We start from the raw sequence: 144179 nt of genomic DNA, 5'->3' as shown, positions 1-144179 counted from the left end.
GGGCTTTACACTGCGCCTCCCCATTGCTCTAAGTAGCACACTGCAGCAAATCTATGTCCATTTGTACTGCGGATCTCCCCACTGGACATACTCCCACTTCACTGGGTTCAGCATCATAAACTGAAACAGTCTTACCAGTTCCTGCAGCTGGTGTCATAGCCTTCACTTGAGTGCGTTGTCTAACAGGTGTGGTGTCTCCACAGGCTGACTCCCCCATGTGGCCATGGAGCAACACTGCAGCCTTTCTGGACTCACTGACGCCCCCTGTAGGTAACACAAGATCCCGGCTTCTAGGGGTAACTGCAGACTTGCACTCCAAATCTGGTTACCTATACCTCATGCAGGATTCAGGCTGATGTGCTCTCCTTTCTGGGCTGACCCCTTTCCCTAAGCGGCCATGACACAAAACCTTGCATTTCTCTGGATTTTCAAAACCTAGGTCATCCGGTGACACTTCTCCCATCCTGGAGCATTGCTGGTGGCCCATGATACGATGGAACTCTCCTCTAAGAAGGATTTCCTCTTTAACTACTTTCTGACCGCCGGCAGTCAAATGACGGCCAGGCGGCGCACCTATTGTGGTGGGAGGCCATCATATGATGGCCTCCATTTTAAACAGGGAATGCGCGGTGGCGGCGTGTCACAGAGACACCGCTCGCCACCGAAGGGGGTGAACAGCCATTGGTTATGGCTGTTTACCACGTGATCGGCCATGATGAAGTCACGGCCGATCACAGATGGTCACACCCCCACTGTGCACAGCGCATGCGCACGAGTGTTCACCAGAAACACTGCTCGTCACCAATGCTGGTAAACAGCCATTGGCCAGCTGTTTACCCACGTGATCGGCTGTGATCACCAAAATGTAAACAGACCGCGGTAATGAGATGTTACCGGGTTCTTCTCCTCACACACCGATCCTGTGTGAGGAGGAGATTGCGGTAACATCTCGTTACCGCCTACAGTGTACACCAATCACACTGATTGCCCCCCCAATAAAGAGGACCTGTCACCACCCCTCATAGTACCTGTCAATCACAGTCCATCAGAGTACCTGTCACAGTCCATCAGAGTATTTGAGTACCTGTCACAGTCCATCAGAGTACCCGAGTACCTGTCACGGCACATCAGAGTACCCGAGTACCTGTCACGGCACATCAGAGTACCCGAGTACCTGTCACGGCACATCCGAGTACCCGAGTACCTGTCACGGTCCATCAGGGTACCCGAGTACCTGTCATGGTCCATCAGAGTACCCGAGTACCTGTCACGGTCCATCAGGGTACCCGAGTACCTGTCACGGTCCATCATGGTACCCGAGTATCTGTCACGGTCCATCAGAGTACCCGAGTAGCTGTCACAGCCCATCAAAGTACCCGAGTACCTGTCACGGTTCATCCGAGTACCCGGGTACCTGTCACAGCCCATCAGAGTACCCGAGTACCTGTCACAGCCCATCTGAGTACCCGAGTACCCGTCCCAGTCCATCTGACTACCCGAGTACCCATCACAGTTCATCTGAGTACCTGTCACAGTTCATCTGAGTACCTGAGTACCTGTCACAGTTCATCTTATTACCCGAGTACCTGTCACAGTCCATATGAGTACCTGTCACTGCCCTTCCGAGTACCCAAATACCAGTCACCAAGCCATCAGAGTACCTGTCAACAGGCCATCAGAGTACCCAGGCCATCAGAGTACCCGAGTACCTGTCACCGAGTACCTGTCACCAGGCCACCAGTGTACCCGAGTACCTGTCACCAGGCCATCAGAGTACCCGAGTACTTGTCACCAGGCCATCAGAGTACCCGAGTACCTGTCACCAGGCCATCAGAGTACCAGCGTACCTATCTCCAGCCCATCAGAGTACCCGAGTACCTATTTGCAGCCCATATCTCATAGAATATACGTTGGGGTGTTTGCTTTCCAAAATAGGGTCATTTTGTGGGTAATTTCACTGTCCTGGTGGTTCAGGACCTTCAAAAGTGTAATGGGTAGGAATGAAATGAGATGTGTCATTTATGCTCCTAGAACGCCTGAATGTACTACTTCAATGTTCGGCCTCTCTATGTGACCAGGCTGTGTAAAAGTCCTACACATGTGGTATCACCATACTCAGGAAGAGTAGCAGAATGTGTTTTGGTGTAATTTTTGCTATATACATGCTATGTGTTAGAAATATCTTATAAATTGACAACTTTGTGTAAAAAAAAATGCGTTTTCATTTTTTTCCACATATTCCAAAAACTTCTGGAAAAAAATGAACCATTCAAAAGACTCATTATGCCTCACAGATTATACATTGGGGCATTTTCTTTCCAAAATGGGTTCATTTTATGGGAAATTCCATTGTCCTGGTACTCCAGGGCCTTCAAAAATGTAATAGGTGGTTGAGAAATGAGATGCGACATTTTTGCTCGTAGAACGTCTGAAGATACTACTTCAATGTTGGTGCTCTGTATGTGGCCAGGCTGTGTAAAAGTCTCACACATGTGGTATCGCCGTACTCGGGAAGAGTAGCAGAATGTGTTTTGGGGTGTAATTTGTTGTATGCATATGCTGTGTGTGAGAAATAACCTGATAATATGACAATTTTGTAAAAAAAAATAATAATAATAAAAAAAAAAAAATCTTCATTTTTCAAAGAATTGTGGGAAACAATTACAACTTAAAAAAACTCACCATGCTACTTACTTAATACCTTGGAATGTCTACTTTGTAAAAAGGGGTCATTTGGGGGGTATTTGTACTTTCCTGACTTGTTAGTGTCTCAAGAATTGAGATACACCTGATGTACTGAAGGCCTGATCAGATGTGATCAATTTTCAGGGATTGGCACCATAGTTTGTAGACTAATATACACTAATGTGGGTTATTTTTACCAAAGATATGTAGCAATATAAATTTTCGCCAAAATGTATGAAGAAAAATTACTAATTAGCAAAAATGTATGACAGAAACAAAGAAAAAGCCATTTTTTTCACAAAATTTACGTTTTATTTTATTTATAGCACAAAAAATAAAAAACCCACTAATGATTAAATACCACTAAAAGAAAGCTGTATTTGTGTGGAAAAGGGACGCAAGTTTCATATGGGTACAGTGCTGCATGACCGAGTAATTGTCATTGAAACTGTGAGAGCGCTGAAAACTGAAAATTGGTCTGGTCAGGAAGGGGGTGTAAGTGCACTGTATTGAGGTGGTTAAACTTGCGGTAGTCATCCTGGTCCCCATCCATCAAATGGTAAACCGACCGGAACTCTATCCGCACTAAGGTTTTCAGCAGTTTTGGCCACCGGTCCCTAGGCCATTTTCTCTTTACAGCAACTTTTTCAAATCTTACAAGGAAGTCCCTCACCTCCTCTGTAGGCAGCATGGGTTGCATATAGTCAGAGGCCAAGATCTGAGCCCCTTGCACTGCACCCCACTCTTTGCGATTCCGCTTGAACCATTGATTCACTGTCTCACACATCACTGGCCCCTTTTTACTGGCCCTACAAGGTGGAGACATCTTCTCAGGCCACGCTGAGCTCACTTCTTGGCATCTCCTCCATGACTGGCTCTCACTCGTTGCCATGGGATACCATTTCTGAGGACACAGCTGATCACAATCATTAGTAGATGAGTTCCAGAATTCATCAACCTCCCATCTAGCTTGATTATTCCATGAACATTCCTGTGACAAGGGGCAATGGGCAACAGCATGTCCCCACCCACTGCAACGCATGCAGCGCAGAGGCCTCCTTGCCTCATGCTGGGGCACCTTTGGGCTCAGGCTGCCAGGGACAACATCCTCTTTCACTTCCCCTTTAACTGGGGGTGACATGATCAATTTACCCAGGGTCACAGCGGTGTCACACTCAGACGAATTCTCTGGTGTGGCTGGGGCATGTGGTGAAATACCCTCTAGCCACAATAGCCGCTCCCTGGCTTTAGCAAAGAGCAGCTTGTAACAGTTCTCAGCAGGGAAGAAAAAAAAAAAGGATGTTTGATTCTTCTTTCACAGGTACACAACCTGCATGCAACACAGTCCATCAAATAAACCTATGCGCAATGCTGTTCGCCTGGCACCATTGTCACACACCACTTTACCAACTCTCAAATTGAGCAGTGTTAGCCACTGATCTGCCTGTGAATGCAAAGCTGAAAGGAGTGCCGGCCAGTGTGGCTCTTGGCTTCCAGGCACAACAGACGCAGCACAGCATGGCAACGTCTCACCTGGCATGTCGAATAGGTTCTGGGGAGCTTGGACGGTGCAGCGGAAGAGACGCTAGCAGTGGAAAAGGAGGAGTCAGTCGAGGAGGAGAGGGAGGAGGATGGAGTAGGAGGAGGAGAAGAAGAGCCAGGCCTGCATGCAATCCGTGGCAGTAAAACCAAATCTACACGGGTGCCACAGGTTACATGCTTGACGGCCGTCAGAAGGTTCACCCAGTGGGCAGTGAAAATGATATACCTTCCCTGCCCGTGTTTGCTAGACCACGTGTCTGTGGTCAGATGTATCTTGGCACCGACACTGTGTGCCAGAAATACATTCACTTGCCGCTGAACATGGCCATATAGCTCTGGGATGCCCTTCTTTGAGAAATACTTCTTTCCTGGGACCTTCCATTGTGGTGTTCCAATGGCCACAAATTTTCGAAAGGCCTCCGAGTCCACCAGTTTATATGGTAGTAGTTGGCGGGCTATCAGTTCTGACAAGCCAACAATCAACTGTTGGGCAAAAGGGTTATCCGGCGTCATCATTTTTTGATGCTCAAACATTTGGCCCATGGAAGCCTGCCTTTTTCCAGAAAAACATGAGCTTGGCATGATGGAAGGTGGAGTGGTGGACAATTGTGAGGAGAGAGGAGAAGGAGAAGTAGAAGACGAGGCTGGACGGTGATAGCCTGGAGTGTGGCTTTGTGTGTTCCGTTGCTCCCACTGGGCTCGGTGATGGCAGCTCATGTGCCTTCTTAAGGCGGTCGTCTCTAGGTGAGTGTTGGGCTTACCGCGACTTATGCGTTGACTGCAAAGATTGCAGATGGCAACACTATTGTCAGCAGCGGACACGTTAAAAAAAGCCCACACTGCGGAGCCATGTGCCGGCGTCCTGGGAGCGCCAGATGTGACCATACATGGTTGATGCCTCGCTCCTGATACATTAGCAGTCTGCTTTGTCCCTCCTGTGCAATCTAAGTTATTCCTGCTTCTCCTCCCTATCTGCTGGTCCATATCTCCCTCTGAACTCCCCTTCTCTTCCTCTCTTGTGGGCACCCACGTGATATCACTAGACACGTCATCATCGACGTCACCTTCCCCACCGCTATAATTAGAGATCTCGGAGTAGGCAGCAACAGCGGGGACCAACCTCCTCCTTGGGCTGATCTAGGTACTGTCGTCAGACTGCTGAGTGGCGGTTGTTGCTACCTCCTCTTACTGATCCAATGCCAAGAGTGGCTGCACATCGGAAATGTCTTGATATGGATAGGAAAATAATTCCTGTGACTCAAGCGGAAGGTATATGATGGTGGTGGTGTTGGTGGTAGTGTCTTTGGGGGTGCACATAGCAGAGAGTGAAGAAGAGGGTGCAGATCGAGAGGATGAGGAGGTTGCAGAAGAGTAAGGCTGAGTGAGCCACTCAACCAAGTCTGGTGCGTCCTTTGATGTAATCGCACGCACCTTCTGCAATTTGCCACTTTGGCTCAAGCCTGTTGCTCCTGCCCTACCCCTACCACCCCTGCGGAAGGGCCTGCCTCTTCCTCTGCCTGACATTTTTTAAATGACCCTGTGACAAAAGTCTCTAGAGAAGTGCAGTATGTCTGTGGAAGAAGGTATATAACACCCCGCTTCAATCTATCGTTTTTGGGGGCCACTGGTCTATCACACCAGTTATAATGCTTTTTTTAAATTGCGTTTGTCACTCTTTGTAGTATCGCTGCAGAACCACTCAGCAGTCACAATGCTGCACAGTGGAAATGCACTATACTATGCTTTCTATATGTGCAAGTATTTTATATGTGTATTACACACCTATGTACTGCACACCAAATAGTACACATATACCAGTCCTTAAAAGGACCTTTGTGGACCTAGTAGCTAGTGATTTGCAGACTGTCCCTCAGCCCCTACACTGATAAAAGGCTGCTACAGAATAGGGCAGCAGTCAGCAGCAGTGCACCACAACCCTATATACGGTACACCTATACCAATCCTTAAAAGGACCTTTGTGGACCTAGTAGCTAGTGATTTGCAGGCTGTTCCTCAGCCCCTACACTGATAAAAGGCTGCTACAGAATAGGGCAGCAGTCAGCAGTCAGCAGCAGTGCACTACAACCCTGTATACTGTACACCTATACCAGTCCTTAAAAGGACCTTTGTGGACCTAGTAGCTAGTGATTTGCAGGCTGTCCCTCAGTCCCTACACTGATAAAAGACTGCTGCAGAATAGGGCAGTAGTCAGCAGCAGTGCACCAGCACCCTATATATTGTATACCTATACCAGTCCTTACAAGGACCTTTGTGGATCTGGTAGCTAGTGATTTGCAGACTGTCCCTCAGTCCCTACACTGATAAAAGACTGCTGCAGAATAGGACAGCAGTCAGCAGCAATGCACCAGCACCCTATATATTGTACACCTATACCAGCCCTTACAAGGACCTTTGTGGATCTAGTAGCTAGTGTGATTTGCAGACTGTCCCTCAGTCCCTACACTGATAAAAGACTGCTGCAGAATAGGGCAGCAGTCAGCAGCAGTGCACCACAACCCTATATATTGTACACCTATACCAGTTCTTTCCATGATCTTTGTGGACCTAGTAGCTAGTGATTTGCAGACTGTCCCTCAGTCCCTACATTGATAAAAAAAACTGCTGCAGAATAGGGCAGCAGTCAGCAGCAGTGCACCAGCACCCTATATATTGTACACCTATACCAGTCCTTACAAGGACCTTTGTGGACCTAGTAGCTAGTGATTTGCAGACTGTCCCTCAGTCCCTACACTAATAAAAGACTGCTGCAGAATAGGGCAGTAGTCAGCAGCAGTGCACCAGCACCCTATATATTGTATACCTATACCAGTCCTTACAAGGACCTTTGTGGATCTGGTAGCTAGTGATTTGCAGACTGTCCCTCAGTCCCTACACTGATAAAAGACTGCTGCAGAATAGGACAGCAGTCAGCAGCAATGCACCAGCACCCTATATATTGTACACCTATACCAGCCCTTACAAGGACCTTTGTGGACCTAGTAGCTAGTGATTTGCAGACTGTCCCTCAGTCCCTACACTGATAAAAGACAGCTGCAGAATAGGGCAGCAGTCAGCAGCAGTGCACCACAACCCTATATATTGTACACCTATACCAGTCCTTTCCATGACCTTTGTGGACCTAGTAGCTAGTGATTTGCAGACTGTCCCTCAGTCCCTACACTGATAAAAGACAGCTGCAGAATGCACCAGCACACTATATATTGTACAGCTATACCAGTCCTTAAAAGGACCTTTGTGGACCTAGTAGTAATAGCTAGCTAGTGATTAAACTGACTGTCCCTGCTCCACACAGCGTCCTGTCCCTACACTGACAAAAGACAGGCTGATGCAATTACCAGCACAGCAGTGCACTGAACCCTATATACTGGACTACACCTATACCAGTCCTTAAAAGGACTTTTGTGGACCTAATAGCTAGCATTTGTGTCACTACAGTCTGTCCCTGCTCCACACAGCAACCTCTCCCTACACCAGTGTTTCTCAAATCCAGTCCTCAGGCCCCCCCAACAGGTCATGTTTTCAGGTTTTCCATTATTTTTCACAGGTGATTTGATCAGTTTCACTGCCTTAGCAATTACCACAGCCGTTTCATCTGAGGAAAATCCTGAAAACTTGACCTGTTGGGGGGGCCTGAGGACTGGATTTGAGAAACACTGCCCTACACTGACATAAGACAGAATGTAAAATGGCCGCCAGATCAGGTCTATTTATAAGGTAGGGGGGATGTCCAATTGTCCATGTGCTGAAATGTCTCAATTGGCTGTCCTGTACCCCATGATGTATGTGTCATCATGGGTCAAAGTTCTTTCACACTGTAAACACATATGTCCGCTGGGCAAACAGCGGCAATAGTCCGCCGATCGGGCGAATCGCGAACACGCACAATTCGCTGCAAACCAACCACCGGGCGAACCACCAGGACATCCCTAATTGAGAGTACCTGAAATCCTTCCCAACCCTGATCCCAAGTTGAAAGACTGTTGAATGGTTGAAGTTTGCAAATAAAATCTATTCAACTGCATCTATTGTTAGTCTCAAGTTACTGGGTCATCTATCACAGGACATCCCCTAGACGTGCAACAAGGAGAAGCGGAAGGTAATGGTAAGCCCAAAAATAACCAGCAGCTCCTTCGGGGGTTAGTGCTACATAAGTAATTATCAAACTATAGCCACTGTAATCCAGCCCAAATCACATATTACTTACCATTTAACCACTTCAGCCCCGGCGTATAGTCATATGACACCCGCAGATGGGATCTCCCATCCTCGGTGGACGTCATATGACGTCCTTTGATTCCCGGGCCATCTAGGCCCCCGTGGCATCGCTCAGGACCTGGTGCGTGTGCCCAGCGGCCGCAATATCCGCCGGGCACCTGCGATTGCCCGGGAACATAGCAGGACCGTGGATCTGTGTATGTAAACACACAGATCCACGTCCTGTCAGTGGAGAGGAGACCGATGGTGTGTTCCCAGTACAGAGGAACACCGATCGGTCTCCTCCCCTTGTGATTTGCCTCCCCCCACAGTTAGAATCACTCCCATAGGGAACATATTAACCCCTGCAGCGCCCCCTAGTGTTAACCCCTTCCCTGCCAGTCACATTTACATAGTAATCAGTGCAATTTTATAGCACCGATCGCTGTGTAAATGTGAATGGTCCCAAAAATGTACCAAAAGTGTCTGATGTGTTCGCCATAATGTCGCAGTCACGAAAAAAATCGCAGATCGCCGCCATTACTAGTAAAAAAAAAAACAAACAGAAATCTTTCCCCTATTTTGTAGCAAACCAATCAATAATCGCCAATCAAAAATTGCGATTTTTTTTTTTACCAAAAATATGTAGAAGAATACATCGGCCTAAACTGAGGAATAAAATTGTTTTTTTTTTAAAAAATTGGATATTTATTATAGCAAAAAGTTAAAAATATTGTGTTTTTTTTCTAAATTGTCGCTCTTTTTTTGTTTATAGCGCAAAAAAAAAAAAAACGCAGAGGTGATCAAATACCACCAAAATAAAGCTCTATTTGTGGGAAAAAAGGATGTCAATTTTGTTTGGGTGCAACGTCGCATGACCGCGCAATTGTCAGTTAAAGCAACGCAGTACCAAATCACAAAAAGTGCTCTGGTAAGGAAGGGGGTAAAATCCTCCGGGGCTGAAGTAGTTAAAGAAACTTAACCACTTCAGCTCCGGACCAATAAACACCTTAAGGACCAGAGGTCTTTTTGCAATTTCGCACTGCGCTGCTTTAACTGGTAATTGCGCGGTCATGCAATATTGCACCCAAACGAAATTTGCGTCCTTTTCTTCCCACAAATAGAGCTTTCTTTTGATGGTATTTGATTGCCTCTGCGATTTTTTTTTTTTGCAATATAAATGGAAAAAGAGCGAAAATTTTGAAAAAAAAAGATATTTTCTTCTTTTTGTTATAAGAAAAATCGAATAAACTAAATTTTAGTCATACATTGAGGGCAAAATTTATTCAGCCACATGTCTTTAGTAAAAAAAATGTCAATAAGCGTATATTTTTTGGTTTGCGCAAAAGTTATAGCGTCTACAAACTAGAGTACATTTTCTGGAATTTACACAGCTTTTAATTTATGACTGCCGATCTCATTTCTTGAGGTGCTAAAATGGCAGGGCAGTACAAATCCCCCCCAAATGACCCCATTTTGGAAAGTAGACACCCCAAGGAAATTGCTGATGGGTATGTTGAGCCCATTGAATATTTATTTTTTTTGTCCTAAGGGATTGAATAATGACAAAAAAAAAAAAAAAAAAATTTTTTTACAAAAAGTTGTCACTAAATGATATATTGCTCACACATGCTATGGGCATATGTGAAATGACACCCCAAAATACATTCTGCTGCTTCTCCCGAGTACGGGGATACCACATGTGTGGGACTTTTTGGGAGTCTAGTCGCGCACGGCACCCCGAAAACCAATCACCACCTTCAGGATTTCTAAGGGTGCAAATTTTTGATTTAACTCCTCACTACCTATCACAGTTTCGAAGGCCATAAAATGCCAAAATAGCACAAAACCCCCCCAAATGACCCCATTTTGGAAAGTAGACACCCCAAGCTATTTACTGAGAGGCATGTTGAGTCCATGGAATATTTTATATTTTGCCAAAAGTTGCGGGAATATTACAAACTTTTTTTTTTTTTGCACAAAGTTGTCACTAAATGATATATTGCTCACACATGCTATGGGCAGAAGTCAAATTACACCCCAAAATAAATTCTGCTGCTTCTCCCGAGTACGGGGATACCACATGTGGGGGACTTTTTGGGAGCCTAGCCACGTACGGGACCCCGAAAACCAAGCACTGCCTTCCGGATTTGAATATAAAATGCTATAAAAAACAAACTAACCAGAGTCACCCGTAACACTTATACGGTGATCAGTGGTGAAAGGGTTAACTAGGGGCAATCAGGGGGTTCAAATTTTTATTAGGTAGTATATGGGGGTCCCTGGCGCTATATAAAAACCTGACGGGGAACCTAAATAACTAACTGGCTAACCAGCGTCACCAGTGACACTTATACTGTGATCGCTGGTGAAAGGGGGTGAAAGGGTTAACTAGCAGCAATCAGGGGGTTAAAACCATTATTGGGTAGTATATCGGGGTACCTAGCGCTATAAAAACCTGGCGGTGAACCTAAAAAAATAACTAGCTACCTAGCGACACTAGCGACACTGATGCAGCGTTCAGAAAAATTATCGCTTAGTGACACTGGCAAAAGGGGGTGAAAGGGTTAACTAGCGGAAATCAGGGGGTTAAAACCATTATTGGGTAGTATATCGGGGTACCTAGCGCTATAAAAACCTGGCGGTGAACCTAAAAAAATAACTAGCTACCTAGCGACTATAGCGACACTAATGCAGCGATCAGAAAAACGATCGCTTAGTGACACTGGCAAAAGGGGGTGAAAGGGTTAACTAGCGGCAATCAGGGGGTTAAAACCATTATTGGGTAGTATATCGGGGTACCTAGCGATATAAAAACCTGGCGGTGAACCTAAAAAAATAACTAGCTACCTAGCGACACATGCAGCGATCAGAAAAATGATCGCTTAGTGACACTGGCAAAAGGGGGTGAAAGGGTTAACTAGCGGCAATCAGGGGGTTAAAAACATTATTGGGTAGTATATCGGGGTACCTAGCGCTATAAAAACCTGGCGGTGAACCTAAAAAAATAACTAGCTACCTAGCGACTGTAGCGACACTAATGCAGCGATCAGAAAAACGATCGCTTAGTGACACTGGCAAAAGGGGGTGAAAGGGTTAACTAGCGGCAATCAGGGGGTTAAAAACATTATTGGGTAGTATATCGGGGTACCTAGCGATATAAAAACCTGGCGGTGAACCTAAAAAAATAACTAGCTACCTAGCAACACTAGCGACACATGCAGCGATCAGAAAAATGATCGCTTAGTGACACTGGCAAAAGGGGGTGAAAGGGTTAACTCTAGGGGCAATCAGGGGGTTAAATCTTTATTGGGGGTGATAGGGGGCTACCCTGGACCTAACACTAACTGTCCTGACAGTTTTTACTGTCACAACTGACACTGAATGCATTGATCAGTAAAGAAATGATCAATGCAATCAGTGACACTGTGACTGGGGGGGGAGGGGGGGCGGGGGGGGATCGGGGGGCGATCGGGGGGGGGATCGGGGGGTGGTTTGTGTGCCTGTGTGTACCTACATGTCAGTGTAGTGTTGGTGCACACTTACTTTTACTCTTCTCCTCGTAGTCCGGTCAAAAAGACCGCCCCGAGGAGAATGACATCACTTCCTCCTTCCTGTGTAAACAATACACAGGGGAGGAAGCTTCTCATTGGCCAGGAGCGATCCAGAGGGGGTGGCCGAAAACCAACGGCCATCCCCTCATCACGGAGCGCTCCTGGACCGAATCGGACCGCCGTAAACAGCGGGAGGGGGTCCGATCGGACCCCCCACCCGCTGGAAGGCAATCACGTAGATGTACGTGATTGTGCCTGCCTGTGCCATTGTGCTGACGTACAATGGCAATACGGCGGTCCTCAAGTGGTTAAAAAAACTTGTTTCCAGGGGTTAGGCAGCGCCATCTTAAGTATTGTTTTCTGAGTGGAGTGTATTTCTGCCCTTACATTGAGCTCTTCCTGTACTGTTAAACAAGCCTCCTTCTCAATACAACATTTCTATGGCAACCCTGCTTCCCTGTTCATAGCTGACTTGTTTTATTTCATAGTATTTACTTGTGCCGATTGTCTAATGTTTGCCTGTGTCAGTCTTATCAGGTTCAGCTGATAAGAATGCAGTAATGGCCAGGTTTACACGGCATGTGATGTCACATGGTCACATGGGGTGTAGGAGGAAGCTCTGAATGATTCTGCAGTCTCCTGGGATTTCAGTGTTGTGTCGTAGGAAGTCCTGATAACAGATAGATAAGCACATAGAGCGTGTGCTGTAAATCAGGGAAGATCTGGGCATGCTCAGTGATATCATTCTAAAGAACAAAAAGGATTACAACAATACTAAGCAAGTAAGGAGATATCTACAAGAAGTGTTCATTTGGGTTTTTTATGCTGATTTACATGGGACAAAGTTGTGGGGGAGAATTTACAACCACTTTAAACTCAAAGTGAATTGAAACAGCAAACACACTGCCAACAAGGGTAGTGTTAAATTGGTTAGGGACCCTCTCCCCTCGTCCTTATGCAAACCAATGAGTGTCCTGCTGGGGGGGGGGGGGGGCATTTGTCCTTTGCATATGGCTGCGATGATGATGATGACCGACCAATCCTACCACATACAGATCTCCTCCATTCTGCCTCCTCAGGATACTCAGCTATCCAATGATATTTGTGGCTTTCTGACTTAACCAGGTCTGGTCAGGGTCCACACAGCTCTCCTACACACGTCCTTCCAGCAACTAATGCCGCGTACACACTTTCCGGCAGACTAGGTCCGACGAGATCAGTCAGTTGGACAAACCGATGGGCTAGTCCGCTTTTTATAAAAAAAATAAAAATCAGACGGATTTAGAAATAGAACATGTTTCAAATCTATATGACGGACTGAAAATCGGGAAAACCGTTCATCTGTGTGCTAGTTTGTCGGACCAAATACGACGCAAGGGCAGCTATTGGCTACTGGATATTGAACTTCCTTGTTTAGTCCCATTTACATCATCACATTCAAAACAAACAGACTTTCGAAAATGACTTAGTCTGATCCGTGTCCGCTCGCTCAGAAAGTCCATCGGACCTCCCCCGAAAGTCCGTCGGGAAGACCGTCGGACCTAGTCCATCCGAAAGTCCGGTCGTGTGTACGCGGCATAAGTCTCTCTGTCTCTCCCCTTCCAGTTCCCAGGCTTTTCCTTTTATCCGCTCCTGCCAATTGCAGCTTGGGTTGTGTAATTTGCACTCAGCTAAACTGTAGGGAAGATACAAGTTGAGCACTATATATTTATTGACTTTTTTTACATTTTGGACTTTTATAAGATTGTCAAAAATGTAAGCGGGAGGTGTGTTATAGTACAGTAAAACCTTGGATTAAGAGTAATTTGGTTTGAGAGTGTTTTGCAAGACAAGCAACATTTTTTTTTATAAATTTGGACTTGATAAACAAGTGATGTCTTGATATACAAGTAGCATCATGTCACAACTGAGTATACAAGAGAAGAAAGGCTAATGCCTTGTACACACGGTCGGACATTCCGACCACAAAATCCGTTGGATTTTTTCCGACTGATTTTTTCCTAAACTGGTGTTGCATACACACGGTCAGACAAAGTTGTTGGAAAATCCGATCGTTCAGAACGTGATGACATTCATTCATTACGATGGGACTACGTTGAGGCTAGTAGCCAATAGCTTTGGTCTTGTAATTTGATCTGAGCATGCGGGGCACTTAGTCCGATCGGAATTCTCTACAAACGATCGGAAAAAGTCCCATCTGATTTTTTTTGTCGGAAAATTTGAGATCCTGCTCTCAAATTTTTTCTGTCGTAATTTCCGACGGAAAAAGTCCAATAGAGCCCACACATGATCGGATTTTCCGACAATATAATCCGATCGGACCTTTTCAGTCTGAATTTCCAGCCGTGTGTACAGGGCATAAGTGTAGCAATATGGTTACATTTAATGAAGGTACAACATTTAGCAACTTACATGGTTGATGATTAAAGAGGCACATCTAAATATGCAGGCATCCGGGGTAAAGCTGTCCACAAAAGACTGTCCTTTGCATCGCCATCAACATCATTACTTCTATTCTGCGTTCCACGAGCGCTTCAAGCCTCGCTGTCAGAACGCTCTACTGCAGGGTAGTCTACCCGGTCATGATTGCAGACTGACAGCAGTGAGAGCAGGTGGTGCGGAGGACGTTCTGTGTGGACAGCTTTACCCCGGATGCCTGCATACTTAAATGTGCCTGTTTTATTCATCAATCATGTAAGTTGCTAAATATGCTTTCGTTAAATGTAACCATATTACTACACTTGGAGGCGCCTCTCTTCTCTTTTATACTCTGTAGCTCCTGCTGGATTTTGCTTCTAATCCCCTTGTGGAGGCTGCCATTTGTGAATGGACATTTTATGGTTAAACAACCTATCACATTGTTATAATATTTTTATATAGACTATAAACTGAAGGACTTCTGAATAAATGGTTGTGGAACAAATCATCTGAGTTTCCATTATTTCTTATGGGGAAATTGACTTTGGTATACGAGTGCTTTGGATTACAAGCATGTTTCTGGAACGAATTATGCTCTCAACCCAAGGTTATACTGTATATATATATAATTTTGGACACAGAAGAATTACACATTATTGTTTATACCTTTCGGCACATTAGTATGGTGTTTTGAATAGACATGTGCAAAAGGAAAAAATTTGTTTAGTTTCGTTTCGTTTTAATTAGTTTAGAAATTCATTAATTTCGTTTAGTTATATTCGTTAACTTCCTTAAATTTGTTTTCGGATTTTGTTTAATTTTCTACCGAATTCGAAAAATCGGCCACATTAGAAAATATTTCAACCAAATTCGAAAATATTTCTACCGGATTCGAAATGATTTCAACATGATTCGACATTATTTCAACCGCATTCGAAATGATTTCAACATGATTCGACATTATTTCAACCACATTCGAAAATATTTTGTGACCCGAATTTAGGGCCATGTATCTCGGGGTCACTTGGTGCTAGAAACTCCAAATTTGGATATGTTGTAGTGCTAGCACTATTGTGTTTGCATGTCAAATTTGGGGTTTCTAGCTATAAGTGACCCCGAGATATGTGTCCCCAAAATCGGATCGCAAAATGTCATTCTCTGCTCTAATAACTAATAACATTTTGCGACCCGATTTTGGGGCCACATATCTCGGGGTCACTTATAGCTAGAAACCCCAAATTTGGTATGCAAACACAATATTACTAGCACTACAATATATCCGAATTTGGAATTTCTAGCACCAAGTGACCCTGAGATACATGGCCCTAAAGTCGGGTCACAAAATATTTTCGAATGTGGTTGAAATAATGTCGAATCGTGTTGAAATCATTTCGAATGCAGTTGAAATAATGTCGAATCATGTTGAAATAATTTCGAATGCGGTTGAAATAATTTCGAATCATGTCGAATTCATTCGAATTCATTCGTTATATTTCTTTCGTATTCGTTGTAATTTGTTATTTTTTTATTCGGACATTCGGATGCATCCGAATGTCTGAAAGATGCAAAATTCGGCCGAATTTCGATTCGTTACGAAACGAATTGCACAAGCCTAGTTTTGAACTGATTCAGGATAACACATATACAAATCGGGAGGTACACTATAGTGACCTTATACTTTAATTTATTATATGAGATTTATCATCAGTTCACTTTAGGTATTCATTTTTTTATATTGTATATTCAGGGCCGGACTGGGAATAAAAACCAGCCCTGGAAAAAATACAATACCAGCCCTATAGCATTATTATTTCAGCCCAACATCATAACGTCATTATTTCCTTGTTCATGAAAGGGAAAGCACATTTGAAGAGTGCATTATATATAGATAGAAGGCAGATATGAAAGCACATAGGGCTTTATATATATATATATATATATATATATATATATATATATAAGCAAATTCCAAGGGGCACCCCAGGAACGTGGGGGAACTTTAGTTTCCAGAGACCACCTTCTGCAGAAAGAATGGTGGGGGGATTACTGATATAAGGGGGAAACCTTTATATTAGTGCCCCCTTATATTATTGCATTCACTCCCCCTTACATCATCGACCCCCTCTCAGACCCGCCTGGCGGCGCTGCCACTGACCTCCTCTCAGGTGCACTGTGCAGGGCTCAGTTAGATGGCTCCAGGTTGGTGGCTCTGGTTTTATCCTATAGTCTCCTCTCCACAGTCCACACACATCTGACTTCTCCCATGACCCCCATCCTGGCGGCACTCCCACTCTTAACTCCTCTCCAGACTTTCCCTCAGAGATGCAGACATGATATAAGACAAGAGATGGTCAGAGATTGCGGATATGATACAAGTGATGATTAGAGACTGAGGACAGAATACAAGAGATGGCTAAAGACTGAGGACATAATACAAGAGATGGTTAGAGACTGAGGACATGATACAAGAGATGGTTAGAGACTGAGGACAGAATACAAGAGATGGCTAAAGACTGAGGACATAATACAAGAGATGGTTAGAGACTGAGGACATGATACAAGAGATGGTTAGAGACTGAGGACATGATACAAGAGATGGCTAGAGGCTGAGGACAGGACACAAGAGATGGCTAGAGACTGAGGACAGGACACAATAGATGGCTAGAGACTGAGGACAGGACACCAGAGATGGCTAGAGACTGAGGACAGGACACAAGAGATGGGTAGAGACTGAGGACAGGACACAAGAGATGGCTAGAGACTGAGGACAGGACACAAGAGATGGCTAGAGACTGAGGACAGGACACAAGAGATGGCTAGAGACTGAGGACAGGACACAAGAGATGGCTAGAGACTGAGGACAGGACACAAGAGATGGCTAGAGACTGAGGACAGGACACAAGAGATGGGTAGAGACTGAGGACAGGATACAAGAGATGGGTAGAGACTGAGGACAGGATACAAGAGATGGGTAGAGACTGAGAACATGATACAAGAGATGGTCAGAGGCTGCGGACATGATACAAGAGATGGTCAGAGACTGCAGGCATGATACAGTAGATGTCATAGGCTGCAGACATGATACAAGAGGTGTCAGAGGCTGCGGGCATGGTACAGGAGATGGTTAGAGACTGAGGACATCATACTAAAGATGGTCAGAGACTGCAGACATTGTACAAGAGATGGCCAGAGACTGCAGACATGATACAAGAGATCAATGCAGCCCCACTTTGCCCATCAATGCAGCCTCGCCGTGCCCATCAATGCAGCCTCGCCGTGCCCATCAATCCAGCCTCGCCGTGCCCATCAATCCAGCCTCGCCGTGCCCATCAATCCAGCCTCGCCGTGCCCATCAACACAGCTTTGCCGTGCCCATCAATACATCTTTGCCATGCCCATCAATGCAGCCTCGCCGTGCCCATCAATGCAGCCTCGCCATGAACACCAATGCAGCCTCGCCGTAAATACCAATGCAGCCTCGCCGTGCCCATCATTGCAGCCTCACGGTGCTCATCAAATGCAGCTTTACCTTGCCCATGAATGCAGTCTCACTGTACCCACCAATGCAGCCTCCCTGTGCCCATCAATGCAGCCTCCCTGTGCCCATCAATGCAACCTCACTGTGCCCATCATTACAGCCTCACTGTGCCCATCATTGCAGCCTCTCTGTGCCCATCATTGTAGCCTCTCTGTGCCCACCAATGCAGCCTCACTGTGCCAAACCAATGCAGCCTCGCTGTATGAAAAGGAAAAGTGAGATTGCGCTATGGATATATAATAAAGTGAACTAAAGTGCAATAGGTAAGAGCTGCCTCGACCATGTGTTTCCAACCGAATCGGATGGACTAAACTATGTGAAGAAAAGGAAAAGTAGACTTGGCGCTATACCCTCAAAACATAAATAAAATTTGAATAAATTAATAATAATGTGCCCCTAGTTTGCTCCACTAAATTTGAGAAGAAACTGATTAATATAATTATTACAATTAGATACTTCAAAGTGTTAGACCCCCTGGAATGCTTCTGGATCACTCCCAGAAACAAACTGATGAAAGTTTTAAGATCACCTTCAGGGTATAGTTAAATCTTGTGCAATACTTGATGAATTAAGTGGTGATGACAAATATAATAAAATAAATATAAAAAAAAGTGTGAATAATAGTGGTAATACTATTAAAACAGGTAGGTGAATGCAATTGTTAAGAGTGAAGTATAAGGAATCATTGAAGAAATTATTTACCGTAAATTATTTGGTGGTTAGTTGAAAAAAAAAAATTAAATATGTATTTACAACCAATAAACGTGCATATAGCTAATTAATTATATGTGCATCTAAATAAATTAATAGTCCCAAAAAAATGGTGAAAGTGACTTGTGCACAGAATAGCTGCTTCCAAGTTGAAGGAACTCCCGGTGCGTTTTTTCAGGGCAAAATAATGGTTTTGCCCTCACCAGATACCCTGCCCCTGCAGGGGTAGATATGCCTTCACAGTATGAGCCCCTGTGTTGCTTTCTGGTGTTTCCCTGGGAGCTTAGTTTTTCCTCAGCTTGGTTTGTAGTCTCGTTCAGGTATTCAATAGAAAAGAGGGATATTCATAGTGTAGTATGTTTCCAAAGTTAGTTTATTAAATAAGAAAACTACTCACATATGTCAATCTTTAAAATCGCAATGCAATTGTATCTGCCGCCGGCCGCTACAGCTTACTGGAGAGAGTGTGCGTCCTATGGCCTCGCTGCCCACCAATGCAGCTTCACTGTGCCCACCAATGTAGTTTCTCTGTGCCCATGAATGCAGCCTCACTGTGCCTACCAATTGCGCCTCTGTGCCCACCAATTGCAGCCTATGTGTGTCCACCAATTGCAGCCTATCTGTGAACACCAATTGCAGCCTCACCATGCCCATCAATGTAGCCTCACCGTGCCCATCAATGTAACCTCACCATGCCCATCAATGTAGCCTCACCGTGCCCACCAATACAGCCTCACTGTGCCCATCAATGCAGCCTCACTGTGCCCATGAATGCAGCCTCACCGTGCCCACCAATGCAGCCTTACTGTACCCATCATTGCAGCCTCACTGTGCCCATGAATGCAGTCTCACTGTGCCCACCAATGCAGCCTCCCAGTGCCCACCAATTCAGCCTCCCTGTGCCCATCAATGCAGCTTCGCTGTGCCCATCAATGCAGCTTCACCTCATTGCAGCCTCACTTTGCCCATCAATCCAGCCTCACTGTGCCCACCAATGCTGCCTCTCTGTGCCCACCAATGCAGCCTCACTGTACCCACCAATGCAACTTCTCTGTGCGCACCAATAAGCCTCTGTGCCCACCAATGCAGCCTCACTGTGCCCACCAATGCAGCCTCGCTGTGCCTACCAATGCAGCTTCTCTGTGCCCACCAATGCAGCCTCACTTTGCCCACCAATTGCAGCCTCTCTGCCCACCAATTGCAGCCTCTGTGTCCATCAATTGCAGACTCTGTGTCCACCAATTGTAGCCTCTCTGGACACTAATTTCAGCCTCATGGTCTCACCATTTTCTGGATAACACAGCGCTTTCCTCCCTCTGTCCTCCGGCACTCGTTTATCACAGAGCTGGGTCTGTGTGGAAGGTCTCGCCCCCCTAGACTGGCTCGTGTGATAGGAGGAACACTGATTCAATCAGTGATCACAGCGGCCGGTCTAGGGGGGCGGGATCTTGCACACAGACCCAGCTCCGCACAAGCGGCCCCAGGGCAGGCGGTCTACTGGGAATACTGTTATCCCGGTAGGCCAGTCCAGCCGTGTGTATATTTATAATAGTGCTGCACTATTAATTTTTACTGATAATGAGATCTGCCAGCACAGTACATACAGGGTAAAGTATGGCAAACACAGTTTCCCAGCCCCCTCATAAATAAAGAGAAATAAGAAGGATTTTGCAATGCTGGAGTTATCAGAAAGAATGCCTTTTTTTTGGTCCTCTGTGACCAAGCCCCTGTGGATGGGGCAAAATGCATTAGAGGCGTGGTTGGAGCAGCGCTGGCCGAGGCCATACACTTTTATAAGCACTGGGTTGGTAGAGCTGTGTCCTGCCTTCGTTATGCTGGCACTTCTGGATTAGTGATATTGGATGCTCGCTCCCACATTCTGAGTACCGGCGGGGAATTACCTTCACCTGCAGCTTTGAGCGGCGCTGTAAGCTTTCTGAAATATAAAGTAGGTGTTATCCCAACTTGCCTGAAAAAGTGGAAATGCGCTTTAAATTCCAAATGGCTGTGGGAGGATATATTGGAGAAAAGCCACAAGCAATATGGAGTACTGGAGAAAAAATTACAATTATTTGTATTTTTCTTATTCATTTATACACTTCAAATTCTTCCCCATTCTAAAAAGTCTGTAGACCAATTTACATCAGTTCTTATGTTATCAGTGCAGGGATGAGTTTGCATACACACAACCGTTTTTTTTTTCTGTCAGAATAAACTCTGGCGGTTTTTCTGACAGAGTTCCGACGGAGTTCCTCTGAAACGGACTTGTGTACATGCGATCGCACCAAAGTCCGATCATTGAGAACGCAGTGATGTACAACATGTATGATGGGACTAGAAAAAGGAAGTTAAATAGCCAGTAGCCAATAGCTGCCCTTGTACTGTTTTTGGTCCATCGGAATAGTATACAGACGAATGGTTTTCCCGATAGGAATTGATTCAGTCGGAAATATTTAAAACATGTTCTATTTCTAGGTCCATCAGAATTTTCAAAAGAAAAAGTCTGCTGAAGCCCACACACGAGCGGAATATCCGATGGAATGATTCCGTCGGACCAGTGCACAAAGCAAGGTCCATAAAGAAACGGAGGAGCGAGTTTAGGGTGGAGGAACTTGACTGGCCTGCACAGTTCTGACCTAAATCAGATAGAACACCTTTGGTATGAGTTAGAACGGAGACTGCAAGTCAGGCCTTCTTGTCTGCCTGACCTCACAAATGCACTTCTGGAAGAATGATCAAACATTCCCATAGACACACTCCTAAACCTTGTGGACAGCCTTCCCAGAAGAATTGAAGCTGTTATAGCTGCAAAGGGTCATTTAGTGGAGGGGGGGTTATGGTGTATGGTTGTTTTTTTTTTTTAGGGGTTGGGCTTGGCCCCTTAGTTCCAGTGAAGGGAACTCTTAAGGCTTCAGCATACCAAGACATTTTGGACAATTTCATGCTCCCAACTTTGTGGGAACAGTTTGAGGGCGGCCCCTTCCTGTTTGAACATGATTGCGCACCAGTGCACAAAGCAAGGTCCATAAAGACATGGATGAGCGAGTTTGGAGTGGAGGAACTAAACTGGCCTGCACAGAGTCCTTGTGGACAGCTTTCACAGAAGAGTTGAAGCTGTTATAGCTGCAAAGGGTGGGCCAACTCAATATTGAACCCTACAGACTAAGACTGGGATGCCATTAAAGTTGATGTGCGTGTAAAGGCAGTATTGGTGTCCCAATACTTTTGACAATATATTGTATATAAAGAAGGCAGGGATGGATGACTGTACACTGATGACAGTAAAATTCCAGCTTCTTTATTGTAATTTTTAAATATCCACAAAATTACGTCACACAGATGAGGAGCAAATATTAACGCATTTCACCTTGTTATGATCGCTAAAACGTTTTTACCTTAATGTATTAGGCAAAAAATTTGGACTTGCTGTGCACCCTTTCCCCTCTTAACACCTACCTCATTTTTGGATCGATCCAGCACTGTGCCCAGCTGCAGTCTTCTCTCTTCTCTCCCTCTTCACACAGGGACTGAAAGGGAGCACCAGGAGCCATTGGCTCCCGCTTTTTTCAGTCAAATTCAGTAAGGAGAAGCAGGGGGCAGGGCTAAGTGTTGTGCGTGGCTATAGATGCACACAGCAAGGTTCGGGATGGAGCATGCACGAGTGCCCCGATAACAATCAGCTTGCTATGGGGACACTTGGACACGAGGAGGAGCCCGGAGCACCGGCAGGAGACCCCAGAAGAGAAGGTTCGGGGCTGCTCCGTACAAAACAATTGCACAGAGAGGGTAAGTATAACATGTTTGTTACTTTAAGAAAGAAAAAGAGGAACCTTTACAGCCACTTTAAACACTTGAAACATGAAATGCGTTAACATTTGCTCTTCATCTGTGCGAGCCGGACCAGCACCAGACTCTTTTTTTTTAGGTTTTGTGGTGGGCTGACCTGATTGGTGTGCAGTGTATGGTGTTTGACAGCTGATGTATATATATTTGTGCTTTAGCCATAAAAAAAATCTGAAAATGAGTGAACGAACTTGTGGTTATTAAAGCTATAAAGACAGAAAGAAACACCAACAGATCTGCGGCTTCCAACTGCCACTTTTCACTTACTACTCACTAGGTTCTGAATAAGCAAAGGAGAAGTGAGCAGTGTAAAAATAAATGTAAGATTTTCCTTCTAATATAACACTTAAACAACTTAGTTTTACATTTCCTGGAGACCCCCTTCAATAAAGATTTAGGTTTTAAAGTGGAACTAACACTCAAAAAGTACAGTTTTCTATGATACAAGGAATATTTATTTAGCATCCTTTAGTAGTGTGCTTGAGTTTGCATAAGTAACCATTAATGTAGGAACATTTTAGCTTGGCTTAGGCCGCGTACACACGGGCGGACTGTTCGCCCAACCTTGTCCGCTGAACAGTGTTTGGGCGGACAGTCCGCTCGTGTGTGGGCTTTCAGCGGACAGTTTCAGCGGACAGTTGGACGGACAAAGTCTTTCGGAAATTCCGAAAAACTGTCCGCTGAAACTGTGTTTGAGCGAACAGTCCGCCCGTGTGTGGGCCTGTCCGCTGTACTTTCGAAATGAGCGGACTGTTCCCTCTCGGAAAGTCCGCTCATTTCGAGCGCGTGTACAGGTAGGCGGGGCCCGCGAAGGAGACGTCGCGGGCTCCGCCGCCTGGAATGGGCTTAAAGGGGAACCCCAACGCCGAAAAAAATCGGCGTGGGGGTTCCCCCAAAGTCCACACCAGACCCTTGTCCGAGCACGCTACCCGGCCGGCCAGGAAAGGGGGGCGAGCGAGCGCGCCCCCCCTCCTGAGCCGTACCAGGCCGCGTGCCCTCAACATGGGGGGGTGCCTTGGGGAAGGGGGGGCCGCGCGGCCCCCCCACCCCAAAGCACCTTGTCCCCATGTTGATGAGGACAAGGGCCTCTTCCCGACAACCCTGGCCGTTGGTTGTCGGGGTCTGCGGGCGGGGGGCTTATCGGAATCCGGGAGCCCCCTTTAAGAAGGGGGCCCCCGGATACCGGCCCCCCACCCTATGTGAATGAGTATGGGGTACAATGTACCCCTACCCATTCACCTGTGAAATAAAGTACAAAAAAAAACACAACACAGGGGAAAAAATATTTTATTGCACAGCTCCGGGGGTCTTCCGTCTTCGGGGGTCTTCTCGCCGGACTCCTCCGCTATGTGTGTGTAGCTCTTTTACTAGCGGAGGAGTCCGGCTTTCTTCCTCCCCGCCGCCGGCCTCTTCTCCCGACTTCGGGGGTCTTGTCCCCCTCTTCGGTTCTTCTGCCGGGCCACCGCGCCTTCTTGTAGCTCTTTTACAGGCGGTGGCCCGGTCTTCTGTCGCCGCTGCCTTCCGTTCTTCTGTCGCCGCCTTCGGTTCTTCTGCCGGGCCACCGCGCCTTCTTGTAGCTCTTTTACAGGCGGTGGCCCGGTCTTCTGTCGCCGCTGTCGCTGTCGCCGCCTTCCGTTCTTGTTCTTCTTCTTGTTCTTCTTCTTCTTCTCCAGGCGATGTTGACACGTCGCTCCCTCCGGCCGGAATGCCAGAGCCGCGCTGTGCGGTCACTTATATAGTGACAATGGGGCGGGGTCACATGGTATATGTCACATGGGTTGGTCACATGGTGACCCCGCCCCCTTACGATGTCATAGTCCCCATGTGACATCAACCCATGTGACCAACCCATGTGACATATACCATGTGACCCCGCCCCATTGTCACTATATAAGTGACCGCACAGCGCGGCTCTGGCATTCCGGCCGGAGGGAGCGACGTGTCAACATCGCCTGGAGAAGAAGAAGAAGAACAAGAAGAAGAACAAGAACGGAAGGCGGCGACAGCGACAGCGGCGACAGAAGACCGGGCCACCGCCTGTAAAAGAGCTACAAGAAGGCGCGGTGGCCCGGCAGAAGAACCGAAGGCGGCGACAGAAGAACGGAAGGCAGCGGCGACAGAAGACCGGGCCACCGCCTGTAAAAGAGCTACAAGAAGGCGCGGTGGCCCGGCAGAAGAACCGAAGAGGGGGACAAGACCCCCGAAGTCGGGAGAAGAGGCCGGCGGCGGGGAGGAAGAAAGCCGGACTCCTCCGCTAGTAAAAGAGCTACACACACATAGCGGAGGAGTCCGGCGAGAAGACCCCCGAAGACGGAAGACCCCCGGAGCTGTGCAATAAAATATTTTTTCCCCTGTGTTGTGTTTTTTTTTGTACTTTATTTCACAGGTGAATGGGTAGGGGTACATTGTACCCCATACTCATTCACATAGGGTGGGGGGCCGGTATCCGGGGGCCCCCTTCTTAAAGGGGGCTCCCGGATTCCGATAAGCCCCCCGCCCGCAGACCCCGACAACCAACGGCCAGGGTTGTCGGGAAGAGGCCCTTGTCCTCATCAACATGGGGACAAGGTGCTTTGGGGTGGGGGGGCCGCGCGGCCCCCCCTTCCCCAAGGCACCCCCCCATGTTGAGGGCACGCGGCCTGGTACGGCTCAGGAGGGGGGGCGCGCTCGCTCGCCCCCCTTTCCTGGCCGGCCGGGTAGCGTGCTCGGACAAGGGTCTGGTGTGGACTTTGGGGGAACCCCCACGCCGATTTTTTTCGGCGTTGGGGTTCCCCTTTAAGCCCATTCCAGGCGGCGGAGCCCGCGACGTCTCCTTCGCGGGCCCCGCCTACCTGTACACGCGCTCGAAATGGGCGGATTTGCCTCCGCCTTACGTGGGCGAGTCCGTTCATTTCAAAAGTTGAGCGGACTGTTTGGCAAACAGTTCGTTGAAACAGTCCACTCGTGTGTGGGCAAGTCCGCTCATGCAAATTTTGAGCGGACTGTTTGCCGAAACTGTTTGACGAACAAGGTTGGGCAAACAGTCCGCGCGTGTGTACGCGGCCTTAGGGCTAAGCCTGGGCTGTGAATCTGGGTCAGGGTTTAGTGACTCAGGGGCTGGATGACTCATCTGGTAGCTATCTCTGGCACTTCCCCTTGACCCTGGGAGTTGGTAGAAACTTCTAGAGCTGGAGGGTGTGAGTAAGGAGGGGTTGCCATGTATATTTATAAGGACCTCGACCAATCCCCAGCAAAAGGGGGCTGGAAGGTGGCAGGCCATCTCATAAATAGACATGGGCCATGCACGGTTCCGCGCCCGGTTTCGCGGGTGCCAGCGCGGCCAGTTTCGCGGGTGATTGTGCTGAGTGGACGGGTGAGGGGGGGCAGCTGGGCAGCTTTAGAGGGCTGCTGGCCAATCAGGAAGCCAGCAGGCAGGGGAGCAGGGAGATGACATCATCTCTCACTGCCCTGCATCCCTCCAGTTCCGCCCTCACTGTGCGGGAAGCTGTGTGCAGCAGAGAGATTACATCATCTCTCTGCTGCCTATCTTCACTCTGGACTCAACAAAGAACACCTTAGCAGAAAAGTGACACAGTAGGTGACAATCCGCAATGTGTGGCAGGCTACGTGGCAAGTGGCAATCCGCAATGTGTGGCAGACTACGTGGCAAGTGGCAATCCGCAATGTGTGGCAGGCTACGTGGCAAGTGACAATCCACAATGTGTGGCAGACTACGTGGCAAGTGGCAATCCGCAATGTGTGGAAGGTGACGTGGCAAGTGACAAACCGCAATGTGTGGCAGGCTACGTGGCAAGTGACAATCAGCAATGTGTGGCAGGTGACGTGGCAAGTGAAAATCCGCAATGTGTGGCAGGCTATGTGGCAATCCGCATCTGGTGGCAGGAGACGTGGCAAGTGACAATCCGCAATGTGTGGCAGGTGACGTGGCAAGTGACAATCCACAATGTGTGGCAGGCTATGTGGCAAGTGGAAATCCGCAATGTGTGGCAGGCTACGTGGAAAGTGGCAATCCGCAATGTGTGGCAGGTGACGTGGCAATCCATAATGTGTGGCAGGTGACGTGGCAAGTAACAATCCACATTTGGTGACAAGTGACGTGGCAAGTGACACCCTCAGGGCTCCCTCTGATTCTGCATTATGGTGAGTTGAACCATTTAATTTTATATTACAATGTATTAATAGAAATAATGCGCTTCAATCATCCTGACACCATAACAACCATGGTGCCGTAATGATTGAAGCACCAATACCAGCCATTTCCCATATAAATTGCCCCCAAAAAAACATATTTTATAGCAGTGCCCCTCCCGAGACTGAACTCTGGATCCACCCCTGCCTAGACCTCCTCTGTAACTCAAAACATGCAACCTGTAGAATTTTCAAAACGCCGCCTATGGAGATTTTTGAGGGTAAAAGTTTCACACCATTTTATAAGCGGGTGCAATTTTGAAGCATGACATGTTGGGTATCAAGTTACTCGGCGTAACATTATCTTTCAAAACTAGGTAAGAATAAAATGGATTACTGATGGTAATAACACAATTTAACATACAATGTTAATAACAGTAAGAACTAGGCATAAGATGACATTTGGTGTCCAGATCTTTATAAACAATAGCAAAGCCACCTCACGTGAGCAGTAGTAAAGTTTAATATACCCAGTGCTGGAAATATACTGCCAGAGCACATTTATGGTGGCAATGCTAGTCGTAGACCAACTGCGTATGCACTGTCCAAAACAAAAGGAGGGTGGTAGTGGAAAGAGCAGGGGAACGAAGAGGGCAGGGCAGTCCTTTGAGTTGTTCACCTGTCGGCTATTGTTGGGGTCCTTTAGGAGCGTCTTTGCACTAAACGACATTCCTAGTTAACATGCATGCAGTATAGGTTCACTATAGTCTAAGCACAGGTGTAAGGTAGATGTGGTTCAGATGCAGTAAACGATTGGTATAATGCAGTATAGGGTTGGTATAGGTGCAGTCTAAGTTTGAAATAAGTGGGGTATAGACTGCATTAAGGGTGCAGCATGGATTGGGTACATTTGGTGTTTTGCTCTCATTGGCTCAGTCTCTGCTAGCAGTGTCACCAATGGGCGGATAGCCCTTCCACAGTTAAAAAATAGTAAAGGTCTTGCGATCTTGTCACTCTATCGTATCTTAATCAGGGCATACCCCTGATGAAGATACGATATTTCTTTTGTATCGACATGCGTAGCGGAGGTGTAAGAGAAGTCTGCCTAACAGACGCATGCCTGCGCATAAGTACGGGCACACCAGTGTAAAGAAGGACTTGCATTGGTGTGTGCATTGGCTTGCAGACGCGCACACATGTGCGCGTCAATGTGTGCGCGTGCACACAGGCGCGCGCCAATGCGTGCGCGCACACATGTGCACATATGGGCGCCAAGTAGTTATTTAAACTGAGCACTGACACATGAACCTTGCTGAGTGGTCTTTCAGCTAGTGCTTGTTAACCTGATCTGTTCCTGTTTCCAGTATCTTAACCCGGCTTTACCTGAACCTTCTCCTTGACCTCCGCCTGCCTACTTGATCCCGACTTGTGTTTGACTCTGCTATTGCCTGATGCTCTTGTACCTTGCTTCCTGTCTGGGTACCGAATCCGGCCTGTGTCCCATCTCTGCCTCTGCCTTTCGCCTCGGTACCTGCTCTGTCCGGCTGTTGATGAGCTCCTGGCTTACGTCCCAGCTACGCCTCCCTCTGCTGACCCAGCGATACAGAGCTCCAATCCTCAAAGCCTGTCCAGCGCTTTACAACCATCTGGTTCCTGTCAAAGTCCGGCCAGCACCGTCCACTACATCGGCCCTCGTGTCACTCTGTGTCCTTCACTTCCTGTCACCACTATCAGGGGTGACGGACAGGAGGTGCAAGAGAAGCCTTCTCTCCAGTTCGATCTCCACCAGGTACATGACAGGAGGGGACTGAACAGCATAGGAGACAGCTGGTCTACCTTGTGGAGTAGGAGCACACGATCTGATCCAAGGCTTGGCGCTATTAAGGCATGCTATAGAGTGGCACTAATGCACCAGACCCATGGGGCTACATCTTTGAGCAGTGTTTTGACGTTGCAACCTGACCTGGAATCCATTTTGATGATTCAAAAATGTGTATTGACCAAACTTAATTGTGAGGTCACACGCTCTGAGGTGAGCGGCAATTACCTTGGGGTGGGGAGCACCTGAGTGTAATCGCTGCTGCAGATTGCTATATTCAGTCACCTATCAAGTCACATTTATTATTGCTGTATTAAGGACACTGAAAACTGATCCTTATATGCACTTGAACACTTTATGGTTCACTTTTGTATCAGCCTTTCCACAGTTCCCAGGATGCTGCTGTGGACACTCGCTATAAAAGGCGCCCCCTTCAGTTTCTCCCTGAAAGTGATCAGCAGTGGGAAGCAGTGGGTGAGTGGTCACTCCAGCCTCTCTGCAGCAGCGATGCAGGATCTGTGATGTGGGCAGTGCTGCGTGTCCCCCCTTGGGTGTCCTCACTCTCAGTTTCAGGCTCACATTCCGGCTGGCAGGTGAATACTCAGATAGAGGTACTCTACTCTCCCTCTCTCCTCAGTGCCAAGAGGAAGAACTTTTAATTTAATAAAGTTTAGTTTAATAAAAATCCTCTCTTCGCTTCTGCTCCTTCTGCTCAGTGCATATTGGGATCTGTAGTGTTACCATTATAGTGTAGCCGTCGTGTCAAACTACAACTCCCAGTAGTGAGCTTAATCTTGTATTAACCGCTTGCCAACCAGCTTGCACCGATATACGTAGAAGGGCACATACAGGCATATTAACGTACCTGTACGTTGCCCTTTAAGAACCGGCTTGCGGGTGCGCTCGTGTGAGCTCAGTGAGTGTGATCGCAGGTCCTGCGGACTCGATGTCTGCGGGAATACCCGCGATCGTCTCACAGAGAGAAAGAATGGGAAATGCCGATGTAAACAAGCATTTCCCCATTCTGCCTAGGGACATTGTCACTGATCACTGCTCCCTGTAATCAGGAGCGGTGATCAGTGTCATGTCACACATAGCCCCTCCCCCCCACAATTAGAATCGCTCCCTAGGACACACTTAAAGCGGGAGTTCTGCCGTTTTTTGTTTTTAAAAGCCAGCAGCTACAAATACTGCAGCTGCTGACTTTTAAAATAAGGACACTTACCCGCCCAGCGCTCCCGCGATATCGGCACCCGAAGCCGATCTCCGATTCGGTATGGGAATCAGGAAGTGAAGCCTTGCGGCTTCACTTACCGGTTCCTTACTGCGCATGCGTGATAAGGACGGTCCCTGCTGTCTCTGGGATCCGTGTGTTTCTCAGCAGACAGTGGGGGCCCCGCAGGAAGTGGTGTAAATACCCGCAGAATCTGCGGCTATCTATGCCCGGAAGTGGGTGCAGGCTATCTATGCCCGGAAGTGGGTGCAGATACCTGTATTATACAGGTATCTGCACCTACCTCCCCCCTGAAAGGTGCCAATTGTGGCACCTGAGGGGGGGAGGGTTCCAATGAGCGGAAGTTCCACTTTAGGGTGGAGCTCCGCTTTAACCCCTACAGCGCCCCCTAATGGTTAACCCCTTCACTACCAGTCACATTTACACAGTGATCAATGCATTGTTAATCACACTTGTGAATGGTCCCAAAATAGAGCCAAAATTGTCCGATGTGTCCGCCTTTATGTCACAGTCATGATAAAAATCCCCGATCGCTGCCATTACTAGTAAAAAAAAAATATTCTTAATAAAAATGCCATATAACTATCCCCTATTTTGTAGATGCTATAACTTTTGCGCAAACCAATCAATAAATGCTTATTGCGATTTTTTTTACCAAAAATATGTAAAAGAATATGCATCGCCCTAAACTGAGGGAAAATTTTTTTTTTATATATTTTTGGGGGATATTTATTATAGCAAAAAGTAAAAAAATTTGTTTTTTTCAAAATTGTCTCTATTTTTTTGTTTATAGCACAAAAAATAGAGGTGAGGTGATCAAATACCACCAAAAGAAAGCTTTATTTGTGGGGAAAAAAGGACGTCAGTTTTGTTTGGGAGCCACGTCGCACGACCGCGCAACTGTCAGTTAAAGCAACGCAGTGCAGAATCGCAAAAAGTGCTCTGGTCTTTGACCAGCCAAATGGTCCGGGGCTGAAGTGGTTAATAATATAATCTCCCTAAAGCTGCTGTGTTGGAAGGGGAAGAGGATTTTTGGTTGTAAGCTGATTCCCTAGCAGCAGCGATGTTTCTATATATGAGTCTAGAAAAACTATTGATTAGCCTGCGTCTCCTACCCTTTCTCAGTTCCAGCCCTGCAGCCTCCATTGGTCCCTCTGGCATTAAACTTGGCGAGGAATGTCAGATGCCAGTATCCCATTCTAAGCACTGTGTTTCCATCCTCTGACCCCTATGTCACTGCTGAGTCTTGTAGTGGCAAAGGGTTCAGAGGAAGGAACCACAGGGGACAGAGGCATCCAACCACCAAAGATGACAGGGGCTGCAGTGCTGGAACAAACGAAACGTAGAAGACATGGACCACGGGAAAGGTAAGTATACCATTTTATCTAGCGCTCCATCTTCTGGTGTTTGTTGTATTTGGATGCCAGTTCAAACTGCAGTTTACAGGCAATTGATAACACATTTAAAAAAAAAAACTTTATTCACAAACAGTACATAAATACTTTATGATATAAATAATGTAATATTTAGGATATAATGTGCAAATAATAAAATAAATCTCACATGCGGGTGGGAACCACCCTGGATTCAAACCAGAGTTTCTCCTCCCATCAGCCTGAATGCTACTGTGCAGGGCATGGCAGATTCAGGTGCTAATGTTAGGCTGTATGTAAAAGTTAGATGGTTATTTTTAAAGGAATTTCTTTTAAAGGAATCTGCAACCGAAATAAATTATGTTTTTTTATACCTTGCCTGGAGTTCAGCTTTAACATTTACATTTTTGGGGGTTTATACATTGGCCTTAGCATGAATATGAACAACTTAAAGCAAGTCTGTTTCCCAAGAGTTATAAAGGTGCTTGTTCAGTATATATTGCCAGTAGCAAAGGCGCTCAGTGATGTGGAGCAACCAATCAAAATTTACTTTCGGAAATTCACACCAGCAGATGGATTCTGATTATTTGCTGTAGGTTTTGCATTTGGAATGTAACACATTGGCCCAGAATAAAAACAGCGATCTTTAAAATTGACAGTGAAAACAATAGCACCGCTATGTACCCAAAACATTCAAGGAAATCTGTCACGAGAGAAACACGGAAGCTCTGTCTTTCGTGGTCTCCATACACTAACTGGCCCAATGTTTATGGACTCTTGACCTTCATACTTATTATATGGTCAAATAATGTGGACACCCTTCCAAAGATTTGAGTTCTGGTGTTTCCAGAAAAGGGTTAATACATCAGCATGCAATGACATTTCAAACAAATGGGCATTTGCAACCTTGTGGTAACAGTTTGGGGAAGGCCTATTCCAGCATGAATGTGCCCTGTGTACAAAGCCAGCTCCATAAAGACATGGCTTGACGAGTTTGCTATAAAATAACTCAATTGGTCTTCATACATTGCTGACCTAAATCCTACTGAACACGTTTTGTGTGAACTGGAACGCTGATAGTGAGCTAGGTCTTCTTGTCCACCACCATCAGTAGCTGACCTCACAAATGTTCTTTTGGAAGGATAGGCAAAGATTCCCATGGGCACCCTCCAAAATCTTGAGAAAAGCCTCCCTTAGAAGAATGAGATGACCAACAAGCAAACATATATGTGATTGACAGATGTCTACAAACATTCGGGCATATGGTATACTTGTTCTAGTCCATTAAAAAATATTGAAACCAGAAGATCAACATAACAGCCAAGCAACTGACATTTTCACAAGAAGGATAGTAATGCTAGCCCAACATTTGTCCCTTAGAACAAGTTAGATTTAAAGTTGAATGCTACTTCAGATATTCATTTTGAACAATTTCGAAAAATGTATATTCCTGTTTTGGAATCACTTTTCCAGCACGCCTACTTTTCCACTTTCGATTTTGAGGTGGTGAGGTCTAGCCAGTTAGAAGACAAGCCAATGCAGTGGTGGATGAAGATGAAGATGAGGTTTATCTGTCCCTTTTAACCTTAGTTGAGTTTCCTACACATGGCTTGTCACTGACTGATCTGTTGAAGGAAAAATTATCACTATTTCAAGGCTTAGTTGAGTTTCCTACACATGGCTTGTCACTGACTGATCTGTTGAAGGAAAAAGTATCATTATTTCAATGCTGTTGAGACCATTGGTTTATGTTTCTCAAATGATAGTTCAGACAACTCAATGAATCTGGCTTTCCCCACCTTCATTTCTTCTTTTACAATGTTTTTCATAGTCTCGGAAGTAAAGTAATATAAGAAGGGGTCAAGAACTGTATTGATGCAGGCTACCAATAGAGTGATACCATAGGCCTTGTCCAAAAAGCAGGATTCGTTTTTAACCTGATAGAGGAGCAGAACAATGTGATAGGGGAGGAAGCATAGCAGGAAGATTAATATGTTGGCAGTCAACATACGAACAACTTTCACCTTGTTAATCATTCCTTCTCGAACCACCTGACTACGTGTCATCGATTTCAACAAGGCCACCGAGCTAAATGTAATGACTACAGCAGGAATGAAGAAACCAGTTGTAAGAGATCCTATGGTGGGGATTTTCATAGTAACAAAGGGCGGTTTTCCATGAAGACAGTTTCCCTCGAAGGCTGCAGTGCTGTTGCTGGTGCTATTACTATATGGCAATTGAGACCCAAAACAGGCAACCACATTAAATAGCCACACACCGGCACAAATCCAACATGCACTTTGACGAAAACGTCGGGAACGAAGGGGATAACAAACGGCCAAACACCTATCCAAGCTAATGCAGGTCAATAAGAAGATACTGCTATACATGTTGAGGAGAAGAAACAAACCGGCAATTCTACATGTCAAAATGTTTAGATCTGATGCGTTATCTGAAAGGGCGTAACCATAGATGCGTAAAGGCAGAGTGATCACTAATAGGAGGTCCGCAAAGGCCAGATTCTTCATGTAGATAGTAGTGGGTGATCGTTGTTGTGGGAGGTGGCACAAGAAATAGATTGCAAGCAAGTTGAAGATTAGACCCAGTACAGCAATTATTGAGTACCCACTCAGGTACACAGCCGAGCTGACCTCAGAGCAATTGCTGTTGTTAGCCATTTGTGTCCCAGAAGTGCTCAACGTTTCTTATATTTCTAAAGGATGCGCTTGTGCCGTCCTTTTTCCTCAGACCTAAAAAGAAAAAAAACAAACATTAGAGTATTCCACGATGGGCAGTTATTTTGTAGCTCGCTACTCAACATCTCTTTATTCCTTTCGACATTTAGTTCAAGGTGTCATCTTTGACTTACTCAAAGTAGCTACCTTCTTAATGCATTCAAGTGAACCTGTTTAATTAATTTTTGGCAAGAACATTTTTCTGTTGTGTCTGAACAATTGTTACCTGTCACAGCTGTTGATTCTAGGTATTTGACATAGAAATGAGACAAGGATTAATGGATGAAACCACAGCCATCTCATTTTAAACTTGCAGATGCCCCTCTTTCATTGATTTCATTAAGAAGACAGGACTGCGGGCATTGGGGCTTTTTCCCTTCAGGTCAATACAAATGTATGTTGGGCTGGTGATCCTGAGTGGAGATCCCATTCAAGACCTGCAGTCAGTGACAATATGCTAGGCGTTATATAGCTTCATGCTCCCGGTTCAGCTCAGATATGTCATGTAAAGCTCCTTGAGGCGATTCAGTTTGCGTTGTGCGCTATACAAATACTTCATTCATCCATTCATTCAAAGAATACAGAGATATACCAAGAAAATCAATGTTAAAAGAATGATAAGTATTATCTGTAATGATGGCATGGCATTTTATTTTGAATTTTATTTAGGTGAGTTTATATCCATGATGGCGAACCTTGGCGCCCCAGATGTTTTAGAACTACATTTCCCATGATGCTAAGTACCTACACTGTAGAGTGCATGAGGATCATGGGAAATGTAGTTCCAAAACATGTGGAGTGCCAAGGTTCGTCATCACTGATCTATATCATTTTCACAGGGCAGCAGTCTCCTAAAGTACTTTATCATTTATAATTTATCCCTTATAATCCCCTCATTTTAATATATATGTAGCCGACAGCCAGTGCTGGGACAAGGTGATCCAGCGCCCAGGGCAAAGACGCCAAATTGCGCCCCCCCTTTCCCTTAGGGTTAGGGTCAGGGTGCCCCCTACCCCTGCAATAAACCATTGCGCCAGGGGCAGCCGTCCCTCCTGCCCACCCCTTGTCCCGGCCCTGCCGACAGCAGACTACAGTTATCTGGCATTGCAGACTTCCCTCTCCTTTCTTATGCCCCATACACACGATTGGACATTCCGACGACAAAAATCTGTCTGATTTTTTCCGACGGATTTTGGGCCAAACTTGTCTTGCATACACACGGTCGCACAAAGTTGTCGGCAAATCCGATCGTTCAGAACGCGTGCGATGGGATTATAAAGAGGGCAGTAGCCAATAGCTTTTGTCTCGTAATTTATTCTGAGCATGCGTGGCACTTTGTCCATCGGAATTGTCTACACACGATCGGAATTTAAACAGACGGATTTTGTTGTCGGAAAATTTTAGATCCTGCTCTCAAACTTTGTGTGTCGGAAATTCCGACGGAAAAAGTCTGATGGAACCCACACACGAGCGGATTTTCCGACAACAAGGTCTGATCGCACATTTTCCGTAGGAAAGTCCGACCGTGTGTACAGGGCATTAGACTGTCTCTGTGTTCATCTATTGCTGGGCTCAAGAATACTTACATCATCTTCCTGAACCCAGCAGAGAGCAGTGTGGGGACTGTACTCTCCTGAACAGACATCCTGGATCTGCAGAACTATCCCTGGACTACACATCCCAGCATGCCATCTGCCCAGAGAAAGAACTCTGGGAGAGGCTTTAAAGGGGTCAACTGACTAGACCCAAGCTCTCTTGCTTCCAGGTTTCCATCACGTAAACACCCCTCTGCTGCTGTGCGAGAGGACTGTGGCCTACCACGCGGCAAAACGTCACTCTCAGCTCCGGCCCAGGCGGGACCAGCGTCACTTACTAAACAAGGGGAATTACCACAACATCGCCGTAACCAACTCATGGTCCCAGCAGCCGGTCCAGCATCTCTGCTCGTTCTGCAGAAGGATGTGCCGACTTGGATCACTCTTCAGGAGGTTCCTATGCAGTTTGGTGAGAGCGCATCTGCCCACCAAGACAATCTCTACTTTATCCTAGTTCACAGAACACTATATATAGACACCTTACACCTGTATCTCCCTTACCTTATTTCATAGAACACTGTATATAGACAGCTTACACCTGAAATTACCCTAAGGATTACAACCAGCCAGGCACAACTGCTTGCTTTGATTATACCTCACTGCCACACTCACGATTCTTGTTCTATGAGCTCCAACTTGCCTGTGTAGATCATTGCAAGGCCTTACATTCCGGGCACTGTTATCTTTTTGCTATCTAAAGAGACATACTCCTAACATCTATAATATGCAGTCTCTTATTAGGATTGGAAGTATAATAGGCCACCTAGGGGTCCTCTTTTGACAGTAATAGTGCATACAGCTATTAGTAGCTTTCCCTTTGATATTCATAAATGTATTGGATGTCTCTATGTACATTGATATTTTATATCTATGATTCCAAGCTGTTATTTAATTGCTTCAGGGGACCTTTTCAACTGACTTTTAGCTGTTTACCCAGGACTTAGCTGACTAATACCCTATCTGAACCTAGAGTGTCAGGATGGCTGGTATCAGGAAGGGCTAGCCAATATCCAAGATGGCGGCCGAAGAATACGAACACCTCCGGTGCATCTGCGCGCACCTGTGCGCACACGTGTGTGCACACGCGCACACGAGAATCCAAGACCTGCCCGATTTCCGCCCCTTGCGCACGCGCATCTTTGCGTGCATCAGCACACACATGTGCGTGCGTGCGTGCGTGTTTGCGCACGTGCTCCCGGTACCAGCTTTGGCGCCCAACAGCCTATTCAAACACTGCCAGTGCCCAGATTTGGGGCTGTCTGCTCTACACCGTTCCCACATGTTCCTGCTACCTGCATCTTGTTACCTGTTCCTGTTAACCCGACCCGGCTTGCAGTTGACGATCCCTGCTATCTGCCTGCACCCGACCAGGCTTGTCTGACCACCGCACCTGCCTGCTCCTTCTGCTACCTCGCTGCCAGCCCTTTGCTGACCCGGCCTGCATCCTGACTATTCTTCTGCCTCTGCATCTGCTCCTGACGTGTCCGCCAGTGTATGACCCAGCCTGCCTGTACCATCCCTCTCTTCCGCCTTGAGAATCCTGCTGAGCTACCGCTCCTCCTACAGCTGTTTCGGATTCCACGGTCTGCAACGAATCAGGCACTCGTGCGACTATGCACTCCTGCGCTCCCTGTCTGCTCTACCGGGGGGGCCTCAAGTCAGAGGTGTAAGAGAGGCCATCTGCTGCATATCAGGCTCTACCGTCAGGTACGTGACAGCTGGAAAGTTTACAGGGTCTAAGTGGCGCAGATGAACATGAAGTTCTAAGCAACCCTCAAGGGGGCAGCGATATATATATATATCTATATATATAGATAGATATATATATATATATACACAAAGAGGTGTTCCATAAAGCCACACTCTTTAAGACAACAAACACCTGTCATAATGACTACTAATTACTGCAGTACCACTGCACATTTTGTGTGGTCCACTTGCTATTATGGACAGGTGCTTGTATTTGTCCCCTAGGCAAAAGTTCCCCGTCCCCCCAATATACCAGTCACATCTGTCTGCCATGTAAGTTTGTAGGAGGAGCATAATGCGGTGGGCGGTAAAAATACACTCAGTCCTGGTGCAATGAAAGAACTTGTATTAAAATAATGCAAAGACAGTTCACAAATAACCCGGTGGGAAGGCAGCCCAGCCCGGAACATTCACATTTCCAACAGCGTGTAGAAAGCAGGATTCAGCTGGACTGACAGCGCCTGTAGAGAGGGGTAGAAAGCGGCCTGGCTGTCTTGTGCCCAAGCAGGCAGAAACCTGACCAAAGAAGTTACAAGCCCAGCGCTTTTCCTTCTTGTCAGAAACCTTTCCTTGCCAGGCCCCACTCCACCAACTAGTAAAATGCATGCAAAACCTGGGAGATGGGGCCTTAAAAAGACTCTGCCTGACTCAAGATGGCTGTTAGTCACATGGGGTGGCAGCATCTGATGGGATGGCTCTCCCAGTGACCCAGAAAACCATAGAGGAACCATGTTCCTCCTGACTTCCTCTTCAGCTGCAGAGATATACTGCTCTTTTTTTTTTTTTTGCTGTCTGTGTGCCCGTTAGGCAGATTTACCCTCTTTCTATTTGTCCTGTTTACCATTATCATGGAAAGTAAAACTGTTGGGTTGTCCCCAGAAAAGTAATAAAGGGGAAATCTTCCATTGGGGACAGTTCAGGTGGCCTAGGGCACCCCAATGAATTCCCCTAATTTGCAGGGATTTCGACTCATTTCCTTTTTGGCTATGGGACAGGAAGTGAAGGGAGATCTCTGCAATGAGACACAGATGGTGAAAAAAAAAATCTCACAGGGGTTATAACCCTCCCTCACTCTATCCAAAATGAAAAAAAAAAGTTCTGCTTATAGTTCTACTTTTCTCCAGATTGGATGAAGAGCAAGTGAGAAGAACTTGCAGTTATTTAACCATTTGCCATCCGCCATATAGCAGAATGACGGCGGCAAAATGGTTTCAAAATCCTGACCGGGCGTCATATGACGTCCTCAGAATATTGAGCCGCTGCACGCCCCCGGGGGCAAGCATCACAGCGATTGTTTTTGTAGGGTGTCAGTCTGACACCACGCAACTGCGATCTCAGTAAAGAGTCTCCGACGGAGACTCTTTACCACATGATCAGCCGTGTCCAATCACGGCTGATCACAGTGTAAATAGGAAGAGCTGTTGATCGGCTTTTCCTCACTCGCGTCTGTCAGATGCGAGTAGAGGAGAGACGATTTGCTGCTCCTCTGACTGGGGGTCTGTGCTGATCGGTTATCAGCACAGCTCACCCCCCCAGGATGCCCACACTGGACCACCAGGGACACCACCAGACCACCAGGGATGCCCAGCCCCGGGTATGCCACACTAGACCACCAGGGATGCCAGTCAGTGCCCACAATGGATGTCAATCAGTGGCCACAATGGTTGCCAATCAGTGCCCACAATGGGCATCACTGATTGGCATGCATTATTGTTTGCCACTGATTGGCATCCATTAGTATAATACAATACAATACAATGCTGCCTATCAGTGCCCATCTGTGCCGCCTATCAGTGCCCATCTGTGCTGCCTATCAGTGCCCATCCATGCTGCCTATCAGTGCCCATCCATACTCATCTGTGCCATCTATATATGCCCATCCATGCTGCCTATCCATGCCCATCAATGCCGCCTATCCATGCCAATCCGTGCCACCTATCAGTGCCAATATGTGCCACCTATCAGTGCCCATCAATGCCACCTCATCAGTGGCACTTCATTGATGCCACCTCATCGGTGCCCATCAGTGCCGCCTTATCAGTAGTGATGGACGAACGTTTCGCCCGGCGGTCGTTTCGCGGCGAATTTCCGACATTCGCGGTCCGCACGTTCGAACGCCTTTTTCCGTCGTTCGCCGCGGCGGACTTACGTGTTTAATGTATACAAGAACTTTAACCTTTGGTGACACGTTTATCATGTGATACAGGACAGCCACTTGAGACATGACAGCACATGGACACTTGTACATTCCCCCTAACCTATAAATACACCCGATCCGGTGGCCATTTTACATTCTTTCTTCTGTTACGATAGGGACAGGTTCCTGTGTGGAGTAGGGAGAGATAAACCACTAGCTATTTGGTACACAAAAGTTCTTTTCAGGACTGGTATAGGTGTTAGGTGTTGATAGGTTTGCTGTGCTGCTGATTCTTGCAGCAGCCTGAGTGTCTTTTGTTAGTTTAGAGAAAGGGAAAGGACGGTGTATGCTACAGGGACAGCCAGATTAGTCTTTCATCATCATCATCATCATCATCATCATTAGCTGTTACTATCAAGGTCCACAAAAGAGCTGTTCCAGTAACCACTAATCGTTCTCTTTTTTTGCCAATTTGTATAGGGACAGGAAGGAAGCAGTGTTGTCAGGCAGTGAGGGTAATTTTAAAGACTTGCTGTTATTATTAGTTCCACAAAGGTTCTTTTCAGGACTGGTATCAGTGGTACAGTAATAGGCTTGTACATGTATAATATTCTTTCTTCCAAATATAGAAAGGATATTATACTTGACTGCTGCCCTTCTGCTGCAGTCTGCTAAACATTCACAACTCACTTGTTCCACAAAAGTTCTTATAAGGACTGGTAACTTGGTATAGGGTGCTACGGTACATAGGCTTGAGTGCGGTACAGTCTGCTGTTCTGTAAGGACCGCTATCGGTCCACAATAGATAGGGTTGACGTGCACCACTGCTGACCGCTGCCCTATACTGCAGCAGTCCTTCAGCGGTATAGGGACTGACGTACAGTCTGCTAATCACTAACACACAACCTGCTTGTTCCACAAAAGTTCTTATAAGGACTGGTAACTTGGTATAGGGTGCTACGGTACATAGGCTTGAGTGCGGTACAGTCTGCTGTTCTGTAAGGACCGCTATCGGTCCACAATAGATAGGGTTGACGTGCACCACTGCTGACCGCTGCCCTATACTGCAGCAGTCCTTCAGCGGTATAGGGACTGACGTACAGTCTGCTAAACACTAATACACAACCTGCTTGGTCCACAAAAGTTCTTATAAGGACTGGTAACTTGGTATAGGGTGCTACGGTACATAGGCTTGAGTGCGGTACAGTCTGCTGTTCTGTAAGGACCGCTATCGGTCCACAATAGATAGGGTTGACGTGCACCACTGCTGACCGCTGCCCTATACTGCAGCAGTCCTTCAGCGGTATAGGGACTGACGTACAGTCTGCTAATCACTAACACACAACCTGCTTGTTCCACAAAAGTTCTTATAAGGACTGGTAACTTGGTATAGGGTGCTACGGTACATAGGCTTGAGTGCGGTACAGTCTGCTGTTCTGTAAGGACCGCTATCGGTCCACAATAGATAGGGTTGACGTGCACCACTGCTGACCGCTGCCCTATACTGCAGCAGTCCTTCAGCGGTATAGGGACTGACGTACAGTCTGCTAATCACTAACACACAACCTGCTTGTTCCACAAAAGTTCTTATAAGGACTGGTAACTTGGTATAGGGTGCTACGGTACATAGGCTTGAGTGCGGTACAGTCTGCTGTTCTGTAAGGACCGCTATCGGTCCACAATAGATAGGGTTGACGTGCACCACTGCTGACCGCTGCCCTATACTGCAGCAGTCCTTCAGCGGTATAGGGACTGACGTACAGTCTGCTAAACACTAATACACAACCTGCTTGGTCCACAAAAGTTCTTATAAGGACTGGTAACTTGGTATAGGGTGCTACGGTACATAGGCTTGAGTGCGGTACAGTCTGCTGTTCTGTAAGGACCGCTATCGGTCCACAATAGATAGGGTTGACGTGCACCACTGCTGACCGCTCACCTATACTGCAGCAGTCCTTCAGCGGTATAGGGACTGACGTACAGTCTGCTAATCACTAACACACAACCTGCTTGTTCCACAAAAGTTCTTATAAGGACTGGTAACTTGGTATAGGGTGCTACGGTACATAGGCTTGAGTGCGGTACAGTCTGCTGTTCTGTAAGGACCGCTATCGGTCCACAATAGATAGGGTTGACGTGCACCACTGCTGACCGCTGCCCTATACTGCAGCAGTCCTTCAGCGGTATAGGGACTGACGTACAGTCTGCTAAACACTAATACACAACCTGCTTGGTCCACAAAAGTTCTTATAAGGACTGGTAACTTGGTATAGGGTGCTACGGTACATAGGCTTGAGTGCGGTACAGTCTGCTGTTCTGTAAGGACCGCTATCGGTCCACAATAGATAGGGTTGACGTGCACCACTGCTGACCGCTGCCCTATACTGCAGCAGTCCTTCAGCGGTATAGGGACTGACGTACAGTCTGCTAAACACTAATACACAACCTGCTTGGTCCACAAAAGTTCTTATAAGGACTGGTAACTTGGTATAGGGTGCTACGGTACATAGGCTTGAGTGCGGTACAGTCTGCTGTTCTGTAAGGACCGCTATCGGTCCACAATAGATAGGGTTGACGTGCACCACTGCTGACCGCTCACCTATACTGCAGCAGTCCTTCAGCGGTATAGGGACTGACGTACAGTCTGCTAATCACTAACACACAACCTGCTTGGTCCACAAAAGTTCTTATAAGGACTGGTAACTTGGTATAGGGTGCTACGGTACATAGGCTTGAGTGCGGTACAGTCTGCTGTTCTGTAAGGACCGCTATCGGTCCACAATAGATAGGGTTGACGTGCACCACTGCTGACCGCTCACCTATACTGCAGCAGTCCTTCAGCGGTATAGGGACTGACGTACAGTCTGCTAATCACTAACACACAACCTGCTTGTTCCACAAAAGTTCTTATAAGGACTGGTAACTTGGTATAGGGTGCTACGGTACATAGGCTTGAGTGCGGTACAGTCTGCTGTTCTGTAAGGACCGCTATCGGTCCACAATAGATAGGGTTGACGTGCACCACTGCTGACCGCTGCCCTATACTGCAGCAGTCCTTCAGCGGTATAGGGACTGACGTACAGTCTGCTAAACACTAATACACAACCTGCTTGGTCCACAAAAGTTCTTATAAGGACTGGTAACTTGGTATAGGGTGCTACGGTACATAGGCTTGAGTGCGGTACAGTCTGCTGTTCTGTAAGGACCGCTATCGGTCCACAATAGATAGGGTTGACGTGCACCACTGCTGACCGCTGCCCTATACTGCAGCAGTCCTTCAGCGGTATAGGGACTGACGTACAGTCTGCTAAACACTAATACACAACCTGCTTGGTCCACAAAAGTTCTTATAAGGACTGGTAACTTGGTATAGGGTGCTACGGTACATAGGCTTGAGTGCGGTACAGTCTGCTGTTCTGTAAGGACCGCTATCGGTCCACAATAGATAGGGTTGACGTGCACCACTGCTGACCGCTCACCTATACTGCAGCAGTCCTTCAGCGGTATAGGGACTGACGTACAGTCTGCTAATCACTAACACACAACCTGCTTGTTCCACAAAAGTTCTTATAAGGACTGGTAACTTGGTATAGGGTGCTACGGTACATAGGCTTGAGTGCGGTACAGTCTGCTGTTCTGTAAGGACCGCTATCGGTCCACAATAGATAGGGTTGACGTGCACCACTGCTGACCGCTGCCCTATACTGCAGCAGTCCTTCAGCGGTATAGGGACTGACGTACAGTCTGCTAAACACTAATACACAACCTGCTTGGTCCACAAAAGTTCTTATAAGGACTGGTAACTTGGTATAGGGTGCTACGGTACATAGGCTTGAGTGCGGTACAGTCTGCTGTTCTGTAAGGACCGCTATCGGTCCACAATAGATAGGGTTGACGTGCACCACTGCTGACCGCTGCCCTATACTGCAGCAGTCCTTCAGCGGTATAGGGACTGACGTACAGTCTGCTAAACACTAATACACAACCTGCTTGGTCCACAAAAGTTCTTATAAGGACTGGTAACTTGGTATAGGGTGCTACGGTACATAGGCTTGAGTGCGGTACAGTCTGCTGTTCTGTAAGGACCGCTATCGGTCCACAATAGATAGGGTTGACGTGCACCACTGCTGACCGCTCACCTATACTGCAGCAGTCCTTCAGCGGTATAGGGACTGACGTACAGTCTGCTAATCACTAACACACAACCTGCTTGTTCCACAAAAGTTCTTATAAGGACTGGTAACTTGGTATAGGGTGCTACGGTACATAGGCTTGAGTGCGGTACAGTCTGCTGTTCTGTAAGGACCGCTATCGGTCCACAATAGATAGGGTTGACGTGCACCACTGCTGACCGCTGCCCTATACTGCAGCAGTCCTTCAGCGGTATAGGGACTAAGAGTTTTGTCACAGGGTCATTTAAAAAATGACAGGCAGAGGAAGAGGCAGGCCCTTCCGCAGGGGTGGTAGGGGTAGGGCAGGAGCAACAGGCTTGAGCCAAAGTGGGAAGTTGCAGAAGGTGCGTTCAATTACTTTAAAGGATGCACCAGACTTGGTTGAGTGGCTCGCTCAGCCTTACTCTTCTGCACCCTCCTCATCCTCTCGATCTGCACCCTCTTCTTCACTCTCTGCTATGTGCACCCCCAAAGACACTACCACCAACAACACGACCACCACCACCACCACCACATACCTTCCGCTTGAGTCACTGGAATTATTTTCCGATCCATATCAAGAGGACATTTCTGATGCGCAGCCACTCTTGGTATTGGATCAGGAAGAGGAGGTAGCAACAAGCGCTACTCAGCAGTCTGACGCCAGTACCCAGATCAGCCCAAGGAGGAGGTTGGTCCCCGGTGTTGCTGCCTACTCCGAGATCTCTACTTATAGCGGTGGGGAAGGTGACGTTGATGATGACGTGTCTAGTGATGTCACGTGGGTGCCCACAAGAGAGGAAGAGGAGGGGAGTTCAGAGGGAGATATGGACCAGCAGATAGGGAGGAGAAGCAGCAATGACTTACATTGCACAGCAGGGACAAAGCAGACTGCAAATGTATCAGGAGCGAGTCATCGACCATGTACGGTCACATCTGGCGCTCCCAGGACACCGGCACATGGCTCCGCAGTGTGGGCTTTTTTTAACGTGTCCGCTGCTGACAATAGCGTTGCCATCTGCAATCTTTGCAGTCAACGCGTTAGTCGCGGTAAGCCCAATACTCACCTAGGGACGACCGCCTTAAGAAGGCACATGAGCAGCCATCACCGAGCCCAGTGGGAGCAACGGAACACACAAAGCCACACTGCAGGCTCTCACCGTCCAGCCTCGTCTTCTACTTCTCCTTCTCCTCTCTCCTCACAATTGTCCTCCACTCCACCTTCCATCACGCCAAGCTCACATTTTTCTGCAAAAAGGCAGGCTTCCGTGGGCCTAATGTTTGAGCGTAAAAAAATGATGACGCCGGATAACCCTCTTGCCCAACGGTTGGCGGCTGGCTTGTCAGAACTCATAGCCCGCCAACTACTGCCATATAAACTGGTGGACTCGGAGGCCTTTCGCAAATTTGTGGCCATTGGAACACCACAATGGAAGGTCCCAGGAAGGAAGTATTTCTCAGAGAAGGGCATCCCAGAGCTATATGGCCATGTTCAGCGGCAAGTGAATGTATCTCTGGCACACAGTGTCGGTGCCAAGATACATCTGACCACAGACACGTGGTCTAGCAAACACGGGCAGGGAAGGTATATCAGTTTTACTGCCCACTGGGTGAACCTTCTGACGGCCGTCAAGCATGTAACCCGTGGCACCCGTGTAGATTTGGTTTTACCGCCACGGATTGCATGCAGGCCTGACTCTTCTTCTCCTCCTCCTACTCCATCCTCCTCCCTCTCCTCCTCAGCTGCCTCCTCCTTTTCCGCTGCTAGCGTCTCTTCCACTGCACCGCCCAAGCTCCCCAGAACCTATTCCACATGCCAGGTGAGACGTTGCCATGCCGTGCTGCGTCTGTTGTGCCTGGAAGCAAAGAGCCACACTGGCCCGGCACTCCTTTCAGCTTTGCGTTCACAGGCAGATGAGTGGCTAACACCGCTCAATTTGACAGTTGGTAAAGTGGTGTGTGACAACGGTGCCAATCTGCTTAGCGCATTGAAACAGGGCAAAATCACGCACGTGCCGTGCATGGCACACGTCTTAAACTTGGTCGTGCAGCGATTCCTTGTCAAATACCCTGGGGTCCAGGACATCTTGCGGCAGGCAAGGAAAATCTCGGCCCATTTCAGAAGATCTTACACGGCCATGGCTCGCCTTGCTGACATTCAGCGGCGACACCATCTGCCGGTCAGACGTCTTATTTGCGATTGCCCGACGCGATGGAACTCAACCTTCTATATGCTTGATAGGCTGCTCCAGCAGAAACGTGCAGTTAACGTCTACCTGTATGAACTCTGCGAAAGAAACGGTTCTGGGGAGCTGGGTTTTTTTTCACCGCGCCAGTGGCTGCTCATGCGCGACACATGCAGACTTCTGCGGCCATTTGAGGAGATCACCAAACTGGTCAGTCGCAGCCATGGCGCCATCAGTGACATGGTACCTTATGCCTTCTTTCTGGAGCGTGCATTGCGTCGTGTCATTGATCAGGCTGTGGAGGAGCAGGAGCGGGAAGATGAGGAAGTCGCAATGCTGGATGAATTCCCAGGGGGGGCTACTCTATCTGAGACAAGTCAACAACAGGAGTCTGATGAGGAGTCAGAGGAGGATGGTGCCGGGGCGGATGAGCAGGAGCAAGAAGAGCATGCTTTAAACCTTTCTGGGATCCCTGTTGTGCGAGGATGGGGAGAGGAGAATGAAGAGGACGACATTATCCTGGATGATGAGCAGGAGCCAGGCCACCACACCGCTTCCACTTTAGTGCAAATGGGGGCCTTCATGCTCCAGTGTTTTAATAGGGACCCCCGTATAAAAAGCATGAGGGTCAAGGACCAGTACTGGGTGGCAACGTACTTAGACCCCCGGTACAAACACAAAATGGCGGAAATGTTACCGCCGTCGCAGAGGGCTGTCAGAATGCAGCACTTCCAGGCCTTGCTTCGAGAAATGCTGCATTCTGCTTTTGCGTGCGCTGGCAGAGGAGCAATTCCCACTCCCAGAGAAGGATTTGCGGGTACCAATCCAACAGCGCCTGCAAGAAGAGGCCGGTTTGAAGATGTGTTGGTGACTTCGGATATGAGGTCATTCTTTCAGCCGACCCATCGACAGGTGTCATCCGGATCCAGCATCAGGGAACGCCTAGACCGTCAGGTGTCCGACTACATTGGGTTAACGGCCGATGTGGACGCTCTGAGGAGTGATGAACCCCTAGACTACTGGGTGGGCAGGCTTGACCTCTGGCCAGAGCTTGCCCAATTTGCAATCGAACTGTTGGCTTGCCCCTCATCCAGTGTCCTGTCCGAAAGGACGTTCAGCGCAGCAGGGGGGATTGTGACCGATAAGCGTACTCGCCTAGCTCACCACAGTGTTAACTACCTCACATTTCTAAAAATGAATGAGGCATGGATCTCGGAGGAATTCAACACATGTGACCAGTAGACCATGTATATGTCTATAAACTATTTTTTTAATCAAGCACACAGACCTTCTTAATTCATTTGGCTCACTTCCTTGACCCAAAAAAGCACACCGTACTATATGCCCCTACCCTCCTCTTTGAAGAGGTTGAGCGGTGTCATATTTCTACTGGGGCTGCTTATGATATCCCTGTGCTGTGCTGACTTCCTCCTGGGGGTTCTTATTATGAAGGGATCACACTATCCCTGTGCTGTGCTGACTTCCTCCTGGGGGTTCTTATTATGAGGGGATCACACCATCCCTGTGCTGTGCTGACTTCCTCCTGGGGCTGCTTACGGTGCTGCTGTCAGTGCTGTATGTCACGGTGCTGCTGTCAGCGCTGTATGTCACGGTGCTGCTGTCAGCGCTGTATGTCACGGTGCTGCTGTCAGCGCTGTATGTCACGGTGCTGCTGTCAGCGCTGTATGTCACGGTGCTGCTGTCAGCGCTGTATGTCACGGTGCTGCTGTCAGCGCTGTATGTCACGGTGCTGCTGTCAGCGCTGTATGTCACGGTGCTGCTGTCAGCGCTGTATGTCACGGTGCTGCTGTCAGCGCTGTATGTCACGGTGCTGCTGTCAGCGCTGTATGTCACGGTGCTGCTGTCAGCGCTGTATGTCACGGTGCTGCTGTCAGCGCTGTATGTCACGGTGCTGCTGTCAGCGCTGTATGTCACGGTGCTGCTGTCAGTGCGCTGTATGTCACGGTGCTGCTGTCAGCGCTGTATGTCACGGTGCTGCTGTCAGTGCTCTGTATTACGGTGCTGCTGTCAGATGCCTCTATCACGGTGCATGTGTCATTCCGGTATGTCACGCTGCTGGTGATCATCTCCTGCACCCTCTTCTTTGCCTACCCTGGTCCCTGACCTTCCCTCTCCTCCATTGCCTTCATTAGCTCCATAGTCCTGAATTGTTAGAACAATTTCCCAAATAAAATAAAAATGCTTGTAGTTATCGATCCCAAATTCACCTCATACATGTATTATGTCATTGTCCAGATGGTGGGACTACGTTTTACCCCCTAATAATTACCACGTGGCCGCAAATTCGACATGAAGGTTTGCAAAGTTCGCCTCCCATTGAAGTCAATGGGGCCCGCGGCGAACGTTCGGTTTCGCGAACGTTTGGGTCCGTTCGCATTTCGCGTTCGCGAAACGTCCCGTCGGAAGTTCGTCCATCACTACTTATCAGTGCCCGTCAGTGCAGCCCCATCAGTGCCCATCAGTGAAGGAGAAAACTTATTTACAAAGTTTTAAAACTGAAACAAAAATAAACGATTTTTTTTTTTTAATTCTGTCTTTTTTTATTTGTTTAGCAAAAAAATAAAAACCGTAGAGGTGATCAAATACCACCAAAAGAAAGCTCTACTTGAGGGAACAAAATTATAAAAATTTAGTTTGGGTACAGTGTAGCATGACCGTGCAATTGTCATTCAAAATGAAACAGCGCTGAAAGCTGAAAATTTGTCTGGGCAAGAAGGTGGTTAAAAAAAATGGGGGCATGGTGATATTTACAAAGGGATTAAAAAATTTGACAGAAAAATATAAGCAGAGGAAGAAAATTCAACTTTCCTTTTCATCCCAAAGGCTGACCATATACATACCTCCCAACTTTTTGAGATGGGAATGAGGGACACCTACCATCAAAAGTATGCAGGCATAGGCCACGTCCTCTTAAAGGAGAATTGTACAAACAAACAAGATTAGTTAAACCCACAAGTGCTTTTTTTTTACCACTACTATTCCTTTACATTGGCTTTTGTAATTTACAAATGCAGCGACTTAGAAATCAGATGAAAGGTTTAGCTCTGGGAAACACTTTGATAGATAAAAAGTGAATTTTATATACATCTATACGGATCAGACCAAAATGAGGGACAAATGAGGAGTAATGGGGGACAGAGGGACATTGCTCCAAATCAGGGACAGTCCCTCCAAATCAGGGACAGTTGGGAGCTATGCATATTATATACCAGCTTTTTTCAACCGGGGTGCCCAGGCACCCTGGGGTGCTATGAGGTTTCTTCAGTGGTGCCTTGGCAAAAAGCCTAAAACTCATTGTATTGTATACAAGCCAGTGGGTGGATAAAACCTGCCTTTTAGTTAAACAAAGCCTCGGGTTTTCATTGCACACCAATACAACATTCTAGCTGCCTACCTCCTAGTGACCAATGACATCATGAGTTGATATGGAGGATATCAGTCGCCGTCATATCATCCTTGTTTGACCCTCCTCTGCCCCTCTCCATCAGCTTTGGGGTCTCGTTAGCTGAGTGATAGAGAAAAACTGAGGGAGAAGAGCAGGGCCGTCTTTAATATTGACTGGACCCTGGGCAAACATTTTCTTGGGGCCCCCTCTTCCACGCAATTTCGCTCTCCGCATGCTTTGAGACATACAATAAATAGCAGCTATACTCAAAATCAGGCAGGGATTGCGATTGGTTTCCAGAGGTTACAGTGTATCATTACTGCTCACTGACTGGCTGCTAGAGATTACAGCACACATTATGGCTCACTGTTATTTTCTAGAGGTTACAGCACATGACTTCTGCTTGTTGATTGGTTGCTGGAGATTAATCTACATCAATACTGCTCACTGATTGAATGCTAGAAGTTACTGGACATCTATACCACTCACTAATTGGTTGTTAGAGGTTACTGCACATTATTACTGCTCACTAATTGGTTGCAAGAGGTTAGTGCATAGCATTACTGCTCACTGATTGGTTGCTAAAGGTTACAGCACATCATCTCCTCACTGCATATTCACATGCACCAAAAATCAGGGTGCTGTGGCACCATGTTATTTTGAAGAATCCACCTCCAATTTGCTTACTTTTGCAAAACATGATGTTAGGCTTAATGACCACATTCAGCAGAAGTGATGGTGGATGTGACCTCAGGGGGACATGATATACATATAAATGCTGCCTCTATTTAAATACGAATGCTGGTTATTTACATGTAAACACAAGGTCTGCAGGTGAGTCATCTGTACATGGCAATAGGGCAGAGCTGGGAAGCAGCAGCAGAAGTTTACACTGAGATATCGGGACACAGCACTGGACTAAAACTTCAAGAGATAAGGGAATTTAAACTTGAATAGGTGGCAAGTATTAGGCACCTGCTTTGGGCCCCACTACAACGATGGGGCCCAGGACAGCTGCCCCTTTTGCCCTGCCTTAAAAACAGTCCTGGAGAAGAGAAACATTGGAATACTAGTTTATACCAGTTTGCATACATGTATTTGCTTTGGAAGAATAAATCACCTCTAACGTTGGGTGTCCTACGTGTAGGTGTCTCTGTATTATGTAAAACTATTAGAATAGTTTTTACATTTTAGAAAGGGGTGCCTCAACACTGTCCATAATTTTGGATTTGTTTACAATCTCCTATAGCACAGGCTTACCTGATTTGATTTTATACCAATGCAATGGATCATTTATCTTCATTTTACATAGTTTTGGGTAATCCAACGGAGATTGTATAGAGACAATACAATCCGATTGTATAGTGCATGGCCAGGGTAAGGCAGTGCATAAAAGTGTGCTCTGAAGGACAAAAAGCGGACAGAAATTTGAGTAACTGATTAGTAAATAGGTAAAGTAGAATAAGAAAATGCTCACACAGCCTGTTGGCTGTTCTGTCCTAAGCTTTTGCTAGATCAAAAGCACAAGACAGCTGTGATTGTGCTGGGTGTGGTGCTTACATAGACCAGAATGCAGTCTAGCGCTGTGGCTTTTTTTTATCGCAGTGTCTTTGGAGACCACCTCAAACAGCTTTTTTTTCACAGCTGTGAGTATGAATATCTTACAACTTTAACATACAGTAACCAATCACCAATGCAGAAGTGAGCCTGAATTTGCACTTTCCAGCTTTAGTAAATAAACCCCATTGTGTACTTAAAAGCGTATATATATATATATATATATATATATATATATATAGGGGATGTATAGGGGTTAATCCTTGTAATGATGGTATTCCCTATAACAATTCCTTTGTTATGTCACAGCTCTCTGGTTCGATTTTTCTTTACATGTACATGCAGGCCAAGCTGTCCAGCAAAACTGACGGTTGAAGTAGTTAGGACAAACCCCATAACACTGTATTACAACAATCAGTTTTTATTTATTTAGTTTAACGTCTTAAAGCGGAGTTCCGCTTATTTATTTATTTTTTAAAGTCAGCAGCTACAAGTACTACAGCTGCTGACTTTTAAAGTGGTTGTATACTCATTTTTTTAACTTTTACCTACAGGAAAGCCTATAATAAGGCTTACCTGTAGGTAAAAAAAATATCTCCTAAACCTGTACGGTTTAGGAGATATTCCCCTTGATATGCGTCGCTGACTGCAGCGCCGCATGCGCACAAGGGGATTCTCGGCTGAAATCCCGGCAGTGGCCGGACTCGGCCGGGATGAAATCTCCCGTGCGCAATGCGCGGGAGTGACGCTATCGCGGCCACTCACAGCGCCGGAGCCGCGATACCTGGAAGAAACGCCAAGGGAGCATGTCAGCTCCCTCGGCGTGGATCGGACCAGATGTCAGGGCCTCGTTCTAAGGTAAGTATTTCATAATGAGCTAGTATGCGGTGCATACTAGCTCATTGTGCCTTTTTCCTTTGCAGGTAAAAAAAAAAAAAAAAAACATCTGCGGGTTTACTCCGCTTTAAAATAAGGATACTTACCGTACCAGTCCAGGGCGCCCGCGATGTCCTGTTGGGTGGAGGGGCCGCCATCTTTGGTAAGGGAATTAGGAAGTGAATCCTTGATCCCACTGGTCCCTGCTGTCTTCTGGGACCTGTGTGTCTCCCAGAAGACAACGGGGGGGGGGGGCGGAGAAGGCGCCGGAAGTGGCGTAGATACCCCCGGGTGGCTCGGCTAGCTGTGCCCAGAAGTGGGAGCAAAATACCTGTATTAGACAGGTATCTGCTATACTCCCCCCCCCCCCCTCGAAAGGTGCCAAATGTGACACCGGAGGGGGGGGGGATTCCTAAAAAAGAGGAAGTTAAATTTTTGGGTGGAACTCCGCCTTAAGGACCGGAAGATTTTCCCCCTTAATGACAAGGCCATTTCTTGCAATACGGCACTGCGTTGCTTTAACTGACAATTGCGCACTCGTGAGACGTTGTACCCAAACAAAATTATTCTCTTTTTTTCCCACAAATAGAGCTTTCTTTTGGTGGTATTTGATCATCTCTGCGGTTTTTATTTTTTATAAACAAAAAATGAGCCACAATTTTTCTTTGCTATAATAAATATCCAAAATAAAGAAATTTCTTCATCAGTTTAGGCCAATATGTATTCTTCTACATTTTTGTAACCGCTTAAGGACCGCCTCCTGCACATATACGTCAGCAGAATGGCACAGTGCCCAGCCATGCGCTCCCGACCTGGTCCTGAGCTCTGTGACTGCGGCACCAGCGGACCCGATCGCCGCTGGTGTCCCGCGATCGGGTCACAGAGCTGAAGAACAAGGAGAGGTCTGTGTAAACAAACCTCTCCTCGTGCTTCCTACTGAGGCTGTCACTGATCGTCTGTTCCCTGTTATAGGGAAAGACGATCAGTGACGTCAGACCCCAAGCCACGCCCCCTACAGTTAAAAAAAGAACACACACACACACTTAACCCCTCCCCGCTCTCTAGTGGTTAACTCCTTCACTGCCAGTGTCATTTACACAGGAATCAGTGCATTTAAATAGCACTGATTGCTGTATAAATGACAATGGTCCCAAAAATGTGTCAAAAATGTCCAATGTGTCCGCTATAATGTAGCAGTCACAATAAAAATTGCTGATCGCCGCCATTACTAGTAAAAAAAAAAAATATTAATAAAAATGCTATAAAACTATCCCCTATTTTGTAAACGCTAGAACTTTTGCACAAACCAATCAATAATCGCTAATTGCAATTTTTTTTTACCAAAAATATGTAGAAGAATACATATCGGCCTAAACTGAGGAAATTTTTTTTTTTTATATATATATATATTTTTTGGGGATATTTATTATAGCAAAAGTAAAAAATATTGAATTTTTTTCAAAATTGTCGCTCTATTTTTGTTTATAGCGCAAAAAATAAAAACCGCAGAGGTGATCAAATACCACCAAAAGAAAGCTCTATTTGTGGGAAAAAAGGACGCCAATTTTGTTTGGGAGCCACGTCGCATGACCGCGCAATTGTCAGCTAAAGCGACGCAGTGCCAAATCGCAAAAAGGGGCCTGGTCCTTTGGCTACAAATTGGTCCGGGGCTTAAGTGGTTAAATAAAAAAATAAGTAATAAGGAGCCTGGAGCAGGAAGTTTATTCCCAGGTTACTGGAGGAAGAAGGAGCTAACACCCTCCCACCCTATTATTTGATTTGATTGTATATATGTTGGTTATGGGGGGTAAGACGTAAAGGTTGGGGATCTTTGGAGGCATTAGAAAGGAAGGCCAATATGGCATAAGTGGGGAACCATCATGGTATGGGATCCTCGGTTGATGCCAGTTAACCGAGGTTTAACTGGCATTGGGAGATGGGTATCAGCATGGGAAAGTGCAGAGTGGTATGGTCCTCGAGTCGGCGCGCTGCGACTGGGGACCTTGTTTGGCCACGCTGATACGCAGAAGAAAATTTGGTCAGCGCCTTCAAGGATCCTTAACACAGTTACAACATATGTGTGAAGGGATCGTTTGTAAATAATGTTATGGTTAAATGTTAATAAAATGGCCGGTGTGGCCTATTTACTCCAAAACGGGTGTCGTCTGATTATTGATAAGGTGTAGCAGTATTATGGTATCATAAGTACAGGCAGTTTGCATCTGTCTTATCATAGTCATGGTGTCTCCCTTCCAGTCAGCTCTGTAGGACCTCTGGGTTCAGCTTCTCTCTCTGACTTCAGGCCCTTGGATCGACCACCCAAAGCCGCACGACAGCCTCCACGGAGGAGGGGCAGCCGCCCCCTCTCTCCTGAACGCTGCTCTCCAACTCAACTCCTGAGCACATGTGCCCCTTGCATTTATACAGTATCCCAGCATGCAATGCAGCACTTTTCCTCTGTCAATAGCCAGGACTGTAACAATGCCTATGCATTCACTTGCCAGTTCCCCTCCCACTGTCCAAAATGCCTCCCTATTGGACCAGTGTGGGACAGTCAGACAAGCTGAACTGCACCTGAGCACAATGAGCAGACCTAACCAATAGATCCTGATCTCTGGAAGTCAGGGGTAGGCAACCTTTTGAGCACAGTGTGCCAAAAAATGTTTTCAAAGAAATTGAGTGTGCCGATTTTATAACAAAAAATGTAAGCTTCACACTCTCAATCATGAAAAGTTATAAAGTAAATGCTGTAAAGTACTTTAGTAGTGAGAAATTTACATTCTACACTCTCACGCCTCAGATCAGCCCCAATTCCTGCAACTCCCCATCTCAGATCACTGCCCCCCCTGCACATCCAACCCACCACTGTAACCCCCTGTACATCTGCACCACCACTGTAACCCCCTGTACATCTGCCCTACCACTGTAACCCATGCACTTCTGCCCCACCACTGTAACCCCCTGCACTTCTGCCCTACCACTGTAACCCCCCGCACATCTGCCTACCACTGTACCCCCCTGCTCATCTGCCCCACCAGTGTACCCCCTGCTCATCTGCTCCCCCACTGCACACCCCCGCTCATCTGCTTCACCACTGTAACCCCCTGCTCATCTGCCCCACCACTGTAACCCCCTTTCTCATCTGCCCTCTTTCTCATCTGCCACACCAATGTGCCCCTTTCTCATCTGCCCCACCACTGTAACCACCTGTACATCTGCCCCACCACTGTACTACCCTGCACATCTGCCCCACCTCTGTACCCCCCTGCTCATCTGTCCCACCACTATAACCCCTTGTACATCTGCTCCACCACTGTACCACCCTGCTCTTCTGTCCCACCACTGTAACCCCCTGCTCATCTGCCCCACCAATGTTCACCTCCGCTCTCTTCCCCATTCCCTTCCCCCTACCCTTTCCTTCCCCAACACCACCCTTCCCTCCTACCCCCCCTCTTTTTTTTATTGTCATGCTTTTTTCATTTTATGTTTATTTTATTTGTATATCTTTGCCTACAATGTATTGATTGGGATCTATTTATTTTTTTATTTTTTTATCCTCATAAGGATTAATGTTTTATATACATATGTAATAAAGTTTGATCTTTGATTATCTTTTTTTAATGCATGTCTGGTGAGGAGAGTTTGATATTGAAAATATTTTGTACTTTTTTTTTTATATATCATCTTTACAATATAATATACATTTCAGGATCACTTTGCATGTATAGTTGTGAAAAGGTAATTTATTACTCTTTAAAGCCGTGTTCCAGTCGTTTTTAAGTCTATTAAAAGTCAGCAGTTACAAAAAGTGTAGTCGCCTAGGTGGCGAGAGCGAAGGAGGGAGCTGGGTACCGGTCAAAACTAGATACCTGCTCCCCTCTAAAAAAAAAGGACATGCCGAATGTGGCATGTAAGGGGGCGAGGAGTGTTTAAAGTGGAAGATCCACTGTTGGGTGGAATTCCTCTTTAAGAAATACTTGAGTGTTTGGATCTGCATGTATTAGTTTTGTATGAACGGACCTTCCTTTCAACCTCCACCATCTCTACGAGTAAGTCCTGTTGGGTGAAACGCATTAGTGGGAGGTCAAACAGGTGGATACTTGTGTAAATAAACTTGGACAATTGTGACTCAGTGGCATAGGGTGGTTGCGGCTACAGGAGCGTAATTCTTAGGGATGTGCTCTTGCTCTGGTCCTGTTAGCAGTACACTCCCTCCTCTCTCTCTCTCTCTCTCCCTCTTAATCTGTGTTGGGGGGTCCAGCTGAGAAGTTCTAGGACAGAGTTGGTGGAGTTGAGGAAAACGAGCAGCACTCCTAAAGGTCGACAGGGTAGGGGCTGAGCGGACATACTGGGGCAAAGGAGTTCCAGAGGATGGGAGAGGCTCTGGAGACGAGGTAACGAGGGAGCTAGAGAGTAGGGATAAGCTTTGAGTTCGAGTTGAACTCATGTTGGACTCGAACATTGCCTGTTCGCCTGTTCACCGAACAGCGAACAATTTGGGATGTTCACGGCAAATTCGAAAAGCCGGAACACCCTGTACAAGTCTATGGGAGAAATATAAAGTGCTCATTTTAAAAGCTTATATGCAAGTTATTGTCATAAAAAGTGTTTGGGGACCTGGGTCCTGTCCCAGGGAACATGTATCAATGCAAAAAAAAGTTTTAAAAACTGAAGTTTTTTTCGGGAGCAGTGATTTTAATAATGCTTAAAGTGAAACAATAAAAGTGTAATATTCCTTTAAATTTCATACCTGGGGGGGTGTCTATAGTATGCCTGTAAAGGAGTGCATGTTTCCCATGCTTAGAACTGTCCCTGCACAAAGTGTCATTTCTGCAGGAAAAAAAAGTAATTTAAAAGCGCTCATGGCTATAATGAATTGTCGGCTCCCCGGTATACAGAGAACAGTCATTGAAAGTCATTGATAAAAAAAAAAAGCATGGGGTTCCCCCAAATTCAATTACCAGGCCCTTCAGGTCTGGTATGGATATTAAGGGGAACCCTGCGTTAAATAAAAAAAAATGAAGTGGGGTTCCCCTCAAATATCCATACCAGACCCTTCAGGTCTGGTACGGATTTTAAGGGGAACTCCACTCTGAATTTAAAAAAAAATGGCGTGGGGTTCCCCCTAAAAATCCATACCAGACCCTTTATCCAAGCATGCAACCTGGCAGTCCGCAGGAAAAGAGGGGGGAAGAGAGAGCACCCCCCCCTCCTGAACCGTACCAGGCCACATGCCCTCAATATTGGGAGGATACTTTGGGGTCTCCCCCAAAGCACCTTGTCCCCATGTTGATGAGGACAAGGGCCTCATCCCCACAACCCTGGCCGGTGGTTGTGGGGGTCTGCGATTGGGGGCTTATCACAATCTGGAAGCCCCCTTTAACAAGGGGACCCCCAGATCCTGGCCCCCCCTGTTTGAAATGGTAAGGGGGTACAAAAGTACCCCTACCATTTCACAAAGAAATGTAAAAAATAGTTAAAAAAGACACACACACCGTTGCAAAAGTCCTTTATTAAAAATAAAAAAAGATTCCAGCGGTGGTAATCCATTCTTGCTATCCAGCGACAGATGATCATCTCTCCGGGGTCCAGCAATGGCTGATCTGATCCAGCGATGGGCGATCTCTCCCAGCGTAGCGCATCCATACCTGTCTCCACCGAAGACACTGTGGGAATCCCCGGTAGCCTGACACTTCTTATCTGAGGAGGGCGGGGCCACCCGTCACCTGACCCTGCCCCCCTCTGACGCAAGGGGAAAGCCAGGCTTCCCCAGTGACGTATGGGTGACCCCGTCCCCCTCTGATGTAACAGAAACCTGCGTTACATCAGAGGGGGCGGGATCACCCGTACGTCACTGGAGAAGCCCGGATTTTTTTCAAAATCTTTTTTTTTCTTTATAGCACAAAAAATAAAAAACACAGAGGTGATCAAATACCACCAAAAGAAAGCTCTATTTGTGGGAAAAAAATTTGTTTGGGTGCAAAGTCGTACGACCGTGCAATTTTCAGGAAGGGGATCTTCTGGGACTGAAGCGGTTAAACAGCAAGGTGTGTGGCCTTGACAGGAAGGGGTGGGTCATATTTAAATTAGGGGGTGCATGAGTTTAGTCAGGCCTAGGGCAGAACAAAACCTAAATACACTAACGGGCTGATGATATATATGTAACTTTGTGGCTTTGTCTGTTTTGTTTACCGTGGTTTTGGCATTTTTATAAGAGAAGTAGGTGTCTGCTTTAAATCATACGTGGTCAATTTTCAATAAAATATTTAGCAAAGCACTTAAAAAAGTAAATATAGTCACGGAGAACAAAAAATAAACAAGCAGTATTGAGAAGACTGTATAAATCCTGATATTACAGAGCAAATCTATTGTATAACAAGACAACCATAGGAAGCCGGCAACAAAACGTGTCAAATTAATGAGTAGAGAGAGGAAACCACAATGTGAAGTCATGTCTTCCTTTACAGTTAAAACAGAATATTGGCCAAGGTAGCTAGATATAGTTTAGTAACATTCAGCTGGACTTATTCCGCAATGTAGAGGATGTTTTGTAGCTTTCCCAAACCATTTCTTCAGTTCCAATGAGCGTCAGGTACCATACCTTAGCATTTATATCCATGCAAGTAGAACCCTCACCCTAATCCAGCCTTTTTACTCCAGTGGAACCATTATCATGATTTCTGGTCTGAAGAAATCTTGCTAAAACCAATTCATTGGTGGTCAGTAGAACACCTTTCTTAAGCCCCATACACACTGCCACTTGGCAGAGTCCATTGCATGAACCCAAAGAGCTTTTTAGCTAAAGGTGCCATCCCAACTACCACTGTAAAGCCCCATACACACGATCAGATTTTCTGCTGATTTTTTCCTTCAGATTTACCAAAACCATGTAGTACAAGGGCCTGCCTGATTGAATACAAATTGAAGCTCCTTCGGTTTGACCTCATATTATACGGTTTTGGTAAATCTGAAGGAAAAAATCAGCAGAAAATCTGATCGTGTGTATGGGGCTTTACAGTGGTAGTTGGGATGGCACCTTTAGCTAAAAAGCTCTTTGGGTTCATGCAACGGACTCTGCCAAGTGGCAGTCACCATGGAATTATGCAGGAATCTTCAAAAAGGGGCTAAAACAGCCTCAAATCTCTGGAGGAATCCTAGGGTTCCACAGGACCCTAGCTGAGAATGGCTGCTCTAATCCACTGATAATGAAATATGTCCAGGCAAAGAGTTATCCAAGAACTGAATAGGAATTGTGAAAGTTGTGGAATGTCAGAGCCTCTTTGAATTAAAATCATGATTTGATAATTTCTCTTATTTTGAACGATGAAATCAGATTTCCAAATAGGCCAATAGATAAGGGTCTCATTTATGTATAACTAGCTCAAGTAGATAGAAACTACATAGGGTGTTATCCAAACAAGCTTACGTAAAGGACGTATTATGACAAGGACACCATTAGTCTCTGAACAATGGGGTCATCTTATTCACACAAACCTGAAGCCCAAGAGAAGGACATCTTATTAGGTCTCATGCACACTGGCCGTTTTTACAGCTGCTGTTCTGGGCGTCTGCCTCTAAACTCCCCTGCACGCAGGGCAGGACTTAGGGTGGTGGGGGCCCTGAGCTTGAGTCGCTTGCGGGCCCTACCTTCTATACATTACCGTATTTATCGGCGTATAACACGCGCCGGCATATAACACGCACCCCAAGTTTAGGAGGGAAGTTTAAGGAAAAAACGTTTAAATGCCCATCAATGCAGCCTTATCAGTGTCTATCTGCAGCCTTGCCCATCCATCTGCAGCCTTGTCCAATGTCATTGCAGCTTTGTCAGTGTAGCCTTGTCATTTGCAGCCTTGTCATTGCAGTCTTGTAGTTTAAGAATGGCGCCTCCAAGAGGCTCTCAGGTCCTCTCGGCAGCTCTCGGGTCCTCTCGGCAGCTCTCGTGTCCTCTCGGCAGCTCTTGGGTCCTCTCGCAGTCCCAAGCAGGAGCCGAGAGTACTCAGCTCTGCTCACAGTCACACCCAGTCCCTGTGTTATGTCCATCATAGGGCAGGACTGGGCATGCCTGTGAGCCGAGCCGAGTACACTCTGATATGTATCTCAGCAGGGCCCACGGGGGCCCCCTACTGGACGGGGGCCCATGGGCTTGAGCCCAGTCAAGCCCAATGGTAAGTCCAGCCCTGCCTGCACGTGATTCTATGTTTTCATGCTGTAGCGGCCATAACCCGTTGCAGGATGGCCTTGACTTATTGGGCTTACCAGTTACCTTCTCTTGGCCTGCTCTTCCACGTCTAAACATCTAGGGGTTCCCAGGGTTGATACCCAACAACTTGAACACTGACACGAATAAAGTCCTTTCAAAAGGTTTTATTTTGCAGTAGTAACATCCAATAGCACAGTCTCTCATGGGAACAGAGGGCACGGGTGAAGAACTCAGGCACATTGAACTGCAGGTCTAATAAAGTCTCTAATTTCACCCAGAGAGTAGCCACTCGCAGCTGGGTACTTCAAGGCTAAACAGATCTCTAGCCAGAGATCATGTCAGTCAGCACGTTGACTCAAAACTTGAAACAATCCTATGAACGTGTACAAGTTGTAACTAAGAGTGAACGGAACCTTTTTCCTCAGTACCTGGACCTCAGTACCTACTAATTCATCAAAAAAGTGTCAAAAAGGAAACTTTTTGACAATTCCTTTATTAAAAAAATAAATAAATGCCCCCTCCCCCCGGTGTAGAGCCATCATCAATCACGATGAGCGCCGGCCATCAACTCGAAAAAAAGGTGCCACTTGACAACACCGCTGCTTCCTGACGCTAAATAAACTAAGGGGCAGGGCCACTGAGTGACATCGCTGGGTGACCCCATTTCTTGTGATGTCATCGACCCAGCATGTCCTCATCATCAAAGCACCCTACCCATGTTGAGGGCATTTGGCCTGGTATGGTTTAACTTTGCCTCCCCCCCCCCTTTTCTGGCCTGCCAGTCTGCATGATAAGCATGTGCTATGGATTTTGGAGGGGACCCTGCGCCATTTTTTTTTTCAATTTGGTGGGAGGTTCCCCTTAAAATCCATACTATATCCGAACAGCCTGGTATAGATTGGGGGGGGGGGACCCACGCTGTTTTTTCACAAACATACTCACACCCATCACACATACACGACTCACACCCATCATCTACAGAAAGAGACACAACACGCATCCTCACCCAGCTTACATACTGAAGACACCATTTTGGAAAGTACACATAAAGCTCAGCCTTTCTCTATCAATTGGTTGGCACCCATTATTGAGGGTTTGGTTTGCAGTCTTCCTAAGATCATGTCTTTTTCAGAAAAAGTGATCACTTTTTGCTATTAGAGCAGTTTTCTCCAAACTGCGGCCCAGGGGCTGGATGCGGCCCTCTGCTTGCTTTTATGTTGCCCTTGGGGTGCTATTTTGTTCACTGACAACAATGAAGGTCACAATTCCTACCAGTGACATCAATAATGGAGCACAGTTCCTCCCATGGACACCAACAATGGGACCCAATGACAACAATGATGGGGCACAATTCCTCTCAATGACACCAATGATGGGACACTATTTCTCCCACTGACACCAATAATGGGGGGATTGTTTATTTCCACTGATGCTGGGACATTTTGGATGCCCAATGGCCCCAGTCCGGCCCCCCTAAAGTCTCGAAGACAGTAAATTGGCCCTTTGTTTAGAACGTTTGGAGACCCCTCTACTAGGGGAACTATAGATTTTAATATTCATGAAGATTTTATTTGTTTTCATCCACGGATGTGGCAACGACGTGACATCATCATGCTTACATGCCAGCCGGAGCCTGACAGTTACAATCAGCCTGCTATCACGGAAGTAGTGGTTTGCAGTGTCCACAAGCTTTATGGATGTTTTTTACATGTATGCCCAGTGGGTTTTTAAAATAAAAGAATAAAAATGTAAAATAAAGATTTTTTTTTTTACATACTTCATTATGGACCTGTATGTTTCCTATTTGTGGTGATATCTAGAGGCGGTGTTGCTCTACACAGCTTTGTCAAGGATGCTATTAGATGTGGATTTAACCAAAGCGTGTCTGACCATTTATAATTTTATGGTCCGCAGAATCTGGTAAGAGGCTTCTCTGAGTGGTGACACATGGTGGTGGATGTGGTAACGGATAATTTAGAAATTTATTGCGAAATCTTAATGTGTCACATTCTCAATTTCACTGTTTATAAATGGTGATTGTAAAGTCACTTACTTTAAATAAATTTTCCTTTATTTTTTTTATAGTTTCGTAGCCTGTACTTTCACCCAATTTTATTGTGTTTAACCACTTACTTATTGGGCACTTAAACCCCCCTTCTGCCCAGACCAATTTTTAGCTTTCAGCGCTGATGCACTTTGAATAACAATTGCGTGGCCATACTACACTGTACCCAAATGACATTTTTATAATTTTTTCCCCACAAATAGAGCTTTCTTTTGGTGGTATTTAATTACAGCTGGGAGTTTTATTTTTTGCTAAACAAACAAAAAAAGATGCAAAAAAAATAAATAATCATGTTTCATAGTTTGTTATAAAATTTTGCAAACAGGTAATTTTTCTCCTTCATTGAAATGCGCTGATGAGGCGGCACTGGTGGGCACTGATAGGCTGCACTGGTGGGCACTGATAGGCTGCACTAGTGGGCACTGATAGGCACGGTTAAGGTGGCACCGATAGGCACAGATAAGGTGGTACTGATAGGCACAGATAAGGCAGCACTGATGGGCACAGATAAGACGGTACTGGGCACAGATAAGATGGCACGGATGGGTGGCATGGATGGGTGGCACGGATGGGCACGGATAGGTACCACTGATAAATGGGACTGATGGGCACTGATAGGTAGCACTGATAGGTGGCTCTGATAGGTGGCACTGATGGGCACTGATGGGCGGCACTGCTGGGCACTGATACGCACTGGTAGATGACACTGAAGGGCACGGATATGTGCATATGAGGTGCAGCACTGTTGTTGAGGCAGATTGTGGGCACTAAGAGGTGGCACTGTGGGCACTGATGGGTGGCACTATGGGCACTAAAGGGTGGTACTGATGGGTGGCACATTTACTATATATATGTTGCACTGGCAGCGGGCAGGTGGGCACTGATGGCTTGGCCGTGATCGGGACTGAAGTCCCTCTCACGGCTGCCGGTGATCGTTTTTTTTTTCTCCTCGCGCTGTCAGCGCAAGAAGGAAAATAGCCGATTACTGGCTCTGTTGTGATCACATGATCAGCTGTCATTGGCTGACAGCTGATCACTTGGTAAGGGGTCAGGATCGACCCCTTGCTTCAATCCGTGATCAGGCGAGTCTCATAGCGCAGGCCGCTCGTGCACGGGACGACGTCAATAGACGTAGTCCCGGCAAAGGAGGTCCACGCTGTAGCCGTCATTAGGCTATAGCGCGGATCCCTAGTGGTTAAATAATATCTGCATAGGGCAAAGAATCTCAGGAATAATAAATTAGTCAAGATAATTATTTTAGTAAATTTGTTTGTATTGGAGGCACTGTCATGCATTGATCAATTAAACGATCAAGCGGCTTACTGCGCATACTAGGCTGAAAGCTCTGTTGAACACCTGTTGAACTCATCTGGTGAACCCATCTACAGTAAAACCTTGGATTGTGAGCATAATTCATTCCACAAACATGCTTGTAATACAAAGCACTTGTATATCAAAGCAAAATTCCCCATAAGAAATAATAGAAACTCAAATGATTCGTTCCACAACCATTTATTACATAGACCTTCGTTCTATAGTCCATATAAAAAGATTATAGCAATGTGATAGGTTATGTAACGATAAAATGTCCATCCACAAATGGAAGCCTCTACAAGGGGATTAGAAGCCAAAATCCAGCAGGAGCTACAGAGTATAAAAGAGAAGAGAGGTGCGTGTTGCAATATGTTGCTAAATGTTGTAACTTCATTAAATGTAACCATATTGCTACACTTAGGGGCGCCTCTCTTCTCTTTTATACTCAGTTGTGACATGACGCTACTTGTATATCAAGACATCGTCTGTACATCAAGTCAAAATTTCTTTAAAAATGTTGCTTGTCCTGCAAAACGCTCTCAAACCAAGTTACTCTTAATCCAAGGTTTTATTGTATCTAACATTCTGCTATAAAGGGAAACTATTGGTTTTGCTGCAATTTTATTTAAACTTTTTTTTTAACTGTCTATATGTTTTTTAAACTGATGTTTTATATATGTATATCATTTTTCTTTTGCAAACCCACATTTAATATGGGATTACCCCAAAGCACATCATAGGGTTTTAAACCATATGTTATCTCCTTTCAGGCAGACTGTCTGAATAAAACCCCTACAGAAGTAAGGGGAGTGAGAGGGTGGAGCCACTGCTCTGACTTATTTGTTAGTATTTGTACAGCTCAGGCTGAGCTATTGAGCTCTCTAACCACTTGCAGAGTGCCGCATGTATATATTCGTCGGCAGAACGGCACGGCTGGGCAAATGGGCATACAGGTACGTCCCTTTGAATTTCCTGCCGTGTGGTCACATGCACGCCGCCAGCGGCGCACGCGTGACCCTGCCGGGAGCTCCGTGAGTAGGATCGGGGGTCCCGCGGGAATACCGCGGGAATACCCGCAATCGTCTCACAGAGCTGAAGAAAGGGGAGATGCTAACGTAAACAAACATCTCCCCGTTCTGCCTAATGACACTGTCACTGATCATAGCTCCCTGTGATCGGTGAAGTGTCATTCGTAACCAAGCCCCCTAACAGTTAGAATCACTCCCTAAAACACACTTAACCCCTCCCCGTCTCCTAGTGGTTAACCCCTTCACTGCCAGCGACATTTTTTGCAGTATTCAATGTTTTTTTACCATTGATAGCTGTATTATTGCCAATGGTCCCAAAAATGTGTCAAAATTGTCCGATGTGTCTGCCATAATGTCCCAGTCATGATAAAAATCGCAGATCGCCGCCATACTAGTAAAAAAAAAAAATTATTAGTAAAAATGCCATGAAACTAACCCTATTTTGCAGACGCTATAACAAACCAATCAATAAACGCTTATTTCGATTTTTTTTTCCAGAAATATGTAGAAGAATACATATCGGCCTAAACTGAGGAAAAAAATTGTTTTTGTATATATTTTTTGAGGATATTTATTATAGCAAAAAATTAAAAATAATGCGTTTTTTTCAAAATTGTCGCTCTATTTTTGTTGATAGTGCAAAAAATAAAAGCCGCAAGGGTGATCAAATACCACCAAAAGAAAACTCTACTTGTGGGGAAAAACAGGACATCAATTTTGTTTGGGATCCACGTCGCGCAATTTTCGGTTAAATCAACACAGTGCCGAATCACAAAAAGTGCTCTGGTCTTTGGCCAGCAAAATGGCCCAGGGCTTAAAGAGAAGTTCCCCTTAAAAAAAATAAAAATTAAAATTAAAGTCAGCAGCTACAAATACTGCAGCTGCTGACTTTTAATAATCGGACACTTACCTGTCCCAGGGTCCAGCGATGCGGGGAAACAAAGCCCCGCTCGTTCCACCCTCAGCTCGGTGGCCCCAGCATTCTAACTGTGGCCACTCACTGTGCATGCGTGAGCGGCGCCGCACGCCGTGATTGGCCGCGCAGTCATCTGAGACCTGTCACGTGTCCCAGATGACTGACAGGAGGGAGGGGGCAGAGCTGAGCCCTTCCTGCACCGAGGGACACCCAGGGACAGCCCAGGCACTGAAGGAGGCAGACTACGAGGGACCCCCTAGCAACAGGCATTTAATTAAAGGTGAGTTGTTGTTTTTTTTGGAATTTTGATGGATTTTTGTTTTCCTGGTGCCTCCATGGCAGCATACCTGTGACAAGCTCCGCCTTGGCTCCTCCCTCAGGACTAGTGAATATTATAAAAGAAAAGGTTAGTACAGCCCCCGCATTCTCCTTTTTTTCCTCATACCTCATGGCAGTGAATCCTGGTCGGCGTCCTTACCTTCTGCATTCGGCAGCGTCCGTCCGGGTTCAAGCCTCTCCCGGACGCAGTTCCTTCTCTTGGGCAGCTAAATGCGCTTATAAGGTTGGAAGTCCCTTCTGTAGGATCTTTTGGGACAAGCAGTTTGTCTCTTAAGTAAGAGCTTTACCTGCAGTATGGGCGTTCAGGCTCCAGTCTATGGCAGCAGAGGTAGCAGCTTTGCTCTGTCCCTGAGGTTTGTTTTTTCCCTCCAGTCTCATCTGTCCTTCCTCTCTCCTGCGCTCTGTTTCCGCGGTCCCCATAGTCCTAGCAGGCCCCCCTTTCCTTTCCCATGTGTGTTTGTCACTCCCAGACTCACTAGGGGCCGCGCGCGGCGAGTCTGTGTCATTTTATAATAGTCTAGCGTTCCCGCCGTCGTCTGCGCATGCGCCGGCGGGTCGTATGTTTCGACGGTCAGTTTTGACGTTCGGCGCGTGCGCGGTAGCGTCGGAAGCTTCGGCGGCCATCTTTTTTGAGGGCGAATGGTTATTTTTGCCCTCAGAGTGTCAGAGGAGGAGCTTTAGCACGACATCACTTCCCCTCCTCCTATTTATTTCCCCAGCAGCACAAGTGAAATGCCTGCGGTCAACAAGAGAATTACACTCTAGAGTTCCAGGCTATTCCCACCCCTGTTAAGGTAAGGCATGTTTTAATGCATTTGTTTTTGTACATGTGATCATCCGAATATATTGGTATAGCTCTGATGGAATGTCTCTTTTCACTTAAAAATAATTAATTTATTAATATATTAAATTATTTAAATCGGAGCCTCCAAAAAAAAAAAAAAAAAAAAAAAAAAAATATATATATATATATAAAAAATGGATTTAAAAAAAAAAAAAAAAACACAAAAACACAACACACAGTAACGGGGGGTGGGAATCGTCACTTTTGTAGGCAAATTCCCTTCTTTTCCGTGAATCAGCGCACGACTGGTTGACGCCTTTTTTTCCTCTGACTCTTTCCTAGCCGTTACCTCTGCTAAGCCGCCTAAACATGAGCCTTTCGCCGCCCGCTCAAGATCCTACTCTACTCCCAAGGTAAGGACCTACGCCCAGGTAAGTTTAAAAAAAAAAAAAAAAAAGAGTGCACTAAGGACGATACTTTTGTATTTCAGTCCTGTACGCCAGAAGACGTCTAAGAAGACCTCAAGGCGATATGGAGATGACGATGATGATTCCTGTCACAGCAGAGACAGGTCACCCAGACATGGGCATTACAGAAGCGGCAGGAAAGCTTCAGCTAAGAGGCGCCGTCATTCGCGCTCCCCGAGACCTAGACCTACCAGATGTCAGGCCTGCGGAGGCTCCCCACTTCCGGACAAACTAATTTGTCGAGACTGCCTTAGAGACTATGCAGCAGACAGAGAGTCTGAGAGCCTACAGGTGGCAGATCTCCTTAAAAAGGCAGTAAAAGACTCCCTTACGGAATTGGTCGCTACAAGGCCGACACAACAACCGGCATCCCCTCCTCAGGAGCTGATGGCTGAGGCCTCCATTCCTGGTCCATCCACCAGTGGAAGTGGTCGTCTGTTCCCTCCCTCCTCCTCTAAGCATCAGGACGAAATGGCCATTTCAGAGGATTCCTCAGATGACACAGATGCCTCTGGCTTTGCCTTTGCCATGGTCCAGCCCTATGTGCAGGCCGTTAAACAAGCAATCGGTTGGGAGGATTCCAACGTGGAGGTCAGGAAGTCCAAATCATACTTCCCCTTCCTTAAGCGCCAGATCTCCTTCTTCCCTCTTATGGAGGAAATCAGGGAGGTGATCGAGGAAGAATGGGGGAGGACAGACAAAAGACTTTCCACCAATCGATTGGGAAAATTATACCCTCTCTCCGAGGCAGATTCCAAAATGCTGGACGGCCCGCCGGTGGTAGATGCCGCAGTGGTAAGGCTGGCCAAGAACGTCACTTTACCCCTAGATGATTCAACCTCCTTCAAGGACCCTCTGGATAGAAGGATGGACCTTGACCTTAAGAAGGCCTATCAGATGGCAGGATATGCCTGTAAACCTGCAATAGCTCTGACATCAGTGTCCAACGCACTACGCGTCTGGACAGATAATATAGAGTCGGCAATCCAACAGGATATCCCTAAAGAAGAGATAATAAGGGCATTGGATGAGCTGAAGCTCTCAGCCGACTTCATTGGAGAAGCCGCCATCGATTCCATTCGCTGCTCCGCAAGGGCAATGCTTCACACAGTAATGGCCAAAAGGGCACTGTGGCTAAAACCATGGGCAGCGGACGTTGCCTCGAAGCAAAATTGGTGCAAGATACCTTTGGACGGTAAAGCCTTGTTCGGGGAAAAACTCGACAAAGCCATCTCTCGGGTCACCGGCGGAAAGTCAGGCCTACTTCCTCAAGACAGGCGATCTAGACGTTTCAGATCCTCTGCACCAAGGTTCCAATATTCCAAAAATAGGGACTACCGACAATCAAGACAAGGGAAAGGCTTCAGGCACAACTGGAAGAGCACACAGTCGACGTTTCTCAAGTCCAGGAGGCAGAGGCCGGTACCTACCCCACAGGAGCCATCAAAATCTTTTTGACGCCAGGCCAGCCCAAGTGATCCCTGTGGGGGCCAGGTTGAAACAGTTCTCAAAGATTTGGGAACAAAAATGCAGGGATCCCTGGGTAGTTGCAACAGTCAAACACGGTCATTCCTGGTCCTTCCTAAACCAACCCCCAAGGACTATTTTTCTCCGACAAGGGTGTCAAGATCTCCTCAAAAGGCGGAAGCTCTGAAGCGATTTCTTCTTTCCCTACAGGAACAACGGGCAGTAGTTCCAGTGCCTCCATCCGAGAGATTTTCAGGTTTCTATTCCACCCTGTTTCTAGTCCCCAAAAGAAACGGAGGGTGGAGACCTGTGATAGACCTAAAGAGGCTAAATCGCTACATTTTCCTGGAAAAGTTCAAGATGGAGTCTCTTCAGACGATCATTCGCGTAGTCCAACCAGGGGATTGGATGTTGTCAATAGACCTGCAAGACGCCTACTTACACATACCTATACTCCCTACGTTCCAGAAATACCTGAGATTTGCGGTGGGGCAAGTACATCTCCAATTTCGGAGCCTTCCGTTTGGCCTCTGCACGTCACCCAGAGTCTTTACAAAAACCCTGATTGCCATCATAGCACCTCTGAGAGAATTGGGGCTCCGGGTGTATCACTATCTGGACGACCTTCTACTCCTGGCGAAGAACCCAACCCAGTTATTAGAACACAGGGATATCCTGTTAACAACACTAGTGGATTTCGGTTGGAAGATAAATTACGAGAAAAGTCTTCTCTCTCCGACCCAAGAGATGGTCTATCTGTGAGCCCTGTTCAATACAATGAAAGGATCAGTGTCTCTCCCTCCTCAGAAGGTATCTTCCATTATCCAACAGATGAGGAAGGTGAGCTTGAGATCCTACCTGACAGCCTCAAATTGTTTGAGCCTGATAGGTCGGATGTCATCATGCATCCCTATGGTCCCCTGGGCCCACTGGCATTTGAGACATTTTCAGCTGGAGTTCTTAAGAATGTGGAACAAACGATATCTATCCCAACCCATACACCTGACAACCCGGATGCTCAGGAGTCTACATTGGTGGATGAAGAGACAGTCGCTTCTGAAGTCTCGCCCGCTAGGGCATGTCGACTGGATCATAATTACTACCGATGCCAGCGCAGCTGGTTGGGGAGCACATTCCAACAAGACCTCAGTACAAGGGAGATGGTCCTTCAATGCAGCAGGCGTGGTGTCCAATGTCCTGGAGCTCAGAGCGGCCTATCTTGCACTGCTAGCCCTGGAGTTCGAGATTTCGGGCAAACCAGTTCTCCTCAGGATGGACAACCGGGCCGCGGTATCTTATGTGCACCGTCAAGGGGGAACGCGCAGCAGATCCCTCCTGAACGAGGTGGAGCCCATATTCCTCTGGGCCGAAAGGAATCTGGAGGACCTGAGGGCAGTCTATCTGCCCGGCCATCTCAACTCAAGGGCAGACAGCCTTTCCCGCAGGTTCGCAGACACCAACGAGTGGTCCTTACACCCGGAAATCTTCAACTGGATAATGATCCAGTGGGGGCCCCTCGAGCTAGATCTCTTTGCGACAGCATCCAACACCAAACTTCCAAGGTTTATCTCGAGATTTCCGCACCCCCAGGCGGAGGCAACAGATGCCCTATCAGCCCCGTGGGCATGCGATCGGGCCTACGCTTTTCCCCCACGGCCCCTCATACCGAGGTTCCTGTCAAGACTCGTGAGGGAGACATCGACGGTGATAGCGGTTCTGCCATACTGGCCAAGAAGGCCTTGGTTCCCTACGGCAATGGATCTGAGCACCAGTCCTCCAGTCAAAGTTCCAATAGTACCCCTCCTCCTGTCGCAAGGATGTCACACCCACCCAGATCCCCGCAGGCTGGACCTTCACATCTGGCAACTGAAAGGGAAAGGTTCCAATCCCTAGGGTGCTCCGACAAGGTGATCGCAACCCTGCTCAAGGCAAGAAAACCATCCACAAACAACATATATGATAAAGTATGGAACAACTTCAAGACCTTCATGCTTGATAGAAACTGTGATCCAGGTTCCCCTTCGTCATCTCAAATTCTTGAGTTCCTGCAGGCAGGCCTGGACCTGGGTCTTGCATTGAGTACTTTGAAGGTACAGGTGTCAGCGATCTCAGCAGCAACCAGTAGAAGATGGGCGGAGGACCCATTGTTAATCCAATTTTTTAAGGCCGTCAGGAAGATCAGACCACCGTCTAAACAATCTTTTCCCACTTGGGACCTTACGGTCATCCTGGAGTCCTTAGCCAATCCACCCTTTGCCCCTTCGGACTCAATATCACTCTGGAACCTAACTTTAAAATTAGCCTTTCTGATAGCCATAACCTCCGGCAGGCGGGTGTCAGAGCTCCAAGCTTTGGGAGCAGATCAGGATCACATTATTTTTTACCCAGATAGAGTGGAACTTAGAACAATACGAGGGTTCATTCCCAAGGTCGCTTCATCCTTGAGCATGTCAGAACCCTGGGCACTCCCAACATTTTCTGAACAGGACTCTGTCACTCTTCATGAATTAGACATCGCCTCCACTCTGAAATGCTATCTCCAAGCCACAGCTCCATTCCGGGCTTCCATCAGACTGTTCATAATTCCCTGGGGAAAACGTAAAGGAAAGGAGGCATCAGCCAGAACGATCGCTTCATGGATCGTCAAACTCATCCACAAGGTGTACAGGACAAAGGGACTAGAGACCCCTTCAGCGGTCAGGGCGCACTCCACAAGAGCGGTCTCTGCCTCTTGGGCGGCAAGAGCGAATGTGTCGATCGAAACTATTTGTCGGCAGCAACCTGGTCATCCCAACACACATTCCTGAAACATTACAGGGTGGACCCAGGAGCTCTCTCCTCAGTGGAGTTTGGCAGACAGGCAATCACTTCGGCCTTAGCCTCTTCTAAATAATAAATTCTTTAAATAAACCTCTAAGCATTATCCCACCCGTCTCAGCTAGTTATTTGTCACAGGTATGCTGCCATGGAGGCACCAGGAAAACAGAAAATTGTTCCATACTTACCGTAATTTTCTTTTCCTGGTGCCTATCCATGGCAGCATACATTCCCACCCTCGGTATTCTATATTAACGAGAATGCGGGGGCTGTACTAACCTTTTCTTTTATAATATTCACTAGTCCTGAGGGAGGAGCCAAGGCGGAGCTTGTCACAGGTATGCTGCCATGGATAGGCACCAGGAAAAGAAAATTACGGTAAGTATGGAACAATTTTCTGTTTTTTATGTGCAACACCACTTTAAACTTGTCTAAACAGTTGATTTTTTTTAAAGAGGACCTGCTGGTTGGATATAAAAATGCAAAATATTAATCTGCATTATTTCATATTTACCTAAAAAAAAAATTTTTTTAAATCCTCACCATAATAAAAAATAAATAAAAGAAAATAAAAAGAAAATATAGACACATAAGTGGAAGAAATCTTTGTTGGTGAGGATGAATTTTTCATAATCTTCAAGTATGCATTGCACACACCTCCCTCTGTCTGTACTGTCCTCCAGCAATGATGGGTTCAGGCACCTGTATGTGCTGTGTCCCCCACCACCTCCATCTCTGCTACCATTTATCATGACTCCTCTTTGGTATTTGGGGGGCCCCTGATTATGGTAACTCCTGTGTATGCACGCATGAGTTACATCATCTCTGGCACCGGGCTCATTCCTGGGATCTGTAAGATGCCGGGAATGAGCCCACAGTGTGCACTGAATGACGAATAGAATAAAAATTACAAAAAATAAATTACGTAACAGAATAGAATAAACAGAATAAAAATTAATTGTTGGGAAAACAGGAAAACTTTTTTTGACATAAGAGGTGTTTAAACACCTTTTCTTCCGAAAAGCGCTACCTCCTAGCAAATTTTTTTTTTTTTTAGAGCTTAATTCTGCATTAGAACAGACTTTTGAGATCTATTCGATGGAATATCTACGGAAATGATTAGGAAATTATTTCACAGCAAGGATGTTGAAATTATGAAGGTTGCAAATTAAAGGTTACAAAATATGTACTTACGGAAAATAAAGATCAGGTTGTCTCTTGGCAGAACTCCAGTGTCATTGTCCAAGCACCATTACTTGCAGGACTTTTTTGGGATGCCCCCTATGCTGCTTGGACTCCTTATTAATTTAGGTTTTGGCTAAAAGGCAAGATAGTATAAGATTTAGCTCATGGAACATTATATATTTTCCAACACCTCGTAATGTAAACATGCAATATATGATGAGCCTAGCTAACATTATGATAAAATTTTAATGAAAGTGTATTTAAAGCATATACGTTTTCGTTTTGTCATGGCTAAAGTAGGGCAGTGTTATGCTTTGTACACACGGTCGGAAATTCCGATGGAAAAGGTCTGATCGGATTATGTTGTTGGAAAATCCAATCGTGTGTGGACTTTTTCCGTCAGAAATTCCGCCGGAAAAAATTTGAGAGAAGGATCTCAAATTTTCCGACAAAAAAAACGAATCGTTTGTAGAGAATTCCGATCGGACAAAGGCCGCGCATGCGCAGGTCAAATTACGAGACCAAAGCTATTGGTTACTAGCCTCAACGTAGTCCTGTCATCATGTTCTGAACGATCGGATTTTCCAACAGCTTTGTTCGACCGTGTGTATGCAACACCAGTTTAGGACAAAATCCGTCTGAAAAAATCAGACGGATTTTGTTATCGGAATGTTCTGACCGTGTGTACAAGGCATTAGAAACCCTTCTGCTGTATCCTATGGAGAGGCTATTTGTTCTGGAGACAAAAAGTGATGGGGAATCCAACTTTTTTGGTTGTCACTGGAACAGGAATAGAATATAAATCTTCCAGTGGGACACTTTTTCCGGTTACGTCAGAAAGTTGGGTTTTACCACTTTCCTACTGTATCCAAAACTAACGCTGGTTTTAATTTTTTTTAATCCTTTATTTATGAGTAGCATCAAAATCAATTACAATTGGTAGCATATAACAGGTAGCATATATCAGGTCTTATGCCCTGTACACACGGTCGGAAATTCAGACGGAAAAGGTGCGATCGGATTATATTGTCGGAAAATCCGATCGTGTGTGGGCTCTATCGGACCTGATCAGACTTTTTCCGATCGTTTGTAGAGAATTCCGAAGGACAAAGTGCCACGCATGCTCAGATCAAATTACGAGACCAAAGCTATTGGCTACTAGCCTCTACGTAGTCCCGTCGTATGCAACTAACGTCACCACGTTCCGAACGATCGGATTTTTCGACCGTGTGTATGCAAACACCAGTTTCGGACAAAATCCGTCGGAAAAGATCCGATGGATTTTGTGGTCGGAATGTCCAACCGTGTGTACAAGGCATTATGCATCAATACAGAATGACAATATGGTCAACTGATTTATAACATAGGACAATATTGAAACTGATGGGCGGCACTGATGGGTGGCACTAATGGGCAGGCACTGATGGGCACTGAAAGGCAGCACTGGCTGGCATCACTGATGGGCACAGATTGACATCACTGATAGGTATAAATTGTCATCACTGATGGTTACAGATTGGCATCACTGATGGGCACTGTTGAGGCTGCACTGATCATCAAGGCACTGATGATCAGTGCCCTGTAGACATGTGCACTACTGAGAAATTTGTTTAGTTTCCTTTTCGTTTCTTTTTTTTTTTTTTTCATTTATCGAATCATTCGTTATATGATCGGCATTCCTTAATTCTGACTATTCGTAACTTTGGATGCCTTCACATTTACTCCGATCTATTCGTTTAGATTTCGCATTCCTTACTTCAGATAATTTGAAACTTTGGATGCATTAGTATTCGCTACGTTCACTAACAGTTACTTTAGCCAAATTGGAAAGGAAATTCCAATAAAAATGTAAATCGAATATATCCCCAATTAGCTGCTATGGCGCAAAGACCTGAATAAAAGAAATAATGACTTCAGCTACTTTATCTATAATTTAATAGTTTATAATAATAACAAAAACTTTAATAGTTAATAATTTAATTATAATAGAAAATACGAAAAATGTAATTATCTGAATGTAATCGATTTGTTAAACTCGTAGGTTGAATCGTTTTTAGTTCTTTCGGATTTTTGTATTTTCTGATTTTCATTCCTCTCTGACAATTAATTTTTGTATGCATTCGTCAAAAGAGTCTTTCGTTCATTCAGATGCTTCTGAATGAATAAATATTCATTTTCATTCAGCCGAATTTCATCCAAAAAAAATTCATAACAAAACAAATTGAACATGTCTAGTGTCCAGATTATCTGTACAGGTCTCCCCTGTGTCACACTCTGTCAGTGTAAGGCGAAGAGACACGATAACCGTCATTTCCTTGTTTACATGTGATCAGCTGTGATTGGAAATCAGTGTTGCGCCGTGTCCCAGGAACACAGCATGCCCGCAATCTGAGCACTGTGTGCCTACGTGGGGTGAGACTGGGGCAACACCATATGACGTTGTCCCAGAAGAAGAGTGCCCCGCCCGCTGATATCTGTCTATACGGTGGGCGGGAGGTGGTTAAATAACGTCAGACCAGGCTCGAAACAATTGATGCAACTTTACATAAAATTATCATCAGTAATACAGTCCATGATGAATATTAGCATTAGACAGTCCCTATCTATCCCTAGCTAGCTGCCCAGGCATACCTCAGAAAAGTAGTAGTTCCTATTGGCTTCCTCTAAGTGTAGGTTGATTTCCGGATCCCTGGTGCCTTTGACAGACTGCAAGGCACAAGGTTGCAAGGTTAATTTCTCAGAATTAACAGCATGTCCTGCTTGATGTGGTCTGGGACTCCCCTGAACCCAGTGGGTAGGCTGGATTCAAAAAGCCCGGGAACAGCAGCACACATATTAACTTATTTCCCCCTGACCTGGGCCAGCCACTAACTAAAACCTGTCTACAAGCAGAGAGTTTTTGGGACTGAGAAGAGTGTTGAGGTGGTTACTCAACTACTAGAGTGGAGTGATGAGGCAATGATAGCCCTTGTACACACGGTCGGAGATTCCGTCGGAATGTGTCCGATTGGAGCGTTTTGACGGATATTCCGATGGAAACAGTCCGATGCAGACCACACACAGTCGGAATATCCGACAAAACGCTCCAATCGGACACATTACGATGGAATCTCCCACCGTGTGTACAAGGGACCAACTTTTCCATCTTGCCGGAAATATTTTCCGACAAAATGCTCTGATCGGACATACTCCGATCATGTGTAGAGAATTCCAATTGGACAAAGTGCCACGCATGCTCAGATCAATTCCTACATCAAAGCTATTGGCTACTAGCCTGAACATAGTCCCGTCGTAACGAAATAACGTCATCACGTGGGATTTTCCGACAACTTCGTCCGACCGTGTGTATACAACCGTTTCGGACAAAATCCGTCGGACAAAATCCGACGGACAAAATCCGGAATCTCAGACCGTGTGTACAAGGGCATAGTCTTGATAGTCTAGTGTCAAGAACAGCATGTCAGCCATCAGAAAGATGCCATCTACCTCAAATACTGGTGCCTAGTGCACTATTTAAACCTGAGTCCTGCATAGGATCATTGCCAGATGGTCTTTCAGCGTGTATCCCTGTTTCCCTTCATCCTGAATCCTACTTGACTCTGTGTTTGACCCAGCTTTTGCCTGACCTGCCTCTAGATTCTCATACCTGTTTGTCTCTGCTGCCTACCTGTGTTACCTACTTGAACCTGAACCCTTGACCAAGATTCTGTACCTCCGTGCCTGCACGTTGCCAGCCTTTGCTTGTGTCTGACCTTGATCCTGCTCCTAAATTGATGCTTTTCTATCCGACTGCTACCGAAGTTACAGCTTCCTAGCACCTGTACCCCTTCACTGCCCTAGCAGTAACTGTCTTATGTTCCAGGGATGACTGGATTAGAATTGTGCAAGAGGTCACACCGATCATCCCAAGCTCCTCATACAGGTACATAACATCTAGTGTGGTAATTTGTGTAGTTGTTTATTCTTCCTAGGACTCCTAGGAAGACTTATCCACTGTCTGGTCCCATTAACGGTATAAAAGTGTATTCAAACCAGTACAACCAGTTGCTTAGAAATTTGGACTCTGCCTTTTAGGGAGCTAGTAATCAGCTTCCATATATTTTATATCTTCTACCCTACAGAGCCATTGTACAGTGGTGTGAAAAAGTGTTTGCCCCCTTCCTCATTTCCTGTTCCTTTGCATGTTTGTCACACTTAAGTGTTTCGGAACATCAAACCAATTTAAACAATAGTCAAGGACAACACAAGTAAACACAAAATGCAATTTGTAAATGAAGGTGTTTATTATTAAAGGTGAAAAAAAATCCAAACCATCATGGCCCTGTGTGAAAAAGTGATTGCCCCCTAAACCTAATAACTGGTTGGGCCACCCTTAGCAGCAACAACTGCAACCAAGCGTTTGCGATAACGTGCAATGAGGATTTTACAGCGTCCTGGAGGAATTTTGGCCCACTCATCTTTGCAGAATTGTCCTAATTCAGTTACATTAGAGGGTTTTCGAGCATGAACGGCCTTTTTAAGGTCATACCACAACATCTCAATAGGATTCAGGTCAGGACTTTGGCTAGGCCACTCCAAAGTCTTCATTTTGTTTTTCTTCAGCCATTCGGTGGTGGACTTGCTGGTGTGTTTAGGATCATTGTCCTGCTGCAGAACCCAAGTTCGTTTCAGCTTGAGTACACGAACAGATGGTCGGACATTCTCCTTCAGGATCTCTTGGTAGACAGCAGAATTCATAGTTCCTTTTATCACGGCAAGTCTTCCAGGTCCTGAAGCAGCAAAACAGCCCTAGACCATCACACTACCACCACCATATTTTACTGTTGGTATAATGTTCTTTTTATGAAATGCAGTGTTCCTTCTACGCCAGATATACTTGGACACACACCTTCCAAAGAGTTCCACTTTTGTCTCATCGGTCCACAGAATGTTGTCCCAAAAGTCTTGGGGATCATCAAGATGTGTTGTGGAGAAATTGAGATGAGCTTTGATGTTCTTTTTGCTCAGCAGTGGTTTTCTCCTTGGAACTCTGCCATGCAGGCCATTTTTGCCCAGTCTTTTCCTGATGGTGGAGGCATGAACGCTGACCTTAACTGAGGCAAGTGAGGCCTGCAGTTCCTTGGACGTTGTTGTGGGGTCTTTTGTGACCTCTTGGATGAGTCGCCGCTGCGCTCTTGGGGTAATTTTGGGCGGCCGGCCACTCCTGGGAAGGTTCACCACTGTTCCATGTCTTCGCCATTTGTGGATAATGGCTCTCACTGTGGTTCGCTGGATTCCCAAAGCTTTGGAAATGGCTTTATAACCCTTTCCAGACTGATAGATCTCAATTACTTTCTTTCTCAATTGTTCCTGAATTTCTTTGGGTCTCGGCATGATGTGTAGCTTTTAAGGATCTTCTGGTGGACCTTACTGTGTCAAGCAGCTCCTATTTAAGTGATGCCTTGATTGTGAACAGGTGTGGCAATAATCAGGCCTGGGTGTGGCTAGAGAAATTGAACTCAGGTGTGGACAACCACAGTTATAGTATGTTTTAACAAGGGGGGCAATCACTTTTTCACACAGGGCCATGATGGTTTGGATTTTTTTTCACCTTTAATAATAAACACCTTCTTTTACAAATTGCATTTTGTGTTTATTTGTGTTGTCCTTGACTATTGTTTAAATTGGTTTGATGTTCCGAAACACTTAAGTGTGACAAACATGCAAAGGAACAGGAAATGAGGAAGGGGGCAAACACTTTTTCACACCACTGTATAGTTGGACAGGAAGTGGATTTCCACAATGCTGGACTGAGGGACTAGGTTATGATCAAGAAGGAAATATGTGGGTTCTTTGGGAACACTATAATCAGAATATTTTTGGTTGACGGTGTAAAGGTTTGTAGGGTTTGTAGGGCTGGACATGACCAAAAAAATATGTAGGATATCGCCTGGTTGTTGGCTACATCTCCAGTAAATTTAGGAGTGTCAGGGTACATGGTGTTTCACCCATTGGGGTTTTAAGGTGGAGTGCCATCTAGCTCACGGTACTTGCAGGTCATTCATCTGATCCCCTAGGCCAGTTGTTCTCAACTCCTGTCCTTAGGACCCTCTAACAGTCTAACAGACCAGATTTGAAGTATTACCTTGGGGAAATGCAGACTATAATACTGCAATCACTGAGCAGCAAATTCTATCACCTGTAATGTATTTCAGTTATCTTGCAAACCTGGCCTGTTAGTGGGTCCTGAGGACAGGAGTTGAGAACCACTGCCCTTGTGGCAGGAGTATTGAGGGCTCTTCTAGGGGTAGCCTTCGCCCAGCTCCTGGTGGGAGGATCACATTATAGTTTTAGAGGAGGGGTTCGAGGTTTTATTTTGTGTGTGTGTTGGGGGGGGGGGGGGGGCATTGTGCTGTAGGGGATTGGATGTGATGGTGGGGGGGTTGGGGGGACTTGGGACTTGTGCTGTGCAATTTTGAGATAGCAACATACAATAAAGTTATTAGGAGGTAGCTCCTGGGTATCTTTTATTTTAGGTTCATTGATATTTTGTGACTACACCCTCCCTATACACTAGGATAGCACCATCTCAATATTAATATTACTGTGGGGCTCCCCGGACCCAATACTGTTTGGGGTATTGACAGTTAATTATTTTGTATTTGGAGTCTTGGTATCTGTTACTAATGGATGACTTGTAAGGACACGAGTTTAATTTCAATCATACTTTAACCCAGTGTTTCTCAACTTTTTTTTAGTCAAGGAACCCTTTAAAATTATGGACAGCCTCAAGGCATCCTTTAAAATTGCGGACAAGTCTCAAGGCACCCCATTCTAAAACGTAAAATAACTATACTAACAGTTGTACATTATGCCGCACCATCGACACACGCATTAGAGGTGAGTTATTCTTCTGAAGCAAATACACTTTTGCTCACTGGTACTGACTAGTATTCCAGTGTTTCTCCTCTTCCCCAGTTTCTCTCCCTCACTCTGCTAATAAGACTCCAGTGCTGACGGAGAGGGGCAGGGGAGAGGCAAAATGGATGCTACGCAGGCGGTCAACACCTTTATTATCAACACTGGGCTGGTGGGAAACTCTGGACTGGCTGGTAACTATGGGCTGGCGGGCAACTTTTGGCTGGCGGGCAACTCTGGGCTGGCTGGTAACTCTGGGGTGAATGGTAACTATAGGCTAGCGAGCAACTCTGGGCTGGCTGGAAACTATGGGCTGGCTGGTAACTATGGGCTGGCGGGCAACTCTGAGCTGGCTGGTAACTATGGTGGGCGGGGAACTCTGGGCTGGCTAGTAACTATGGGCTGGCTGGTAACTATGGGCTGGCTGGCTGGCAACTCTGGGCTGGCTGGTAACTTTGGGCTGGCAGGCAACCCTGGGCTGGCTGGCGGGCAACACTGGGCTGGATGGTGGGAAACTCTGGGCTGGCTGGTGGGCAACTCTGGGCTGGCTGGTAACTATGGGCTCGCTAGTAACTATGGTCTGGCTGGTAACTATGGGCTGGCGGGCAACTCTGGGCTGGCTGGTAACTTTGGCCTGGAAGGCAACGCTGGGCTGGCTGGCGGGCAACTCTGGGCTGGCTGGTGGGCAACTCTGGGCTGGCTGGTAACTATGGGCTGGCTTGCAACTCTGGGCTGGCTGGTAACTATGGGCTGGCGGGCAACTTTGGGCTGGCTGGTAACTCTGGGCTGGCTGGAAACTCTGGGCTGACAGGCACCTGTGGGCTGGCTGGTAACTATGGGCTGGTGGGCAACTTTGGGCTGGCAACTATGGGCTGGTGGGCAAATCTGGGTTGGCTGGTAACTATAGGCTAGCAAGCAACTTTGGGCTGGCTGGAAACTATGGGCTGGCGGACAACTCTGGGCTGGCTGGTAACTATGGGCTGGCTGGTAACTATGGGCTGGCGGACAACTCTGGGCTGGCTGGTAACTATGGGCTGGTGGACAACTCTGGGCTGGCTGGTAACTATGGGCTGGCGGACAACTCTGGGCTGGCTGGTAACTATGGGCTGGCGGGCAACTCTAGGCTGGCTGGAAACTATGGGCTGGCCGGCAACTCTGGGCTGGCTGGTAACTATGAGCTGGCGGTCAACTCTGGGCTGGCTGGTAACTATGGCCTGGCGGGCAACTCTGGGCTGGCAGGAACTTTGCCTCTTCACTTACGGCCTCTTCACTGGCAACAACTCTTGGCAGCAGCTCAGCCTCTTCCAGGCCATACTACGGCTGCGCGGTGCGGTGTGTCTGTCTGAGGTACCTACAATTGTGGGTATGTCTGTACTCGTGAATAAAGTGAGTGTACTTAACGCGGGGTATGCCTGTATTGTAGTTTGTCACCATTTCTCTGGTACACACAATTTTGAATCATGACATGTCGGTGTCTGTTTACTCAACGCAACATCATCTTTTATATGTTACCAAAAATTGGGTTTTATATTGTGTTTATGTGTCTTAAAATAAATATCAGTGTATTTTTTTACCTGGAAATGTATGTTTGATTAACTGCTGCACAAACTTTGTGTGACATAAAAAATTGAAACTACCACAATGTTATTCTCCAGGACCTCTGCTTTTAGAAAATACATAAAGTCATTTACCAGCAAGCATGCTAACATTTCTTAACATGTGTGTGAAAAATTAAAAAAATTGCCCAAGACAGCAAGTGGTTAAGAATAAGTGAGACTAGGCTAAGTACATATATAACTGTAACACCAATGTGTCATGAATCACTGTAACACCTAGCTCTCATAGGGATCACAGTACCCCCTACAATGACTTCATCAGTTTTTCTCCTTAAAAGCACAGAAACCATGTAAGGTTAGCATCTGCTTCCTGGACTAAGAAGTCAGCTTAGGGATGACACAGTTATGTAAGGATGCCTGTGTTCACAAATGTCTGACACAAATCAGCCCCCACTGCAGTCTTTGACATTGACTGAACAGTAAGGTAAACAGCATACTGATGAGCTTACTCCACTGCTCATCTGCTCTATCCTCCTGTCAGCATGTTCCCTGGAGCACATAGGTTGCCCCCTAGCGAAGGATGTCCCTCCCTCTTCCAAGCTTTAACTGCATTTAAAAAATAAAATGTAATACATTTTTATAAAAGGATACTACACTAATGCTTAAGTCAAGACATATTAAAAAAAAGATACAAATTAAAGCAGTTCTACAATTATTAGATGCATTTTGTAAATGCAGACAGTGTAGCTACTTGAATGTAACCAGGTATCAGCCTATTGCAGTCCCTGTACAGCAGGGCTGGAGTGTGAGAGGAAGAAGATGCACAAAGAGTCAATCATGCTTGTACTGACAAGAAGCATGCTGATAGAAGGAGAAAGCAGAGTGACAGAGAGATAGGTTCATCACCACTTCTCTGCATGGGGAAAAAAAATTAAAAGTCATGTGCTACAAATACTGTAGCGGCTGATTTTTAATATAAGGACACTTACCTGTCCAAGGAGCCAGTGATGCCGGCACCCAAAGCCAACCCGTCCCTCGGCTCCAGGTGCAGGCATGGCATAGTTACTAAGGCTTCACAGCCTGTTTACTACTGCGCATGCAAGAGTCGCGCTGTGCTTTCTGAATGGTCCCTGCTGTATTCTGGGACCTGTGTGTCTCCCAGAAGGCAGCGGGGGGGGGGAGGGGCCGGACATGGCATAGTTTGCCGCATGGATTGCGGCGCTATTTCCCCGGAAGTGGGAGCAGATACCTGGATTTGATAGGTATCGGCTCCCCCCTCCACCTGAAAGGTGCCAAATGTGGCACCGGAGGGGTGGGGGAGGAATCCGATCCACGGAAGTTCCATTTCTGAGTGGAACTCCACTTTAACTGTCCAATCACAGGATGAGGATGGGTTTGGGATGACCTAGACCAGTGATGGCGAACCTCATCACCCCAGTTGTTTTAGAAATACATTTCCCATGTGACTCATGCACTCTGCAGTGTAGTTGAGGATCATGGGAAATGTCGTTTCCAAAACATCTGGGGTGCCGAGGTTCACCATCACTGACCAAGGCTCTAAAAAAAGGGTGTTGAATGGTGTTGGCCATCAGATTGAGGACAGGAAAAAAAAAATACTGCGGGCAAATATCTGGATTGAAGGTGAACATTGCAGCAAAAGCTGGTTTTGTTATTTTATCTTGGGCTTTTCATTTTTTATCTTTTTTTCCTGGTGCTCTGTTTTAATTATTGTTTTGCCTGGAGATTAGATTTATACAGAGAAAAATAGCTGAAAATGTTAGATTAATGCCGGCCATACACGGTTCGAATTTCGAAAGAATTTTCTTTCGAAAATCGTATCTCAGAATTTTCGTACGAATTTCACAAAATTAGTGGGCTGCAGCAACGGCCGTTTTTTGTGCGGCAATCAAATTTGAGGAATCGGACATGTTGGAAATTTTTTGAAAAACAAACGATTTTCTAATCAATGATGGGAGAATCGTGCGAGAAATGTAACAAGAAAATTTACGGAGAGAAGAAAAGATTCCCAGCCATGAAAATTCTTTTATGTAGCAATATGAGGTGAAATTGAAGGCTTGGTCGGCCGAATTTCGAAAATCAATGGTGGCATCATCGGATCACAAAAAAAAAAAACTTTCTGATTTTGAAAAGAAAATTAGTTAGAAATTCGTGTATGGCCTGCTTAAGACCCCTTTCACACTGTGCTGCCACCGGCGTTATCGGTAAAGCGCCACTTTACCATCATTTTAGCAGCGCTATTCGGCCACTAGCGGGGCGGTTTTAACCCCCTGCTAGCAGCCGAAAAGGGGTTAAATCCGCCCGCAAAACGCAGCCGGATCGTCGTTTTGCCGGCGGTATCACAGCACTGCCCCATTGATTTCAATGGGGAGCAGCGGCGGAGGAGCGGTGAGTTCACCGCTCCTTCACCGCTCCAAAGAAGCTGCTGGCAGGACTTTTTCTGACGCCCTGCCAGCGCACCGCTCCGGTGTGAAAGCCCTCGGAGTGAATGGAGCAGCTGTTTTAGGGCGGTTTGCAGTCAATATTTTTAACGCTATAGTGTCTGCAAAACGCTTCAGTGAGAAAGGGGTCTTAATGAGCTGTGCAGACCGCCACAACAATACTTGATTTCTTTATGGACGTTTCACAATATTCTGAATGGTTGGGAGTCTGGCACAAAGATTGGCACTACAGGGAAAAACCTACAAATCGAATATAAACTGTACAAACATGGAACAGCAAAACAAATAAAACACACACACATCAAATATAGCAACGCAACTTACAACTTAATGCAACTTAAAGGTGTTCTCACTTAAAATATAATTTTTTTTAATTTTATTTTTTTTACATTAAGTGGGAGCGACAATGTGTCCTGCACATGAGGAAATGGGTGCTGAGGGCACTGTGGTAGGGTGTAGGTAGAGTGCTGCCAGTCACTAAGGTGACCTTTTTCCATAACCACTGACTGAACATCACCACTGTACAACATAGTTCACAAAAAGGAGTCACATTTCCATTCTCACTCCTAGTTTTCGCTCTCTGTTTTCATAATACTGCCTTCCCTTTATTTCACTTTGCATCATCAGCTACCGCTTTCAGTTTAGTGCTTACCCACGCAATATGTCAGCTACACCAAACGCCTAAAACAACTGTAAGGTTCACAACTATATAAAATTACTCATAACTGTACTGGAAATGTACTATTTATGTAACTTTGATGTGCAGTCTTGTGCTAGCTGCAACTTAAAAAGGTTGTAAACCTCCAAAAAAAAAAAAAAAGAAAACCCTGCAAGACGAAGGCATAATGAGCTACTAGGCATTGAATACTAGCTCATTATGAAATACTTACCTCCGAACAATGCCCTGAAACGGCACTTCAAGTACGTGGCCGACATCTTCCACCGGAGTTACCTGCGGGTTCGAGGCTCCAGGGCTGTGATTGGCCGGGGTCGGGATGACGTCACTCCCAAGCATGCACGGGAGCTGCCGGTCACGGCACGAGTCCTGAAGAAATGGCACCAGCAGGCCGCTTCTTCAGTGCGCATGCGCCAATGACTTCGGCATCAGTGCATATACTGAATATCTCCTAAACTGTGCAAGTTTATGGGATAGTCACGGTACCTCAGCCTTGTTATAGGCTTACCTGTAGGTAAAAGTAGTGTAAGAGAGTTTATAACTACTTTAAGTAAGATCTAGCATTTTTTATATATACACTTCTCCAAAAAAATGAAAGGAACACTTTTTAACCAGAGTATAGCATCAAGTCAATTAAACTCCTGGGATATTGATTTGTCAGTTAAGTAGCAGAGGGGGTTGTTAATCAGTTTCAGCTGCTTTGGTGTTAATGAAATTAACAGGTGCACTAGATGGGCAACAATGAGAGGACCTCCAAAACGGGAATGGTTTTACAGGTGAGGCCACAGACATTTTTGCTCCCTACTTATCTGTTCTGACTGTTTTTCACTAGTTTTGCATTTGGCTAGGGTCAGTGTCACTACTGTTAGCATGAAGTAATACCTGGACCCTATAGAGGTTGGACAGGCAGTCCAACTCCTCCAGGATGGCACATCAATACGTGCCATTGTCAAAAGGTTTGCAGTGTCTCCCAGCACAGTCTCAAGAGCATTGAGGAGATTCCAGGAGACAGGCAGTTACTGTAGGAGAGCTGGACAGGGATGTAGAAGGTCCTTAACCCATCAGCATGACTGTATCTGCTGCGGTGTGCAAGCAGGAACAGGATGAACACTGCTAGAGCCCCACAAATGACCTCCAGAAGGCCACTGGTGCTAATGACTCTGACCAAACAATCAGAAACAGACTTCATGAGGGTGGCCTGAGAGCCCGATGTCCTCTAGTGGGCCCTGTCACCATAGAGCAAGATTGGCATTTGCCATTGAACACCAGAGTTGACAGGTCCGCCACTGCCACCCTGTGCTTTTCACAGATGAGAGCAGGTTCACCCTGAGCACAGGTGACAGACATGAAAAGTTTTGGAGAAGCCACGGAGAACATTATGATGCCTGTAACATCATTCAAAATGACTGGTTTGGTGTTGGGTCAGTGATGGTCTGGGGAGGCATATCCATGGAGAGACGCAAAGACCTCAACAGGCTAAACAATGGCACCCTGACTGCCATTAGGTATCGGGATAATATCCTTGGACCCATTGTCAGACCCTATGCTGGTGCAGTGGGTCCCGGATTCCTCCTGGTGCACAACAATGCCTGGCCTCATGTGGCAAGAGTATGCAGCCAGTTCCTGGAGGATGAAGGAATTGATACCATTGAATGGCCTCCCCACGCTCACCTGACCTAAATCCAATAGAACACCGTCAGGACATTATGTTTCAGTCAATGTGACACCGCCAGGTTGTACCTCAGTCTGTTGAGGAGCTCAGTGATGCCCTGGTCCAGATCTGGGAGGAAATACCCCCGGACACCATCTGTTGTCTAATTAGGAGCATGCCCCAAGGTTGTCAGGCATGCATACAAGCACATGGGAGCCTTACAAACCACTGAGTACCATTTTGAGTTACAACAAACAAGAGGTCCACGCTGCTCACAGGTGAGCCGGCTCCAACAGTATGATCTCCTCACTGCAGGGTGCTTGCCCAGTCGCAGCTCAAGCAATAATGAAAGGAAAGTCCAGGTGTCTGCACATCAAACTGAGATCCAAACGCCTTTATTCACATAAAACCAGGAAGAACATGAGGAGCACTACATGTACAAGCAAGGGAGACATGGCTTACATGTTTAACACACGAATTGTGCTTCTTCAAAGCCCATTTGTTTCATCTATGGTCGATTTAATTCAATTACCAGTTAATAGATGAAACAAATGGGCAGCCTAGAATGCTGCATCAATTTTTCACTTTGATTTTTGGGGTGAATTTAGCCCTCTGTAGGTTGATAATTTTCATTTCCATCAAACGATGTGGCCTCTTTTCGATCCTAACGCATTACCCAGTCCATATCAGTTTAACCACTTGCTTACTGGGCACTTAAACCCCCCTCAGTCCCAGACCAATTTTCAGCTTTCAGCGCTGATGCATTTTGAATGACAATTGCGCGGGCATACAACACTGTACCCAAATGAAATTTTTATCATTTTTTTCCCACAAATAGAGCTTTCTTTTGGTGGTATTTAGTTACAGCTCGGAGTTTTATTTTTTGCTAAACAAACAAAAAAAGATGCAAAAAAAAAAAATCATGTTTTAATAGTTTGTTAGAAAATTTTGCAAACGGGTCATTTTTCTCCTTCATTGAAGTGCGCTGATTAGGCGGCACTGATAGGCTGCACTGATGGGCTGCATTGGTGGGCACTGATAGGCTGCATTGGTGGGCACTGATAGGCTGCACTGGTGGGCACTGATAGGCATAGTTAAGGCGGCACTAATAGGCACAGATAAGGCAGCACCGATGGGCACAGATAAGGCGGCACTGATGGGCAAAGATGGGCACAGATAAGATGGCACAGATGGGTGGCACGGATGGGTGGCACAGATGGGTGGCACGGATGGGCACTGATAGGTACCACTGATAGATGGGACTGATGGGCACTGATAGGTGGCACTGATAGGTGGCTCTGATAGGTGGCACTGCTGGGCACTGATGGGCGGCACTGCTGGGCACTGGTAGATGACACTGATGGGCACGGATATGTGGCACTGCGGTGCAGCACCTTTGAGGCAGATTGTGGGCACTGCTGGGTGGCACTGCTGGGTGGCACTGTGGGCACTGCTGGGTGGCACTGTGGGCACTGCTGGGTGGCACTATGGGCACTGCTGGGTGGCACTGACGGGGGGCACTTACTTTTATTAAATGTGGCACTGCAGGGGGCAGGTGGGCACTGGCAGGGGGCAGGTGGGCACTAGCAGGGCTGGCCGTGGTCGGGACTGATGTCCCGATCACGGCCGCTGGTGATCAGCTTTTTTTTTTTCTCCTCGCACTGTCAGCGCGAGGAGGAATAATAGCCGATTACCGGCTCCGGTATATCACATGATCAGCTGTCATTGGCTGACAGCTGATCACGTGATAAGGGGTCGGGATCGACCCCTTACACGGATCGGTGATCAGGCGAGTCTCATGGACTCGCCGATCACAGGGCGCGCAGGCCGCTCGTACACGGGACTACGTCTATTGACGTCGTCCCGGAAAAGGAGATCCGCGCTGTAGCCGTCATTTGGCTATATTGCGGATCTCAAGTGGTTAAAGATCAAGCATGATATTTTCCCCCATTGAGATCTGATGTGTTTTCAAAGTGTTCCTTTAATCTTTTTGAGCAGTATATATATATATATATATATATATATATATATATATATATATTTACTGTAACAAAGTACATGAAGTCATTTGTGGCATTTTGCTAGGTGCTTCCTAACCCCAAGCTATGGTGTCCAAACTGCACCTCCTTCCCTCCTGCCAGCTAGGAAGGAGATGGGCGCTTCATAGTGACAGCTTGTCGTTTGTCACTTTCCAGAGACAAGCAGTGGCAAGAGGAATTCTGATACTGACATGTACCCCTCCCTCTGCATTCCTCTTGCTGCTGCTTGTCTGGGAAAATTTCTCAGAGACGAGGCAAGCTGTCATTATGAAACAGCCATCTCCTTCCTACCTGTTACCGGTCGCTAGTGAAGGGCAAGCATAACATTCCTTCACTACAGAGTATTCCTCGCCTTTGCCATGTCACCCGTTTCCTGGCTGATGGGTTGCTTTAGCAAGGGACACAAACACTTTAGTCTTTAGCAATGGTAATATAGCCTCCTTAGGACAACTTTTCTGCTTGTTAGACATATGTACTATATCTTCTCTAATTTAACTTTAGTCCCCTATTGTAAGCCCTGTTCATTTGATACGCCTTACACACACCCCTTGGGGGATCAGGCAATTTCCATGAACAATAACTTTTTTTTTACTGAAGTAGTTTAATGAGACATTTGAGCAGTACTTGATTAAAAGTCCATAACTGAGTCCATAATTGGCAGTGTGGTATGTGGTAGCAATAATCCACAAAAGGCAGTAAATCCATGACTGGCAGCACAAGTTCATACAAATCCATAGGTTCCATACCACAATGGGAACCTCGACAAGGCGTGGTACACCCCAACAGCATAACGGCTACATCTTTGGAATACTTCCCTTCCAAACTCTCTAGGGTACTAATGAGCCCATATATATATGATATGACCTGTAGGGGGTGGTACCATTCCTGAAAAGAGTGGAAAATCTGTCCAGCAGTGTTAACCCTTTCCCTTTCAGGAGCCACCAGCCCAATAGGTCAATCCAGGACACAGAGCAATATACTACATTGTAGCAAATTATTTACACACATAAGCATAGTTGACAGGGTCAAAGCCAAGCACATGCCTAGCAACAGAATTTTTTTTTAACACACAGAACCTTTGAAAGCATCTGCTTACAAGTGGAATACTAGACCATCTGTCGGTTTTTTATTGTTATCTGTTTTGCAGACTTTTCCCTGCTTCTTGTCCATTTAAACCATGTCCATGGAACAGAAAGCAGGCTATAGATACACGTTCGATGCATTTTTTTAAAAAGCAATTCAAGCAGTGTAAGTACTTTAACCACTTCAATACAGGGCACTTAAACACCTTCCTGCCCAGACCAATTTTGAGCTTTCAGCGCTGTCGCATTTTGAATGACAATTGCGCGGTCATGCTACACTGCACCCAAATGAAATTTTTATCATTTTTTTCCCACAAATAGAGCTTTCTTTTGGTGGTATTTGATCACCTCTACGGTTTTTATTTTTTGCGCTACAAATAAAAAAAATAACGAAAATTTGGAAAAAAATAATGTTTTTTTTTGTTTCAGTTTCAAAACTTTGTAAATAAGTAAATTTTCTCCTTCACTGATGGGCACTGATGGGGCTACACTGATGGGCACTGATAAGGTGGCACTGATGGGCACCAATGTGGCACCAATGAAGTGGCACTGATAGGCGGCACTGATAGGCGGCACTGATGGGCGACACGGATGGGCGACACGGACGGACACTGATAGATGGCACAAATTGGCACTGATAGCTGGCATGGATGGACGGCACGGATGGGCGGCACAGATGGGCATGGATAGGCGGCACAGATGGGCATGGATAGGCGGCACAGATGGGCATGGATGGGCATGGATAGGCGGCACAGGTGGGCACTGATAGGCGGCACAGGTGGGCACTGATAGGCGGCAAAGGTGGGCACTGATAGGCGGCACAGGTGGGCACTCATAGGCGGCACAGGTGGGCACTCATAGGCGGCATTAGTGTTATACTATAGTAATGGATGCCAATCAGTGCCAAACAATAATGCATGCCAATCAGTGATGCCCATTGTGGGCACTGATTGGCATCTATTATGGGCACTGATTGGCACCCATTGTGCTGACTGGCATCCCTGGTGGTCTAGGGAGGATTACCTTTTCCCTGGTGGTCTGGTGGCGTCCCTGGTGGTCCAGTGTGGGCATCCTCGGGGGGGCTGTGCTGATAATCGATCAGCACAGACCCCCCCCCCCGTCAGAGGAGCAGCCGATCGGCTCTCCTCTACTCGTGTCTGACAGACGCGAGTGAGGGAAAGCCGATCACCGGCTCTTCCCATTTACACTGTGATCAGCCGTGATTGGACACGGCTGATCACGTGGTAAAGAGTCTCCGTCGGAGACTCTTTACCGAGATCGTAGTTGCCGGGTGTCAGACTGACACCCCGCAACAACGATCGCCGCGATGCGCGCCCCCGGGGGCGCGCAGCGGCTCATAATCCTGATCACGTCATATGACGTCCGTTCAGGATTATGCAACCACTTTGCAGCCGTCAATTGCCTATAGGGCGGGCGGCAAGTGGTTAATTTGACTGGATGTCAAAATGACAGTCGGGAGTTGCTGTATTATTACAACAGCTGTTGAAGCTGCTGCTGTAAAAAAAAAAAAAAACAATGTGTAGAAACATTGTTGAGAAAGGAGTAGCATTGTTTCTTTTGTATCTACTCTGTTTCATTTGTCTGCAGGTCGAAGAAGTGTGCATATGTTACCCCAACATTTTATAGTTCTTATATGTGTCTGGGTATTTGTATTTAAAAGTGTCATGTTTTTCTTCTTTTTTTGTGAAATGCCAGGTGATCCTGCCAGTCCCCCTGTTTTCTTATTTCAAACTGACCACACCAGGCATGGAAGTGCATCCAATCAGCGTGGTCAGTTTTCTTCTTTGCATTCTACTTGGGACTCCAGTGCTCAGACTTCTGATGCCACGTCCCCCACCCAATTCTTAACTGAGAAGGTCTGTGCACTGCTGTTTACTTGCCTCCTGCTGACAAGCCTCTCACCCCCACTCGTCCCTCGCACAGCTCATCATCAATATGATAATCAGTGTACTGCTGTTTTTTTGCCTCCTGCTGACATGCCCTGCTGCCCAGCTCATCACTATGAAGATCCGTGTATTGCTGTTTCTCTACCTCCTGTTGACATATGCTCCCCTGCCTGGCTCTTTATTGGGAAAATCAGCATACTGCTATTTTTCTGCCTCCTGCTAATATGCCCCCTTTCACAGCTCTTCACGGGGCCAATCAGTATACTACTGTTCCTCTGCTTCCTGCTGCACCCCCCACCCACCCAGGTCCTTACAGGGCATCAGTGGCGTAGCTAGGGGGTGGCTATTGGGGCTATAGCCCTGTGTCTGGGGCCCATAGCTCTGAGTCTCTTACCGCAGGGGTCCCTGCCTAACCACCGGGCCATGAGTGCGGTGGGCTGCATGAGGGAGCTGAGCAGGCGGACGAAAGAAGCAAGTGGGTGAGTGGGCAAACAGAGCTCCACTGACGCTCTGACCCGCTCCAAACTTAACATTAATAAATCACCCGGACCAGATGGCTTGCACCCAAGTGTACTTGGGGAACTCAGTCAAGTAATTAGCAGACCATTGTTCCTAATTTTTACTGACAGTCTACTGACTGGTCTAAACTTTTTTTTGGATTGGATATTTATTATAGCAGAAAGTAAAAAATGTTGTTTTGTTTTTTTCAAAATTTACGCTTTTTTTTTGTTTATAGTGCAAAAAATAAAAACCACAGAGGAGATCAAATACCACCAAAAGAAAGCTCTATTTGTGGGGAAAAAAGGACATCAATTGTGTTTGGGTACAGCATCGCACTACCGTGCAATTGTCAATTAAAGCAACGCAGTGCCGTATCGCAAAAAATGGCCTGGTCATGAAAGGGGTAAATCTTCTGGGGCTGAAGAGGTTAAAAAAAGATAATTGAACTTTATAACATAAATGTATAAAAAAGGAAAAAGCAACAGGCGGGACTTTATATGAGGCACATGGGGGCAGAAGCAAGAAATTTTGGTAAAAATTTTTGGGGGTAAAAAACAAGTTTTTAATAAATACAGGTAATCATATATTTACATGTTATTGCACAGTCATAAATTAGTATTCTCTATTTCATCAATATATACACATTCCAACAAGGACTTAATAGTAAACATATGAAGAGTTGAATGTTCAATAAACACAATTTATATATGAATACGTGACACATTGAAGCGTCATTTAAAGAAAAAAAAAAAAAAACACAGAAATAAGAGGACAAAAAATCAAGAAGGAACGTTCATGCTTTGTAGAAAATTGTATACACAAAACGGCAGTTGAAAGCTCTACGCGTTTCGTGACCTTATAGCCACTCGTCAGGAGCAACACCGTAGTGGTAGCCTATGGATAGAGTAAACAACCATATTTTAATAAAAAAAAAAAAAAAAGAAAAGGGGGAGATAGACAAATGTACAGACATGGAGAACCCCCCACAAATGCACATTCGACCCACAGACTTACATATGTGAACGGCCCCTATTACCTCATTTAAAGTCCCAAACAATTTTCTTTTTTCTCTCCTTTTGTCAAATCAAATAAGTAGGGATGGAGGCAGGCGGTAGCACTAACATTTAATCTCATTTATATTCTTTCAAAACTTTTCATTTTGATTCCTTGTTTTGTTTGTTTTTTTGGTATGAATTTCGATTATTTGTGTGTAAAAACTATTAATTGGAAATTATATCTTTTCATTTTTATTTTTATTTTTATTCTATATTTTATATTTTTTGTTAATCTGCTGACTTCATTGTATGTGCGCATAGGCGGTGTCGGGCGCTGTCTGTTTTGTGGCTGTGCTCGTTTCTGTCATGACCCGGGGTTGCGACGTGCACTGGGGATCTCCCCCCGCCCTGTTCTGACGTGGGGCGGGTGGGGTTTCCTCCACTGCTCGTCGACGTCTTGCTTCCGGCGCTGGATAAGTGACGCCTTTCTGGCGTGCCTGTTCTGGCTGCCGGGTTAACCATCTCTGACCACTTGGGGGCAGGGTTTGGTGCGTGCGGCTGCCTAGCTTGGGCGGTATGGCTGGCGGCTGTGTGACTCCTTCCTAGCCCCCTTGGACTTCGGATGCATGACGCTGGGAGCGGGTCTGTGGCGGCGCCATCCGCATGGGCTTCCGCCTGTGCAAGGTCTCACTTTCTGGATCTCCCTCCCTCACTTCCCAATTGCAACTACATGACTTATGGCTTCTTTGTCCTTACTCACATAACACGAGGTATTCTTTATTTTCCCACTTCATAACATTTTCCTCTTTTCCCACTTTAGTTTCCCACTCTTTTTCTTTTAGTTTACACCCTTTTTTAACTTCTCACACACATTTTAACACACATTAACACTAATCGCTTATTCTCCATAGGTCCCTCCCTGAAGGTCACCCCATTTTTAACACCAAATTCCAGCCACATCCCACACATCAACCTGCCGGGGGTGTTGTTTGTGCGTTTTTGTTGTCGCCCGGGCGTGCTCCCTCAGCCCCGGTCCGTGGCATTTTTGGGCCGGCCCAACTCTCGGTGTGCGGTGCCGCCTCTGCGCAGATATATATATGTAAGTCTGTGGGTCGAATGTGCATTTGTGGGGGGGTTCTCCATGTCTGTACATTTGTCTATCTCCCCCTTTTCTTTTTTTTTTTTTCTTTTTTTTTTTTTTATTAAAATATGGTTGTTTACTCTATCCATAGGCTACCACTACGGTGTTGCTCCTGACGAGTGGCTATAAGGTCACGAAACGCGTAGAGCTTTCAACTGCCGTTTTGTGTATACAATTTTCTACAAAGCATGAACGTTCCTTCTTGATTTTTTGTCCTCTTATTTCTGTGTTTTTTTTGTTTGTTTTTTCTTTAAATGACGCTTCAATGTGTCACGTATTCATATATAAATTGTGTTTATTGAACACTCAACTCTTCATATGTTTACTATTAAGTCCTTGTTGGAATGTGTATATATTGATGAAATAGAGAATACTAATTTATGACTGTGCAATAACATGTAAATATATGATTACCTGTATTTATTAAAAACTTGTTTTTTACCAAAAAAATTTTTTACCAAAATTTCTTGCTTCTGCCCCCATGTGCCTCATATAAAGTCCCGCCTGTTGCTCTTTCCTTTTTAAATACCAAATCGGGATGGAGGAGGGGATGTGAACGGCCCCTATTACCTCATATAAAGTCCCAAACAATTTTCTTTTTTCTCTCCTTTTGTCAAATAAATGTATAATACATTAATCCTTTGTGGATAAGTTAAAGAGCGATTTTTTTTTTTCAGCAAGTGAATTCAGAAGGCTGATTCAGTTCTTTGTACAGTAATCCTGTGTAGCCGAAGTGCTGAGAACTCTTCACACATGCGGTGGGCTTTCTTCTGTGTAACTTCCTCCCCCCCCGTCTCTGTTTGTGGGTATGTGTGGGTATGTGTTGGAACAATTCTCCTGTATTGCAAGCAGGTTAGCAAAAGGGGATACCAGATTTCAAGCAAAAGGTGAAGGCTGAGAGGGGTGTGATGGTGTACTGTAGCCATAGTCAAGTGCAGGGGGTGTGCTGGGTGTGCTTGGGCACACCTTAATCAACCCGTGAGGCGCAGATTCCCCCTGCTGATATTTCACTATAGCCTCCCGAAAGGGGCTGCTAAAAATGTATTACATTTTTTTTTTTAAATGAATAATAAAAATAAAAAGCTACTGACACTGTCCACGGCCGTACTGACACCAACCTCGGCTCTACTGACACCGTCCATGTTTTAATACATTTTGGGTGCACACCCTAATGCAATAGGCTGCACACACCTATGACGGTAGCAATGCCTGGATGAAAGGTAAATTACTTAGCAGATAAGCTGTGATCAGCACTGTGCATTTCAAGGCTTCAAATTCAGTTTACCACCTTTTAAAGCTGACATTAATCCGCTTATGTTTTGTCTTTCCTAGCTTCTTTCTCTCCACTCATCAACCTGATCCTCATGATTAAGCTCAGAGGGGCAGGGCAAAACGTGTTGGGAGTGTGGCCTGGCTAGAGTCTGGGCTGAGGCTGCCATTCATCTAACTTCATGCACATGGGTGTGCTTCATGATGTGCGGCTTATTGATCTGCAGCTTGGAGCTAGTATGAGTTCCCTTTCCCTGCCTGCCCTCACAGCCATCTAGTTGGACTTTACTTTTCTACCTGAGCGGCACCTAAATTTTGTCCTTTTGAGTTACCCCTCATCAACATGCTATTGAAATCACTGGGTCTCTGCACTTCTCTATGCAATGCAAGCAGATCATGGCTGGAGGAAGGGGCTGTACATAGCTGAAACACGGTAAACCGCAGACCGCCCTAGGTAACACTCACATGAGCTGCTGAGCCTCCGTGACTGAAACAACTGAAATCCGATGAAAAGAGTGGGCCAGGGACAGTCAGGCTTTGCAGGGATGCTGGGCATCCTCAAGCCAGAAAGACTGGTTCTATTTTATTTGTTTCAGCTTCCAGTGCACCCTGTAAGCTTCTCACAGTGTGCAGCGAGTAAGCAATTTCAGCTCGGATTTTCTGTGCGCTCAGCTGTATTTTCGCCCGCAGAACGCAAACAGTCAATAGGTTGTTAAAGAGCGGGGCTGGGAAGCCGGCCGTAACGTCCTTAACAATGAATCAGTCATCAGTTGTCAGTTGGCTTCCCCGCTGACAGCTAAATGTGCAAAAAAAAGGGGGAAAAACAGAATGCCCCCCCCCCCCCCAATCCTTACCAGGCCCTTTGGGTCTGGTATGGATTTTAAGGATAACCCCACGCCACGATTAAAAAAAATAAAAACGGCATGGGATCCCCCAAAATCCATACCAGACCCTTAGGTCTAGTATGGATTTTAAGGGGAACCCCACACCAAAATAAAAAAAAAACAGCGTGGGGTCCCCCATAATCCATACCAGATCCTTATCCAAGCATGCCAGGAAAAGAGCGGGATGAGCAAGTGCCCCCCCTCCTGAACCATACCAGGCCACATGCCCTCAACATGGGGGTGTTCCTTTGGAGCAGGGGGGCTCTGCCCCCCACCCCAAAACACCTTGTCCCCATGTTAAATAGGTAAGGGGCAGGGTCACCTGGTGACATCATCTGGTGGCCCCACCCCCTTGTGACATAACCAACCCAGTATGCACGTCACCAGGTGGCCCTGCCCCTTACTTATTTAAGAACTGTCAGACTTGGGAGCAGGCATTCGGCGGTCAGCCTTGCTCGCTGGCAGATCATTTTTTCTTTTTTCTTTCGGGTCCGGGGGCGGGCATGGGGATCGATGAAGGATCTACATCGGGGACATTGTTTTTTCTTTTTTTTTATTATTGACGGCAATGGCTTTCAACTGCGAGTCAATTTAAATGTCATTTTATTTACAAAAGTCAGTTTGCGCCACTTTACAGGCAGACTACGGGGACCCCCCAGGCACTATATATATTATTATTTTTTATTGTTTCACTTAGCATCTATAGCCAAATGATGCTACTGCGCGGACCTGAATTTCCGGGAGGCCGTCATATGACATCCTCCCCTTTGCACGCTCCCCACACGCCCCCTGCAGGCTTGAGACTCGGGTGATCACAGATCCGAGTAAGGGGCCGATCCCTGCCCCTTACCACGTGATCAGCTGTCAGCCAATGACAGCTGATCACGTGATGTAAACAAAATCTCGGTAATCATTTTTTTTTTCTCCTCACACTGACAGCGTGAGAACAGAAAAAAGCCAATGATTGGCTTATGTGCAAGGGACATCGGTCGCAAAGAGGAAGGAGGCACATCTGCCTTCAAAATTTAAAAGAGCACTGCTATTTAGATTTAAAAATGTATTCTCCACATATAGTGCTACTTCAAGAAACCCATCTTATGAGCAGTAAGCTTTTGGCACTTAAGAAGCCTTGGGTACAGAAGGCTTATCATGCCACATATTCTATGTTCTGAGGGGTCTTGATGTTGATTAGTAAATCTTTACCATACATTCTGGAAGATGTATTTTCAGACTCTCAAGTTAAATAAGTTTTGGCTTTGTTTATCCTGTGGAGCAAGAGATATATAGTTGCCAGTGTGTATGTCTGCCCTCCTTTTTCAGGGACTTTATTATTAGTGATGGACGAACTTCCGACGGGACGTTTCGCGAACGAAAACCACGAACGCGGACAAAATTTCGCAAACCGCAAAGTTTGCGATAGACCCCATTGACTTTAATGGCAGGCGAACCTTAAAAACCTACAGGTCATATTTTCAGCCACAAAATACTTACTAGCTGTGCACACGTAGTCCCACCACATGGACACTGACATAACAAAATTAAGTGAATCTGGGATCGACAACGACAAGCATTCTTTTTTTATCTGTGAAATTTTGACAATTCAGGAGCGCATGAAGGCCATGGAGGAGAGGCAAGGTCAGGGCAGGCTATGAAGGGGGTGCAGGAGATGATCAGTGCCACAGTCAGGGCAGCGCAGTCCTGTGCCAGTGTCCCAGTGTGCCAACCTGTGCCCCTCCCTCTGCCCGGCCCTTACCCCCACCTATGCAGGGCTCCACTGCGGTGGTCCAGAGGTGCCAGTCCAGTGCTGATCCTCAGCCATGGTGCTGGCACTGCCTGCTGATTGACTTCTCCACTGCTATCTCCCTCACTGACACCAGCACTGAGATAGAACACTGACACCAGCACCGCGATAGAGATTGAGCACTGACACCAGCACCGAGATAGAGAGCACTGACACCAGCACTGTGATAGAGAGCACTGAGACCACACCAGCACCAAGATAGACAGCACTGACACCACACCAGCACCGTGATAGAGTGCACAGACACCAGCACCATGATATAGAGCACTGAGACCACACCAGCACCGAGATGGAGAGCGCTGACACCAGCACCGAGATAGAGAGCACTGACACCACACCAGCACCGTGATATAGAGTATACAGAATATACTTTGTATCTTTCAAAGAAAGTATATTATACGTGTACAACCCTATATACTGTACACCTATACCAGTCCTTAAAAGGACCTTTGTGGACCTAGTAGCTATTGATAAAAGACAGTTGCAGAATCAGTCAGCAGTCAAGTATAATAGGCTTTCTATATTTGAAAGAAAGTATATTATACGTGTACAACCCTATATACTGCACACCTATACCAGTCCTTAAAAGGACCTTTGTGGACCTAATAATAATAGCTAGTGATTAAACTGACTGTCCCTGCTCCACACAGCGTCCTGTCCCTACACTGACAAAAGACAGCTGCAGAATCGGTCAGCAGTGCACTCAGCAATCAGCAGCACAGCAGTCAGAAGCAGTGCACCAGAACCCTATATACTGCACACCTATACCAGTCCTTAAAAGGACTTTTGTGGGCCTAATAGCTAGTGATTTGTGTCACTACAGTCTGTCCCTGCTCCACACAGCAACCTCTCCCTACACTGACAAAAGACAGAATGTAAAATGGCCACCAGATCAGGTCTATTTATAAGGTAGGGGGGAATGTCCAATTGTCCATGTGCTGAAATGTTTCAATTGGCTGTCCTGTACCCCATGATGGATGTGTCATCATAGGTCAAAGTTCTTTCACAATGTAAACGCATATGTCCGCCGCGCGAACAGCGCCAGAAGTCCGCCGGTTTGGCAAATCGCGAACGCGCAAAATTCACCGCAAAAAAGACCGCCGGGCAAAATGCAAGACCATCTCTATTTATTATATAGTCTTTTTTTAAAAAAATCTCTGTGTGGTCCAGCTAAGTTACTGTTAATGGGAGACTTCAACGCTATACTTGACCCTGGTTAGGATAGACTAATGCCGCATATACATGACCGGACTTTTTGAGGGACTAGGTCTGACTGTCTTTCTGACGGACTTTCGGCGGAGTTCCGATGGACTTTCCGAATGAACGGACTTGGCCACACGCAATCACATCAAAGTCCGACGGATTCGGGGGGCGCATGCGCGGCGGGAAACGAGGCAGCAGCTAGGTCTCTGAGCTCCCGGGGCTACGGAGAAGTTATATCACTCCCCAGGACGATTGGGCCCGACTTTTGGTCCACAAATAACGGGAATCGCCTGCGGGACCACTTGTGCATGCCGACATCTAAGAAAAGCAAGCGGAAGACCGCTCAACGCTCTCTTACGGCCTACCTTCTACGGACCTCGGACGGACCAGACATGTCCCAAGATGGCGCCCATTCCCCCAAGGCCGATGCAGCCTCGCGTCCAGCGGGCCCGCTCCACGGCATGGGTGACGCTCTCACTAAGGCGGATTTGGAGGACAGCCTGTCCTCTATGTACGATAGGCTGGCGAAGAAATTCCAAGCGGAGCTGCATAAATCCACGAGCTTGATTTCTCAGGAAATGGCGGCCCTGGGCAATAGGACAGACCTCCTGGAAGTTAAGCACGACGAACTGCACCTTGCCTATTCGGACTTACGAAGGGATCATGAGCTGCTCGGTGACACGGTCATTCAACTTCAAAACCACTTAGAGGACCTTGACAACCGCAACAGGAGGAATAACGTTCGTGTGCGAGGTATCCCCGAGTCGGTGACCGACCTCCCGGCCACGATCGTTCGTCTGTTTCAACTTCTACTTCCGAACCAGTCTACCGAAGCCTTTACATGCGATCGTCTACATCGCGCTCTGAGACCCAAACCTCCTCCCGATAAGCCGCCCAGAGATATAGTAATGTGTCTCAAGGATTACCTTATAAAGGAGGAAATCCTTCGTGCCTCACGAAACATGCCTCGGATCCATCTGGACGGAGCTTCTGTCCAGATCTACCCGGATATTTCACCGGCAACACTAGAGAAGCGAAGGAAGATGAAGGAGATTACCTCCTCCTTGCAGTCTGCCCACATACGGTACCGCTGGGGTTTCCCGTTCAAACTGATTGTGCCTCATAACGGTTCTACCTACATAGCCTCTACGATATCCGAAGGCAAAGATATTTTGGTGAAGCTGGGTCTTCTGGAACGACAACATTCGCCTCGCCACCCACCGACCCCGCGACCATCCCCTATCTGGGCTACACCATCGCCTCAAAGGGACAGAAGGTCTCGCAGACTCCAGCCTCTTCCGGATGTTTGAGGTCTGTTTCTCCATACCGTGACCTCTTCGGAATTCCTCCCTTCGTCTGTCCTTGTATCTCCCAATGCCCCCATTTTCTACTGCTCAACAGGTGCTCGGCTACTACATCATCTGTTTTCTCCATGTCCCGGGAGGCTGAGGAAATTGACTTTGTTTTTTCGTTACCTCCCTGTGGCCTCACCCTCTCTGACATTCGTAGCTGCGCTTCCCCCCTTCCATACCTGCACACCATTCCTCACGTATCCTTAGTCCCAGAGACCTGAGTATCAGGCTTTTTGGACACACTCATCTTGTTATAGTCTCCCAGTTGACTAACGATTTTCACCCACTGTGGGACATGTGTGTAGCAGGTGGCAGTTGGGCCGTAAGGCCTAGTATTTACACAATTTTCTTGGTCCGGCTGGACTTTCCAACCAGACCCCATAGAGTGTTAAGTTTTATTTTTATGTTTATGTTTATTTGCTTTGCTGACTTCACGACGGAATGTATTTTTTTTGCCTATAAACTCGGGGCTGATGGATCTCCGATTCATGTCGGACCTCCTGATGGCCCCATAGGTACTAGATTGGGCCTGATATTGGCTCATGCGGGCCCCTCTGGTTTTGGACTCAACCATTTTAACCCCAATTCTCCCCGCGGACCACCCGCACCTTTGCGGTTGAACACTGGCTGATATGGGTCTCCGTGTTATCTCACATAATGTGAGAGGTTTTAACTCCCCTCACAAACGGAGGAAAGCCTTCCGATACTATAAACGTATTGGGGCGGATATCATCTTACTACAGGAGACGCACTTCTCCTCGGGGGCCTGCCCCACATTTTTTGATAAGTCATATAAATTACATTACACTACTACATTTGATTCCAGGACCAGAGGAGTGGCAATTTATATTCGTAATTCTGTTTCATTTGAACCCTCACATGTGTTTAAAGATCAGGATAGCAGGTTTCTAATTGTTCAGGGTACATTGCAGGGTAAGGAGGTAACGATTGCTAATCTGTACGCCCCTAATAATGCACAGAGTGCCTTCTATCACCTTTTCCTACGTACTCTCGACAGATACATCTCCCCCCACCTGATAGTAGGTGGAGACTTCAACTTAGTGGCTAATCATGCGGAGGATAGAAGCCGAACGTCACACAGTGCTAGGGTTTTCCCTAAATTTCTCTCTAAAGCATTGGATGGTTTGCAGCTTATTGACACCTGGAGGGCCCTTAATATTGGAGCTCGTGAATATACACACTACTCTCACCCTCACGATAGCTACGCTAGGCTTGATTATATTTTTGCTTCCCCGGTTCTTTTGGCCAATTCCACACACACTACTATCCACCCGTGCCCATGGTCTGACCATCAGATTGTAGCCTTTCATACCTCCCACGTGGGCCTCTCCCCCTCTCTTGCCTCCTGGCGATTGAATGATTCCTTACTCTCAGACCCCACTACCCATACTCAGATTGAGAGCCACCTAGCAGACTACTTCGCGATCAATGACACCCCGGACATCTCACCCCAGGTTCTTTGGACCGCTCATAAAGCGGTTCTCCGTGGTCGTTTGATTGAAATAGCAGTCACTAGGAAGAAACAATGTAATGCTAAGATTCAGGCCCTCACACGTGAGCTGCGTGCCCTCTACCAGTCCCACGTACAGGCACATTCCCCTGATGTCCTTCTGTTGATTAATCAAAAGCGTACCGAACTAGACAATATCCTCTCGGAACGTACCGAGAAATCACTTCGGTGGTCAAAAGCTAGATTTCTGCTACATAGTAACACGGCTTCCAAGATGTTTTTGCGTAAACTACACCAATCTTTACAACCTACTCATGTTTATAAATTGAAAAATGACAAAGGCACTCTGGTTTCACACCCTAATGAGGTGCTCAAAATTTTCTCATCCTTCTACCGAGATCTTTTATCTTCCCCCTCGCATCCGATGCCGGATAATGTAGATGAGTGGCTGAACTCGCTCCCCCTTCCATCCCTTTCCGATGCACAGCGGGCCACACTTAACGCCCCCTGCACCGAACAGGAGGTGTTGGACACTATTAAGACACTCAAATCCTCTACAGCCCCTGGCCCGGATGGCTACACCTCCACGTATTACAAGAAATTTTCACAGATCCTGGCCCCTAAATTGTCCAGACTCATTAATCAGACGCTGCAAGGACAGACTCTCCCTGACGAGATGCTGCATGCTAATATGACCCTGATCCCCAAACCCCATAAAGACCACTCCCTACCCCAGAATTTTAGGCCCATTTCGGTGTTAAATAATGACATTAAAATACTAGGAAAGATATTGGCAAATAGATTGGCCCCTATTGTAGGTGCCCTTGTGTCACCGGAGCAGACTGGTTTTATCCCCAATAGGCAGATCACTGATAACATTCGTTTGGCAACGAATATCATTCAAGATGCGAACCTTTTCTCCCGTAAAGTTTTGATTTTCGGGTTGGATATCCAAAAAGCGTTCGACAGTGTCCTCTGGCCCTATCTAGACCGGGTCTTGGCCAGGTTTGGATTTGGGGGCGAATTTATTAATGGTTTTAAAGCACTGTATCATAGACCCCATACTAGGATCAAACTCCCCGGTAGTTCCTCCGAATTTTTCCCTATAAGTCGGGGCACCCGCCAGGGCTGTCCCCTGTCCCCACTTATATTTGCCTTGGCTCTGGAGCCCCTTGCCAGGGCCATTGTTACTAATCCAAACATAGGTGGTTACTTGAAAGAGGAAGGGGAGTACAAGCTTAGCCTTTACGCGGACGATGTCCTATTGTTTTTACCCAATCCTTTGATAGCTCTTCCCAATCTTCTGGAGCTCTTGGGCACCTTTCACAAGCTTTCGGGCTTGGGGGTGAATATAGCTAAGTGTGCTGCCCTTCCTATCAACTTTACCCCTGCAGAAGTTTCTAATTTGCGCTCATATTTTGGTCTCTCTCTCTCTAAAAACACCATTTTATACCTAGGGGTCCAGCTAGCTCCTTCCTTACCAGAAATCTATAGCGCCAACTATCCTCCGGCCTTTACAATGGTTCGGAGGTGGCTACGTTTGTGGTCAACTTTTCGTATCCCTTTGATTGGGAGGGTGGTAGCGGTTAAAATGTCTATTGTGCCGAAACTTTTATACTACTTCAGGGCTCTCCCTATCTATGTGTCACGCCAAGCCCTCACCTCGCTACAACGCGATATTAACATTTTTCTATGGCTGGGAAAGAGGCCCAGGCTAGGGAGACATCTGACGCATCGCTCACTTTTACAGGGCGGCTTGGGACTCCCAGATGTATGGCTATATTACTTAGCGGCCAGGTTGGCCCAGACAGCTCAATGGCATGCTCCAACGGTTGGTATACCGTGGTTGCAATTTGAAACTCAGTCTTTGCGACCTTATTTCCTCCCGGGTGTCCTGTGGCAGGAGAATCTCCGTCCAAGGGACTTAGCCCCTCTCAATAACATAGTGAGTAGCTCCTTATACCTCTGGTCACTGTATAAGACTAAATTTCGACTGCGACCTAACAGGCCTACTTTGGCATCGTTTTTGGGCGATAGGAGATTCCCCCTGGCGTTTGGGTCTCCTGTTGTCTTCAGATGGTGGATCCAAAGGTCTTTGGTCACTCTGCGGGACCTTTCTGGTAGACGAGGTGCCTTCACCTCCTTTTCACAACTCCAATCACAACATGAGGTGCCAAGGGCCGAATTCTACAAATATCTCCAGATTAGACATTTTTTTCAGACACATTATAGTTCTTTAGGTGACATCTCTAATACCCAATTTGAATCTTTATGCTATAGACACTCCAGAGACAGGGGTATTATTTCTACGGTGTACAAACACCTTCTGGAATCACAAATGCCAGAGAAAACTAGGGCGATGTGCCTCTGGGAGGCTGATTTAGACACAGAGTTCACGCCTGAGGAATGGAGTGTGATGCTTGTGAATATGCATAAGTGTGCTAGATCTATGGCGGTGAGGGACACCGTTGTGAAGCTTCATACTCGGTGGTACCTCACCCCGGATAGGATTCACAGGTTTTACCCCACGGTTCCTGATCGCTGTTTTAGGGGTTGCCTGGATACAGGCTCTCTGATCCATATTTTCTGGAGCTGTCCCCAGCTCCAGGGGGTTTGGGATCAGGTACGCACCACGGTGTCCTCGATTGTGGGATCCGTGGTTGATTTGTCACCTGCACACTGTCTGTTGTTCGCTCCTATAGCAGGGGTTTCCCGCCCCACCCAAAGGTTGATCAATACACTGTTCTGTGCTGTCCACTGGACGATAGCGCTACATTGGCGCTCGCAAGTTACCTCCTGGTCGGGGGTTCTTGGTAGGATGGACGCTATCCGTCTAATGGAACGGGTACATCACACCATTATGGACACCATGCATATCCATACTGCCAAATGGTTCGAATGGCCGGAGTGTTCCGGTCCTATGGGGGTTCCCTCCCCGCATATCCCTTAGTAGGTGTTACACCGGTGTCCGGGCGATCCCATTGCATTTGTATATTGATACCATTTTGTTGGTTTATTCTCCTATATCTTTGATCCGGACCGGAGACTAGCGCCAGCTTGTAAACAGTAATGTAGTGTATTAGCTATCTGTCGGTGAAGTCAATAGCAATGATTATTGCAAGGTTAACTTTTTGTTTATGTTTCTTTTATTTCCCCTTGTTTTACTAACTCTCTATTATTATTATGTACATCTTTGCACTTGATAAGCATCGTCTGGTGCATACGTTCCAGGCTGTGTACGTTAATCACTTTTTTAAATGTTCCTTGTTGAGCTTGGACCGCTGCTGTGCCAGCAACATTTGTATGATGTGTATATCCATTATGCTCTCCATTGATGCTGTCATGTACTTGTGTCTGTTGATCTAATTATGCTTTTTTTACCACCAATAAAAACGTTTGTAATCAAAAAGTCCGACGGATTCGAGCGTGATGACGTATGACCGGACTAGAATAAGGAAGTTCATAGCCAGTAGCCAATAGCTGCCCTAGCGTCGGTTTTTGTCCGTCGGACTAGCATACACACGAACGGATTTCTCGGTGCGGCGGAGTTCCGGTGGAAAAATTTAAAACATGTTCTGTTTCTAAAGTCCGCCGGATTTTTGGCCAAGCAAAGGTCCGATGGAGCCCACACACGATCGAATTGTCCGACGGACTCCTTCCGTCGGACCTTTGCTGTCAAAAATTCGGGTCGTGTGTACACAGCATAATTCCTCCTAAATATTTTTCCAGAGAGCTCTCGACCTGGGCCCAGATGGTAGGCCTGGTAGAGGCTTGGCGATAGAAAAACCCATTAACTAGGTCATATTCTTGTTTTTCAACCTCGTATAGGACAGCCTTCAGTATAGACTTTTTTGCTAATTTGGCTATATTAGCAGATATGGTAGATGTTAAATATTTGCCTAGTGGGTTATCTGATCATGCTCCGTTAATGCTCACACTTCGTCTTCATCATTTTCAGTATGCAGCCCAGTGGAGATTGAGAACCCACTGGATTTCACATTAAGATACGGTTAATAAAATTCTGCCCCTCCTAACAGAGTACTGGGAACTTAAAGCGGGATTCCACCCTAAAGTGGAACCTCCGCTGATCGGAACCCCCCCCCCCCTCCGGTGTCACAATTGACACCTTTCAGGGGGGAGGGGGGTGGAGATACCTGTCAAAGACAGGTATTTTCACCCACTTTCGGGCATAGACTCCCACGGGAGTCTACGCCATTTCCTGCCCTGCCGCGCTGTCTGCTGGGACACACACGGGTCCCAGTGACAGCGCAGAGATTTCCTATTGCGCGGCGCGGCTCGCACATGCGCAGTAGGGAACCGGGAAGTGAAGCCGATTCGCTTTACTTCCTGATTCCCTCACCTCGAATGGCGGCGGCAGCAGCCGAGGCCCGAGCGGTCGATCGGCCTCGGCTGCCGGCATCGATGGAACCCGGGACAGGTGAGTGTCCATTTATTAAAAGTCAGCAGCTGTAGTATTTATAGCTGCTGGCTTTTAATAATTTTTTTTGGGCGGAATCCCTCTTTAAAGCAGAGGTCCGCCCACTGCTGCAGAAATTAAAAACCAGCAGCTGCACATACTGCAGCTGCTGACTTTTAATAATCGAACACTTACCTGTCCTGGAGTCCAGTGATGTCGGCACCGCAGCTGATATTTCCATCAGCTGGTCGGGTACATGCCGCCACCATTACGAGTAAGGGAACCCGGCAGTGTAGCCTTTCGGCTCCACGCCGGGAACCCTACTGCACATGCACGAGGCGAGGCTCTTCTCTCCTACTGGCCCGGTGAGAGGGGGAGGAAGAGGGAGGAGGAAGGAGCCCCAGCCGTGACGTCAATACCCATGGCTGAGGCTCCCGGAAGTGGGGAAAGCATACTTGTGAAAAATAGGTATGCTGTCCCCCCTACGAGAGGGAGGCATTAGTAAGTCCTATAACATCAGAAGAAGTCCTTTCGACCACTGGTTCCTTTTCCACAGGGAAGTCACCGGGGCTAGACTGCCTTCCAATTTAATGGAGATTTACTTGCTCCTTTGTTGACCACACTTTTCTCTGTCTAAAAGAGGCAGCTTTGCCGGACTCAATGAGCCATGTTCATATAGTCTTAATTTATAAACCCCCAAAAGAACCATCCTCTTGTGCCTCATTTAGGCCTATTGCTCTCTTGAATGTAGGTTTCAAGATTTTGAAAAAAATTATTTCCCGACATTACAACCCATGATGTTTAGTATTATTGATCCAGACCAGAATGATGTGAATCTGTGAAGATTATATACTAATATCCATGCTACACACCTTAATATAGGTTCTGGGTGGTTGCCTCTCTAGATATAGAGAAGGCTTTTGACACTCTTGAATGGCCCTTTCTATGTTAAGTGCTGCACAGAACGGGCTTTCCAATAGTATTTAAAAAATGGTTGCAGGTCCTGTATAGACATCCCACAGCTGCAGTGAAAATGAGGGGAGGATTGGCAGCTTCATTTTCGTTATTTAGGCCTCTTGTCAGGGCTGCCATTTGTTTCCAGCTTTCTTCGCTAAGGAGCTTGTGGCAGAAGCTCTTCGTATTTTGCACAATATTAGGGGGTTGCGGATTAGTTAGTTGGAGGAGAGGGTAGCACTGTATGCAGACGATCTTTTAATATTTCTGAATGATGCTGGACACTCTCTCTGAGGAACTTTATAGATATTAGGTTCTTTCTCAACTGTCACTGGGCTGAAGGTAAATTGGGTCCTTGTTCTTGTTGTTCCCAATAGATACTGAGGCCCATAGTATGGCTCCAAATAATATTCCATTGCAGTGGGTGGAGAACTTTAAGTATTTGGAAGTGATAATCTGTCACCAAGTCTCTGAATTTATTTCCCTGAATTTGACTCCAATCTAAGGAGATATTGGGTTAAAGCTGAAGGTGTGGAAGCCTTTACCATTATTGAAAAATATACCAAAACTTATGTATCTTTTTAGAAACTCTCCCCAGTTGCTCCCAGGCTCATTTTTTACAAGATTAAATCAAATTTTTTCATCCTTCATATGGGGATCAAAGAACCCCAGAAATAAATTAACCACCCTGATGCGTCCTTGTGATCAGGGTGGTTTAGCATTTCCGCATTTATATAAATATTTTTTAGCCACTCAGCTGGTTACGACCGTATGGTTTTTGAGTCAGGATTTAACCAATTCCTCCACCCGGCTGGAAGCAGCGGTGGTTTGCTCTATAGATGCTCTTAAGAGACTTGTATGAAGGTCCTTAGTGCACCCTACCATTGACTGCTTCAATGCTTAATACTATTCGAGCTTGGGAGGCTGGTCTCAGATGTGAACATTATCCCAAAGAAGCGATTTCTCCAAATGTTCCTTTATGGATAAATCCTACCCTTCCTCTTTTTTATAAATTACCAGAGCCTATCGCATAGACTAAGTATAATGTCAAATTACTTTCTCAGGTGGTTACTGATCAAAAAATGTCCCCTTTCTCTACACTTGCTTCAACTTTTAGTTTGCCTGGCTCTCACTTATTTATATATCTACAGCTTTCCCATGCATTTCATGCCCAGTTTCCACAAGATAGTTTAATAGTTACACAACCCACTCTAGAATCAGTGCTTAGATCTGAATGTACGGAGAAGTCCACCTCGAGGTTGTATTCCCATTTTAATCTAATTTCCCTTTTGCCATTGGAGAGTCTTAGGGCGTGGGTGCGAGACATACCAGATCTGGACATGGAAGATTGGAGGAGTGTGTGGGATTTTTCCTTGCGATCTTTTGTGTCTTTGAGAGACCGTATGATCCAATTTAAATTGGTACATAGAGCTTATCTTACACCATCTGGACTTCGGAAGATAAATCCTGAGTGCTCTTCTAAATGTTGGCGATGTGGAGCCGTTCAGGGGGATTTTTCACAAATTTTTTGGACCTGTCCACATATAGCAATTTTTTGAGAAGTGGTAGACCTGTTAAATTCTATTACCTCTGCTCCCTTACTGGTTTCAATGTCAGTATGTTTCTTGGGTCTGCTGGAGGCTATTTTTCCCACAGTGTCAGAGCGAGTGTTTGCTAATAATGCATTATTTTATGCAAAAAAAGCTATTGCTTTGTATTTGAAGAAACCTTCTTCTCCTACGCTCGTAAATTGGAAACAATTGGTAAATAATAATGTTCCACTCAGGGGCGTTGCTAGGTCTACAAAAGATCTGGGGCTAGAGCCCATAGCAGCATAGTAAAGAAAGTCATACGCTTGGGCGGGCATACACATGCATATACAGTAATATATTAATAAAGTGCAAAGTGCTCAAGCGCTGGTATAGTGCATAAACGTATTAAATACAAATACTAAAAATAAAGCATAAAAGCTGCACCAATGATAGTGAACCCCCACCTATAAAATACAGAAAATAAAAGAATAATATTAGTGCGCTAATAGCCAAAGAACGCATACATGCATCCGTATGGATTTTTTCCCCAAGTGTGTTTCATAAAAACAAACAAAAAATTAGCAGAATATCAAGAAGAAATTATAATAATTTTTCAGCCAGTAGCTACAATAGGCTGCTGCGCACCGGATGGATGGATAAATAAATAACAAGTATTAAATTTATACAGTCCCAAGGAATGGATAAATGAATAGATGATAAATAATTGTTATTTTAAACAATCCCAACACTTCCGTGTAAAAGACCTACTGCACCTTTAAGTATAACAATTTGCATTCGCCTCGGTAGCTGTACACAGATCACGTAAAGTAAACTTCTATCATAAGTTCATAGATATCTTGCCCCTGCATCATTCAAACGCTGTGCTGTGCTGAATATAAACCTTAGTCACTTGTTTCCACTTCCTCTCATTTCCACTGTTTAATATAAAGGAAAAAAAGGAAACAACACATAGCGTGATACTGCAAGGATAAATGAACTATTTCACACACGTCGTTCCACTCACAAAACCTCTCTTTGTTTGGAACATGGATTGATGGCAACTATCAGCTTGTACTCCTCCTCACAGCCTCCCCGTGCTTTGTTACACTGCAGGCTTGGCGTCACTGGCTCCTCCTCCCGACGCGTTGCGTCACAGGTCACGTGACATTCTCAAGGGTAATGACAGTAATATATGTGTTTGTGTGTGTATATATCCCCAGAGAGCCCCCACTTACATCAGGGTTCCCAGAGAGCCCCCCTTACATTAGGGTTCCCAGAGAGCCCCCCTTAAATCAGGGTCCCCAGAGAGCCTCCCCCTAAAAATCAGGGTCATCAGAGAGCCTTGCCCTTGCATCAGGGTCCCCAGAGAGCCCCCCCCCACTTACATCAGGGTCCCCAGAAAGCCTCCTCTCCTCTTGGGGACCCCTGCAGAGACTTTGGGCTATGGGCCCCAGATTCGGGGCTATAGCCCCAAAAAGCCACCCCGTAGCGACACCACAGCTTCCACTGTATAGAGATAACTACATGAATAGGGGCTGTCCTACTAAGTTTGATAAAGTCTGTGCATAGTGGCTGGATAAGCCATATACGGTATCTGATGCTTATGGGGAGATTTGAGTTTATTGCTGAATAGTTCATTTGTTAAATGGTATGGTTTAGATCTCATCTGAGCCAATTTTTTATTTTTTATTTATTTTGAATTGATAGCTACTATAACATATATGTAATGTGAGTGTATTTTGAAGCTGCTTCGTTATATTGTTTCAATGTGTATGATGTTTTTTTTTGTCTTGTTTTGTCTGTTTGTTCACTAAGAAAATGAATAAATAAAGATTGGAAAGAAAAATATGATTTAAATTGTGTTGATTAAAATCAAGACTTTTTACTAGTGATTTAAATCATGGCCCGCCCCTGCTCTCTCCTCATTGGCTTACTGGCTCTGATTGAAAGCAGTCTGTCTCAGCCAATGAGGAGAGAGAGACCTGGGACAACCAAAACTCCTGTGCACATCACTGGATTGGGACAGGGCTCAGGTGAGAATACATTTGGGTTAAAATCCTTCAGCCTTTACAACCACTTTAAATCATTCTGAAACACAGATTAAGATTTTATATTGTTTTATTGTTTATTAAATTTTTTTATTTTTACACTTTCCCTTAAAATTTTTAGTTTTTGATCACTTTTATTCCGATTACAACTTTACAAGCTCTACAATTTAGGCTCTGTTCACATTTCCGCATTCTGAATTGCGGGCAAAATTGCCACGATTCCGCCCGCAATTCGAAATAGCAGGCAAATCACAGGAACGCCCATGCGCTCCCTATGATTTCCAATGGCACCCCAATTACGGCGCTATTTTACCTAGATTCGGCGGGCGACAGTCACGGTAAAATGGTGTAAACAGAATCGCAGAACTTCTCTCACCCAAAAGAAGTACAAGAGCTTCTTTTGGTCGACAGGCGTTCCAAGATTCTGTTTGTCGCTATTTCGAGTCGTGGGCGGAATTGTGGCAATTCCACACGCAATTTAGAACCTGGTGGTGTGAACTGAGCCTTAAACATCCCTTGTAATAGGAATAGGGCACAACAGGGCCTTTTTATGGAGAGATCTGGGGTCTATAAGTCCCCACATCTTTCCTCTATGCTGGAAAGCCTGAGATTAAATAAATTAATAAAAAAAAAACGATCTCAGGCTTTCCAGCAAAATGACAGTGTTTACATCTGCCAAAGCTGCAAGTGACATCATGACATCGCTTCAGGCCTCTGAGGGTCAAAAATCTGATGGGGGACCATCCGGTCTATGGTAATCCACTGCCGTGGAATATTCATTCTCTGGCACCCCAATCGCACGGGAGAGACCGGAGAGGCACTGGAGGGCAGTGTGGGGGGTGGAGGGGGGGGGGATGTCCCCTTCTGCCAACTGTAAAAGCCATCAAGTGGCTAAACAGCTGCTATGATGTTTTTTACATGTGAGGGAGTCGCCGACTGAAAAAAACATACAGTATCTGGACTATTCGGATATCTTCACTCAAAGTAAATGACGTCATATGACATCTATCCAAGGGACACAATAATTCTGATACCCTTGTTTTTCCTAGTGCCCACGCCTCCTGTAGGCGGCAGTATAACCCAAGAGTATGATAATTCCTGTGTCCCTAACCAAACGAGAAATAAAATCGGGTTAAAATCGTAATTCTGATACTCTTGTTTTTTGCTAGTGTCCAAACCTCCTGAAGGTGGCAGTATAATTCAACAGTATCAGAATTCCTGTGTCCCTTAATGGACTCCAGAAACAGTTTTTGATGCGAAGTTTAAAAATCCCATTTTCTTTCTTATTCATTAATGGACATACAGTAGCAGTTCTGATACTGTTGGTTTATACTGTCACCTACAGGAAGTTTTTCAAAATGTCTGTGTTACTCTAAGCCCTTGCACCCACGGTCGGACATTCCGACGGAATGTGTCCTATCGGACCGTTTTGTCGGATAATCCGACTGTGTGTGGTATGCATCGGACTGTTTCCGTCGGAATATCCGTCGGACCCAATTTTCCAACTTGTTGGAAATATTTTCCGACAAACTGGTCTGATCGGACATACTCCGATCATGTGTAGAGAATTTTGATCGGACAAAGTGCCACGCATGCTCAGATCAAATTCCTACACCAAAGCTATTGGCTACTAGCGTGAACGTAGTCCTGTCGTAACGAAATTACGTCATCACATTCTGAAAGATCGGATTTTTCGACAACTTTGTCCGACCGTGTGTATGCAACAGTTTCGGACAAGATCCGACTGACAAAATCAGACGGATTTGGTTGTCGAAATCTCCGACCGTGTGTATAAGGGCAAAGAGAAGGAAATTACGCCAAATATAAAATGCCAAAGGATTTTTTTTTCACCCTGGCATTCCTGAGATTTATGCAGCACAGACAGGTGAAAGCCTTTGCTTTTCTCCACTGCAGTTAAGCAATACAGCTTGCTCACCTCCATGCCAGAGGTCTGTGACAGGACAATGAAGGAGCAGCAGCAGACTTCACTCTCCTACAGCTAGCATGTTTCCTGTCTGCACACCAGGCTTCACATGTAACTAAAATATTAATGTGCATGTAGGACACTCGTTTGGTTTAAAGTACCAACCCTTAACCCCCCCCACATCCCCCATTCCGAGTCCTATTTTGTATAGGTCAGTGATCTACAAACTGTAGCCCTGGAAGCCAGATGCGGGCCTTTGCCTGTTTTTTTTCCAGCCCTTGGGGTGCTATTTTATTCATTGACACCAATGAAGGGCAGAATTCCTCCCAATGACACCAATGAAGGGCACAATACCTCCCAATGACACCAACGGGTGGCCACAATTCCTCCCAATGACACCAGTGAAGGGCATAATACCTCCTAATGACACCAATGGGTGGCCACAATTCCTCCCAATGACACCAACGATGGGGTACAACTCCTCCAAATGACACCAATGAGTGGGCAGAATTCCTCCCAATGACACCAACGATGGGGCACAACTCCTCCCAATGACACCAATGAGTGGGCACAATTCCTCCCAATGACACCAACGATGAGGCACAATTCCTTCTAATTACACCAACGATGGAGCACAATTCCTCCCAATGACACCAATGATGTGGCAACAATTCCTCTCAATGACACCAATGATAGGGCCCAATGACACCAATGATGGGGTACAATTCCTCTCAATGACACCAACAATTGGGTCCAATGACACCATTGATGGGGTACAATTCCTCCCAATGACACCAACAATTGGGGCACAATTCCTCCCACTGACACCAATGATGGGGAATTGTTTAGTCTCACTGATGCTGGGTCATTTTATACTCACGATGGCCACAGTCCGGCCCCGCTAAAGTCTGAAGAGAGTAAACCAGCGCTTTGTTTGGGAAGTTTGGAGACCCCTGATATAGGTGATTACATGAGGCTGATTTCAAGGCAGATTCAGATACCCACAACTGTTAATTTGATAGATACATTTAAAGTATTTGTAAACCCTTCCATATACCCAGTGAAATTACTGGCCTCGGGTGATTCACAGAGATGAAATTCTACAACATAATTTGTACCTGTTCAATGTGTTCATCTGCAGTCCTGTCTTCTTTATATCTGTTTAGAGGGGACAGATAACTCAGGATCTCTCAGCTCTGAAAACTAGCTGGCGGAGAGCTGTAGTTACACTCTGCAGAGCTCAGGGAGGAGGGCTCTAAACCCTAAATGGAGGGAAGAGACACACCACCTCCACACAGCACACAGGAACAGAACTGAGGCTGTCAATTAGCTGGAGGTCCCTCCCATGTCACCATTTTTATCTTGGTGTCAGGAAAACTTGTCAGAAGTGACTCATGCTGATAGCAGCAGACAGAAATGACACCTAACGCTCCTAATTGAGACACATACACACTATAGAGGGATATGCTTTGTTCATATTTCATGTCTGAAGTTTACAACCACTTTAATGATGAGTTAATACATACTGTCATTAAATGGTGTTCATTTAAATCTGCCAGGGCTTAGCTTTAACCCCTTGCCGCCCATGTAATGCATATTAACGGCTGCAACGAGGGTGGACTTTAATGCCCACAAGCCGCACATTTGCATGGGTGGCAAAGATTTCTGTGCTGACAGACTCACTGCATGCTCCCAGCACAGAAACCGAGCTGTCAAAGACAGCTCCCAGGCTCTAGTGTTGATCTGGAGCCAGCAGGACATGCTCACAATTATGTGACCACTGCATACCTCCCAACATTTTGAGATGGGAATGAGGGACAGCTACTAACATACATATGTAGGCATAGGACACGCCCCCTGTCACACTCCCTTAAAGGAGAATTAACCAAAAAAAAAAAGGTTAATTAAATCCAAAAAGACATGTTTTTACCACTACTATTCCTTTATATTGGCTTTTAAAATGTAAAAAAGGAGCAATTTAGAAATTGGATGAAAGGTTTAGCACTGGAAAACACTTTTTGAAAAAAAAAAAAGTAAATTTTATACACAACTATATAGATCAGACCAAAATGAGGGACAAATGAGGGGGAAAGAGGGACATTGCTCCAAATCAGGGACAATCCCTCGAAAATCAGGGACAGTGGGGAGCTATGCCACTGCAACAGTCAATCACAGTGGTCACGTCGTGAGCAGGAGACCTTCCTGTTCCCCCCATCCCCAGGCATAATAGCTCAGTTAAATAAGTAATGCAGCCAAAGCTAGTTTGTCTGTACTTCTCCTGTGGATCACAGAAGTGCTGTTTGGCCGGCACTCCTGTGACCCATTTTCAGCAGACAGCAGGCTCAAGTCCACTGTTGGCTGAAGTCAGAGAGCCCGTCCAGACTCAGGAAGGATCACAATGATATGGTCTGGATCCGCCCACGTGTCTGAACCGTCACTTGACTCAGCCTCTCAGCGAATCGCTGAGAGCCTGAGCCGAACACTCCCGACCCCTCCACAGCCCAGCACTCCAGTGAGCACTGGGGGAGCGGGGCAGAGCAGAGAGCTGTGACTGACAGTGACCATCTCTCTGCTCAGGGAGCTCTGAGAACGGTGTTCAATCGCTCAGTTATTGTTTTTATATCCCACGGACCGATGCTGCATCCACCTAGGTAAGCATGTATTTTAAAAAACAAACAAGCCCCATACTTCTCTTTGAAAGGCATACCAGGGCTGGGCAGTAAGGGGTTAAAATAGATGTGAGCTCTTTACCATACAGGCGGCACAGTGTCTCAGTGGTTAGCATTTCTGCTTTGTAGCACTGGGGTCATCAGTTTAAACCTCAGGCAGTTTGCATGCTCTCCTTGTTGGTGCATCGGTTTCCTCCCACGTTCCAAAGACACACTGGTCGATTGGCACTAGTATGTGAGATAGGGAGGTTAGAGTATAAGCTTGTGGGAAGGGACTGATGAGAATGCATGGTGTATAAATTGTCAGTGCTACTGTATATAAATGTCTGTAATAAATAAATATAAAACTATATTAGCTGTCAGAGTGAAGAAAAAAATAAAACCTGGTAATCAGCTTCTGTCAGAGGGACATCGGTACCCTAAGTGCCCACCAGTGCTGCTAATCAGTGCCATCTATAACTATCCATCAGTGCTGCCAATTAGGGCCTCATCATCAGTGCCACCTGTCAGTGCCCATCAGTGCCACCCATTAGTGCAGCTTCATCAGTGCCTCCTGATCAGTACTCACTAGTGCCGCATCATCAGTGCACATCAGTGTAGCCTATCCGAGCCTCCTCATCAGTGCCCATCAGCAAAGAAGAAAAATTAACTGCAAAATTTTATAACAAAATATGAAAACTTTTTTTTTTTTTTAAATAAAGCTCTATTTGCGTGGGGGAAAGAAAAGACACAAAACATTTTAATTTGGTTACAGTGCAGCATGTCCACGCAATTGTCATTCAAAGTGTGAGAGCACTGAAAGCTGGAAATTTGCCTGGGCAGGAAGGAAGGTATAAGTGCCAAGTAAGCGGTTAAGAAATAAATGTCATGTGTGTGTATAAGTCTGGTCATGGAGGTTGAGATCGATTACATTTCATTACATTACAAGAAAAGCACACACGAGCCACAAAAACCCATAGTGACCAAAAAATGTATGTATGCATATATATATATATATATATATATATATATATATATATACACACACACAGTATCTCACAAAAGTGAGTACACCCCTCACATTTTTGTAAATATTTTATTATATCTTTTCCTGTGACAACACTGAAGACATGACACTTTGCTACTCACTTTTGTTGCCAGCGGTTTAGACACTAATGGCTGTGTGTTGTGTTATTTTGAGGGGACAGCAAATTGAGACTGTTATCCACTTAAGGACCGCCTCATGCCAATGTACGCAGGCAGAATGGCACGGCTGGGCACAATCACGTAGATGTACATGATTCTTTAAGTGCCCAGCTGTGGGTCGGGAGCGCGCCGCCGACGGCATGCTCCCAACCCGGTCCTGAACTCCGTGACCGTGGCCGCGGGACCAGCGGACCCGATCGCGGGACACCAGCGGCGATCGGGTCCGCTGGTCCCGCGGCCACGGTCACGGAGCTCAGGACCGGGTTGGGAGCGTGCCGCCGGCGGCGCGCTCCCGACTCACAGCTGGGCACTTAAAGAATTACAGAGCTGAAGAACGAGGAGAGGCCTGTGTAAACAAACCTCTCCCCGTGCTTCCCTGTGTGGCTGTCACCGATCGTCTCTTCCCTTTTATAGGGAAGGACGATCAGTGATGTCACATGCCAGGCCACGCCCCCCTACAATAAAAAAAACACATAACGTCATACATAACACCTACACTGCCCCCTAGTGGTTAACTCCTTCACTGCCAGTGTCATTTAAACAGCGATCAATGCATTTAAATAGCATTGATTTCTGTATATCTGACAATGGTCCCAAAAATGTGTCAAAAATGTCCGATGTGTCCGCCATAATGTCGCAGTCACAATAAAAATCGATGATCGCCGCCATTACTAGTAAAAAGAAAAATATTAACAAAAATGCTATAAAACTATCCCCTATTTTGTAAATGCTATAACTTTTGCGTAAACCAATCAATAATCGCTAATTGCAATTTTTTTTACCAAAAATATGTAGTAGAATACGTATCGGCCTAAACTGAGGAAAATAAATGTTTTTTTATATATTTTTTGGGGATATTTATTATAGCAAACAGTAAAAAATATTGCATTTTTTTCAAAATTGCCGCTCTATTTTTGTTTATAGTGAAAAAAATAAAAACCGCAGAGGTGATCAAATACCACCAAAAGAAAGCTCTATTTGTGGGAAAAAAAGGACGCCAATTTTGTTTGGGAGGCACATCGCACGACCGCGCAATTGTCAGTTAAAACGGCGCAGTGCCGAATCGCAAAAAGGGGCCTGGTCCTTTGGCTGCAAATTGGTCCGGGGCTTAAGTGGTTAAACAAGCTGTACACTCACTACTTTACATTGTAGCAAAGTGTCATTTCTTCAGTGTTGTCACATGAAAAGATAAATAAAATAAATAATAAATAATAATAAAATATTTACAAAAATGTGAGGGGAGTACTTACGTTTGTGAGATACTGTATATATTAATATACATTTATATATATATATATATATATATATATATATATCCATTATCCAACCTAAGATGCAAAATGAACCCCATTTATAATTTTTTTATGGTTATTATTAGTAACAGACCAAAACAAGAAAAAATAAAAGTAAGAAATAAAAATAATCTGAATTATACGAGTCTGTTAGTCAGGTGCCTGCAACATTTTGGATGTCCTTTTTTAAATTCATGAAGAGCTGAGTTCATAATTCTATGATCCTTATGCATGGTGGAGGTTTTCATGAAACTGACTTGTTTTATGAACTTGTTTACTTTTATTAAACAGATATTGAGTAAATATAATAAATATTCCTAAAAAAAAGTAAAAAAATATATAGTAATGGTGTAATTGCAGAAAAAAACTTTTCATGAAGTTAAAGCAAAAAAATAAATAAAAAAAACATGATAAAGGACATGGAAACTGTCTTGCTGATGTACGTTCCTATATACGGTACTAGAACGCGTGGGAAAATAAATTTTGGCATTTGGCATTTTGAGCAACACCTTTTCTTGGGACTTTAAAGTATGGAGCAGAATGGATTCTGCTGGTGGAATACACTCATTGATGAACTACGAGAGATTCCCACACATCACATTCCCAACAGGTACAGTATATATGTAGCACCAATCCAATAGCAAAAGTCATACATGCAACCGGGTGGTTCTCCAGTGACCACCAAAATAAACAAAAAACAAAACAAGAAGGTTGAAGCACAAAAGAGCTCAGTTTATTATTTGCACATAAATCCTATCAGCAACGTTTCAGGCTTCCCTACCTATATGTGACCAATAAAATGATCTCTCTTGTGCTGCAACCAACCACACTTTTCAAAACGAGAAATTTTTTTTCGAGATGCAATCTTTCAGGAGTATCTCCAAATAGTTGACAACTGCTAACTATGACATTTCTCTCGACTCTTTAAAATCCCAGTCCATCCAAAATTGATATTTTACTTATAGGTGGAGCCTGGTGGGCTGAGTCAGCCCCGTCTTCTTATATGCCAAGGATCTCCCTGCCATAGTTCTATCTAATTGGACATTTTGGGTGTTCTAGTCCAACTTTTGTGAGTTACAGTTCCTCCATAATAAAAATGTTAGAGGTAGAGTGAGAATCGGCTCACAACGGGCACAGAAAATGTGCAGAGGAAACTGCTGTGATATAATTCTCCAGTATCTACCAGACACCGAAATGTATGTTTTGGATGGACGGTCCCTCTAAATGAAATGGGCAGAATAGAGTAATAAGAGAGAACCAGTTAGAAATAAAATATTGACAGGGGAAATTAAGGCTGAGACTAACCACCAGTCAAATGAGATTTCATTTTAATTTTGCATGATTGCGGCATTTCCCACCAGCTCTACACAAACATTCTGACACTGTGCTAAGTCCAAAAAATAAATAAAAAAGCAGATCATCAGTCACCACATCTATCGTGGCATGCATCTGCAGGTTTGCAAAGGATAGCTTAAACCCTCAACCACAAGATATTACTCACCCAGCGCATGTGGAGTATATGCCAGCCCGGACCAAGACGCCGAGTGTAGACTGTTTAGTGTTACAGAACTTCCTGTGGAAGTGCTGACTGCCTGCCATACCGTTGCAGTATATATCTGTGACATAAACAAACACAAGTTGTGTCACCCTGCCACTTGTCTACAGAAACACTTACAATAACTCTAAATCCAGCCACTAGAATATCATATACACTTTAACCTATTAGTGTCAAAAGTTGTTCTCAAGCTTTTTCTTTCTTTAAACTATTCTCTGGTCCTTCTCACCTGGGGTGTCAGACACCAGTTTTCAGTCATTTATCATGTAAGGTGTATACTGGATCTGCCATTTTAAATCTCTGGACAATTGGCCCACTATTCACACTATTCTACCCATTTCCTTGTGTCTTTTCATCCACCAACGTTCATATTTGCCAGGACACCATGGATCACCAAAGTCGCCCGAAATACTATTTTTATTAAAGAATGATCACATCACAAAAAGAAAGGTGCAACATTTGGGAGCCGCGAAAGACACCTTTGTCCCATGCCTGACAAAGGGGTCCTGCCGACTCCGAAACATTGCACCTTTCTTTTTGTGATGTGATTATTCTTCAATAAAATTAGCCTTTCAGACGGCTTTGATGATCCGGGGTGTGCTTGCAAATATGAATGTTAATCTATGATTGCTCCAGTTTTCAGCTGGATGTTGCTACAGCACCCACTACTTTTGAGCCTGATCCAGGAACGCGTGCAATCGGAATATTAACATTTTCACCCACCAACTGACCAACTATGAAAACTGACCTCCTTCAAACAATTATGATAACAAACACAACCTAGCAGATATTTCTATCCCACATTTATGCTTTACTCATAACCATGACAACCTACCTATCCTATATTTAAAAAAAGGAAGGAAGATTTACAAACTTCCTTCTCCCTTGAACAAGTTGTCAGAATTTTATCTCTCTCTCACTAGTCTTCTTCTAGCAATAAATAACAAGAGGCAGGCTACATAGTCCTTTCATAGTGGTACAATGTTGTCCAACTCCTCCACTCACTACAGCCATCTATTCTGCCATATTCTGATTGTGCCTCAAGTTAAAGGACTTCTAGATTAAAGCCATAAACATTCATCCAACATACCAGACTTTTGCAACTCAAATTACCCCTCCTTTCTGCTCTACTGTATAAATGACCTACCGTCACCACTTATAAAAAAACATTTCTTCAACATCCTATAAATGCCATTACTGCATGCATACCTTTGCTGTAAATTGGATCCACCCAAAATTGGGATCTGTAAAACATATGGAGTACCTCACTGTCTTCCTCAAGGACAAATCTGAGCTCTTTGCCTTTGCATACCTTTTCTTGTTCATAAATTGGACCCAAATAAAATATCTCTATGGTTCTCTAAAATATTTGGAGTTCCCCAAATCTAAGGACTTTCGAAACAATTGATCTACTGGAAACAATTCACTGAGGAAAATGAGGCCTTCCTATATTCTCCTTGATATATGAGTTGGGGCAGAGCAGCTACGGCAGATCTAAAACCATCCAAGAGGCCCAGGCCTACCCATTCTTTTGACCCAACACTTTTTTTATTTCCTCTGCCCTTTCCCCCTGTGCTTAATTCACCTTAACTGGTTACCCCTACAAAATAACTCCCAACTCCACATGTCACTGCTCTTCTAGACCTTTCATGGTAGCACCACATTCCCCTACTACTCATGACAAGTCATCTATCTGCAACGTATGCTCCAGATGACAACAAACGGATGGCTCACTGTTGCACATACAGTGGTGTGAAAAAGTGTTTGCCCCCTTCCTCATTTCCTGTTCCTTTGCATGTTTGTCACACTTAAGTGTTTCGGAACATCAAACCAATTTAAACAATAGTCAAGGACAACACAAGTAAACACAAAATACAATTTGTAAATGAAGGTGTTTATTATTAAAGGTGAAAAAAAATCCAAACCATCATGGCCCTGTGTGAAAAAGTGATTGCCCCCCTTGTTAAAACATACTATAACTGTGGTTGTCCACACCTGAGTTCAATTTCTCTAGCCACACCCAGGCCTGATTATTGCCACACCTGTTCACAATCAAGCCATTATCCACAAATGGCGAAGACATGGAACAGTGGTGAACCTTCCCAGGAGTGGCCGGCCGCCCAAAATTACCCCAAGAGCGCAGCGACGACTCATCCAAGAGGTCACAAAAGACCCCACAACAACGTCCAAGGAACTGCAGGCCTCACTTGCCTCAGTTAAGGTCAGTGTTCATGCCTCCACCATCAGGAAAAGACTGGGAAAAAATGGCCTGCATGGCAGAGTTCCAAGGAGAAAACCACTGCTGAGCAAAAAGAACATCAAAGCTCGTCTCAATTTCTCCACAACACATCTTGATGATCCCCAAGACTTTTGGGACAACATTCTGTGGACCGATGAGACAAAAGTGGAACTCTTTGGAAGGTGTGTGTCCAAGTATATCTGGCGTAGAAGGAACACTGCATTTCAGAAAAAGAACATTATACCAACAGTAAAATATGGTGGTGGTAGTGTGATGGTCTGGGGCTGTTTTGCTGCTTCAGGACCTGGAAGACTTGCCGTGATAAAAGGAACTATGAATTCTGCTGTCTACCAAGAGATCCTGAAGGAGAATGTCCGACCATCTGTTTGTGTACTCAAGCTGAAACGAACTTGGGTTCTGCAGCAGGACAATGATCCTAAACACACCAGCAAGTCCACCACCGAATGGCTGAAGAAAAACAAAATGAAGACTTTGGAGTGGCCTAGCCAAAGTCCTGACCTGAATCCTATTGAGATGTTGTGGTATGACCTTAAAAAGGCCGTTCATGCTCGAAAACCCTCTAATGTAACTGAATTAGGACAATTCTGCAAAGATGAGTGGGCCAAAATTCCTCCAGGACGCTGTAAAAGCCTCATTGCACGTTATCGCAAATGCTTGGTTGCAGTTGTTGCTGCTAAGGGTGGCCCAACCAGTTATTAGGTTTAGGGGGCAATCACTTTTTCACTCAGGGCCATGATGGTTTGGATTTTTTTTCACCTTTAATAATAAACACCTTCATTTACAAATTGCATTTTGTGTTTACTTGTGTTGTCCTTGACTATTGTTTAAATTGGTTTGATGTTCCGAAACACTTAAGTGTGACAAACATGCAAAGGAACAGGAAATGAGGAAGGGGGCAAACACTTTTTCACACCACTGTATTCTGGTTCTTCTTCACGCTTAAGGACTTCCAGAGTAAAGCCGTAACAGTTACCCAAAAATCCACAAACCTTTCATCTTACATACCAACTCCCTTCCACTCACCACTTTTAGAAAAACATTTCTCCAACATTCTATAAATACCAATAATGCATGTACACCTTTTCTTTGGCATAAATTGTACCCACCCAAAATATCACTATGGATCTCTAAAACATGTGGAGTGTCTCACTGTCTTCCTCAAGGGCAAATCTGAGGTCTTTGCCTTTTGCATATCTTTTTTTTGGCATCAATTGGACCCACCAAAAATATTGCTATGGTTTTCTGAAACATATGATTTTTGGAAACAATGGTTCTACTGGACAGAATTCTGCTTCACTGGGGAATATGAGACCTTCCTATATTTTCCTTTAGCTAGGGGAGATCTAGTGGATTTATATGATATCTCCTTCTCAGTGTCAGAAACCATGAAATCAGGTTGAGACAGAAGTACAGTTAAATCACACTTGTTTAATAATAAAAGTAAAAAGAACAAACTTAGTCAAAACATAGCCAAAGTTCAGTAACCGGAACGGATAGTCAGCCAAGTCAGAAGTCAGGGATCAAGGGGCGGACTGACCATTTGGCCACTTGGGGCCTGGGGGGCCCCATAATCTCCTATTGCCCAGGGGCCCCATGAGTTGTCAGTCCGCCCCTGCAGGGATCAATGTAGTGGAACAGCAAGCAGGATCTGGAATCAGAAGGGATGTCAGCAAATCAAGTCTTGAACAGGATCGCAGGAGATTTCTGTGATGTTGACCATGGTGAAGGCAGAGATCCTCTGGACTGGACGGCTTAAGTAGGCAGGACTGATGAGCAGGATATCATCAAGAGCTGTGTAACTGTTGAGAGATAGGAACTGGCAATTTGCCGACACCTGAGCGTTCAGCTCAGAGAAGGAAGGGATATTTTTGGAATCCCTTTTTCCTCCTCTGGTTTCACCAAATATCTTCTCTCATAAATATCCTCCTGACATCTGAGCCATGTTTTCTGATTTATAGGATATTCAACATTATTCAGGTAAGGGAATACCTGGGTCAGTTTTCAGCCTGTGCATTCTTGAAATATTAATTGACTTGTTATATACTTGATACATGTTTTTTTGATAGTCTCTCACTATGTGAGTTGCTTATTTTTTTAATATGTTGTTCTCAATTTATATTATTATACATGCAGTGCCTATCAAAAGTCTCCTGAAGAAGCCATTGTTTGGCGAAAAACATGTAGAACTATGGATATTGTACGATGAGACTATGATGATTTTAACTATGTTTAAATACATTTTGATATTTTTTATACACTTATGTGGTGTGTTTTGGCAGGATTAAAAATAGTTACAATGAAAAATATTACAAACATGCAATATTGCAGCTTACCAGTCTTTAAATGGGATGACTGTGTTATTTTTTTCTCTTAGCTTTATCTGGTGCTCTTACCAGTACGACAAATTTCCTCTCCGTGGGTTACAATACTTACTCATTGTATTCTATCTAAGGAAGAGCAGCTAGTTGAGAAGACAACTGCCAGCACGAAAAGCCATCAGTATCCCTCTGCGTCCGGGTGTTCAAATGCCAGCCTGGGAACTCGTACATACACCAAAAATCAAAATAACCGCACTGTGGTGACATCCATTCCAAATATATTGATCCAATATAGCAGATATTGACATCCTTGCCTACAGACCAACCACTCTAATGCTTTTCACCCACAATTACCTTAGTCTACAACAAGAAATTGGCCAAAATGTGATTACCACCAATATCAGAGCCTTCTCCTTGCATATTCTGGCGAGTACCTTGCAATCAATGGAACTGGCAGAAAAGCATAAATTGATCAAAAGTTCCACTGAGTCATCAGTGCATTGACCCTCAGTGCTTGTGGACAGGGGAACCTTAAAAAAAACCTTCTTAGCAATAAAAGCTTGTTTATTTTTTCTTTGTCCTCATTGTACACTGTTTGTTCTATAATCCTACTTGAATCTGCAAATATGTATCTGCAAATATGCTGGATATCAAGCTTAAAGCAGTTTAGCTAGCCTCTTGTCTTTGTGGCAGATAGCAGCATGTGAACAAGAAGTACAGATTCTGTAGGATTAGATTAACTCAATTAATACTCAGCCACAATGCTTATCAATGTACAGTTATCATTGCAGGAAACTTACCAAGGAAGCGGCTGCGGTTGCTAAAAATTATTCTAAGATTTCAGTTAACTTGTAGGTAACAAAATCATACAAAATAATATTTGTTCCCAAGAATGTAATTTAGTATCATCAGCTGAATAGAAAGACTTAAAGTCCAACTGAACTTTTAGTTTAAATATGTTTGGGAGTTAGACCCCTTAAGGTTAAGTTCAGCCCTTGGATTCCAGATAACTGTCCTGGTAATGGATCATTTAGTAACGGGTAGGTAGGGCTGCTCATGTGCGGAAGTGTGACCGGCAGAGAAAATTGGTCCCCCCGACACAATGGGCTTTGTTGCGTCATGAGACATTAGTACCTCTTGGAAGGAAATGCCTTCTTGGGTGAAAGAAATAGAAGCCAGGAAGATAGTTTACCTCATTATTGTGATTAATTAAACAGTTTACTCTGTATAAGGCTCCATGTACACTAGCAGCTCCTAAACTTGAGATTAGGAGCTTTTGGCGTTTTTTTGCCAAAGCACCTAATCTCAACACCATAAAAGCCTATGTGTCCATGTACGCATAGGCTTTTAGGATGGTTGAGGAGCTGCTGCAGTTAGAAGAATAGCGTTCAGGATAGGAACATAGTTACATAGTTAGTCAGATTAAAAAAAAGACACAAAGTCCATTTAGTTCAATCATAAAAAATAAAATAAATAAATAAATAATATCAAACAAACCCATATACCCAATCCTATACCCACAGTTGATCCAGAGGAAGGCGAAAACATTTTGACCGCCGGCAGCAAAATCAAGTGTGACGAAACGTCCCTACACTCCGCTTGAGTGCTTTTGTCATATACCCCTTCCTCCCAGTCTGAATATAGATATCAGATATTCCAACCACTCCCAAGCACAAAACAAGACGAGACTTGTTTCACTGCTGACATGGACTCTTTATTAGAACCAGAATACAGTCTTTTTATACACTTTTAACACAAGGGGTTAGATAACTAGGTAGGGCTGGCTCCTGGATACTCCCCCTTCCCCTCTAATAAACACTTAGCAGATAACTATATAATTAGCATGTTAATTAACACAAACAACAATAGGTGAAATACTCTGTGTCAAGCCAGACTAGACTCATTTACACAACAGACAGGTGGCTAGAGTTGATGATATTAGCATCTAACAGTTTGTGTCCCAACAGTGTGATTCAGTCACTATTGCTAATATTACATATACAAATCCAAAGTCTGTGTGTCTTGGGGTGGACATGGACCTGAATCCAAAGTAACACCACCTCAGGGGTTCCCAGGCATACAGCTGACAAAGAGCACCGTTCCCCCAAATGCCAGGGGCCATGATCGGTGGGCAAGAGGGTGGCATTCAGTCCCCTCCAAAAGCCTCTGTCCCAGGTGAGTCTGTCACACCACGGTTAAAGTAGTTCAAGTGTACAAGAAGCCTAAAGAGTGAAGTCTGCTTGTCAACTGCCAATTTTTGGATTAACACCTATTTCATATATTCAAGCCTGCATGAACATTCTTTAACCACTTCAATACAGGGCACTGTAACCCCATTCCTGCCAAGGCCAATTTTCAATTTACAACATTGTCACACTGTGAAAGACATTTGTACAGTCATGCAATGCTGTATCCAAACAACATTTTTATCATATAATCAAAAAGAAAACGTTTTCGGGACTTTAAATGAGGCTGGCACTAAAGGAATGCCTGCCTCCATCCCTATCAATAATATGTAGAGGGGGAGAACAGAATTGGGACTTTAAATGAAGCACACATCAGTAAATGAATAAGTCAAGTGACTATAATATTTATTTTATAAAGTCCATGATATGTTATACAAACATTTTGGGCATCAACCTCTAAAATGCTCTGGGCATACAGCCTCCACACAATAAATCATGGACTAATATTACACAATAAATTACAATCCAATACACAATTACATAAAACACAAAAAGCAATAAATGCATGTATAAACGTATCCTACTGTGGTTGAACCCAAAATGGCCAGGATAACCATGGTAAGTGAATAATAGATTAAAAAATCGATTAACAATGCCTAAATAATAAATTATAAAACGGAGAGGATCATATAAATCTTGATATTCCATGATTGAGATAAAGGATAAAGGCTAAAGGCTCTACGCGTTTCGCGGTATTCCAACCGCTCATCAGGAGCATGCATCATGGAATAATTCTGCAAATTATATATAAAAAATGATGATTTGAATTATTAGATAAAAATTGACAAAGTAATTTGATTATTATAATTAATTTCAAGGCTGGGCGTCCAACTCACGTCTGCATCAGCGGGCCAGTAAAACAGCATCTGGGTCCGCAAAAAGAGCCGCAGTGCAAAGCCACCAGGCACCGAGGCAGCCAGCGGGAAAGGTAACCACCAACATAGGCACTTCCAGGGTGGGTAGATGCAATGCCTGTGAAATAGATGCAAATATATATGTGAGGAATCTATGTGTAACAGACCAGATAAGGATCTGTCTATTATGTAAAATATGTGTGTATGGGAAATTAGTAAAGTGAAGTGACAACGGGGCAAAAAATGGGGGGGCAGAACGAATAAAACATTTTTATCATATTTTTGAAACAGATAGAACTTTCTTTGGTGGTATTTAATCACCACTATTTTTCACAAAACAAATGAAAAAAAGACTGAATATTTCGGAAAAAAAAACAGTTTTTCTTTGTTTCTGTTATAAAGTTTGGTAAATAAGTAATTTTTCTCCTTCCCTGTTATGCACTGATGAGGCTGCAATGATGAGCACTGATGAGGTGGCACTAATGAGGAGGCACTAATATGCAGCACTGATGGGTACTGCTATGTGGCAATGATATGCAGCACTGATGGGCGCTGATAGGCAGCACTGATGGGCAATGATATGCGGCACCGATGGGCACTGATAGGCTGCACTGATAGGCACTGATAAGCGTCATTGATGGGCAGCCTTTATGGGCATTGATAGGTAGCAATTATGAGCACTGATAGGCAGCACAGATGGGCATTGAGAGGTGGCACTGATGAGGAGGCCCTGACAGGCATTTCTGATGAGCACTGAAAGGCAGCACTGATTGACCTCACTGATGGACACTGACTTTCATCCCTGGTGGGTACTGATGGACATCACTGGTGGACACTGGTGAATACTGGCAGGCATCACTGGTGGGCACTAGCAGGCATTGCTGATGAGGCTGCAATAACAATTATTGCACTAATTATTAGTGGAGATCTCCCCCGGTGAGGAAATCTGCTCATCGGCTCTCCTCTACTCATGAGCTGTCAGTGTGAGTAAAGGAATGCCAATAACCAAAACTTTCTAGCTACACTGTGATCAGCTGTGATTGGACACAGCTGATCACATGGTAAAGAGCCTACATCATACTGTGATTAGAGATGCGCTGTGTCCGAGTGGCATACTACACTACCGATAGCCACACTGCACACCCCCAGGGGCATGCACGTGTAGCTTGTTCTGAAGGACATCATATGACTTCCAGTCCGAACAATTAAAACACCGCCCGGAAATCATTTTGATATGGGCCAGGCGGGAAGGGATTAATCTTTGCTGGAATGTGGAAGGGCGTGTGAGAGAGGTTCAAACCATTAAAGAGACTGACAGACAGATAGATAGATTTTTTCAAAGTGGGCCGGATTTGATGAAGTGAACATGCCTGAGGGCCGACCATTTTGCCTGACATTCTTTGAACCATTGAAAATTCGGTCTAAGTGTGTCCATCCGAGCTCTAATACACGGCCCAACAAGAATTCTCTTGCCTTTGTCGCACTCGTTCCCAACACACAGACGAATGCTCTGCACTTTAGGGGGCACCGTTCATTCTTAATGGTACCCCACACATTGGAAAATGTAGGGTGCTTTTGGTGCAGTGCAATAAAAAAAAAAAAAAAAAGTCGGGGAACTTTATTCCCTGCATTTTTGTGAGTAGGGAAGTCCATTGAAATTAATGGGCTGCCCTACACACAGTACGCAGCCACACAGATGTTGCATTTACGGGCTTAAAACAGGTGGTGAGGAGGCAACATAATGCCTCTTTACCGCCATTCAAATGCCTCTGAAAAGAGATCTGTGCATGGATTGCTTTTCAGAGGAGCAGAAGTCCTGGCTAATATCACACACAAGCCCTACAAAAGCAGTTTTGATGGTATAAGAATGGGGGGTCCGGATTAAAAGTAACATACACACAGACACAAGCACACAAATGCAGGCACACATACAGACAAATGCACGCCGCACACACATACAGACATATATGCACACACACACAGACATACATACACATACTTACAGACACCTACAGAAATACATACAGACACACATGCACACACATACAGACATACAGACACATGTGCACACACACGTACATACAGACATATATACAGACACACACATACACACACAGACATACATACATAAATGCACACACATACAGACATACATACAGACACATGTGCACACACACATACATACAGACACATGTGCACACACACATACATACAGACACATGTGCACACACACATACAGACACATGTGCACACACACATACATACAGACACATGTGCACACACACATACAGACACATGTGCACACACACACACACACACACACACATGTGCACACACACACATGTGCACACACACATACATACAGACACATGTGCACACACACATACATACAGACACATGTGCACACACACATACAGACACATGTGCACACACACACATACAGACACATGTGCACATACACATACATACAGACACATGTGCACACACACATACATACAGACACATGTGCACACACACATACAGACACATGTGCACATACACACACACATACAGACATACATGCACACAAATACAGACACATGAATAAAGGCCTTTTTAACACTAATCTAGCTTGTAGTACAGTACCTTTGCAGCTTCCTCATTCAGCCGGGTACTGCACTGTAGGGGGAAGCAGAGAGCACAGCACAATCCTCTGCACTTTACTTTCACTTTTGAAGCTCACGGAGCTTCTCACAGTGCCGGGGATCGGCTCATCTGACAGCCCTGCTCCCGCAGCACAATAAATTGAGAAAGACCAGGCGGGCCGTTCAAAACCGGACCGCGGGCCGCAATTGGCCCGCGGGCCGGACTTTGGACATATCTGATCTAGGTGATATACGATGTCTATGGGATATCAAAAAAACACACAGTTTACCCACCTAGCCACAGTTCAAAAAATAGAGAAGTATCTGCAACATTCTGTAAATAACACACTTTCATTTTTTTCTAAATTACTTCCTATATTTAAAAAAGCATTCTCTATATTGGCACTTATGCCATGTACACACGGTTGGAATTTCCCGCGGGAAATGTTCGATGTGAGCTTGTTGTCGGAAAGTCTGACCGTGTGTATGCACCATCGGACATTTCCTGTTGGAATGTCCACGCGGAAATGTTTGAGAGCAGGTTCTCAAATTTTCCAACAACAAACTTAGTTGTCAGAAATTCCGAGCTTGTGTACACAAGTCAGATGCACAAAATTCCACGCAGGTTCGTAATCAAGTACGAGGTGGAAGCTTCGGTCTTGTAAAACTAGCGTTCGTTATGGAAATAGCACATTCGTCATGCTGCAAATTTTTAAATCTTTCAATGCAATGCATTCTCTTCTTGTCAAGAAGGACGTTCTGGCAATCCAACTGTTTCCGGAAGACCTGTCTGCAGAATCCCTAGCAGAGGAGTCAACCGGCGCATGCGGGTGCACGTTAGTGCGAACAGGCGCACGCGGGTGCGCGATAATATGAACGGGCGCACGCGGGTGTGCAATAGCGCACAGGTGCATGCGGGTGTGTGATGGGTTCGCGAACACGCACGGGTATGCGTGAGTGCGCACGGGTGTGCACGGGTGCACGCGGACGCATCGTGTGACTGTACTTGGCACCAAAGGGGCTATTTAAAGGAACCTGTCACTATGCTTCCTTGCTGTTTGATCTACAGCGTTCCTGAGTCCCCCTGAGTTTTATCCTACCTGCTGATCTGATACCTGTGACCTGGCTTGTCTCGGACCATTCCCTGATCGATGCCAGCCTCTGATTCCGGCCTGTCTTGACGCTTCTCTTGCCTGCTGCCTTGGTACTGTTCCTGTAAGCCAGTGTATGACCCGGCTTGCTTCACGACTACTCCTTGTCTGCTGCCTTGGTACTGTTCCTGCCCGCCAGTGTTCGACCCGGCCTGCCTTAGATCCGCTTGTGTCCTGAACTACAGAACACCTATTAATTGCTGCTGCCTCCAGTTCCAGCCCAGTCCTTCTTGCTGTTCCTGTTGCATGGCCATACCACCCTGCTGTCTGCAGTCTTAGGCTTCCGGCTTCCGCTTCTGAACTATGGTGCACCTCCCTCTCCAGTCCAGCTCGCAGTTCTCCTGCTGTCCCTGCTTCCTGCTGGTCCCAGCTCCAGTCCGCATCTGGGTTCCTCCCAGCTCATCGAAGTCCAGCTCATCGAAGTCCGGATCAGCCCTTACATCTGTGACCCGTAGGCACTTGTGCCTCTTTGCACTCCTGAGCCCCTGTCTGCTCTATCAGGGATTCTTGAGCCAGAGGAATATGAGAAGCGGTGCCCTGCATAAGTGGGCTCAACCTCCACGTACGTGACACTTCTTTATAATGCTAGAATAATGAAGTTGCTTTGCTGCTGATATTCACACACAGTTCTGACAAACTGATTTCTTATTATTTCTTGTGATCTCCAGAATAATCTTTTTTTTTTATAGTGATCTCAATAATAATTTGTTTCGTTTTGTGTGTCAAGTTACCACAACACCATTATTATCTTGTATTTTCTAACCTCAAATGCTGCGTACACACGATCGGACTATCCGGCGGACTTAGTCCGGCAGACTCTGGTCGCCCGTGTGTGGGCGTACTTAGAAAGAAGTCTTGACTCAAAATTGTCCGCCGGACTGCAATCCACCCGCCGGACTTCATTTTGAACGTGACTCCACGTAGACAGGACTAGAAAAGGAAGTCAATGTCGCCGCTTCCATCGGCAAGATTGACAGCTTGATAGACCTGTCACTTGGTATGGATTTATAGGGGAAGCCCTACACCGAAAAAACCTCACGGGGTCCCCCCAAAGTCCATACCAGACCCTTATCTGAGCATTCAGCCCGGCCGGTCAGGAAAGGGGGTGGGGACAAGCGAGCACCCCCCCGAGCCAGGTTTTTAAAGTAATTTATTAGACAGCTCCAGGGGTCTTTTTACAACTTCGGGGGTCTTCTCGCCGGGCTCTGCTATCTTCTGCTCTTTTGCCACTCTTTTGCTAGTGGAGAAGCCCAGCCTTCTTTTTCGTCGTCGCCGCCGTGTGGGGGTCTTCTTCCCGGTTTCAGGGGTTCTTCTGCCGGGCCTCCGCTATCTTATTCCAGCTCTTTTACTAGAGTTGGCCCGGTCTTCTCGTTCATCGCTGTCACTATCGCTGTCGTCGCCTTCTTCTTCTTCTTCCCTTCTTCTTCCTTCCGATGTTGACACGACGCTCTCTCCGGCCGTAATGCCAGGGGCACATTGCGCTGCATCTTATATAGGCATAGGGGGCGGTGTCACCGGGTGATGTCACATGGTGACCCCGCCCCTTAAGATGTCACAGTCCCGGGGGATGCTGGAAAAGGCCTAGGTTGTACGTCAAAAGCCTCATCTGAGGTGGAAGGAAGGGTTGAAAGTGATGACCTGGGCTCATAGCCAAGTATTTCTCAAAACAAAAATTAAAACTTTATTAGGGGTCCTAACAAAATAAAGAGGAAGGCAACGCTGCAGAAACAGTTGGAATTGTTGAAGCCTTTGTACCCCAGGACAGACATCAGTTATTTGACAGGCAAAATTGGCAGCCTGAGGAGTCCATTTAATAGGGAGCACAATATGGTCCAGGACTCAGAGAGATCAGGAGCAGCAGCAGATGACATATATGTCCTGAGGCTGTGGTCTTACAACAGCCTGCGTCTTTTACCAGACCACACCAAAGCCAGGCCATCACTCTCAAGTCTTCCTTGCATGCTTCCTTCCAGGCTATTGCTGTGTTGTTGGAGGTGTTGCTGGAGGTGGTGGAGGAGTCATATGATCCAACTCACAAACATGGCTTTTATTGGTGAGTTGGCCCTTCACCCCCTTATTTAGGGCCTGAAATATTACCGCTTCACAGATGAGGCGTTGACCCTCCTCCATTCCTTGCAATTTACTGGCCATCATACACGCAAAGGCCCTGTGGACACTAGGGGTTGCTGTGAGGACCGCAGTAGCTTGCCGAGTCAAAGTAGTCGCTGACTCCTCCATGTTCCTCGCCTTTCTGGTCCTTTTTGTTGGAAGGTGGAGGGGAGGAACCTAGGATTCGGTCAGGCTACTGGGAAGGGCCACCTTCTGGCTGCCACTTTCCATGGCCACCTCCTGGCTGACACTTTCCTGTGTATGAAAATGGGACATAGTTGTAGTTTTTTGGTCATCAATCACACACAATTTTGTGCTCATGACTGTTGCAAATTGAATATTAACAAATAGAAAATAGACTATCATTCTGACACCAGCATTTTTGGCTACTACTGTCTATTGATATGTAAACCACTTTGTTAAATCAGAAATCAGTGATCAATAATAACATCTAGTTAACATCATTAATTTTTGGACAAGAAATATGTTGAACAACGCCATACCTGACTCAAACATTGCTCCTCCACATCTTCCTGGTCGGAAGGCCCAGGTTGTACATCAGAAGCCTCATCTGAGGTGGAAGGAAGGGTTGAGAGTGATGGCCTGGGTTAACTCTGGTCTGACAAAAACTGTAGTCTATCATAATACCAGAAACTGGGGACATAAATGTCATCTGCTGCTGCTCCTGATCTCATGGAATCCTGGACCTTTTTGCGCTATCTCTTATATGTGCTCCTCAGGCCACCAATTTTGTCCTTCAATGATGTCTGCCGGGGGAATCACTGGCTTTACCAATTCCAACAGTTGATCCAGTGCTGCCTTCCTCTTTAAAAATATATATACAATCTAAATATATAAACTTGCACTGATGGTGAACAAAAATATATATGGTAATATAAAGTGAATGACGATGCTATATACAAAGTGCTAAACACTTGAAACAATAAAAATACATAAATACAGCGCTCACAAACATAGACCAATCATGAGTGAAAACAACAAAAAATGAAGTCCATAAAAAAACGGAGATAATGCTTCACATCTGGTGTGCAAAAATGCAGAGAAACTGTTGCAGAAAAAAGTTTTTCAGGCATATCAAGACACCCCCACATGTGTCCCCACTCACCAGATCACACAACACCCAGCTTTTCAGTCTGGGGGTCAATACAGACTTTGGATATCGCTGTCAATACAGCGATATCCAAAGGATGTCCACAGGATGGCAGATTCAATGATGTGACTTGATGATAAATAATCCTTCAAAATGATTTCTCAGCCATGAAAACCAGGTACCCAATAGGAAAAGAAGGGGCTGATAGCAAAGTATGCTAGGAACAGGTATTTATTGCATATAAAAGGTGCATACTTACAGACATAAGTTAAAAACAGGCATGAAATTTAGGAAGAGATTACAGCAAACGCCATTGGTGGCCTTCTTTCCATGAGACCGAAAGTGACGTCAGTTGTGCCGGAAGTAGTGTCGCGTCAATGCATTTTGCCCTCCCACAGGGTGTCATAGTTTAGTTTGTTCTTATAATATTGGTGTTTTACTTGCCACAGACAGGTCAGCTCTCTGTACTTATCAATAAAGTTTGGCAAGAAATCTGGATCAGTAAATTTATCAATTTTATCTGCAAGACACAACACAAGACAAACCCAAATGCCAGGCTAAACTCTCCTAATCTTGCCCCAATATAGGCCTCAATCTATAAGCAATATAGGCCACTAACCACTGATGCTACAAGTTCAAATTGTACCTTTGTTTGCACGAGCGGCGTTTACGCTACTCCGTCCTCCACTCACAAATTGTATGTACGACACACGCGTGTTATGCTTTATATACACTGCACTGAAACAATAGGTGCGTGATAATAGCAGCAAGGATGAAAGCCCGGAGCCAGAAACATCCCGATCCAGGAGGAGATATAAGGCCTCAAATATGTCTTTGTAGAGATTGTGGAGATGGTGGACATCTTGAAGAGGGCCGACTATGATGGAAAGTATAGACCTTACCCAAACCCAAATGCGAGAAAGGCAAAATGGCAAGTTTCAGGTTCGTGGACACAGTAATCGTCCGTAGTAAGCATCGTTCGTTCGCCCACTAATACAGTGTTTTTGGCAGATGCAGGTTAACTACATTTGTTCATGCCTATTTGTATTAAAAGATTCAGTGTAAGGAGAGGGCACTCAGCAGCTGTTTACACATATGGATGCAGGAGCACTAGTGTGGGGCACCAGAACACCCTTTTTAGGGTGTCCCACACAGGTGCTCCAGTGGATACTAGGGGTCTATCCATGTGTGATACTTTACCAAAAAAGGTAAATATTCCAGCTTTAAGAAAGGGAAAAAATCATGTCTTCAGCTTGGAACTCACCCGAAACAGACAATTATAGTTATAAAAGAAGACATTTGCGCTAGGTGAACATAAATGTGATTAAAATAAAGCTTGTGAAAAGAAGTCCTGCAGCGGAACACTATAACCCTGATATGGGGCACGAATGGAATTGGGGGGAAATTGCCGTATAAAGCAATGCAACATCTAACTAAAGTGCAGCACTGTAAAATGTAAATGTGATATTACGAACACAATACCTAAAGTGAAAATATTACTAGAAGTGCAAACAAAAAAGACAATATTCAAATATTATAAAGTGAATCAAACGTGTCCATAAACATAAGGTTGTCTAAATAACATAGACCAAAAACATAGGGGGTTATTTACTAAAGGAAAATCCACTTTGCACTTCAAGTGCGCTTGAAAGTGCAATGAAGGTGCACTTGGAAGTTAAGTCGCTGTAGATCCGAGGGGTACATGCAAGGAGAATAAAAAACAGCATTTTAGCTTGCACATGATTGGATGATAAAATCAGCAGAGCTTCCACTCATTTCAGATCTACCCCTTAGATTTAGACTGCGCTTTCAAATGTACTTTCAGTGCACTTTCAAGTGCACTTGCAGTGCAAAGTGGATTTGCCTTTCGGAACTAACCCCCTATAGTGTCCAAATATAAAGTAATATAGTATGATGACTTCACTGCAGATGTATAGATATGACATTCACGGCATATGTTGCCCATCACCTTAGTGAGAATGAAGGCTTACTAGAAAGCCCTTTCAATAGGCTTAGTAGAATCAAGTGTCCTTGAGTCCTCCCTCTGGTAAACGATCCACAGCCATCAGGAAAAATGTCACCCTCAGATTAATCCAAACGACATCCCAGGCCACTAACTTTCCAGGGTAGCGGGTACACATCAATGGAATTCTCCCCTCACACATACACCACAGGTATCCAGTGAGGTTCCAATGATAAGGAATCGCATACAGCGAAAATATATATATCCGAGGGGAGAGAGAAAAACTCCAATAGTGCAGAGTAACCTTTACCTTCCTTTATTAAAACTTTGCATGATAGCATGCATAAAACGTAGAATAAAAACAAAAGAGTTCCTTGCAAGGATTTAAAACACGCTCCAAATCGCATTGATCGTTCTGCACATGTGCAGTGCATGCGTGCATGTCTACCCTGCGACCGTTTCATCAAACATGACGTCATCAGGGTCACGCACTCGCGCCCGCGTGTGTGGATTAAATACTCAAACAGCTAAACGGAAGAACACAGCCATTGGTTGCACAGAAAAAAATACTTGGAGCCAATTAGGTGGAGCGCTCCACTAGGGAACACCCGGGAGTCCGCACTACTGATACAACATAGGTGATTACTATTAAGTGAGTTAATCGTAGTGCCATCTTGTGGCCAAGCACAATATTACCTCACAAAATTGCTAAAATGGTAATTATTAAATGAACAAAGTAAATAAAAAAAGCGGGGATAGCCCCAAAAGTTCATCCGTGTTACCATCAATAACCATAACCCCCCTATACTTATATAAATCAATATTCAATGTATATTCATCAAAGACATGAACATATTTTCTAATAAAAAATATACTTTACATATTTCTAATAGAAACTATCAAAAAAACTGGCAGCAACTGGTGTTTTAGCGCACGAGGAGGGGACATCAACAGTTATTAATAAAACAATTGATGTCCCACTCCACATTCAAACCACCAGGCACATGAGAACCCAGTCTGTATATCCAGTTGGTTTCACTTCTAGATATGCTACGTCTACCATTACTTCTTCGCCAGTGTGGTGTGTATTTTTCCAAAGCAAAAAAAAGCAATGCCTTTGGGGTCTCTATTATGTTTAAGATCATAATGTTTTGAAGCATTATGTTTGTCGAAAGCCCCTTCATATGTTAGCTCCTAATCGCACGTGCAACATCCGAATGGTGCACCCTACGTATTCTAGCCCGCACCTTTGTTTGTAGGTAGTAAGCTCCATTATGCCAGAAATAGTTGTGCTTATGTTCCATCACAAATTTACTTTGCATGACAGAAATATTGGAGTCCCGATAAAGAAAATGTTGCACCGATTCATGGCCCAATTGGGGGGAAATTGCCGTATAAAGCAATGCAACATCTGCGGCTACCAACATGTATGTTGGTTTCCATTCAACTCCATCAAGTAAATTAATGACATGCTTGGAGTCTTTTAAAAAGGATGGAGTACCCATCACCAATGGTTGTAAATATTTATCAATATATTTACCAACAGGCGAAGTGATGGAATCAATACCACTGATGATGGGTCTTCCAGGAAGGTTTGTCAAAGACTTATGAATCTTAGGTAGTATGTAAATAACTGGCAAATGTGGTGCTAGATACTCTGTCTCCTTTTATAAAAAAATACCCATGTCTGAACCCTTTTCAATAAGCATTTTCAGATTCTGTTTGAGTCTAAATGTGGGGTCTGATGGTAAATCAGAACATGTTTCGGAATACGAAAGGATCCTCAACATCTCATTAGAGTAGGTTTCCTTGTCTAGGATAGCAATGGACCCGCTCTTATCTGCATGGCGTATCACTATATTCTTCCTACTGCATAAAGTTTTAATTCCAACTCGAATATCCTGTTTGGGTCGTGCCACTTTTGTTTTCAAACCTGCTAAGTCCTTAATATCCAGATCACGGAAAAAATTTACATTTGGGGCCAAGTTTGCAGGAGGATTAAAAAGTGAGACATTAGACAGGTTTGAATGGACAATGGTAAAAGTATCCCTCGCCAGTTGCCTGGCCAGGTTACTCAAGACATATCTTTTGATACTCAATTTACACGTATACTTTTGCCCATCTATAAACGTCTGGAATTTATTGAGATCGCGTGGTTGGGCAAATTTTAATCCCTTATTCAAAAGCTCCTCCCTAGAAAGTTCCTAGAAAGATTAATGATGCCATTAATATCTAAGTTCTCCTTTTTGGAGTGAAGGTTCCTCCCCCCTCTGCTCCCTCTCTTGCGTCCCCATTTCCTTTTTGTCCTCCCCTGTTGGCCATCTGAAAATCCTGTTGACTCAAAGAGGACCTGGGGACTGCAAAGTTTTCACTTATTCTAGGATCAGAACCCCTAATGTCATCTGACAAAGGGGCAAATCTATTCCTGGTGTTTACCATATACTGACCCTCTGTATCATTGTTTCTCCAAGGGTCACGTGACTCAGTATGATTATGGTGAGTATGTTGCCCCTCCCAATGTCGCCACGGTGGAGGTGAATGATAGGTTGGATGAGAGAAGGAACCCATTCTTCCCCCCCTACCTCTTGGTTGGCTGAAGTGTTGTTGTGAACCCCTCCTCCCTCTCTGGGGATTTGGGGAACCATAACATATATAATTATATACCTCTGGATCATATAATTGGTTCCTATTATGTGTGATGACTCCTACATTGGCTACAGGAGTTGGTTGTGAGCCAGTTGTGGTTATACCAGGTATCGGGTCAAAGGGAGCTAGGACCTGAAAACCACATTATCCCTGTAGTCCTTAACATCCCTAATATACTTCTTTTTTTTCTTAATTTTGTGTTCGGATTCCTCTTCAATCAAAAGAGTTTTTAACTCTTCCGATCTTTGCACGTAATCTGATTAATTTTTCAAGGAATCAGTTTGCTCTTAATATCATTAATTTCATCAAGCATCAAGAGTCAAGCATATTTAAAGTGGAGGGCCAGCTGAAGAAATTTTTTTCTTAAAAGTCAGCAGCTGCAAACACTGTAGCTGCTGATTTTTAATAAGCACACTTACCTATCCAGGGTGCCTGCGATGTCAGCTGCCCAAGGCCGACCCATCCTTTGGCTCTTGGATCCCGGCGCCACCATTCGTACTAAGGGAAACAGGCAGTGGAGCCTTGCGGCTTCACTGCCCGTTTCCTACTGCGCATGTCCGAGTCGTGCAGTGCTTTGCGAATGGGGCGCGCTGTCTTCTGGCACACGCACAATTCCCAGAACACATCGCGCCCCATTCCCCAGAAGACAACACGAGGAGGAGAAGACTGAAGATCACTGCGGAATAGGAAGAGGCAGATTAGGACGATCATCCTGGCAACAGTAATTTCTGGTAAATTAGAAAAAAAAAAAAAATTTCAAACTTTTTTCATGGATTTAAAGGATTGTTTTTATGTATTTTTTTTAGGGTGGCCCTCCACTTTCATTTATGTGTTTTTTTATCAATTAAAAACTGTAGAAAATTAACTCCAGCCTCATTAAAATATTTGAACCATTCAGCTAACTCACTGTCCTCTTTCTGGGGGTTAACGTCCCATCTGAGGCTCCTGGGGTCCATATTCATTTTAACATATTCCTCCAAATATGCTATGTCCCATCTAGTGTGTACCTCAGTGATGGTTAGGTTATTTAATCTTAAAAAACAACCAGCTAAATCATCTCTTGGATCATCATTACCATCAAAAACCCCTGCGGTGTTGGTAATGAGCTGGGATCTATACTCAAAAATCCATTGTGGATACACCAGCAGAAAATAGTGTATATCACAAAACAAAAATAGTTATACAAGAAAAAATTTGCGCTAGGTGAACATAAATGTGATTAAAATAAAGCTTGTGAAAATTGTACGTCACTTCCAAGCAATGTTTCATATTTCTTGCCTCAAATATCTGTGTGCTAAGTATACCTTTTTTGGGACATCTGAGGACACCAGGAACCCCCGAAGAAGGGTTACTTTCCACACACCATGAAGAAGATGTGGAGGGAGAGGTTAATGAAGTGGGCGAAATAGTGACCACAACAGGTCAGGTAATAGATGTATGCCTGCATATTTTTAATACATGGTGTTTTTTTTATTTTTAGGTGATGTGGATGTTGTGGAAGAAGAAACTAATTTCAACAGTGCAAGTGCACACGTCCTCATCTGGGAGATAATGATGTGCAATCAGGATTTAGAGAAAGTCAAGGAAAACATCAATGATGTACAACAAAAAATTAAGAACATCATTGATGTTTTAGGTAGAATGTAAAACACCCAAAAATGTAACAGTTTGTTGTTGTATTTATTATATTTACTTAAGTTTTAAAGTAATTTGAAAGCCAAATTTTGAAGATGCACACAGTGTGTCAACATGTGCTATCTGCCATCACGGGATATCGATGTATGTGTTTTGTGGGTGCAACCCCTTCCTCGCAACTAAAGTAAATGAGAGGAAGGGGTTGCAGCCCCAAAACAAGTCTATTGATCCCCCATGATGGGAGCTAGCATATGCTGACATTAGGCATGGGATCAGGATGGAAATACACATTTTCACTCCCAATTTGTGTGCATCTTCAAATTTTGGCTTTTACAGTGGTGACAACGCAATTTTGACATATGGCTTTCACTTTACCAAAGTTGAACTTTGTAAGTTCCTGAGTTGTGTATGTTATGGTTTTAAACATGCCTGTTTAACCAAAGAGAGTGGGGTGCTCCTGCCCAAAAGGATTTGGCCAGAATCCATACAATAGACAAATCTGACCAAATCCTTTTGGGCAGGAGCACCCCACTCCTTCATCAGTGCCTCTAATTAGTGTCCACCTGTGTCTTAGGTGGAGACCTTTAGTTCTCCCATATAGAGGAGTGTATGGCTCCCATGGTTTAGAGAAGCAGGATCTTCCAGTCCATGGATAGTGTAGGACCCACTAACCATGAGGTACTTTGTCGCAGTAAGTGGGCTCAAGCACCATATAGCAATATGGTGTGACCAAATACCCATATTTTTTGATAATGTTTTTTGAAAATGTCTAGGTGTTTTAACCACTTCAATACAGGGCACTTAAACACCTTCCTGCCCAGACCAATTTTGAGCTTTCAGCGCTGTCGCACTTTGAATGACAATTGCGCGGTCATGCTACACTGTACCCAAATTAAATTTGTATAATTTTTTTCCCACAAATAGAGCTTTCTTTTGGTGGTATTTGATCACCTCTACGGTTTTTATTTTTTGCTAAACAAATAAAAAAATACCGAAAATTTTGAAAAAAAAATTTTTTTTTTTTGTTTCAGTTTCAAAACTTTGCAAATAAGTAAGTTTTCTCCTTCACTGATGGGCACTGATGGGGCTACACTGATGGGCAATGTTAAGGCGGCACTGATGGGCACCGATGAGGTGGCACCAATGAAGTGGCACTGATGAGGTGGCATTGATGGACACCGATATGTGGCACTGATAGGCGGCACTGATGGGTGGCACTGATGGGCGACACGGATGGGCACTGATAGGTGGCACAAATTGGCACGGATTGGCATGGATGGGCATGGATAAGTGGCACAGGTGGGCATGGGTTAGGCGGCACAGGTGGGCATGGGTAGGTGGCACAGGTGGGCATGGGTAGGCGGCACAGGTGGGCATGGGTAGGCACTGATAGGCGGCACAGATGGGAACTGATAGGCGGCATTGTATTATAATATATTGCACTAATGGATGCCAATCAGTGCCAATCAATAATGCATGCCAATCAGTGATGCCCATTGTGGGCACTGATTGGCATCCATTATGGGCACTGATTGGCATCCATTGCGGCACTGACTACTAGAATCCCTGGTGGTCTAGGGTGGCATACCTTGTCCTTGGCATCCCTGGTGGTCTGGTGGCGTCCCTGGTGGTCCAGTGTGGGCATCCTCGGGGGGGCTGTGCTGATAATCGATCAGCACAGACCCCCCCTGTCAGAGGAGCAGCCGATCGGCTCTCCACTACTCGCGTCTGACAGACGCGAGTGAGGAAAAGCTGATCACCGGCTTTTCCTATTTACACTGTGATCAGCCGTGATTGGACACGGCTGATCACGTGGTAAAGAGTCTCCATCGGAGACTCTTTACCGAGATCGTAGTTGCCGGGTGTCAGACTGACACTCCGCAACAACGATCGCCACGATGCGCGCCCCCGGGGCGCGCAGCGGCTCATAATCCTGATCACGTCATATGACGTCCGGTCAGGATTATGAAACCACTTTGCCGCCGTCCATTTGCTATAGGGCGGGCGGCAAGTGGTTAAATAGCCTTGCAGGAGTTAAATATCTTTTTTGCATGTGTGCGCTGTAATATTTTGTTCTGTTGTATGGTCTTATGGCTGCACCATATTTAATACATCTTTTAGGGTGTGCCCCCCAAATATCTTGTTTGTCATCACGTCAGGGTTATGGTCCAGGTTGCACTTCAGCCCTCCATCTGGATGGTAGATTTCTCCGACCGACTTACTCATCTCTGACAGCAGCAATCACCAGGACCTCTTTATGTTCCTTCACAAAAGCTGGTAGTTTTACCCAGAGTTTCTTACAGATGAGCCTTCCAGCTTTTATAAACACATAAGTTGCTTATTTTAAATACAGTGAAACCTTGAAATGCAAGCATAATTCATTACGGAAACATGCTTGTAACCCAAAGCGAATTTCCCCATAAGAAATTATGGAGACTCAGATAATTTGTTCCACAACCATTTATTCATAAAGGCTTCAGTTTTTAGTCCATATAAAAAAATTATAGCAATGTGATAGGTTTTGTAACCATAAAATGTCCATCCACAAATGGAAGCCTCCACAAAGGGATTAGAAGAAAAATCCAGCATGAGCTACAGAGTATAAAAGAGAGGGCGAAGCGCCTCTAAGTGTAGCAATATGGTTACATTCAATGAAGGAACAACATTTAGCAACTCACATGGTTGATGATTAAAAGAGGCACATCTAAGTTTGCAAGCATCTGTGGTAAAGCTGTCCACATAGGCAGTCCTCTGCACAGCCGGCTTTCACCGATGTCAGTTTACAATCGTGACTGGGAAGACTACCCTGCAGTAGAGCGTTCTGAAGTGGAAGGGATGGTGTGGTGGATGGTCTATGTGCACAGCTTTACCCCGGATGCCTGCATACTTAGATGTGCCTGTTTTAGTCATCAACCATCTGACTTGCTAAATGTTGTACCATATTGCTACACTTAGAGGCGCCTCTGTTCTCGTTAATACTGTTGTGACATGACACTACTTGTATATCAAGACATCGCTTGTATATCAAGTCAAAATGTATTAAAAAAAGTTTGCTTGTCTTGCAAAACGCTCTCAAACCAAGTTACTCTCAAACCAAGGTTTTACTGTATTAGTAAAATTGTTCTGCAATTAACAATTAGAGACTCGTCTCGTGTTCTTTTATTTTTGTCACTATTAGAGCCAGCTTCTGCTCATGGAATAGCCTACCCTGGTGGATGGACTAATGGGACTTTTTGCGTTCACATTATACTCCATAAGACTCATTGGAGCGGTTATAATTCTTTCTGACAAACTCTGCCATTGCTGGGTGTATTAGTCTATCCTTTTGTGTTTTTCCTATAATAGGGATGCCTTTTGGTTTCACCACTGCTGTGGGTTTCAGGTGAAACCTGTAGGTTTGAGATTTGCATTCCAGATTATTTTTTCACAATATTACCAAAAGTATGCCTTTACATCTGCCTTTAAATGAACATGAACTTTAATGCCATCCTAGTCTTAGTCCATAGGGTTCAATATTGAGTTAGCTCACTCCCTTGGCCAATCTGCACATGCACTATATTACCAAAAGTATTGGCCCACTCTTTGCAGCTATAACAGCTTCAACTCTTCTGGAAAGGCTGTCCACAAGGTTTAGGGTGTGTCTATGGCAGTGTTTCTCAAATCCAATTCTCAGGCCCCCCCAACAGGTCATGTTTTCAGGATTTCCCTCAGATGAAACGGCTGTGGTAATTGCTAAGGCAGTGAAACTGATCAAATCACCTGTGAAAAATAATGGAAAACCTGAAAACATGACCTGTTGGGGGGCCTGAGGACTGGATTTGAGAAACACTGGTCTATGGGAATGTTTGACCATTCTTCCAGAAGCGCATTTGTGAGGTAAGGCACTGATGTGAACGAGAAGGCCTGGCTTGTAGTCTCTGTTAATTTACCCAAAGGTGTTCTATCAGGTTGAGGAGGTCAGGGCAGTCAAGTTCCTTCACCCAAAACTTGTTCATCCATGTCTTTATGGACCTTGTCATGTTGGAATAGGAAGGGGCCATCCCCAAACTCTTCCCACAAAGTTGGGAGTATGAAATTGTCCAAAATGTCTTGGTATGCTGACACCTTAAGTGTTCCCTTCACTGGAACTAAGGGGCGAAGCCCAACCTCAGAAAAACAATGCTACTCTATAATCCCCCCTCCACTAAATGTTTTGGACCAGTGCACAAAGCAAGGACCATAGAGACATCGATAAGCGAGCTTGGGATGGAGGAACTTGACTGTCCTGACCTCCACCCAATAGAACACATTTGGGATGAATTAGCATGGACTGTGAGCCAAGCCTTGTTGTCCAACATCAGTGCCTGACCTCACAAATGTGCCTCTGGAAGAATGGCCAAACATTCCCATAGACACACTCCTAAACCTTGTGAACAGCTTTCCCAGAAGAGTTGAAGCTGTTACAGCTGCAAAGAGTGGGCCAATACTTTTGGTAATATAGTGCATGTGCAGATTGGCCAAGGGAGATTTTTAAACCTTAATGGCCTTTAAATTGTGTGCGGCAGGCTTAAAGAGGCTAATAATGAGATTTTTGGATAAATCAGCCCCCTCACTATAAAAGGAGGGCACAGAGCAGCCATAGTGTCAGTGTAGTTGAAGATGTTGTATGGAAAGGATAGGGAAAGCTGACAAACTACAAAGAAAGAGTTTAGGGTCAGTTAGGAAACGTTGCTTTTGTATTCTGGTTGTTAGCTCTTTGGGCTCTCAGCCCCTTTACTTTGCTATT

General features: G+C 45.4%; 1 protein-coding gene across 1 annotated transcript; it reads right to left on the bottom strand.

Moving 5' to 3' along the window:
• Positions 1-31786: 31786 nt before the first annotated feature.
• On the bottom strand, positions 31787-118529 carry LOC143961335 (lysophosphatidic acid receptor 6-like). Its single transcript, XM_077470598.1, has 3 exons — positions 118444-118529; positions 72047-72170; positions 31787-33810 (listed from the first exon to the last, which is right to left on the bottom strand). Exon 3 carries the CDS (start codon positions 33736-33738, stop codon positions 32779-32781), a length of 960 nt encoding a protein of 319 aa, XP_077326724.1. The 5' UTR covers positions 33739-33810; positions 72047-72170; positions 118444-118529; the 3' UTR covers positions 31787-32778.
• Between the last annotated feature and the right edge of the window lie 25650 nt (positions 118530-144179).

This window comes from Lithobates pipiens, unplaced genomic scaffold (genome assembly GCF_037356315.1).
Source record: "Lithobates pipiens isolate NorthernLeopardFrog02 unplaced genomic scaffold, aLitPip1_a1.2 Scaffold_8, whole genome shotgun sequence".
Lineage (NCBI taxonomy): Eukaryota > Metazoa > Chordata > Amphibia > Anura > Ranidae > Lithobates > Lithobates pipiens.
Note: the sequence above shows the minus strand (reverse complement) of the source record. Positions and strands in the feature narration are given on the sequence as shown.

Coding starts and splice junctions, on each gene's coding strand:
- LOC143961335 (XM_077470598.1), bottom strand. CDS start 33,738: ATGGCTAACAACAGCAATTGCTCTGAGGTCAGCTCGGCTGTGTACCTG.